Here is a 144179-nt window from a genome sequence, read left to right on the forward strand (position 1 = left end):
GGCCTGAAGGGTCGTGACGTCCAAATGTGAAATGAATGCAAGAGTTAGCATATTTCTTTCTATTGCCCATAGCATATGCCTTAAGACACATGCCAATAGCATGAAGAGCCTCATAACCAAGTCAAGAAGGGCATCCTTTAACCAAGGTCTTGGGGATTCCTAGGTGCCTCCTTACAAACCTTACCTCAAAAGTACCTCATTACCACCCTTACCTCAGGGTCCCACACACAAACCCCACTAATTTGATAAAAGAAATCTTCTTTAAAAACCAACTTTGAAACATCTACATTGCATTTTACCCACCCTTCCGTTGGTCTTTTCTACTTTGCCTTGAAAAGTCCACACAAAGCTAGTTCTATTAGACTGGTTAATGACATGGTTGTAATTTTATCCTTTTGTATAATAGGGAGAAAAGATCTTATCTACCCATTTTCATTAGACTTATCATCTAATATCTCTTTATGATTTTCTTCGCATCCCAACCTTTTCCTCATCCTCTAATTTTCAGAAGGATATTTAGGTAATTTCATACCATTGAGAGAGAGAGATGTTCAGAGAGGGTGAGAGAGAGAGAGAGAGAGAGAGAGAGTAGTTGTGTTTGCCTAGTTCAAATTAAAGGAAAGAAATATTGTTCATCTCGCCCGGTTCAGAAACCGGGTGAAATGACAAAATATTGCCAAAATCTCGCCCCCTAGTTTGGCATATTTTGCCATATGTGATAAATATATGGTAAATTTGAATTATTTCTTATAAATATTTCCACTTAAATTCTCCTGTCTAACCACAAATAATATGTTACCTTCTAAGGCCTAAAGCATTCGGACATAATTGGAATGATTATCCTTTCACTCTAAAGATTCTATTACAAAATCCCTTCATAATTTAAATTGTTTCCATAAATTATTTCATGTATATACTCTTTCCTAACTACATTTGGCATGTTGATTTTTGAGGACTAAATCACTAAATCATTCGGACATAATTGGAATGATTACCCTTTCACTCTTGAAGATTCTATTATAAAATCCTTCATAATTTAAATTGTTTCCATAAATTATTTCATGTGTATATTCTTTCCTAACCACATTTGGCATGTTGACTTTTGAGGACTAAATCACTAAAATATAATTGATAAGACTGCACATTAATCTTAAAGATTTTGCTATAAAATGTCTTCTCAATTTAAATTATTTTCAAAAATTATTCTATGTAGATTCTCTCTTCCTAATTACATTTAGCACATTACCTTAAATACCTTTTGAGTCTTGAATCACTTGATAGAATTGGTAAGATTGTTCCATTTGATCTTAAAGATTTTTCTGTTGAATTGCAAGAAAAATTACCTAAAAAAATGCAAGAAATTACATGAAAATCGAAAAAAATATATTAAAATATGGATGATATCGCAATAAATGGCAATATATTTTGTTCCATTGCAAACTGGGAAATAGAAACTCCTACCACAAAAAAAAATGAAAAATCGCCGCAAAGCTTGAACTGAAGCATCGAAACATCACAATTCGTTCCAGGTAGAAAAGAGATTCAGAAGGCGCTGTTGAGGTACGCATTAGAAACTTGTTTGAGTACTTTACAGATTTTCAGTTGATCACCCAAAGCTATTCTTCTTATTTCCCTTTAGGTTTTGTACCCAGCAACTGTGAATATCAAGTTTTAACTTTTAAGGGGAGATTCGATGTCCCCTCCCAAATGCATAAAAGCTTCGGTTTTAGGGTTTTCCATGGCCACAAGAAGAAGAACTGAGAACCCTTTCTGCCTTTCCACTGAATGGATCAGCCTGCCCCTTCTGTTGCCACTCCATCATCTCCAAATCACTGATTCGCAAGTGATCCTTAAGGGTGAAAAGGTTAAAGAAACCTACCTTAGACTGCAAATAGCAATTCTCCCAAGAAGCTTTATCCGAGTTTGTACTTGAAACAAGACCTACAGTCATTTTGGGCCTATCCTTGGCGCTTTTAGCTTTTTCAATAAGAACAGGATCACTGTTTACTGAGGTGTGCTTTTCACCTTTGTTGCACATCACTATACCACCTCAGAAAGGCATTCTTAGAGATTTCTCACCGATACGACAACTTGGTAATATGACACTTCTTTTCAAGTACCCAACATTTTGCTCTAATATACAAGGGTTCTATAGAATCTTCCTTTGGATTTTGTAGGAATTGCAGTTTGCTGGTCGAAATTATACTCTATTGGGACCTTTCCATTTCATGCGTCCCACTTTAGTTTTCTGTGAAACACCATCATCTATGTCACCTTCTTTGTGTATGACAGGATTTTGATATTTGAAATATCACCTTCCTTGATGTTCTCTCTCTCCCCCCTCGATTTTCAGCATGTCATCCATAGTTTAATTAAACTTACACATTCTATATATACACCATCTTTGTTCGAAAAAATCTCGTGCCTGTTGTTTAATTTAAAGCTTTTTTCTTATTTACCAAAGTGATATACCTCGTCTTGGATGTTTTTGGTTCACTCAATCATATGATGACTGCAAGCATCAGGGGTTTGTGGTTGATCCTTAATAATAAGCCGATTGTAATCGAGAATTTCTTCTTTTGAACTTCCACAGATTTTACTAGTAATTTTCTTCCTCATGACCGAATCTCTAACCTTCATTCCAAGATTCATTCTTGGTAATTTGCTTTATCAAACTTGGTGTAACAGCTCGTTCATGGATGCTCAATAGCTATCAATTGGGGATTCATGTGACAGCAATGATCCCATGACTGATCTGAGTGGATCAATGTGAAGGATAGCTAGATTCAAGAGATGAGTTCCACTCTGAATCCCAAGCCCTCTTCCCTTTTGTGTGGCCAATCTGACAGTGCAAATACAGTATGAAGAAGAGAACATGTCCATCCACAGGGGACCTGATTCCCTGTTCTTGAACCCTGCCTTGGTTTTGACTTAAACAACCAAACCCCTAACATGAAAATAATGTTATTTCAACTTTGTTGTGATGCAGGAAAGGCAAGTTAAGATTTGCAGTTTGCATAACCCAGTCAATCCATAACAGAGAGAGATAGGTATGGGTTTTGTGCTGGTGATATCCTTGCCGGCAATTCTTCTCATCTTGATTCTAGCCCTTGGTTGTTACCTTATTGGTAGGTCCAGGGGTAGGAGTTAAGGAAGGTGGACACCACAGGTTTATGGGCCTTCTGTGCCGCCTGGGCAATCCCAGGCACAGGGCAAATGACCAGGCGCGTAGATATGTATTGCCCCATCATACTTCAATACCTCTTTTAGGGTTTAGAGATCTTTTATGTAAAGAATGCTTTTCTGTTGCTTCTGAATACACCTTCATGTATTTCAGTATTTACCAAGGAAAAAAAAGAATAACACCTTGATATACAGATATTCATGTTTACTGTTAATACTAGTGATGTTGACAAGTTCACCATCAATTAATTTTGCAACTCTGATCACAATAGAACATCCTAAACATATTTAGAAAGACTATATCTACTACATCACAGGTTCACCACAGGTTTTGAGTCTGGAACATTCTTTTTGTTAAAAATCTTGTTAAGAGTTGCACGTTTGTTGACCTTCTCTTAGCCCCCGTAGTGGCGTGAGCCTTGTACACTGGGTTATGCCTTTGTAAACAATGCACTTGAAGTGAGAATTTTTCCCCACTTTTTTTTTGGTTAGTAAGAAATTTAGTTATTATAAGGTGAAACCTCTCTTACAGCCTAAACCTAGTAAATCAAACAAAAGAAACCAGCAAAGATGTGGGGGTGGGGAAGTGATAGTGAGAAATGCATCTTGGGAGAGAGCACTTTCCTTAGCTAGAGCATCTGCCATCGTGTTAGCCTCACGAAGAACATGCCTGAAGGATATAGATTCGAATGAGGCCGAGAGAGATGTAAGATATCCGCTATAATTGGGAAGACCTTCTAGGGAGCTTCATCTTGATTGTTTTTCAAGATACTAATGAGAGCTTGGTTGTCAGACTCTACTTCAATCTTAGGCAATTTAAAGTCAATAGCTCACAATATAGCTTGTCTAAGTGCCAAAGCTTCAACAGTAAGGATTACCTGAGCTTCAATTCCCCGATCAAAGCAGAAGAGCATATGTCCCCGATGATCTCTTGCAATTCCTCCATAGCCAGCAACCCTTCTGTCTTTAAAAAGGGATCCATCAACATTCAATTTAATGTGGGAAGGAGTTGGAGCCACCCACTTAATATGGTTGCTAGAGTTATGTCTCTGCACTTTCTTGGGATTCTGGATATAGAAATGAAGGCCTTTCCAAATCTGAAATTTCACTTGTAGAGGAGAGAGTCTCTCAGTTGAATCATATTGACTGGTATAGGCTTTCCACATTAACCATAATGTTGTTAAATTTGCAATCACTATCTTAGTAGCCATCCCTTCATGCCATTGATTCACTAATTGTATCAATTTCTCCATCAAGGTCCCTTGAATGTTCATTAAGGGGAAGTGTAAAGCATCCCAAACTATATGGGCCAGAGGGCACTGAACAAAGATATGGTCAGGTGTTGATTGCTCCTCTCCACAGTGTAGGCAGCTAGTGGAACAGTCACATCCTCTTTGAATTAATAATGAGGCAGTAGGCAGCTTTTGATGAATGACCTTCCATAGAAAATGACTGACTCTTGGATGTAGAGTCACTTTCCATTATCTTTTCCAAATGTTAGCTAGTGTTGAAGAGCAAGATGAGTTACTTATGGCCAGCCTATAAGCTGATCTAATTGAGAATGTTCTGGATGTGGTCCAGTACCAAATCAATTGATCATTCTGTGCCGAAATTGGTAAGGGAATAGCAAATATCTTTTTTATTAGATCTGGTGGCCGGCATTGCTGCAAAGTATTTCTATTCCAAAAGTGAGTGTGTGGGTCAATGAAGTGAGCCACTTTTCTTTCTTATCGCCCTTTTGTCTCGGAAGGCATGAGAAATACTTCAAAATTCGTAATCACAGTGGGGGCGATTGATGCTGGAGAAATATTGTCACAACTGTTATTTTCTAGATGCCTACCCCAAACCATCTGATTCATGGGGTTGGAGATCAATACTACTGGGTTCGAATTTTTCCCCCGGTGTTTTAGAAGATTCTTGGACTCATAGCTAAGGGGGTGTTGGATATAGTTTTCTTTTTGATTATTACCCAAGTAAACAGAAATGGTAGTTTGGTACAATTTGGGGTCCTTTTGGTATTAATTCTCATTCTCAATTTTTGACATTCTTGAATTTAGGGCTTTTTGGTATTATACAATTTATTTATATTTAAAAAGGGTTTTAGAAATTCAAAAGCTGTTTTTGATTTTTCTATGAAAATCACTTTCATCTGTTTTTTGCGGTAGACTTTAAACCCATTTGCTTGTATAATTGAAACAGTAAATTCCTCATCTTTTATAACTTTGTCTTTCAATCCCCCAAGCTCGATTCAGACCTACCATGCTTTGCATTCTTCAGTCACCTATAACCAGGTATCTACTCACAATGAACAACCACGTCAAACACCCCCGCCGCCCCCACCTTTTTTTTTTTTTTTTTTTTTAATTTTCTAAAATTATTGGGTATGATGAAGAAGATGACAAGAGAGTTAGTTCTTATGAGATAATTACAGTGGGTGAAAGTTCATAGAAATAGATAGATTTCACTTTTTTTTTTTTTTGGTAACAAAACTTCATTAAGAGTGGGCAAAGACCAAGGCTGAGGAAAACAGCCAAGGAGTGGATAACGGCCAAGTTGTCGAGCCCGAAATCGACAAGGCCTTCCTTGCTAGGACATGAGCAATATCATTGCAAGACCTAGGAATAAAAGCGAAAGTACATTCTAGGAAATACGATTTCAATATCGTAATATCCTCAATGATTGGCTGTAGACTGAAAGGGCTAGCTGTCCCAGGATGTTGTAGAATGCGGACCAACTCGGCACAATCAGTCTGAAAGAGAGCTCGATTAAGGCATTCACCAAGGGCTTCTAACATGGCAGCGCGCATAGCCAGTGCCTCTCCAGTTAGTGCTGTGTCAAAACTGACGTTCTTTGATACGGCCTTAAGGATCGATCCATCGGAAGTATATAGAATATATCCTAGGCCCCGTTGAGACTGAACCATGTTGAGCGCAGCATCACTTCGGATTACGGCCCAGCCCAGTGGTGGGTGTGATATGCTGTTCCTGTTGTTCCTCCCAGGCGGTGAAACTGTATTGGCTATCCTGTCGCCTTCATGTATCTTCCAGAACTCTCGATGGAAGTCGCTGGCTCTCTGTGCTACTTGTATTGGCGTTCTGATTCCGGTTCCATAGATTGTATCGTTCCGAGCCAGCCAGATCTCCCAGAGTATGAAGAAACAGAGGCTAATGGCTTTCCTTGCTTCCCATTTCGCTTTCGGCAGCACATCGCGGAGGGCTACAAGCCATTCATCCAGATGAAGTTGATGACTTGCCAGGGGACGATGAGATAGGGAACTCGCAAACCACACTTTCCTGGCAAACTCACAGTCCAGAAAGAGATGTCCAGCATCCTCGTTCTTGTCACAACCTCGTGGGCAGCGATATTCTCCCTGCATATGCCTTCTTCTCAAATTATCACCGATGGGCAGCCCTTCAGCACAGGCTTTCGAGATCAAAGATCGTATTTTTGGCAATGTGTGTGTTTTCCATATCATACGCCAGGTATCGTTTGGGATACCTTTCCATCGTGGGATTCGGGAAGTAGAAGCCTGCATGCTTTCCTCCAGTACAGCCTTATTTGTGAGGGCGTGATATGCAGATTTAACCGAAAAGATGCCTCTTTTGTCAGCTCCCCATACAAGCGTATCATCCGTTGGAAATAGTCCGAGTTGGATGCCCCGGATCTGTGCTGCATCAACGGGGTGGAAATGTTCGGTGATGAGATCTTCTCTCCAAGTGCGATTGGGTTCATCTATGAGGTCGTACCAGCTCTAGAGTACATCCGTTTGGCTTTGGAAAGTAAGTGGTTCCTCCCCTGTGATTTGGTAGCCATCTATCATCCCAGATTCTGACTTGAGTTCCATTTCCAATTTTCCATCTCAGGTTTTCGGTTAAGATCTGTTGGCCTTCCATGATACTCCGCCATGCCCAGCTAGGATTGAAACCCATTCTTGCCTTTAAGAAATTGGTATGTGGGAAGTAAATCGCTCTGGTAAACCTAGCCCATAGGGTATTTGGTTCAGACCATAATCGATATGCAGCTCTTGTAAGGAGGGCCTGGTTTTGTCTTCTGGTGTCCCGGAGACCTAGTCCTCCCTCATCCTTTGAGTAACATAGTCTTTTCCAGCTCACCCAATGTGTTTTTGCTTTACCTGAGATTTCTCCCCAAAAGAAGTGTGCTGAGGATTTCTTTAGAACTCCATGAATGCCGTTAGGAATTCGAAAATGGGCACTAGCAAATTGAGGAAGTGCCATTGCTACCGATTTCAGCAGGACTTCCTTCCCAGCTTGAGAGAGTAATCTGAACTTCCAACTTTCCATCTTCCTGTTTAACTTTTCTTTGAGAAACCCAAATGTAGTAGTCTTTGAGATCCCTATTTCCGGTGGTAAGCCCAAATATTTGGTGGGGGCTTTTGTGTAGGATACTTTCAGAATCCGTGAGAACCAACGCTTGAACCTCATAGGAGTGTTTGGGCTGAAGACCATACTTGATTTGTCCGTATTGATAAGTTGCCCACTACCTCTGCAATAGCACTGGAGTGTGGTTTTGAAATTTTGGACTGCATTGAGGTTCAATTCGGAAAACAGGAGAGTGTCATCAGCGAATAGTAAGTGTGAGATTGTAGGTGCTCTGTGCTTGACTGAGATTCCTTTGATGGAACCAACTTGTTCTTCTTGCTGAATCAGTGCACTGAATCCTTGTGCACATAGGATGAAAAGAGCTGGAGACAGAGGGTCGCCTTGGCGAATGCCTCGCGTGGGTATGATTGGGCTGCTGATATTGCCATTGATAAGGAGGTTGTATGACACAGTTGTTACACAACTCATTACAAGAGAGATCCAAGAAGTCTGAAAACCCATTCGGGTCAATAAAGCTTTGAGATATGGCCACTCCACCCTGTCATATGCCTTTCGCATATCGAGTTTAAGGCCCATAAATTTCTTTTTGCCTTTTTTCCTCTTCTTGATGTAATGAAAGAGTTCATGTGCCATGAAGATATTGTCTGATATCTGCCTGGAAGGAATAAAAGCTGACTGGAATGGGCTAATGATATCTGGTAAAATTTCATGTAACCTCTTTGCCATGATTTTTGAGACAACTTTGGAGGCAACCCCCCCTAAACTGATAGGCCGAAATTGTTCTGCAGATTCAGGACACGGCACCTTTGGGATGAGGCATATATATGAAGTGTTGAGTGGTGGATCCATTGTACCTGTAGAAAAACATTCTAACACAAAGTTAGTCAGGGCTTGGCTAGTTGATTCCCAAAATTTCTGGAAGAACAATGGAGGAAGGCCATCCGGGCCTGGTGCCTTTAAAGGACTCATGGCGAACAATGCAGTTTTGATGTCATCCTGGGAGGGAGGTAAGCACAGTTTTCGATTCATTTCTGGAGTAATACACGGTTGTATGGCAGCCAGAATTTTCTCCATATCCCCGGGGTCGGTCGTCTCTGAGGTAAAAGCTTTTATGAAATGATCCGTAAGAATATGTTTTATCTGAAGTCTCTCTGTAGTCCATTCTCCCCTTTCATCCCTGAGCTTGAGGATTTTATTCATTTGTCTCCTTTGTAAAGTGGTAGCATGGAAAAAAGATGTATTGCTGTCTCCCTCTTTCAGCCAGTCAATGCGAGATTTTTGAAGCCAGAGTTGTTCTTCTCTAGATAATTCTTCCATTAACAGAGTGACAACCTTGTTGACTTCTTCTTGTGAGAAATGGGCTTCCTGTCTACTATGAGCGGTATTCAAGTCAGCAATAAGGCGTTGAATATTGTTCTGAATATTGCCAAATGTTGACTTGTTCCACTTACAAAAGCTGGATTGTGTCTCACACATTTTTTCCCCAAGTTGTGCAGCTCCATTTCCCTCATGAGATTTGTTCCAGATATTTGTAGTCAATGTTTTGCTGTCTGGATGTCTCAGCCAAGCAGATTCAAATCTAAAAGGCCTCCTTCCTTTTGTAATTCCACCTTCTAGATCCAATACCATGGGAGCATGATCTGAGCCAATTGGAGTCTGAACAAACATAGTAGCTGCTGGATATAGTGTTCTCCATTGAAGATTGCCTAAGCCCCTATCAAGTCGAATCCTTATGGTTGCTGTCCCGGTACGGTGGTTAGACCAAGTGAAGATGTTGCCTTTAAATCCCAAGTCTAAGAAACCGCAGGTATTGAGCATTTTTTTGAATCGATCGCACTCATGAGTGATGTGCCTGGAGCCTCCAGATTTTTCCCTCCAGCCCAAGTGGGCATTAAAATCACCTATAGCCATCCATGGTTCGGATCTGAGTTCACCAATGCTTTCAATCTTTTCCCAGGTGAGATGTCGGTTCTGTTTTAGGGGATCTCCATAAATGAAAGAAGCGAAGAAAGGTGGTTCATCCAGAATAGAAATTGAAGTATCAAGCATCCTCTCTGTTGTTGAGATGATATGGATCTGTATATGGGCTTTCCAGCATAGTGTCAAACCGCCAGCCGTATTAAGAGGAGGGAGATGGAATGAGGAGGGAAACTGTAAGGTATCGACCATGTGTTGAACCATTGGAATGGGGTTGCGAGTCTCCATAAGAAAGAGGATATCAGGTTTCTCAGCTTTATTTAATTTTTTGAGAAATCTCTGAGTAGCAGGGGTGCCCAACCCCTGCACATTCCAGCTCAAGATCTTGCAGGCCCGTGGGCTCTGATGCATGCCACGGCATATCCATTAAAAATGCTGAGTGATGGCGTCTGGTCCATAGGGTACTGGGAAGGAAGCCCGGGGGGATCTGCCTGGTGACCTATTAGGAGATATTGTCCGAATGTTGCTCAAACGTTTCTTTAAGTGATCCCTTTTCTGTTTGTGGCTGGACCATTGTGGTAAGGTGCCTCTGTTAAGAAGGGTTTGTTTGGGAGTTAATGGGTCTGATGTCCGGGTGGGTTAGAGGGGTTGTTTTGATGGGCCGGTTGTCAATCCATGGAAACGAGCCATGGGGTTGAATTGGGTTGAAAAGGGGCCCACCGGGGGGGAGAGGTTGGTGGTCCTTAGGAGCCCCAGTGGGGTGTGTGGCCACCTGTGCCGCCTCCATGATATGGTATGGGTCGTTGCCCACTATGTGTTTTCCCGGATTGGACCGACCACGTTGCCTCTGTGTGGTGTTGGGGAGTAAGGTGAAGGGAAGAGGGGGATGGTGAGCCAGTCTTCGTAAAGGAAACCGAGTCAAAGAACGGTTGTGTGTATTGGCATTGGTTTATGGATGCCTGTTGGATCCTTGGAGAGGGACATTGGGTAACCCTGCCCAGTGTTGCGCCTACTCAGAATTAGCGGCATTGTGCAGCCTCCTGGTGCCCGTTTCTCCGCGGTTCTTCACACCCGATGGTTGTCCTTCACCCCTCTAGTATCTGCCTGGGATTCCCCGAATATGCTCTCCGAAAATGATTGTCTCAAAATCCTCGCACATAGGTTGGTGTGCACAGCCATGGAGACGCTGATGGTCCGATTGGGCATCAAACAAAGTGTGGCATCGAGAATCTTCATGACCGATCCGACCACAGTAAGTACAGTATAAAGGAAGCCTTTCATACTTTAGTTGCACCATGGAGGTTTCACCATCTTTCCGCTGTATTGCACTGAGCTGTGAATGGGTTGATCGAGTTTAAGGGTTGTTCTAACTCTCGCGCCGTATTGTTCCCAACCGTAACCCGATTCGAGCTTCGGAGCCGATCATTTTGGCAAGTTTAAGCGCCACATGGGGATTCGCCACCTCCTGCGGGATGTCATGAAATTGGATCCAAATAGAGAAGGTATCGAAGGTCCAATTCTTCGCAATATTCCAACGTTCTAGCAGAACCAGATTGGTAGCCACCGTCCAGGGACCCTCGTTCAATACATTCTTTAAGTCTAACTCATATTCAAATTGAAACAAGAATATAGTATCTGAGAATGGGATTACCTCGACCGGAGCTACCGTGTTCCATGCTTTGATCAAGCCCTCTGTAACCGCTTGTGTTCGAAACCGTTTGCCTTCAACAATCTTACCGGCGAGTGTATTGGTTGGGGTGAAACAAGGTCTATTGTCCTCTTCCTCATCCAAAATCAGGGTATTAGGAGATGTACTTATGCCGGTCGTGGCTGTGGATGAGGAGGCCATGGGAGTGACGGGAAGGTGACGATGCGCTACACCTGGGGAGAAACCAGAGCCAAAACAAGAGAGGGCAAATAGAGAAACCTGCCGGGATTAGTAACAAACCGAGGGTTCACCGGAAAAGGGAACAGGAAGGAGTCGGAATAGTCACTCGCAAGAAAACGAGGAAACACACTCTCTTCAGAGAGGAAAAAAAAAAAACCTTGCCAAAAAACCTTGCCAAAAAAAGATCTACCCAGGTGTAGCAAAAGGTAAATATGAATTTTAAAGTATTAATCCTCACATATCCAATGGACACGATACCTATCTGGTGTTCTCCAATAGAACCTTAAGGCTGCGTTTGTTTGTTGGAATAAAGGTGGGGTGGGAAAATTCTTAAAAAAAATGTAAATTTTTTACTTTCCCTTAAATCCCAAAATGGTAGATTGTTTGGTTGTTTGGAGTGGGAAAATGAGAGACAAGTTTTCTTGAATCAAGGTAACTTGATGATGTGGCAATCCAACTTTCCTATCCCAAGCCATTTTAAAACTCGACATATTTGGTGAGACTTTGTGGGAAAGTTGGGAAAGTAAAAAGTGGGATCTACCACTATCACTTTTTCACAAAACCCTTTTCTTTCATTTCCTTCTCTCTCACCCCACTGCATATGGGACTCACATGTTTTTTTTCCACCCCACCTTTGCAAATAAACGCAGCCTAATCGACTTATCCATGAAATTCCTCTTACATGCCAACCGTATTTTTATAGTACGAAATATATTTTACTTTTTACTTACCAAATGATTTTTGTATCCTTACCTTAAAAATAAATAAATAAAAACCATGCCAAAGAGCCTAAAAAGGCCTTACAAACCCTTATATCCTACCACTTGTAAAATTCTAATTTCATGCATCTAAGGAGTTCTAAGGCATTGCTCTCCACTATTAGAAATGCTTTTGCAGGTCTATCAAGAGCTCTAGCAATCTGTTTTATGTTGTGTTATAATGTTGTCTTTGTCTTCTCCTACAATCAGATATATCTTTCCTTTTTCTTCCCCTATTCTAGATCAACCAGTGAATTATATTAATGAAAGTACAATAAAGATCATTTTATTTTCAATTCTCCAACTACCCCCTTCCACTAAATGCATAAATAAAAGAAAGATGATAAGGAAGGAAGATGAGTATGAGTATGGTGGTTGGTGTCTTTAGGGCACATGTTTTTTCTGTTTTTCTATTTCCTTATTTTCTTTCTTTTCTGGGGGAGAGAAGATAGACATTCTAACTTCATATATTGATATCTGATGCACTAAAGAGGGAAACATCTATCAGTAATTGATGTCAAATTGCTCTATGGAGAGCTTTCTTTTTCCTTTATGAGTCAATTTGGAGAGCTATGAAGAAAATGAGAGAGGGTTTGCAAGATGCTCTTTTCTTTTTTTCTGAACCTTTGCAAATCTTATTAGTCAAAGCAAAAAAAGGTTGGAACAGTTTAAAGTAATAAACAGATGGATTTGCTATGAAAAAGATGGAACAACCTACCAAACCCAACACAGTTTAAGTCGACAACAACCCGAGACAGTTTCGCCATTTTATGGTTGGTGAGTTACAGATGTAGTATGAAATCGAATGAGAAAATCTCAAAGAAAATTATTAAGTTTGTTCATTTAAGTCTTCACTTGCCACTTACAGTTTCATCTAATCCATGAAAACCATTTTTAAATTTTTTTTTTTATCATCTCTTCTTTAAGTTTCAGATCTTGTTAGCTATATAACATGAGGAGAGGGGAGTAGGTGAAGTGTAAATGGCAAGTAAAACCATATGTTTCTAACCTACTGCCACCCTCTATTGACCATTATTGTTTGAAAGCAACTCTCATTTTGATTTGGCTTTCTGGGTTTACATTTTAGAGACTTTAACTAATATAGATACGTTTTTTTTTTCTGGTAAGACTTTTAACTATATAGATACGCTATCAGAACTTTCCTTCTTTATATTATTTCAGTCCTATTGCTTACTGAGTCAATCTTGCTAAGCTGGTGGTTTTGTTTATTTTTATAAAATTTGAAGTCAAACAAGAAGTACATAAGTTCCAGTCAACATATCTTGGATCTTAAACCTTTTTTTAAAAGAAATTTATGGAAAATTATTTAATGCAATATTACTATAATAAATTGTACCTTCATTAAAAAATCGCTTTAAATGTTTTTGTTTATTTTATTTTCCTTCTAAACAAAGAGGTTGCCAAGTCTGCATTCGAAAGAAATTTCACGTTTCGTTTGGGAATCAAACCTACTCTTGTCTTAAAAAACAAACAAATTAGGGTAGGCTTATTGTGTTAGTTAGGTAGCTGCGTCTAACGATCAAAAAATTGTAGAGCCAAAGAAGATGAAACTATGTGTAATTTAAATGGAAAAGAAGAATTAGCTAGTTATTAGGGTTAGGGTTTAAGCACAAGGTTGCTTAACGCATTACATCCTGAGTATTTAGATTGGAATACCCAGACCACTGCTTCCAACTAGTATTTATAGATAAATACTGAGTTCTATTAGTAATTGGACTCTTCTACAAATGCCCATTACATCGTTAGATCGTAACTAATCTGATGGCTTATATTAGAACATAAGTTGAATATGACTCAAATACCTCAACAATAAGTTAGGTGTAACTTGAGTACCTCAACATAAGTTGGGTATGACTCAAATATCTCAACATTAGTTACCTCTTGTTGATGTTAAGCTAAAGTTTATACAAATTAACCTATCAAGGTTTTCCTGTTGGATCTTCCTAAATTTATTCATTGCTTGACATGTCAAGGTCCCAAATGGAGTAAGTCTTGGCTAATATGTACTCTTCGACTAAGCACGCCATGTGTCATCTACGCTTGTCTTATTTCCTATTTCCCAATTGGATTGGTACCCTCCTTAGGGGGTGCACCACCTTCATTAGCCTGATCTCGAGAATCTCGACCTCGTGGGGGTGCCTATTGTTGATGTTGTTTGCCTTCCTATCAATCAATATTGGCATTCCTAGGCTCAAGCCCTTTGTATTCTACATTATCTAATTATTCCTGACCTTGCACCATCTTTTCCCTAGACACGGGGTTGGACCCCCCTTGGGTCGACTTACTTGGTTTAATCAGTAAACATTTGACCCAAGACTGAACAAATATTTATACGACAGTATGAGATATTATTATTTATTTTTGCAGATTACATAGAAGAGATAAAGAAACTTATGAAGGATATAAATGATATTCGCTTAGTTCTAACATATAGATAAGTGAATTCAACCGCTGACTGGATGGCGAGAGTCCACACTCATGGAGAAAATGCCTCGCCGACCTATCTGGATCCTCCTTTTGGCTTAGAGAGGATCCTTCAAGCGGATAAGTCTCTCATTATTATAAGTTAGTTTTCTTTTTGAGTCCCTCTGACTCCGTTTTTTTGCTTCGGTCCTTGACCCCATTTGTGTTAAAGAAAATCATAATAATAATGATTTGGCATAAACATCATTTAGATACTTAAAACTCTCATTAAATTTTTAAGTGGTAAGTACATCCAAATTCAAAGTTGGTAACTATACAATTTCCACTTAGTTGACAAGATCTAATTAGGTAGCCACCTTTACGCGTGATTAACTACTAAGACTCACCAAAAAAAGAAAAGACTAGCTACTAGGAGTTCCATTGGAATAATTAATGCGTCTTTTTTTAGTAAAATAATATTTCATATATAATAATATCACAACATTCGTGTACACACGAATTTTAATATATTTCTGTATTATTATTGATATTAATATTCTTTGTGGTTCAAAGTTCAAATTTCAAATAAGACCATGTTCAGAACATTTCATGCACCCAGGAAGTGGGGAAAGAAAAAGATAACAAAAAAAATAAAATTAGGATTAGACTTAAGAAGTGGGACAACAATCAGGTTTTATGGGTAATAATTAAAACGTGGGATTATATACAAATTAAGGATTAAAGATGTTATTACCTAGGAATATCTAAATACAATTTAAACCGGTTAGACCAGTCAAAACCCGATAAAATAAATAAATAAAATAGTTGGACCTTGAAAGATGTTGGAATGGGATCAAACCAACTTTTGAATTGCTCTAAATGATTGTTATCAGCTCTGGCGCCCGAGAGTGCACGCTAAAACCACATCAAATTGACATTAGAATGGAAACAAAGCGACTTTTGGATTGCTTTAAATTATAGTTGTCATTGCGGCGAATCCATAATATCATAGTCATAGGATTCGTGTTAAATGAGTTAAAACAGTCAAACACTACATATAACTAGTTAAAATGACTAAAACAGTGGAATATCATACATAACTTGTTAAAATGACTATGAAAAAAAAATTAGAAGAGAAGATATACATGACTTAAGCCTTGAATAATGAATGTTTCACTTTTCAAAGTTCATGAGAATATAAGAATCAAAGATGAGATTCCATATAACCAAACCCATTCAAAGAAAAAAAAACTATCCATCAAGAGTTTTGCAAGGTTTGAAAACCACTAGATTGATCCTCCTGTGGGCTGTGGTAGGTGTGCGTGTGCTGTGTGGCCTTGGGTCATTGTTTGCTACCAACTCTGCTCGTGGCCCGTGGGTGCTAAGGATTACCAACCTCTTCGTTTCCTTTCTCCATCACTGTACACCCACTCACGCACTTTGCATATATAATTATATATTGAAAGGATGGAATGGATTTAAGCAATCAATTTGATTTGATCTCATGAGTTCGCTTGAAAGACTTGTGGGTCTATTTCAATCTGCCATCAATTGGTTGCCTATATGTTTCTGTAACTTCTTGAGGGACCACAAGTGTTTTTTTGGTGGCAAACATTTTGGGATGGTGAGGTTACAGAGATCACTAGAAGTTAGAACAGAAAGCTAGAAAGTCTGTAATAGCGCATGAGATAAAAGAACTAAGAGAAGAAAGTTAGGAACAAAATAGACCAGATTCTAAGTTCTGGGTTTGAGTCATTTGTCTGTCTTTATATGGTTTTTCTATATCTACCATGACCTTGTGATCTAAGTGGTTCAACCCAACTACAAAGCTTTAGTTAGGTGTTGACATAGAGTAGCATCAGGAAGAGAAGATCATAGCAAGGAAGAAAATAATATGGCCACCCCCACCCACACAATCTATAGCCCTCTTTGTATAAAGATTTGCCCAGAAAAGCAAAATGATGTGTCACATCATTGGTGCTTCCAAAGGTCAAACTGTATATATGGATGTGTTTTCCCCTCCTGAGTGGTTGGTGAAAACTAAGGAACTCCAGGAGTGCACAGATGTTCTTTTCTTCCCTCCTGAGTGGTTGGTGAAACTAAGGAACTACAGTAGTGCACAGTAACACCCAGCTCCAACGACTTGCTGTCTTGCAGATAAGGTAACGCAACCATGCATTGCTTGTTGTTGTCTTTACCTTCACACCTCCTCCACATTGTTGGTACTTGTTTGTAGGGTTTGGTGGTCTAAGCTTTCTTACATACATTTTGTAATGTTCTGCAGGCTTAATAGCTGAGGTCAGGCAACATGGAAGACTCCAAGCCCTAGAGTACTGGAGCTGCTGAATACATACATGCTTCAGCTTTTGGGTAAGGTAAGATGTCACCTGGGCTTCGTTTGTTTGCAGGACAAAAAAGGACAGGAAAAAAGGAAAAACAAGTGAAACCCATGGTAGTAGGGAGGACAAGAAAAAATATAGATCCCATTATATAATTTCCCTCTCTTCCCTGTAAAGTCCCCTAAAAATGAAGAATTTTTAAAAGAGATTGGGTGAAAAAAAAAATGAACTCATCTGCTCATTTCCCTTAAACCTAATAATTCAGATTTCAGATTTCAAGGAAGGTGATGATGATATGATGGAATGGTGGCTGAAAGCAAGATAGCCATTGACACTTACCAGAATTGTGTTAGCACTTGATTTAATTGGAACCAACATTTTTTTTTTCCTTGTAAAGTTGTGCATGAAGCATGGCTTTAGCCACCTCCATGGGAAAGAGAACCAAAAGCCCTTGTCAATAAATTAATAAGAAGAAGACAAGGAATTGCAAGACAACAATACATGCTTGATCAGACAAAACTGATCAAGTTCAAGTTGGACAAAACTCGAACCAAATCATATATATATATTTTTTTGGTAAAGACCAAATCATATATATTAATTGATTTTAATCGAATTTGTCTTGCATGTAACTAGCTCCAGCTAGATTAAAAAAAATTGAACAAAATGGAAAAATTATTAATTCTTATTTCAAAAATTTTGGCAAAATATTGTGTTTAGCATTATGAAGGGCAGTGACAACACTTTAAGACATCACATGTGTTGTGGTCGGACCAAAATACGTAAGTGGTCGAACCACATGGACCAAGTGGTTTGACCAGACCGCTACAAACTGATCAAGTGGACCACATGTTAAGTCTTTTAGTCACAATCACCCCTTGTACAAAGATAAGAACAAGACTCTATGAAGATAGGACTAAGAGTCCATATCAAATCCTATCAACACAGTTCGAATTAAGGGTGTCAATTGCGTACAAAAACCGTTTAACTGTGCCATCTAAAATCGTACCATACCACACCGTTCAAAATTGGGGGGGGGGACATTTCCAGTTTCAAGCTTGGATCGGTACTGGAGTGGATCTGCGGAAAACCGAATTTTTGATATACCCATTTCTAATTTTCAATTTTTTCGGTTCGACTTTGTTGCGGTTTTTTCCGGGGGCTTTTTGATTTTTCTTGATACCATCTACATTCGGTATGTATTGAATGACCGTATCTTTATTTGTTTGGCTCTTGTTGCTTGGATTGGTACAATACCAAATGAAGGGATATAAATGTAATTTTACAATTAAAACACTTTACTTTTACCCTATCTTTAATTATATTTACTTGTTTTGTCCTTCACTCATCTTATTAGATTTACTTGTTTTGTCTCTATAAATTAGATTTACTGGCTTTATCTTTGTTAATATAATATTTTATTGATTGTTTCATCGCAATTTCATTAGGATCTTAATGAACTAATAACAAAAGTAGCACGGGTTCACTCGTACAAAAATTATACTGAAATTACCGAAATTACCGAAACCGTACCGATTGACACCCTTAGTTCGAATAGAGTTCTACTAACTCAAGAGAGATAGTTAAGGAGCCTTATTACGACTCTAACACAAGGTAAAACAAGTGACTGCTCCAAAAGAGCTACAAATGCTGATTTACATAAGAGAAGCATGTTCTGTGAAGAGAAAGATGACTGACTTGTTTGTCGGAGATGATACCCGACCACATCGATCGAGCATGTTTTTTGCAGGTTCCCACGTTCGATCGGCTGAATAGGATTCTACAATAACAATAGGAATTATATAAATTAATCAATTTGATAATTGTTTGGACAATTACAAGTGAAGGTCAATGATAAGGTTTGTTTTTTGGATTCCAACATTAGTTATTACATGAGTGATTAGTAGTCTGTTGGTTTCAATATTAACTATTTCCATCCTACAAATGTTAAATAATCACTTAATTTAAAACTCAATTTATCACTGTTGCTGTTTGGTTTAACTTCTAGTTTCATTTATTCCTCTTTGTTTCGATTACAACATAAACCATTATAATTTTACCACAAATTCAATTTATCAATTGATATCAATAGTAGCCATGCATGATTAATATCGACACGAATAGACTATCCAAATGTTGATTTAAAAACACCACTATCATAACAAATTTTTGAAGTTTCAATGGTGTTTTTCAGGTGTAGATACTTGAATTAGGAACAAAATTATAAAATAAATTATTTTTATGACACGAAAAACAGAAATATCATGCAAGATGAACGTATTCTCATATAAAATCTTGTGAATACATCAAGCATGGCACCATCCATGAGGTTTGGTGACTCTCTCTCTCTCTTCTAGTGACTCAACTAAAATTAAAAATACAAATTATGATAAACATACAAAATGTTTGCTTGTAATTGATGGTGAAGCTGGTAGCTTCTCATCTTTCAAATTCTTTTTCACTTGATTGTTTGGTGGCTAATTCATCCAAATTGTTAAGCTTGACTGGGTTGTTCACTTGTTCTTTCTTTCGTCATTTGGCAGTTTTGTTGGGTTTTGTGATGAGATCATTGGATTGTTTGGTGGTTTGTTCATCCAATGCATCAAGTTTGGTTGCATTGCATTTTAATCTTAAATTATTTTTCACAAACTTCACTTTAATTTATTGGAATTGGTATTAACTAATGAACGAAAGTTCGTTCATCTCGCCCGGTTAGCTGCCCCCCATTTGGAAAAATTTGTTCCCAGTTTTAGGTATTTTTTGTCAATAATTTTGATGCATATCCGAATTTAATGCAAATATGTGATAAATTTGAATTATTTCTTATAAATTCTTCCATTTAAATTCTCCTACCTAACCACATTTAACATATTACCTTCTGAGGCCTACATCATTCGAACATAATTTGAATGATATCCATTCACTCTAAATATTCTATTACAAACTTCATTCATAATTTAAATTGTTTCCATAAATTATTTTATGTATATAATCTTCCCTAACCACATTTGGCATGTTGACTTTTGAGGACTAAATCACTAGAATATGGTTGGTAAGATTGCTCATTAATCTTGAAGATTTTGCTATAAAATGTCTTCATATCTATAAATTATTATATGTAGATTCTCCTCCTAATTACATTTAACACATTAACTTTTGAGTCTTGAATCATCGGGATAGAATCGTGAGAGAAATCGTCTAAAAATTGCAACAAAAAAGAAGAAGATATTTTCCGATATATCGCGATATATTGCAAAAAATTGGCGATATCCCGCCAATCTTGTTTCGGGGGCCCTTTTCAGTTCAATGATTACTGATATATTTCACCGAAATTCGGCGATATATTGTTCCATGGTATTAACTATATAGATCTATTTTAATCAGTTTTTTTCTATTATAATATTATGCTAGATTTTACATGTATATTTTTTGTTATTATATTAATGGTTAAAAGAGTTTTATCATGTTTATATCAAAGATTCAAATATATAACATATGTTTAGATAGTTATTTTTTAAAAGAAAAAAGAGAAGAAAAATGGTTGGCAAATGAAAAGTTGGACGGAAATATTAAAATGTTTTCTTACCAACCAAACCCAACAAAGACTATTAGAGACGCAATATGCCGATATGGGTTGGTAGATTTCTCACTTGGAAAGATTTGTAGCATTGAATTGAACAATAAGCATAAAAAAAACTTGTAAGAAAGAAAAGTTAAAATGTGTGATCAATCCTTCAAAACAATAAGATAAATTAATAACTAAATATTTAGATTAAAAAAAAAAAAAATTCACGTTTGAGATATAGTTTTTTCATCACCATATTTAGGAATTTCCTTTGACATGATTCCACTTTAGATATGCTAAGGCTTGCTTTATTCTTTTTCACTTGTTTTATCTCTTGTTTTATGCTATTGGTGAACATCTCTGATTAAGGAGGTAAATTTATGGTTTTAATTCAAGGCATCTCTTTTGCCATGAAAAAAAAAAGTGAAGTTTGAGAACTCTGGTTTGGAATGTGATTCCAAATTCTACTTCAATGGTGGAAGTTTTTATTAAGCATTTTTAGAACTAGCTTCACTTACAAGAACACTGAAACCCATAATGTAAAAATTGAAACCCTGAAAAAATTTGAAAAAGAAAAACAAAAGCATGTAGAATTGAAATAGGAAATGAAAAATAAAGGAGATTTTATACCAATGCAGGAGAGATTGCAAGGAAGGAGAGTGGGAGTTTGGAGGAAGAAGGTAGAAATAATTAATAACTTTAAAACCCTTAAAGGAAGGTATAATTCAAAATTAATATGACTTTGTTGGTATCAAAACTATAAATATTACCCTTAGAAAAATTGAGAGTATCTTGAATTTTTCTTGGAAATTATAGTGAATAGGGTTGGAAATTCCAAATCCTGGAGGAAATTCAATTGTAAGATTCAGTGTTACCAAGAATCCAAGAGAAAGAACTGGGAAATAAGTAGGAAAATGGGGAAGTGGAGTTTCCTCTTCTAGAATTATATTGACTTCTATTTAGAAATTTCATGGTCAAGCTTTTAAGTGAGCTTTCCTCTCAATTTCGTGTTAGGAAACTGGAAATAACAGTTTTTTTTTTTTTTTTTTTTCCTTTTAGATAAATTTTTATTTCACAATTATAAAGTAAAGACTAAAGTCTGAAATCTGAATTGGTTATATGAGGATTCGACCAGAGTTGGTTCAACCGGTTCACCCGATTCCGGTCTGGAATTTAGGAAGGACGAAATGACGCTGTGCTTTCGTGGTCTTTCAAGACTCAAAAATTCTCTTCCCACCAACCCTGAGTTTAGCTGTAATCCCCATGTTTGACGAGTAAGAATCCACGTCTGATGTGTCCTCATATGTTCCCACGTGGTGTCATCTTCACCTTCTAATTTCATGAAGATCCTACGGTTCCAAAACGTTTTCAACTAACCCCTTTCGTTCCCTTCTACCTCCTGTCCTCCTTCACCCACCCATTACAATTCACAGCACGAGACTTCTCTCTCTATTTAAAGCTCTTCACGCAGCCCACCAAAACTCAGGAAATTCGCCTTCATTGCTTGGATTTCCTTTCCTTACACGACAGAGAGATTCAAACCCATCTTCAACCAACCTCCAGCTCTTTTCTTTCCCTTTTTGGGTCTGAGCTACACTCATCAAACGACCCCCCCCAAGTAAATAAGAGATGGAATTCGCACACCAGAGCGGAAATGGGGACGTTTCAGTGATGAAGAATGATTTGTGCCTGAAAGATCCTTTGAACTGGGTGATTGCTGCAGAGTCTCTTAAGGGAAGCCATCTCGATGAGGTGAAACGTATGGTGAGCGACTTCCGTAAGCCCATCGTGAGATTAGGTGGTGAGAGCCTCACCATAGCTCAGGTGGCCGCAGTTGCCGCACATGATGATGGTGGTGTCACGGTGGAGCTCTCTGAATCGGCAAGGGCCGGTGTCAAGGCAAGCAGTGATTGGGTTATGGAGAGCATGAACAAAGGCACGGACAGCTATGGTGTCACCACTGGGTTTGGTGCTACTTCACACAGGAGAACCAACAAAGGAGCTGCGCTTCAGAAGGAGCTCATCAGGTGTGTGTCTCTTTGCGTTCAACTGAAAATTAATTACTACCCAATTCCCAGACCAATCAAATCCAAGCCTCCTCTGTTTCCTTTCCAATAAATTAACTTGATTTCCAGAACTTGACATGTTGGCATGACCATGATCAAGTAAATAATTACAGGCGGATGAGAAGTAGGTGGGTTTCTTCTGGTTCAATCAGAACCATAAGTTGCCATCTCCTACATTTATTTCTCACCGACATTTTTCATTCTTATTCTGGCATTTAATACCATCGTTTCTAGTTTTATGATTTTATCTTGTTGTGCTAGCTTCAGTAACTCTTTGTTAGGTACTATTAGCTGCGCCTCTGTTTTCTTGTTTCTCAATCCCTTCTTTCTGGCTTCTGGCTTCTCGATTGGTGGGGAAGAATTTCATGAATGAAGTAGGAAGTAGGAAGTAGGAAGTAGGTGCCACCTAATTAGAGCTCACCCGGGTTCGGATTTGGGTCTTGGATCAACAACACCTCCCTACCTGCCTAGCTGGGTAGTTAATTGGTTTGTTTTCAGTTTGGACAAGCTTAGATTCCAAATAACTATATTCCAATGGTTAGTCAATTTCGATTAGACATGGTAGCTGAAGTGGAAATGGTATTCGGGTCAACCCGAATAGATGGTGAGAATTTGTACTGACTCTGTTTCTTGGTGGATCAGGTTCCTGAATGCTGGAGTGTTTGGAAACGGGTTGGAGTCAAGCCACACATTGCCACACTCGGCCACAAGGGCAGCCATGCTGGTTCGGATCAACACCCTCCTTCAAGGCTACTCGGGTATCCGGTTCGAAATAATGGAAGCCATAACCAAGTTCCTAAACCAAAACATCACTCCATGCTTGCCACTCCGTGGAACTATCACTGCTTCAGGAGATCTGGTCCCTCTATCTTACATCGCAGGGCTGTTAACAGGCCGTCCCAACTCCAAAGCAAGGGGCCCAGATGGTGAATGGCTCGATGCTGCTGAAGCCTTCCGTGCTGCCGGACTGGAACGGTCAGGATTCTTCGAGCTGGGACCCAAGGAAGGTCTAGCCCTCGTCAACGGTACAGCTGTGGGTTCCGGTTTGGCATCGATGGTCCTCTTCGAAACTAACATCCTAGCCGTCCTTGCTGAAGTGCTGTCAGCTATATTTGCGGAGGTGATGCAAGGAAAACCAGAATTCACAGATCATCTGACCCACAAACTGAAGCATCACCCCGGTCAGATCGAAGCAGCTGCCATCATGGAGCACATATTGGACGGCAGCGCTTACGTTAGAGAAGCGAAAAAGCTACACGAGGTCGACCCCTTACAGAAACCCAAACAAGACCGTTATGCCCTCCGTACATCACCACAATGGCTGGGCCCACTGATCGAAGTGATCAGAATGTCCACCAAGTCCATCGAGCGTGAGATCAACTCGGTGAACGACAACCCTTTGATCGACGTGTCAAGGAACAAGGCCCTCCACGGTGGCAACTTCCAGGGTACCCCGATCGGAGTATCCATGGATAATACCCGTTTGGCAATCGGGTCAATCGGAAAACTCTTGTTCGCTCAGTTCTCCGAGTTGGTGAACGATTTCTACAACAATGGTCTTCCTTCCAATCTCTCCGGTGGCCGGAACCCTAGCTTGGATTACGGATTCAAAGGTGCAGAGATCGCCATGGCTTCTTACTGCTCAGAGCTTCAGTTCTTGGCAAACCCAGTAACCAACCATGTCCAGAGCGCAGAGCAGCACAACCAAGACGTAAATTCATTGGGTCTCATCTCTTCCAGGAAAACAGCAGAAGCAGTGGAGATCTTGAAGCTCATGTCTTCCACATTCTTGGTTGCGTTGTGCCAAGCCATCGATCTGAGACACTTGGAAGAGAATTTAAGGAATACAGTGAAGAACACGGTGAGCCAAGTGGCGAAGAGGGTTTTAACCATGGGTGTGAACGGAGAGCTTCACCCTTCGAGGTTCTGTGAGAAGGATCTCCTCAAGGTGGTAGATCGGGAATACGTGTTCGCTTACATCGACGATCCTTGCAGCGGCACCTACCCATTGATGCAGAAGCTGAGACAGGTACTGGTGGAGCACGCATTGAAGAACGGCGAGAGCGAGAAGAACGCGAGCACTTCCATCTTCCAGAAGATCAACGATTTCGAGGAGGAACTGAAGGCGATTCTTCCAAAAGATGTGGAAGCGGCGAGAAGCGCGGTGGAGAGCGGAAATGCAGGAATTCGAAATGCGATCGAGGAATGCAGATCATACCCATTGTATAAGTTTGTGAGGGAGGAGCTGAAAACTGAATTGCTTACAGGGGAGAAAGTAAAGTCACCTGGAGAAGATTGTGACAAGGTTTTCACGGCAATGTGTCAGGGCAAGATAATCGATCCTCTTCTCCAGTGTCTCCAGGACTGGAACGGAGCACCTCTTCCAATCTGCTAGAGGAGGAAGCTGGGAATTTGCTTTCATGGGATGTTTATTTACTTCTAATAATCTTTCTTCTCTCTCTCTCTCTGCAACTATTACGAAAATGTAATCCATCTTTTGTTTTCTATTAAATTCTACGACATTTTTATTCTGTTTGTTAGAATCATGTCTCTGCGATTTCTCGAACTTAAAGAAGCTAGAAAAATGCTCTCTAAGTTCCTCTTGTTTTCCTCAATTTTTATACCAATGGGACTAAATTTTCTATGGAGCCTTGCCTACCTATACATATTTAGACCTGTAAACGGATTGGATTCTTTGTGTTCGAGTTCATTAAGCAAAATCGTTATTCGAATCCAATTTGATATCTCACAGAATTTTACAGAAAGTTTATTAGATACTCAATAATTTTCTGATATGATAAACTATTGATTACTAATTGCTGATTGTCATTACTAAAAGAATGGTTTTCGATGATTATGAACCAATTCAGAGGGGAAAAAAAATGTTTAGGCTAATGGTGTTCCCATAGTTTAGCCAAGATAATTTATGGGATTTAAGGTGAATTCAACAGGGTTAATTGGTTCAACTATAATGAACTCAAAATGTCAATTGTGAGATCCCATTTAAAACGTAAAATACTATATTTTTTTTAACAAAAAATATTTTAATCTAACCAAATAAAATTCTAACATGATGTCAACCGATCCAATAACTAATTATCCAAATCTGAATCTAACTGCTTATCAAACATATAGATACAATTCTAAGATGAACAAATGCTTGCCGACCCAAAAGATATCTATAGTTCCATCACCAGGGATTTCATTTTTAATATGTCAAAACATCCAAACACTTGGATCAGAATTTTCCTCTCCATCTGGGTAGAGGATGTGGACTTTTCACTTTGCCCCAACTCCAAGGGATTATTTCTTAAACAAAATTTTCTTGGGAGGACAGAAATAAATAAGGGTGACTGAGGTGTGCCTGTCTGATATATTACAGATCCAAGATTGCAGTGACTTACATCTCTCACAGGTAAAAGCTAAACCTAAACCAAGCCCAACCGCATGCACTGGTTCAGAAAATCTGCAGATCATCAATGCCACAGTAGTGAAAAATACTCAATCTGGCATTGTATATTCTTACAGGGGATAGAATGCTTGAGAATCATATTCCAACAAATGAGCTCTGAATACCAGAATAAGCAACACTACTAAGAGATCAAAGGATTTTCACAGGATTAAGGACTGCCAAGTTCAGAAACTATTTCCAGGGACCAATTAAAGAGTAAGATACTGCGACTATACAGCATGTTACAACATATTACACAAAATGGACATCTTATACCCAAAATGTGAGACACAAGATGAGGCCTCGTCACTTTCCATGTGTACCGTCATCTTGGAACAGAATTCATCATCCTCCAGTTAGTCATTACCATCATTACCAGAAATGCAAATATCTGCCGGTAGACCAGTCGATGGAGTAGTACCCTGCAAATTACCTACCATATGTGGTGGGTTCAGATAGGTCCAATGCATCCAAGGTTGGACCCAAGTCTGAAAGAGGCCGCAAAAGACTTGGCGGCTTCACGCCAAGGTGGTTGCCAACATCCAATTGCAGCTCCAAAGATGACAAAGAAGGGCCACTGGAACCTTCCAAACCTCCTGCAGTTTCTAGTTGCTGACTACTACTAAAAGGCCGAGATGAGTGAGTAGCAACTTGGGATGCCAGCTGAGGAACCACTAAAGAAGTGGAAGCAGCATTACCAAGTGCCTGTTGATTAGGAATGGTTTGAGGATGAGGCTGGATACTTGGTGCTGACATGGATGTGGAAGGTCGGAAGCGCTGAAGATGAGGGGCTGGGGCTCGTTGTTCACCAGTAACTTGAAAGTTCCTTGCTAAAGGAACAGGTCTATTGAGCTGTCTGGCAAGGTTACTTGAGAGATGTACAAATGAATAGTGGGCCACCGGCAATGGTTGAGCGGCTGGTGTACTAGACAAAGGGGCAGGCCTCTGAGCATGTTGGTGTGATGATAGCTGAGATAACCGCTGCGTGAAACTAGTAGACATCCCTGAAAGAGAATGCATATATGTTAGCCATCAGCATGGTTACTTAAACCCATTCATGAAGTCATGGCATTTACCAAGCATTCATGTCAATACATAAGGTAATGTTTGGCAACTAGCTCTCCCACATACATAGAGCCTCATCGACATGAAAGGGTTGAATCTGAAATTGACTGTGTTAATAGGTTTGGTTGTCAACAGTTTTACCAACCTTTTAGACTACCGATGAATAAGTAATGAAGTTGTACTCAAAACGGTAGCCCAAATTAAACATGATTAATCTGACGCATCCTACAAAACTAACTAATTAAAGTTCAAGAAGTGAGGTCCAGAAGTAGGTTCCTTACCTTGCTGCAGTTCCTGTACCCCAGATGCCTTTTGCCCGCTGAATTTGGATCTGAATGCCTGGGCCAACATCCAATTCATAAAAGCTTTGTTGTAGTTTGCATCCTGTGCCTTTCTGTGCTCCACCAGTGTACTCTCAGCCTCCTGAAGCAAAGCAGTATACTTGCCACGAATATCTTGTATCTCCTTCTCGCATTCAGATTCAAGATGCAATTTCTACTTAGAAGAGCACATTCAACAGAAAGGATTAGAATCAGGGATCACTTCCCTCTTAGAAGACAATATTGGCACACAAGGGGGAAAAAAGGCAAAAAACAAAACCAAAACCACAAATAAAACAAAACCACAAAAAAAAAGTATAAGTCAAGGTAAAACCAGATCTCCATGAGATTTGATGGCCTGCTCCTTTTCCTTTTGTAATATTTCTATTTCACGTTGAAGTGGACACACTTGGGTTGCAACAGTAATTTGTGGTTGATGGTTACTAGATCCTTGAACAGTTCCCACACCTCCTGTAGCTGACAAACATGCACCACTTCCAGCTAATTGTACAATTTGTGGACAATTACTGGACCCCGGAAGAGTGGTCATGCTAGTGTCTGATGCCAAAGCCCCACTTCCAACTGAAGACGTTTCCACAGGCAGGTGCAGCGGCAAAGGGGAGATTGATTGCTGAGGAGAGTGAGAGGGCTCAGAGTGGTCCTCAACTAGTGGTGTAAAATCAGAGTGATTAGATAACTCCTCCAGACTGTCCATCAGTGGTTCCTGAAGTTGACCCTGTTGGTTGGAAGTATGGTCCTCATTAGTTGTCACATGACGACTCCCCATTACAGATTCATCTTGTTGACCACACACAGTTGAGGGTGGATCTGTAGACAAAAGCACTGGCAATTGTTGAAAAGACTCCATGACAGATGTATCATGATTAGGATCATCAGGAGGAAAAACATCAGCCAGATGATGTGATGGAACCCGAATATTTTTGGGAGAATTTTGCATTTCACAACTTGGAGCAGCTTTATCTTGCACTGTAGCTTCTATGGGCTCACAATGCTGAACATGAGGTAAATGACAACATACAAAGCAGTAAGAATGGTTCATGAAAGCAAGATATTATTTATATTACTGCATTTAACCGTGTACAGAAGCACAATAATCCACCACAATAATTAACAAAACCCAACCTGCCCCTGCCCAACCCCTCGATAATAAAACCATCCACAACATGGACACGTGATCTAATTAGGCACAAGGTCAAAGAAGTGCACTGACACAGTAGCTCAAATATGGCGTAGGCGGGTTGCACCCATTAAAACCAACCAACTGCTAAAACCAAATTTTGATGGTTAGACCAACAGGTTCCACATTTTGAATACTGGCCATTTTCCTTTTCCTTCCCCTTTGGGACTTTGGTAATGAATTCATTTATTCATCTTCCCCCCCCCCCCCCCCCAAAAAAAAAAAAAAAAAAAAAAGAAAGAAAGAAAAGCATAGCATATAGACAACTATATACCTCATCCAATGGCAATGAACTGTTCTGGGCAATGGTAACATGTGGCTGAGCTATAGAATGTGAGACAATCTGAGTTGGCTCCATGGAACTCAAATCTATGTCAGCACCATGTGCCCTACTGTGTTGTTCATGTCCAGCAAGAAATTCCCTTTCCGGAGCTATAGCATACATTGCATTGTCCTCTCTACAGGACTCCACGCCAGAAGCAGCATCGCTTCCATTGTTGAAGTCTTTATGAGGCTGCGCGGTAACATTGACTCCTGTAGGATGCATAGCAGTAGTACCTTCTAATTCATTTTTATTTCCATTAGACTGCATGACAATGCTATTAGCACCAACTCGACCATCCACCCTACTAGGCTGCATGCCAAGTATAGTATCTAATCTGTTTCTATCTTCATTAGACTGCAAGGCAACAGCAGCACCTGTTCCATCATCCTTTATATTAGGCTGCATGTCAAGCATAGCACCTATTCTGTTACTGTCCCCATTAAATGGAACAACAACAGCATTCACCACACCATCCTCTCTGTTAGGCTGCACAACAAGAGTAGCATCCGTTCCACTGCCCTCTATGGTTTTATATGGTAGACTCTGGCCTTGCTTTGATGGAAATGTTATATTTGGATCAGATTTTCCTGAATTAGGCCCAGAAATTTGAGTGGCACTCAGCTCAGAAGCCATCATTTCTTCCAGATTGAACCCAGAAACTAGTAAAGGAAGTTTAGCAAATTGCTCAATTGATTCCCCAGACTTTGCCTGTGCCAACCAATAAGCCTTCATCTGCTTCTCCCCATTCCTTGCCAATAGCTGCAAAGCCTCAAGATTTTCCCTGAGTACTTTCCAGCGCCGATTATTCTCTTCTATCTTCTTTGCATGATCTTCCTCCGCCATCTTCATCTTATCTAATTTAATGGAGATGAGTTCATCTAAAGCATGGATAAGAACCAACTTCATTGTTAGCTCTTTCTCCAGATTTGCCTTTTCCTTCTGTCTGAATTCATTGAATCTCTGAATTTCTTTTTGTTGCTTCCTGAGGAGCTTCCTTGTCCTCTTGGCACAAATTTTCTTGAATTGGCTAATATTCAGGACATCATTCTTCTCTGACCAACTGGTATTATCAAAATCAGTTGCCTGCTCCTCCTTGGTAGGAACATGTTGAGGAAAGTTACAACTCTCAGAGTTATCTCCAATCTTTCCTCCCAACTCTTCCAGCACAGATGTCATTTTTTGGGAAGAGCTAGCACACAAGAGGATTTCTGAAACATTTTTCATTCTTGATGAACTGTCTTCTATACAAAACGCTTTCTTCAGCATCCACAACTTTGAATAAATAAATTCGACCTCTTCCTCCTTGCATTCAAAATTTAAAAGCTGTTTGATAAGTTCAAGTGATTCCTTGTGGTCAATCTTATGTTCAAATGAAGCAGCAGCTGTCCAACACTGGAAAGAGCACAAAACTGGTTGAGGTACTTATAATTCATTTGGAATGTAATTATTTTAGAACGTGTATAACATTCTGTGCCGAAGGACCAGGAGACTGGAACTTGGTCACCAATGAGAGGAGCTGGATCAAGCCTCAATATTTAAATGATTCCACTGAAACTAAATGAAATTACTTAACCAATTAATCGTTTCATCAGCAATTTCATTCTGAGATTCTAGAAGCATTTGCCTGAGGAATATATTACGAAGTTCAGCAAAATGTTAAAATGCTTAACTATAATGATATTTTCCATGAAGAAGGATAGGCACTAACAATAAAAAAAAAAAAAAACACCATTTGATGAGTTTTAATTGACAGAATCAGATTTTTAAAAACAAGATTGGAACAGTAAAGTTACTAGAAATCAGATGAAAGAACAGCTACTAACATGGTTTCATAAGAACAAAAAATTAAGGGGCACAGAAAAAGTAAGCACCAACTAGAGTGGAAGCCACTAACCACAGAGATCTGAAAAGCCTGTAATATGGCCACTGGTTCTCTATTGACATGATGATTATTCATTATATATTGAAGAAACTTTTCAGCCATAACCTTTATGTACCCCTGCATTTAAATTGGGAAATAAATGAAATCAGATAGCTATAGTTTACAAGTTGTCAGCCTGTCAACAAGCAATGAATGGTCAAGACCAAACACCAAAAGGTAAAAAGAGAAAAAAAGAAAAAAGAAAAAGAGAGGCATGTAATTACAGCAGATGCATTTTAGACAAAATTGAAAATTTACAGATATGCAACTTGGGGGAAAACTAAAAAGAAGATACACACACTTCAAACTTATAGCAGATGAATGAACCTCAAGCCAAAAACTGTCAGTAAGAACATTGAAGTAAATTGATGTCTTAAAATTATCGAAAAACAGAACAAATGAGGCAGCTTTGAATCGCTAAAAATTGCACAAAGAAGCAAAAACTTATCAAAAATCTATTTGGTAGCAAGGCCAACAAAAAAGAGGCAATCAAAAATTTTAATTGTTCAAACAATGCACCACCTATTGACATGATAGAAAACCAAGTGAGAATGTTTAGTCATGTTCAAGGAAGTCCCATACTGACTCACCTAGAAGTGACATGGTACAAATGGAAGAACCTAGACAGACACGGTAAATACAAACACAAGAATCAAGGGGTTGATTAGAGTCATGAATTTCACCAAAGAGATGCAAAGCTGTAAATAGAGCAGAGACACAGAAATAGCCACTGATAATAGTTGCATCAATGCTTTCTAGTGTTGAGTTTTAAATTTTAAAATTGTTAACTAAAGAAACATCCTTTAAACAAAGGAAGAAGTCTTCAATGTAGATGAGTATATCCATCCAAACAGGCAAATAATAATAACATGATGACAGGTCCTATGGAAAAAAGACAAGTGTAAAATTTGGATTTATGATATCCATACGGGAAGATGTAGGGTATCACAGAGTTTATAATATCCATACAGGAAGATGGAGGATATCACAGAGTTTTGATATCTCTGGCTTTAGTAACAGATGAAGACTCTTCTGAGCATCATGTAGTTTTCTTCTTTCATCATTCTTAATCAAGTGAGTATCGGATACACTTGTGATTCCATTTTGCATCGAGCAGACATGATTTTTATCACTCATAACAGCTGATCTTGACAAGGATTGAAATTCATTGCCAGCTTGAGCGACAGGTGTTCCTGCAGGAAAGACAATGGTTCAGTTTCACAAGGTGAACAAGAAATGCGGGCAAAAACTTATAACAATATAAAGCTAAATTTGTTGTAAATACACTCCTTCATTGTGCCCCCAGTAAAATGATGGTCTTTCAAACAAAAATGGAGGAATTTCCATGATAACTATGTGAAACTACAGTAGCATCAGCAATTTTACCTTCCTTGCCCCTAGCAAGTAATTTCTTTTTGTTTTCTACCCGATTCGTGTGAGAGAATGGATTGGCAGTATTGTTAGCTACTTTCTTGCACTTCTGTGTAACCTCATCACCATCAATGTCTGATTTTCTTGGTGACTTCTCAAAATACTGTACTCTTTTTCGTACCCTAGGAGATGACCCAGACAAATATTTCCAGCGAGGACACCTTCCCTGCAGTAATTTTGTCCAAAAAACATGGGGTGCTTCCTCACCCACCAACTGCATTTCACTCTCCCCAAGTAAAGGAATATCCCGTGAATAGGTTGCACCACTTTGTTTAACCTTTGAAACGAATAACCAGTTGTTTTTTTCACTTTCAGCATTGTGGGGTAAATGTCTAAACAATTCCTCCACTACAGCATTCATGAATGGCTCACTGGACAAAATATTTGAATCTGAAACTGTGGTCGTACCACCATGGAACCCATCCAATTTACTGAATAGAATGGAAGCACACCAAATAAGCAGTGTCTGACAAGTATTATGGCTTAGATTATGTATATTGCTATCAAGAGATATATCCTGCGTTGCAAGACTAAGAATTTTTTCTTCAACAGTACAAGATGTATATAAACGAAATACTTTTGGCTGATCAAACTGTGAATCAATATGGATCCTCTGCAAGCCTCTTAAATCATTCAGTGGGTTCCAATCACTATCAAACAAAATAATTGTGTCCACTGATGAAAGTCTAATGCTTGGATGGCAAGCACGATTTTCTAATAGAAACACAAATCTCCCTCTCTCCCTACTGTTAAACATGTTGACTGCAGCCTGCTTCTTCTTTGAACTGACCAATCCATCGACACGTTCATAAGAATCCAATCCAAATCTTTGACGCAGAAAGTCATCCAGAATATCTCCAAGCCTAGATCCACCAAGTGACTGTCATATAACCAAGACATCAACGAATAATGATTAAAAATGAAACAGAACCACGTAAACGAAAGAAGACTCTAAAAACTGAAATTAGTCAACACAGTCAATCCTTTTTTCTTTTCTTTTATTTTTTCTGTTCAAAACACAATTAATCAAGGTGATGAAGTGATGAAACTAAATATGAAATGTCCAACCTATTTCTACTAGATTGTCATTTTCTATACCATACCTATGGGATGGCCTTTATAGCCACATCCTTTTTGAGGTTGTATTTCTATCATGCTACTGTTTGAAAAGTGCAACAAATTCTGGACAAGAGCAGAGCAAAGCAAAATGGAAAACAGCATCATAGTATAAGCCAATGATTAAGGTACCTGAAAAAGGATCAGCGTTCTTAAGCCACGCCTTTTTATCTCTTTAAGGATCTTGTCAAGAAGTTGCAGCTTGCCGCTTGCTTTTATTCCAACATCCAAATACTCCACCTCAGGAAGACCTTTAGTAAGCAAGGTTTGCAAAGAAGGCTCCAAAAGATAAGGATGGTCACAGCACTGCCAGAAAGTACCATATGAGAAAATCAAATAGAAAAGTTAACAGGAACACCAACAAGCTGTAAGCAAAAGAGTACACATACTGAAAATCAGAAAACTAATCCTAGGATGACAAGATGGAATCAACAATTTAACTGAATCTATATGCATCTTGTCTGGTAAATACAATTTAGTCAACCCAACCTTCCGTGCAGAAGTAAGTAATTCACGAAGGATCCCAACAGAATCGTTCTTTGAACATGATCGAAGAGACATTTCATTTGACAATAAAGTAGAACAGTAAAGCTCAAGCTGCACACTGGAAAGCTTATCAGGAACCCAATACTCAACAAACTTAGATGATTCAGATTTGCACTGAAAAGGAACAAACTGTGCCAAACGCTCTTTCAGTCTATCAATATTATCACTAGAATCAAGCATTGAACCATCAGGGCTGGCTTCTTCAACCCCAGAGTCAAGAAATTTCAGCAGATTGAGGTAATCAGCAAGGCTATCCTGGAAATTCAGATCGAAGTAATCAGCAAGGCTACCCTGGAAATTCAGTCTAAGTTAAATGATGCAACTAGAGGTCGAAACATAAGATACCCTTATTTGACCACTGGCAACAAGAAGCCTAAAATCAGTTGATAGACATCGCAGTTGCTCACAATATTTGGACACCTGGGACTGTTGACAGTCATCAACAACCAATGCTTCCCATCCTATGCATTCTAAAACTTCTAAATCCTGCAAAAGATTGCACAGCATATTAACAAAATAAACAAGGCTCTAAGGGTAGTATAGAGCACAACTCAACAAGATCATCTAATAATAGATACAACTGAATGGATCCATCCAAAATGCTCCTGCCACTTCTGGGTCTAGGGATGGTCATAACATATGCAGCTTTACTGCCCATACCCCTCCCCTCTTTTCTCTTTACCTTGCAGAGGTTGTTTCCCAGCTCGAACACATGACCGGTAGGTTGCAATGGAGAAACCTTACCATTGCACTGTGGCCTACCCTCTCAGTGTGAGATTTCATAGTCTAGTTGAATTTTCCTAAATCACTTTCAATAAAATGATGTTTTGGGGTGAAAACAGAAATCTCAGAACTGCTAAATTGTTTGCTTCTAATGAATAAAAACGAATTAATTCTTCCCTGGACAAGGAAAGGACAAAATATTTTAAAAGAAACAATAAAAATAAGGAATTTAATCATTCATGTGTTAAAATTTTCAACCTACAAAGGTAAATCAGCCACTATCCTGATTCTGAAGAGCGTGTTCCAGTCAATTCTGATCAGTTCCAACCAATTCCCAACCCACTGGCATTCAAGTATTGGATCAGAATCCACGAAGACCAATTCAGTGCTCGATTCTGAATCCTACGCCTTGAATTCAACCAACACAAAAAGTAATGACAATTTCCAATCCTTAGGTGAAAGTATGAAATCAAGAGATAAAGCACCTCAACAATAGCATCTGGAGTAGACAGGAGGACTTGAAACATTACACAACCACTTTCCTCATAAAATTCCAGTGCACGGATACTCTTCCGGACATCAATATTCCCGCTGTAAGCAACAACATTGATTGATGGTGCTAGACGCCAGAATTCAGTTTCCCATGCAGAAAGATCACTTGAGACAATGAGGGAAGGGCGCCAAGCATCAGACTGCAAGGACAGGATAAATAATATGACCTTCATATACCGTTCCTGCAACACAAAATTCAGCAGTTGCACTTTGAATTGTCAGGATCCATGACAAAAATATGAAAACTTTGGAATACACACACACACACACACACACACACACTATATATATATATATAAGAAAGCCATATAATAGGCAATAACTATCTTTTAGAGTTCTGAGGGTAGTTGGCATTAACCGATCAGTTGGAAGTAATCTCTGGCTCTAATGGACTTTGCCCTGAATGAACAATTCTTCCTTAAGATACTGTCAATTGAGCATAGACCATTAGAGACATAAACAAAGCATGGAATCTCCACAAATTGATACTTGTTAGGCAAGAGCTCACTCCACTTTTCTTTCTATTGTACTGAATTTCATCTGAACATTCCTTCATATTCTATGAATATCTCCTTTCAATTCAATTTTAATCCCACAGACTGTTCTGATGAGCTGATTGGGTGCACATAGGGCCTACGGTGCCAATACCGCCATAGAATGCTATGACATTGTCAAAGTCATTATTGTAAGTTCTCTTTCTTGGGAAAAAACAAAAAACTCAAAATCAGCTCATTTTTAAAACCCTGTGGAAGACAATCAGAGAAGAGGGGAAGTCCAAGATAGGAGAGGGTTTCTCACTTTCAACCCACCAGCATAAGCTTTCTTGTGCACTAACATTGGAAGTGTTGCTCTAGGTGCTTTTTAGACTCAACTAACAATTGAAACCCCCTTAGCTGCTATGTGTTTGTTAATCACTATCTTGAATGCTTTTAAAACTACTGATCAACGAGGTAAACTGCTTCTCGACCAAAGGGATCAATAAGAACAAAGATTTGATGATTACAATCAACAACACAACAAGCCTCATATCAACTAAATGTGATTGGCTACATGGATTCTTGCCTTCCAATCAGCTCTGCTTGAGGTCATGCTCGAATAGTTTGGAGGACTCAAGAAATAATTGTTAACGTCCTACCTAATAAATGTTGTCAACCATGGTTCTAGATATGGGTCGAAACTGCCAAATGATGAAGTTTTGAACAAGAGATCTTGGTTTCACAAGAATCAGGGACAAGATAGCAACGGAGTTCAGAAAAATCTCATATTTCAACCCAACTCAACCCATTTTGACCATACTTCACAAGCTTCAGCCTTAACATCTTTGTAAATGCCATGTATCCTAATGAATCTTGAGAAAACCTTGCTGCAAATTAGGACAGGCACTAAACAAGTGTCACTTACCCCTACTGGCACTTATTTATGCCAAATATGATTTCAAATAATTCATTTGCTTAAGATGCTGTGAACAAATAAGCAAATAAACCTCGTCTTACTTGACTCCAATACAAATAATTAGAAAATCAATCCCAAAGTATAAAAAGTGAAACACCTCCCCCCCCCCCCCCAAGGCAGTTCAAGAACAAAGAATTGATTTTTGGCAATACATAAAAGTTTTTACTTTTTAATGGTGGGGCTTTTTCTCAAATTGAAAAAATTGATAAATCTTAAAATGTTAAAACATACTTCAAAACCAATATTGCACTATGAAGTATTAATTTGTTTCGATGTTTAAAGAATTACCCTCATTCAGAGGACTTTTGAAAAAGTTCGTGCACCACCAGATTAATTTTGACTGGAGAATAATATTAGAATAATATTAGTGTTTACGTAGCAACTAGTACGGTTACTTCAGGAATTAGTTTATCGACTAACTGCCTTACATTGCAATTTCTCTTTTTAACCTTTTACCACCTAGCAATAAGTATGTAATTTCTTCTACATTATTAGGGAAGTAAATGGAAAAGGGAATGTGAGAAAAAGGGATTAAACCTTTTTGATCTAAGAATGTCCACTTTATCCATTGGTCAGTCATACATGTGGGCATTGTCATATTGTGACATCAACTTTTGGGCCTCCCTTCTTTCATGTTATAAGAAAAAGATTTTGCCACATTTGTTATCTTCAAGTCATTCTTCCCATGTACTTTAGTGTAAGCCATGACTATTTACTAAACATAAGCCGTTCCCCTGATCTCTACAACAGCAATAGATCCACTGTACATCTTATTTGGTTGATGTTATTTCCATTCATTTGTTGAGGACTATTCTCAGTCTACATGAAACCTTTTGGTGAAGCAAAAAAGTGATGTTTATGATGCCTCTAAAGATTTTTATAAGATAGTTTACTCAATTTGAAACGAAAAGAATTTTTTTTTCCCCTCATATAGGAGGGAAGTGCATGTATGGTGACCCCTAAAACTTTCTGCACATTGGTCGAGTGCGCACTTGTTGAATGCTTTTCACAAGTTTAAGTCCTGGAGCAGCCTATTTGGAAACAATTGTAAGGCTGCAACATCTGTTTGGTTGTTTTAATACTCTCCAACAGCATGGGTTGGCTAAAAGGAAAAATCATCATTTGTTGGAAGTTACTAGGTGTCTAATATTTGGTCTGATAACAGAGAAGCGGGGAGAGGAGACAAGGCTCCGTTGCTTGGTTTTCCCCTTCCCAGTGGGCATCCGTTCTCCCTTCCTCTTCTCTCTCTCTTTTGAGGTTCTCTGTCGAATCATCCAATCTAGTATTGATCAACTCCTCATCTCCCAAATCCCTAAATGCAGAGCCCTCAGCCTCTCTCACCTTCCCTTTGTTGACGATCTTATGATCTTGGAAAAAGCATCCCACTCCTCTATCTCCTCCATTCTCCCTTTCCTTACCCTCTTTGAATCCCTCTCTGGTCTCCGTATCAACCTCCAAAAATCTCTCCTCATGTTAGCTGACATCTCAAACACAACCAAAGCCGCCCTTCTCTGGCTCATATGCTTCTCCCTTGGCTCCTTTCCTGTCTCTTACCAGGGTCTTCCTCTCATCCCTGGTCGGCTTACTAACCACCACTGATCTAAGATACCACGATAGGTACTCTTCCTAATCAATCATAGAAAGAACATTAATCATAAAGCAAACAGAAAGTACAAGTACAAAAAACCACATCACAACTCACAAGCTTAAGATGCCAATTGACCTAAATAGCTTCTACCTGGTCATAGATGAGAAAAGCCTTTTGGCCTTTGTACCAATACTCACGGAGCTTGTTGACAAAAGTTAAGTGGTACTCGAATCCAGGAAGTGCTCCTCCTGGAAGCTTTGACAGTTCAAAAAAGGATCCTTTGATTTCCTGCTGTTCCTGCAAGCATTAATTATGAATCCACAAACATAGGAAAAATTGAGAGATAGAGAGATGGGGAAGGAAAGTAAATAATAAGGCATTACATATATAGAGCAGCTAGGTATTTCTGGCTTTTTAAGGACCAAGAACATCATCAGAAGGTTAACAAAGCTTCCCAGGATGCTCAATGGAAGAGTCAGATAACAACATTCAATGATTCAAACGAACTAAACCCAATTCTAACTAAATGCTTGGCAACATAAATCCTGTTTCGATTTTGACATTCAACTCATTTTGAAGTTTTATCTCTTTCTAAACGCAATGCTATCTGTGCCTACTCCCACCAGTCACCAATTGATCCCATGTCATTTTTAATCAGCCCCTTGCTCCCATATTAAGCCCACATCACTCAATGTGGGTACTAGCTTGCTTTCCTTGTACATGCACAAATCTCCAAAAGTAACTTCATCTCAACTCATCACCTATAAAAGCCACTGCTAACATCCTCCTCTCAGACATGTTCCTACTTCTTTCATGTGCTTTTTTGTTTTTATTTTTTTGTCGCTAAACATTCAGCATACTACTGATGATTTGATGCAGATCAATTGAATCTGATTGCTCTAAAGGTGACAGTCCCATCAATGGAACGGAAGGAGATCTCAAGGGTCCCAAAATCTCATGACTAGATATGAATCAGATCTGATCTTAGAATTAATGGTTGATATGGCAAGTTGGAACCTAGATCCAATTATGAGAAATGGTAGAAGGAACTTTTCAGATCTCACTTATTAATTTAAAATATAAATCAGAGATACAATATTATAATGAAATCTAAGGAATATAAAGGAAATCAGTATGGATTTATGTGATGCTCAATTCTCATCTTTTGTGATACTGATTACACTGTTATATGAAGTTGGATTAACTTTGTTGCATCCACTGCATGATTTGTCTACATGTAATCTGACGTGTAAGAGGGGAATTGGAGATTATTATCATTATAATACAAAAAAAGGACATACACAGTGCATGAGGATTCCATCACTGCAGGGTGTGGAAAGGGTCATAATGCATGCAACCTTATCCGGTTATCCCTGCGTTTGCATCATGTCATCTCCTTATTTGAAGAATAACTGTTCATGCCATCTGCTTGTGTCCTTGGCAACAATTTTATGTAACGAAAGTTACTTGTGGTATTCAGCAACAAGGTTTTATTGATGCTGTGGAAAATCTTAGAATCATATCATAATATTTTATTAGTATCTTTAATCTAAGTAGATCAGATTGTAATATTCTATTACAGGTATTTTTCTTATTATTGCAATCTTTTTTTTTTTTTTTTTTTTGGTTTGCCCACCCTGGTTTTATAAACCGATGGTTCGACCCGCGTCGCACACCTGGCTGTGGTGGGTGAGTCTCCCAACGGGGATTTTTTGCATCCACAAGGATTCGATACCGGAACCTTGCTTAAGCGAACCAAGCTTCTATTCTAGGTAGATTACTCATTGATTGTAATCTTCTATTCTAGGTAGATTTCTCATTGATTGTAATCTTCTATTCTAGGTAGATTTCTCATTGATTGTAATCTTCTATTCTAGGTAGATTTCTTATTTATTCTAATCTTCTAGGTAGGATATTCTTTCCTATTTCATAGATAGCAGTTGTGTATACATTGATTGTAAAGTTCTGAATAAGCCACTGAAGAATCAAACATTTCAATTCCTATTTCGTCATGGCATCAAAGCCAACCAATCTTGGGATTGTTGTCCAGCTTTCAGGCCTTCATTGCCTTTAATCTCTGGTGTTTCCGCCACACAGAGATTATTCTTCCTTTGGCCTTTATCGCCATTCTTTATTCAGCTCTGTTCTATTTATTTTTCCTTACCTGAAAAACAGATTTATTATTTCTCCACCTTATCTGTCATTCTATTGCATCTTTGGTTACTGTTTCACATACTATTTTTAAGCACCTACAAAGAGTATGTCAGAACCAAGAGAGGTTACTTTCGGGACTGCATTTGATCAGAAAATAAAAAATCTGCAGAATGGAGAATTGCAAAACAGAGACAATCTATGGTGTACTTACTGCAAGAAAGCTCGTCACACACGGGAAAGATGCTGGAAACTTCATGGTAAACCTCCTAGCCGAGAGTGGCGGCACAAAGGAGAGCAATCTAGAAATAATGGTCAGGCGCATGTTACATATGCACAGCAACCTGAAGTCACTAATAAAGAGGTTGCTAGCCTTAATCAGGAGGACATAGAACGTGTAAAAACTCTTTTGAGCAACCTTAACAAAAAACCAGGTACATGTTCTTTGGCATATTCAAGTGAGTTTCCACTTTCTATTGGATTAAATGTCTCTAGTAATTCTCTTCCAAGCCCCTGGATCATAGATTCAGGTGCAACTGACCACATGACACACTCACCAAATCTTTTCACCACATATTCTCCCTGTCCAAGTAGTAGGAAGATAGCTACTGCTGATGCCTCGTTAACTACTGTGGCTGGAACTGGAAATATTGAGCTCAACTCATCCCTCACCTTGAAAAATGTTCTACATGTTTCTAGACTATCTATAAATCTCGTTTCTGTGAAGAAACTCACGCAAGATTTACATTGTAATGTAGTCTTTCACCATAGTCATTGTATATTTCAGGACAAGGATTCGGGGAGGACAATTGGACATGCTAGAGAAAGGGATGGACTCTACTACCTTGAGGCACCAAGCCAATCACATACTACTAATGGTAGTCCTTCTCAAACCAATAAAGAAAAAATCTGGCTTTACCATCACAGACTTGGACATCCTTCCTTTAGGGTAATCAGTCTTTTGTTTCCTTCTTTGTTTCAAGGCATACATGTCGATGAGTTTCATTGTGATGTGTGTGAGCTTGCTAAACACAAGCGTGTACCACTTCCTTTAAGCAAGAAAAGAAGTTCCATCCCCTTTTATCTCATTCATAGTGATATTTGGGGTCCTTCTAGAATTTCTAATGTGTCTGGGGCTAGGTGGTTCGTGTCATTCATTGATGATTGCACTCGTGTCTCATGGATTTTTCTACTCAAAAACAAATCCGATGTTAGTTGTGTTCTTCCCAACTTCCATTCCATGGTTAAAAACCAATTTGGAGTTAGTATAAAAAGATTTAGATCTGATAATGCCAGAGACTATTTCAATAAAATTCTAACTCCATTCTTTCAAAGGGAGGGAATTATACATGAGTCATCGTGCGTTGATACCCCACAATAAAACGGAGTAGCTGAATGGAAAAATGGCCACCTTCTTGATGTAACTAGAGCCTCCCTATTCCAATACAATGTCCCAAAGTCATTTTGGGGGGAAGCAGTCCTCACAGCAACTCATCTCATAAATCGGCTGCCTTCGAGAGTCTTAGGATTCAAGAGTCCAATGGATGTCCTTTCCTAGTTCTACCCAAACCTAAAAACGACAAATAACCTTGTTCCTCGAATTTTTGGGTGTGTCTCATTTGTTCATATTCATGGACCACATCGGGTTAAATTAGATCCTAGAGCACTCAAATGTTTATTTATAGGATATTCCTCCACTCAAAAGGGCTATAAGTGCTATCACCCTCCTTCAAAAAGGTTCTATGTTTCCATTGATGTCACTTTTCATGAACATAAGTCTTATTTTTCCACACCTCATCTTCAGGGGGAGCATTCAATAATGGAAGATAAGAATGGGAATTCCTTACTTGACTTAGAGTTTACTCCCAAATACTTCACTATGTCACCTGAGTCAAACTGTGAACAACCTAAACTTGTGTCAGACTCACCTGTGTCAAACTGTGAACAACATGAACATATGTCAAACTTTGAAATGAATGAGTCTATTTCTGATATTGAGCATGTGAGATTTGGCAAAGGAAAGGTGTACTCAAGAAAGAAGAATCTTGTTCTAGAATCAATGCAAGTTCAAGACTCCAATCCAAATTCTGGAAATGAGGTACAAATGACTAATCCTTCACTACAAACCGAATTCGATGTGCCCACAGATAGTAATGAACTAGACCTTCCTATTGCCATTAGGAAAGGCACTAGAGAATGCACAACGAAACCCATGTACCCCCTTGCCCAATTCTTGTCCTTTAAACATTTTTCCCCATCTGTCAATGGTGGGTTAGTATAGCGGTTAAAAGCCCATACTCCCATGGGGAGGTCTTGGGTTCGCATCCATCCGGCGACGTTTCATTTCCAGTATTAAAAAAAAAAAATAAAATAAAAATAAAATAAAAAAAATCCCCATCTCATAGAGCCTTTCTGGTAAGTTTAAACACCATTGCCATTCCTAACACCTTATCTGAGGCTTTATCCAATAAGGAGTGGAAGCAAGCTATGAATGTGGAGATGGAAGCATTAGAAAGCAATGGAACATTGGAACTTGTAAGATTACCAGAAGGGAAGAAACCTGTGGGGTGCAAATGGGTATATACATTGAAGTATCGAGCAGATGGATCTTTAGAAATGTACAAAGCAAGGTTGGTAGCCAAGGGCCACACCCAAACTTACGAGATTGACTACCTTGAAACATTTTCTCCAATTGCAAAAATGAATACTGTCAAAATCTTACTATCCTTGGCGGCAAATTATGGTTGGGACTTGCAACAGTTTGATGTTAAAAATGCATTCTTGCATGGTGAACTAAAGGAAGAAATTTACATGGAGGTTCCACCGGGTTATGAGAAGGATTTAGCTGCTAATATTGTATGCAAGTTAAAAAAGGCCTTATATGGACTCAAACAATCACCGCGGGCATGGTTTGGCAGATTTACTAAAGTCATGATTAGTATGGGTTACAAGCAAAGTCAAGGAGACCATACAATGTTCATCAAGCACTCATCATCTGGGGGAGTCACGGCACTACTTGTGTATGTTGATGACATAATAGTGACAGGAAATGAAGAAAAAGAGAAACAAAATTTGACTCAATGCTTGGCTAAGGAATTTGAGATCAAGGCTTTAGGAAGATTAAAATACTTCCTTGGCATTGAAGTTGCTCACTCTCAACAAGGCATTTTCATCTCTCAACAAAAGTATATCACTGATCTCCTTAAAGAAACAGGAATGGCCGCGTGTAAACCAGCAAGCACTCCAATAGATCCCAACAGTAAACTTAGGAATGCAGAAGAAGATGTTGTTGTGGACCGAGAGATGTATCAAAGACTAGTAGGAAGACTAATCTACTTGTCTCACACAAGGCCAGACATAGCATATGCAGTTAGTGTAATCAGCCAATTCATGCACAGTCCAAAGGAAATTCACTTGCATGCAGCTCACCGTGTGCTACAATATTTAAAAGGGACGCCAGGGAGAGGCCTTTTATTTAGATGGAATAAAGGAATGATACTAGAAGCATACACTGATGCTGATTATGCAGGATCACCAGTAGATAGAAGGTCAACCACAGGATATTGCACATTTCTTGGTGGCAATCTTGTGACATGGAGGAACAAGAAGCAGAATGTTGTGGCTCGGTCAAGTGCAGAAGCTGAATTTCGTGCAATGGCTCAAGGAATATGTGAATTACTTTGGTTGAAGATTATCTTAGAAGACCTAAAGGTTGAATGGGGTGGACCAATGAGACTCTACTGTGACAACAAATCAGCAATCAGTATAGCACATAACCCTGTTCAACATGACCGAACCAAGCACATTGAGATTGACAGACACTTCATCAAAGAGAAGCTGGATAGCGGACTGATTTGTACGCCGTATGTGTCTACACATAGTCAACTTGTTGATGTACTTACTAAAGGATTGAGCAGCTCAGCCTTTCAAAAATGCATATCCAAGCTGGGAATGGAGAATGCCTATTCACCAGCTTGAGGGGGAGTGTGGAAAATCTTAGAATCATATCATAATATTTTATTAGTATCTTTAATCTAAGTAGATCAGATTGTAATATTCTATTACAGGTATTTTTCTTATTATTGCAATCTTCTATTCTAGGTAGATTACTCATTGATTGTAATCTTCTATTCTAGGTAGATTTCTCATTGATTGTAATCTTCTATTCTAGGTAGATTTCTCATTGATTGTAATCTTCTATTCTAGGTAGATTTCTCATTGATTGTAATCTTCTATTCTAGGTAGATTGCTCATTGATTGTAATCTTCTATTCTAGGTAGATTTCTCATTGATTGTAATCTTCTATTCTAGGTAGATTTCTTATTTATTCTAATCTTCTAGGTAGGATATTCTTTCCTATTTCATAGATAGCAGTTGTGTATATATTGATTGTAAAGTTCTGAATAAGACACTGAAGAATCAAACATTTCAATTCCTATTTCGTCAGATGCTACTGTGTTTGGTTCCAACAACCTTATGCTAATATTTTGGGTTCCCAGCAACATTACACCATGGACTAAATTTTGATCGAAATGGTCGAAATTTCAACCAAAATGCCTGCATTTTTTCAAATCAAAACGAAACTTCAAATACTTCGTCGAAGTGGTACGTTTCAACAAAAAATTCGCAGATTTCAACCTAAAGTTTGCAAGTTTTGACACTCCAACTTATTTTTTCTCAACAAAAACTCTATCTCATTTTCACCTAATTTCCACGACTTCTTCGCATTCAAACACCTTTTTGCTCATCTTTTGCCTCCAAACACCTTTAAGCCACAACAGCTACAAAGGAAACTCCGGCAGCAATAGAATGTGAAGCATGAACCATACCCAACAGTTCCAAACTTCCCATTTTTCTATTTTTCTTTTGTCCATGTCTTAAATGATCTTGTATTGCCTTGAAATATATGTTTAGTCTAGGACTATGATGTATGATTGTGTGGTGTTAAACTTATTTTCTTTATTATTTGCTACCATTTTCTTTATTCTCTGATTTTAATAACTATTTATTAAATTATGTATTTTGAAAAAATACATATGTATATATGGTATATGGGCTTCAACAGTTCAACTTAATATATGTGAGACATCATCACTTGATCTAGTGGGTCATTTTATCTTGTTGACTTATTGTATACATAACCGTTCTATCAAACAATTCATGTATGCTGATGATTCTATACCTGTATGTAATATAGTTTGTACTTGTCAGAACCAGTCATTTGTTAATATACTTGAATAATAAATTTTAGGTGGTTTTTTTTTGGAAAAATACTAGTTCCATTGTGTTTATTATGTTCTACATAGGCAAGAGTCAAGAAATCAGAGGAAATAGAGGTCATATAAGGCCCGAAACCTAGGGTAGAAATAAAAAAAATAAAAAAAAAAAAAAAAAAGTTTTAGTGGTTTCGACCGAAATTTCGGTAAAAAACTGAAAATCTCACATTTTCCCTGAGTCGAAACTTCAATTTCGATCGAAATTTGTTCCTTGCATTACACTACTACTTTTGGCATCCAACCAAGGACTAAAATATCAACAAAATTTTTGGAAGTTTTGATAGTTTCAGTATTTGAAACTAAAATGGTATTTTGGAATAAAAAGGATACCCTGATAATTTTTGAGAAGTCAGTGGTTTCGACTGAAATTTCTGTCAAAACCTGAAAATATCGCATTTTCCCTAGGACAAAACTTCAATTTCGATCGAAATTTGTTCCTTGCATTACACTACTACTTTTGGCATCCAAACAAGGACTGAGAACTCAACCAAATTTTTGGAAATTTTGATAATTTCAGTATCTGAAACTAAAATGGTATTTCGGAATAAAAAGGATACCCTGCTTCAGTATGGGATCATCTTCTAAGGACGACATCTCCTACCAAACGCACCAGCCATAAATGCTAGAACTAATGTCATATGAGTCATATCACATTTACGGTGGATCATAGGTATCGAGGCATTTAGGAGGCCCCAAGGTGATGGGTCGATTTATGTGTATGCATCAAAATGTATGCTTTGTGTCCCTAGGTGACGCCAAGGCAATAACGTGTACAACATATGACACCTTATGAGCTGAATGGTTCCTTTTTTGACATTTTGCATTTAGACTCCTTTTTTTTCTTGAATTTAAAATGATCAAAATTTATTACACAACACTATATACTAATGGTGGTTCACTTTGTTACCATAAAACAAAAAGGATGAGATCATTGCAATATTAAAGAAACAATGGTGAAATGAGGAGTGAGGTCATTTGTAGAATACTTCAATATTTACATAAATCACAATCATTTGTTATCATCCTAGTTTTCTATTCTATATTTCTACTATGACGAAATGAATTATGTTTTTCTATTTATTTTGTACTTTTTAAATTATCTTTCATTATCAATGACTCTTTAATATTTGTTTAGCTTACAAATAGCATTTTATATATTTTAATATGCTATGTATGCCATATAAAATGACCGTACGAAAAAAATATACACTAAAACACTTTGTTTGCCAAAGTGATGCCATCACCTAATCGTCATAGTGCTTGGAGAGCCCTCAAATGCCATGTTCGCTTTGCCGCATTCATAACATGGATCAGTGCATTTGCTCAAAGTTTGGTGATCCATTTCTTACATAGGTTACCTTCAGTATGTCTAGGATGCAATGTACATGTCAACAATGGAGGTGGTTTCTTCTCTTAGAATGACTAGTTACTAATTGTATATACTAAATACGAGACTATTGCATTAGGAATTTAGAAGAGTCTTGACTTGAATGGTGGGAGATCTCGTGAGATATCTCGTTAAATGGAATTAGCAAGTCGAGATGGGAGAGATGGGAGATCTCACCGAGAGCCAATTATGGTCCAACCACGTGCTCTAGGGGGTTTTAAAACCCACTATCTCATGCGAGAGGCAGATCTCACCTCTCTCTTGCTGCAACTCTCAAAAGTCGCCGGAAAATTGATTTTTTGCCAGAATTTTTTGGGAATTCAACTAGATTTCAACTTCTAAACATCCTTAACACATCTACAACATCAGATTATCATCATTCAAGCCTATTTCAACTAGATCTTCAACAAAGGTAAGATTTTCCCCCAAATTTGAATTTTTTTTCAAATAAAATGTTCTATAATGGGTGTGTAAGTCTAGTATAAATATATGCTGATCTACCAGTTTCGATCTACACTTTCATGGAAACAAATTTAATTTTCTGCTATTAATTTAGTTTTTGGATTTTTTTATTTATGTATGATATGAATGTGATTATCACCTATGTTAAACAACATTGAGAGGGCTACAACCCCATGTAGTCATATTTTGAACATCATGCTTGCTGTATTTTTTAATTTAAATAATTAAAAAATAATATTTTATTAAAATTTTATCTTTTTTTTTTTTTAATGATGCTCATATTATGTAGTTTATTTTAAAAATACAAACATGTTTGTTTGAGTATTGTATATATGTTATCTTAGAACAAAATGTGTGTTTTGTTGTTTTATAAATTGTTTTTACATATTTTAATTATCTAAAAACTATTCTAATGATTATTTGGCTACATTCGTGTATGTATTTCAGTGTTGTAAACTTGTAGCTTAAATGGCAACTAGTGGGAGTGGCAGCACTGGCAGTGGGACTCAGGACATTGCTTGGTGACATGGGGATCCACTGACCGCTAACAAGAAAATATCCCAATACAAGTATAGCCTCAAGACCTTGAATTTTGCTGGTTTAACCAGATTAAAGCAATATTTGGCTGGTGGCTACAAAGATGTTAACAAGTGTCCCAAGGTTCCTTATGAAGTGCAACAAGCAATTGCAACAACTTTAACGGGAGGGAGATATAAAAAAGGATGAGATGGCACAAAAGCAAAGGGAATTTGAGGATACAATGTTGTGTAGACCTTTTGTTGACGTTGATGAGGAGTCGGACAATGATGAGGAGAGAAGGGGTATGGGTATTGAGTCATAGGCCGAGTGGAGACAGATAAAGGCTGCAATGGAAGTTAACATAACAGTCCTTACATTTTGAGAATGTGAGGCAATATTAACAAACAAGAGGAGCAGGTGGTTCGGGGTCAGGGGCATCCATGCCACCTAGATATAGTTTTCATGGAAGTGGGGAAAGTCAGAGGACTAAAAGGAGGAGGAAGATTGCACATTATGATGCTACATTTGACCAAGACCCCTCCCTCTTTAGGCATTAAGACACCTATCAAATAAGCATTCCATATATGTTTGCTGGAGGTAGAGAAGGCAGTAGGGAGGAGGATGCTAGGTTGGCAATCAACAAATTCATGCTTTACAACAACATTGCAGCCAATGTAACCAAAACACCAAACCATTGGGGGATGATCAATGCAGTTGCTAGGGTAGGTATAGGGGGTTAAAGGCCCAACAGCTTGAGAAGTAATGAATAAATATTTACCAAAGGTGAAGCAAGAGGTGAAGGAATACATTGTTTCATTGAAGGAAAGATGAACAACATATGGTGTTATTGTGATGGTTGATGAATGGACTGGTCCTACTAGACAGTCCATCATTAATTTCATAATAAGTTGCAATGGAAAGACATCCTTCCTTAAGTTAGTGGATGCCTCAAATAAAATCAAAGATGCTAACTACCTTTACAAGCTTCTTAGGCAGGTGGTCCTCGAGGTAGGGCCAAGCAATGCTGTCCAAATTGTCACAGATAACGGTACTAACTTCAAGAAAGGTGGTGAAATGTTGATGAAGAAGAAGAAGAACAGGATCCACCTCTTTTGGACACCATGTGCAGCACACATAATTGATCTTATGTGGAAGAGAAAGTTAATCAATGTTGTGGTTGACAGGGCTAGAAGGGTCAGTAATTTATTTATATCCATCGTTATGTGCTGAAGATGATGAGGAACCACTATAAGAGTGATGTAGTCAGTCCTAGATTGACTAGATTCGCCACCAATGTAGCTCGAAAAGCTTCCCGGAAGAAAGTGGTGGATCTACGTCACATGTTTGCGAGTGAGGAGTGATTTAATTGGCATGGATCTAACCATCCCGATGCAGCAACAGTCCAATAAATCATTTCTGATGATTCCTTTTGGAGACAGCTGAATAAGACAGTGGGCATTTTAGAGACTATTGTGTTTGTTTTAAGGATGGTGGATTCAGAAAAGAAGTCCGCAATGCTCCATATATATGCTGCCCTCCAGCAAATGAAAGAGTTGGCTAGAGTTGCTACCCTAGCTCCTTCAAATCCTATGAGAGGATCATCGATGATAGATAAGAGACACTTGATGCATCCTTTGCACTTGGCTGGTGAGTCACTTTTAAGTCTTTAAGTTTTTGTTGTATACTTTAATTTACATTGTTAATTTGTTATAAGTTATAACTTATAATTTATAAATAAGTATACAACCAAATTACTAACCAAACTTTTATTTCAATAATACAAGCTTACTACCTCAACCCAAAGTACCATTACAAGAATGATCTGGGGTTTAATGTAAGGTTGATGAATGCAGGACATGGTGGAGAAGCTTGTGCCAAATCCCGTCATGCAGGGGACAATTAATGGAGAGGTGAGAACTTATTCAATTGTTTCTTCAACTTCTTACATTAGTGCATATATAGTAGTAAAAGTACAATAATTGAACAATTGATGTACAAATCAAGGAGTTTAGGGATGCCTTTGGGAGTTTTGGAAAGCCTTCTGTGGTTACAACTAGGCAAAAGAATGATCCTGGTAAATGGTCCATTACTATCTCTATAAGTGATAACTGATAAGTCCATAAGACTATAACCTATAAGTTATATAAGTATTAAGATTTACTAGCCTAATGCATTCTTATATTTGGTTATGCAGCTAACTGGTGGGCGTTATATGGAACTAGTTCGCCAAATCTTAGGGACGTAGCAATTAAAGTACTCTCACAGACTTGCTCATCCTCTGGTTGCGAGAGGAACTGGAGCACCTTCTCGCTCATCCATAGTAAGATACGGAACAAATTGGGGAGTAAGAGGCTCAAGGACTTATTGTATGTGCATTACAACATGAGGTTGAGAGTATGGCACATACAAGATGATATAGATGACGAAAATTGGGAACCGATTGAGTTTATTGATATATTCCATGAGCCCCCCGCAAAGGATGAGGAAGATGATGTTATATATCATTAGGGATCGAGGTGGCCCAGTGCTAGATGGGCCAGGAGGGCAGCTAGATCCTACCATTGCTGCTACCATGGGCCTAGATGTTGTGGTTGACCACATGTCTTCTGATGAGGATTAGGCTGCAGTAACAGCATCAGCAAGACCAAGTGTACCATTTGTGGAGCCACCTGGTCGACTTGAAACAACTATGGTGATGTCTAGTAGTGGGAGTTCAGATGATGCCAATGATACCATCCCTCCAAGTCAGCCATCAAGTCATGGAGGCAGTCAGGCAGGGTGGTGTTGCTGGTGAAGTCAGGGTCAACAAAGGGAGTCACCTCCACCAGGCCAAGTCATCTGATAGATGCATGGTTATCACAGCGTCCGCCTAGGCAGCAAAGCGGTTTTTGAACTGCTTAAATTGTGACCGCTTAACTAACGGGCTGATTTCTTGCCGCTTTTTTGCCTAGGCACTACCGCTTTGCTGCTTTTTGCACCATATTGCCGCCTAGATGCTAAAGCAGCCGCTTTTTTTACATTTTGTAATTTGAGCATATATATTTTTTTAATAATAATTTATTCTACAATGCCGTATATAAATTTTAATATATGAGCCATTTCGGAATCGAGGCCCAATTTGCAAATGAACTCCAAGGCTCAAAGTGCCTGTCGGCAATAAAATGTAAAGCATGAGCCATATTCAACATTGATAATCAATGAATCATTAAATAAATAATGACTTGAAAATCATAATAATGAGATCTATTAATTTATCATGTCGGCACTGTTTGGTTAAAAAAATGGAAAAATGGATACATCAATTCTGATTCCAATTCGAATATTATTCATGTATATTTAACAAAAAAAATCACGTTAAAAATAATTTGTGAAATAATTTGACTAAACTATATATGAATAATATTGTTATTCATAATTGTGATTCTTGAATTTTTTATTTTTTTTTATTTTTATGAATGTGATTGTTGAATGTTTGTTTAGTACTTTAGTTTATTATAAAAAGTATTTGTATTAAAAAGTAGTTTGAAAGTAGTTATATTAAAAATATAGACTCAACCGCTTTGGTCGCTTTATTGCAGCCTAAGCGCCGCTTAGTCGCCTAATCGCCAAGACAGAACCCCAATCGCTTTGGTCGCTTTACCGCTTTAATAACCATGGATAGATGCGAGCCACGGTTCCCCTGTTGCCCAGACTTATATTAGGAGTAGGAAAAGCATATCAAACCAGGGACAAACGAATGATGATGCAAGCATGCAGGATCTTAAATTGAGCATGGGAAGCATAAGCCTAGATCATGGTCACAGTGGTTCACAACAGCAGAGTTTGGCCAGTTGGCAGTCATCGGAGTACCTATACGGGGATCACAGCACCAGGTCAGATTACATTGGGTATTCTTCTTATGGAGATCATGTTATTCCTCAAGGCCCTGAACCTGGAGAGTACACATAGGAGTGAAGGTGGGCTGTTGATTGACTGGTTTTAGAAACCCCTACCCATATATTCAACAACAACACGAACAACAAGAGTAACAATGGCTCTTTCACCCACCCACGATTGACGGTTACCCCAGAGCGTTATTCTTCCAGTGATTCGACATGAAGACATATCAGTCCCACATAAATCAATATGTGACATACTACAGTGATGAGTTGACTTGAGAGTCATATGTGGCCTCTGTTTAGAATCAATTGATGCAGAATGCTGAGTGATACTCTTGGTCTCTTGCAATCTTGTGAACTTATGGATTATGATTTATAACTTACTAAAACTTCTTATTATTGTAAAATTTTGAATACATTTAAGTTCTTTGATTGTTTAATGTGTAATGTATTTGATACTTGATAGTTGATAACTTAAACCACTTGATATCTCTACAGTACATGTTGTCTAACCTTGCATTTCACAGCATGTTGGTGTTACACATAAGGTCGACTTATAAGACATACTTAGGGTTATTTTCTCACAAATCCAAGGCCACTAATGTATTCAAAATGCCTTAAATAGGCTAAATACCAAGTTTCAACCCAATCAGGGCCCTAAAACCCAATGAGATGGGCCACCGAGTTTATGCCCAAAAATTGGTACATCTCGACCGAGATGGCGTGATCTTGGTTTTTCTTTAGTGGCGACATCCCACCATGTCATTTAATGATATCATTGAAAATTATGTACTTAGTTCTTATGAAAGTTTGACAATATGTTCAAATGATTTATTTCATTACTTGTTTAAATTGCTTATTATTGATGCTCTTTGGTACTTAAAACAATCTGTATGTCTATTATACAAACATCAAAATACAACCATACAGTGTTGACAAAGTGTCCGCCTAGGCGATTCAAAACTTTGAACTGCTTAATTGAAGTGCTTTTTCCTTTTTTTGCCGCTTTGTCGCCTTGTTGCCGCCTAGACACTAAAGTAGCCATTTTTTTTATATTTTGTACATAATATTTTTTTCTTAACTTTTTTTTTTTTAATCAAAATTTATTCTACAAAGCCATATATAAATTTAATAGCTTAGTCATTTTGGAATCGAGGCCCAAATTACAAAGGAACTCCGAGGCCCAAAGTGATATAGGTCCTCTACAAGCTCCAGGGGCACTGCCCCCACACCCCCGCCGGCTCACCAACAGAATGTGAAGCATGAGCCATACTTAACATTGAGAATCAAGGAATCATTAAATGGACAATGACTTGGATATCGGAGTAATGAGATCTATTATTTATTGTGTTGGCCTTATTAGTACATAGTCATTGTTATGATGTTTGATAAGATGAACTTATGTTTTTGTTCTTTTTTTCGATAATTTTGTATAATTATGATTCTTGAATGCTTTCTTTTTTGGATGAATGTGACTATTGAATGTTTGTTTAGCTTATTATAGAAAATAATTGTGTTAACAAGTAGTTTAAAAGTAGTTGTATTGCAAATTTTTGCAACCGCATTGGTCGCCCTATTGCCGCCTAGGCGCCACTTGTCACCTAATTACCTAGGCGAAGCCCCAATCGCTTTGGTCGCCTTTCCGCCTTGACAACCTTCCAACCATATATTGCAAAAACAGGGGTGTGAATACAAAACGCCAATATGGTTAGCTATTTTGTAATCTGATAATTTAAATAGGAATAGATAGCCTAAAAAGGTTTGCAAGAAGTTTACAGCCTTAATTTGGGCTAACCCACCACACTTCGCAGAAGAAGAAAAAAAATTTTGGTGAAATTTAGGATACTTCAGTCAGATTGAAACTATATGAGATTTTAAACCTTATTCCAACAACGCTGTGGTTTCAAGCAACCTCATGTTGTTCCTTGGTTCACAATAACCCGTGCTGCAATTTTATCCAGACCTCTACTCGAGAGCTCATAAGTGCATCTGATCTTTTCCATTCAGATCTTCGATCATCTAAATTTTACTGATCACATCATTCCTGTTTGATACCCTGCTTTGGTGTCCTTTTCAATGCCTATATATTTGCAATTTTATCTGTCTCCTTTATAAAGATTATGCACCTGCCTTTCTTGAGTAGGGCTTATGATATTGTTGTTATGATATTTTGGGTGGTGGTTGATATCTCTACCACTTATTTTGTTTGAGTCACGTTAATGATGTTGGTATGATATTTTGGGTTGCAGTTGGTATTTTCTATAGTGTATACACTTATTTGTCCATTGCTAGCTGGGTTCAATACAAATTTCGTCTCTACTATTGATGCTGATGACTGGTTTGCTTCCAGTACCAACTTGTGTTACTCGATTGCTATAAGGTTTAGTTCAGTAACCACATAGGAGGAGTGTCCCCATTGTGCTATGTTTTTATCTCTCTGTGTTGCATTCTTCCTTTGTATTTAGTCTTAGGCTAGGCCACTAGGCTAGTAGCATGCATACTTATGGTCAATTATTTGCTATTATAAATAATGGAGTTTGTAATTGTATATAGCTTATTGTTTTACCATAATAGGAACACATGGCCTGGTTCTATTGTGGTTCAGACAAATCTTATTCATATCATTCTCCCCTTTTTCTTTCCTCTTCCTCACAGGTTTTAGTTCAGGTCCTGGTTTCACTAAGTTTTATTCGGTTGAAGCTTTCTGGAGCTCCTTTATTTACAGTTCATAAGTTGTTGAAGTCTAATGGCCACAGGCCACTGACTCTATTTATCGTGGATAATTTCTTGCCTCACCCCCACACAAAAATTCAATGTTTTGGGTACATGAAAAGGATAATAAACTTTAGTACAAAAGAAAAAGTCTTCAATTAGCAATGCCAATATCCAACCCAGAGCCGACCAAAAAATAAAAATATTCAACGTATGAAAAGGAGGGAAAATTGCTATGCAATCAAATGATGATTAATGGTATCCAAAGCTAGATGCAGTGGGTTAGACCACCCAGACAGCTATAAGCCTCCTATAACAGAAACTTGAGAATATTATAAGACAAAAAAGGAAAGAGAAAAGGGGGGGGGTTTGGGGGGAAGGCGAAAACCACAACCACAAAACAAAGTTCCCTTGTTCTTTTTTGGGGATTTGTAGAGTGATATCTTTGTATTAACCATCCTCCTAACTGGCTTCTTCCATTAGCAACTCAAGACCCTTATAGATCTAAAAAGCATTGCTCCACAGTCCACATAAGAACTAATAGCTTATTAAGCATGCCAACAAAAAAAATGAGTCAATGGGTAGAACAGAAACCTTTTTTTCAGGAACGAACAAAATAATAATTAACCAAAAGCCCCACAAGGGGAAAGAATGTAAAACCTGGGGGGAATTGGGGGAGGGTGCGCACAATCACAGCCAACTAATCAGCAAGACAGAGGACCTAGACCCCAGGAGACAACAATAGTCATATTCCTTGGGGTGTCCACAACGGGGGGTTTGGGGGGAGGGTGAAGCTTAAAAGAAACCTCGAAGCAAATGGCTCACCAAATCATGTCCACCGGTCTAGATTTGGAGGTTCATCTTCTCAAATTCCGCTCCCACCACAGGTGAGAGATCAACGCCACCAATCGACCTGTCATATCACAAATGGAGGGGCCTACATAATGTCTCAAGAACCAGTCCCAAATCTCGAGAGAAACCAAAGAAGCCCTTGGAGCGAGGCCAAATGGATATGATGGCTTTTGCCCACAAGGAACAAAATGGCCAGAGGAAGAAGATGAGATCTACATCTTCGGGGTTGTTCCAACAAAGGATGCAATTAGGACTAACATTAAGGTGCTTATGTAAAAGAAAGGATTGGGTGGGGAAGCAGTGGGTGAAGGCATGGCAAGGAATTTTGCCTCTAAACCAAACCACGGGGTGCCAAGTGATTGTGGGAGAGTGGGATCGTACTAGGTTCCACACAGAAGAGGTCGTGAAGGAGCCTAAGGGGAAGGCAACCAAATAGAGCAATCCAGTCCATTGGAGCAGAGGGAGAGGAGGTTGGACCAAAATTGAGTGAGACTCGACGGGAGGGAAGAGGGGGGATCCAGGAGTTCCCAATGATGAAATCATAGAGGAGGGTGAGCTTAGGGATACGAGAAGCATAGACCTAACAAGGGCCCAAGAGGTTGTAAAGAATTTCAGAAGGGTGCCAAGGGTCTAGCCTAAAGAAGGTAGAGGTCCCATCAGCAATCCAGGTGGAGGTGGTGGGCAGAGCTAAAGGTCTGAGGAGAAGCAACTTTCTCTAGACCCAAGAGGGATTGTTGGGGAGGGAGACAGTCAAATAGAATCTTCTCGTAATAGGTGGGAGTAGACCCAGTTAACTCAGATGGAGTCCTATTTGGAGGAGATCTTCCAGATGAGCTTTAGCAGGCAAGCGCTATTGACTTCACCAATCCAACGAAAACCAAGGCAACCTTCAGATTTGAGGCAGAAAATAGAGGACCAGGTGAGAGGGTGGAGGAATCTGGAGGATTCTTGGCTTTTACAGAGGAAAGCACAGAAAAGGGATCAAGGATTGTGATTTTGGGAACAAAAAAAATGCCACACCTAAAGGTAGGAGGAACAAATAACTGATCTAATCAAGACCACCCTCCTAGCAAAGGAGAAGAGTCCACCCTCCCACAATTGGAGTTTCATCCTGATCAGATAAAGCATAAGGGTATGATGGTGATACATTGAACATCACTATTCCAACCTTTCTATCTCCAAACGTATTCGTTGAGAAATATCAGCAATCATCAGATCAATGATGGATAAGAATACATCAAAAAATATAAAAAAACTCTTTACTTCATAATCATAGAATTGAGTAGCACCTTATCTGTTCTAGAAGGAATAAATGCTCCTTTTGCTTTCTGACGACGAACTTCATAGTCTCCTATTAATTTCATAGCTTCAGTCGACCTCAAAAGTGTTGAAGTTTCAAATTCCCATGTAACATGCTCATAACCAAGATCACTCCATTTCACCAACCACTCATGATAGCAATCTGTAATATCCATACAATGCTCTCTTTTGTAATCATCACGCTGCTTAGAGGACATGAGTGGCCTTTTTTGTAGAAGACGATGAGGAACAGTCCACTGAGATTTCCACATTACCTTATACTGTCAGGGAAAAGAAAAAGGTTACCATCAGTATTTCACAGACTAATAATCAATCATCAGAAACGAATTTACTGTTGACCAAAAAAAATCATCAGAAACAGTCAACTAATCATCTCTTCCAAAAGCATCATCAGCCAGTATCCAACCTGGTTTTTCCTGTTGAATTTGGCAACAAGCAGTGGAACCTCTTGAAGCAGCTGACTTTCAGGAACCCAACGGTTGTGAACATGAGCAAGACCTTTGTACTTCACCAGATATTCCTTTTGCCTCTGCACTTCTAGCACCACAAAAATAACAACTGATCAAACTCCAAGAAGGACAGTTATCATTAACACAGTCGATCAGATAATTGAAAAAATAAATAAATCACCAGGATGTAACCAAAAAGACATTCGGAATCTATAAAATATTAAGTAGCACAATGTACCTTTACCTTCCTTTTCTGACACATTAACTTGTCGAACATCCCAAATCGATTCTACTCCATCAGATACTGAATGTACACCAAATATGATCTTCTTCTTGACACACAAAAAACAGTGCCAGGCACCAGGTGGGACATCCTTCAAAGGAGGATCAAGGCAAGATAGATGGAAGTTTCTTTTGCATCCCTTTCCATCACAGCTCCTGAAACAGTACAGCAATCAAAAAATCTCAAGGTTTAGAAAGCTATCAAATTTGCCACTAGACATGCCAATAGGAACTAAAAACCCTCAATGCAGAACAAATTTTAAACCACCAAATCGATGGTACTAAATGGTCAAGATTCGAATATGAGAGTGATCCAACAGTTAGAAGGGGCTGGGTAGAACGCTCTCGAAAAATAGCTAGCTTGTAGCTCCAAGGAAAATCTCTGGAAAGTTGTAGGTTTTATGGAGCTCCTAAAACTGGATACAGAAATTACAGAAGAAGGGGTAGAACAAGGTCCCTGACCTTGGATTCCCTTCTAGGTCCCTGACCTTCTAGGAGAATCTATAGAACACTGCCAAGCAGCTATTGGTGGGTAGTTAGGTCCCAAGCCCAGTGTAGACTACTTCCCATGTCCCTGACCTGCTGGTAGTCAATAGTGAGCACTGCGCAGTCCCAAGGAAGAAGGAGAGGTCCCTGACCAGCTTCAAATAACCCAAAACAAATCAATTCGCTACCAATTTCCAGTCCATTGTATTCTTCCCCCAAGGATTATATATGATGCTAATCAGCCTTACAAGTTACAACTCATAAAAGAAATAGGAAAGAAATTTCTTTAAAAAAAAAAAGAACTTGAAACAAGGTTGTAGACGTAGGACTCCTTTTGGATGCTTGAAAAAAAGTAAAAACATAAGAAACCACTGTCGCGCACTAATTATATAAGTAGGGAAAATTACATTAAAGAACCACTTGATTAAACCAAGTTATTTTTGTACATGGAGTTCGAACCCTAGTTATGTATCACTAGACACGGCTCATAAGCCACAGTCCACCCAAGGCTTATCTTAAGGAAGGAAAAAAATAATGCATCAAAACATGGATCAAGGGTTCGGTTTCGAGACCAGTTTTGACCTGGCCAAAAATCAAAATCTCCAGGTTTTGACCAATATTATTTTAAAATTTCAACCCTAGGTTTCGAGCCTTATATGACCTTCATTTCATCTGATTTATTGCCTTCCACCTATTTAAAAATAAAAACAATGGAACTAGTATTTTGCCAAAACAAAAACCACTGAAAATTTATCATCCAAGTATACTAACAAATGATTGGTTCCGAGAAGTACAAATTTTGTATTGCATACAGGCATAAAATCATCAGCATACATGAATTGTTTGATAGAATGGTTACATATACAACAAGCTAGTTTGTCAAGGAAGCAAGGCGACCAAAGGCCTCTATGCCTAAGCGATTAGGTGACAAAGTGGCACCTAGGTGGCAATAAGGCGTTGGGTCCAAATTTTTCAATACAACTACTTTATGTAATAAGCTAACAACCATTCAACAGTCACATTCATCCAAAAAAAAAAGCTTCAAATATCATAATTATATAAAGTTATCCAAAAAAAGTACACAAACATAAGTTCATCTCATCAAGCACCATAACAATGACTATATACTAATAGGGCCAACATGATAAATTAATAGATCTCATTATTCCGATTTCCAAGTTTTTGTCCATTTAATGATCCCTTTGATTCTCGATGTTAAGTATGGCTCATGCTTCACATTCTGTTGGTGAGTGGGTGGGGGTGTGGGGGTAGCGCCCCCAGAGCTAGGAGAGATCCTATGTCACCTTGGGCCTCAGAGGTCCTTTGCAATTTGAGCCTCAATTCCGAAATGACTAAGCTATTAAATTTATATATGGCTTTGTAGAATAAATTTTGATTTAAAAAAAGGTTAAGAAAAAAATATTATGTACAAAATGTCAAAAAAGCAGCTGCTTTAGCGTCTAGGCGGCAACAACGTGACAAAAGCGGTAGCGCTTAGGCGAAAAAGCAGCAAAAAAACAATGCGTCAATTAAGCGGTTCAAAACAAGGCGGTTGAAAAACCACCTTGCAGCCTAGGCGGACGCTTTGACAACAGTGACAACAAGTCAACAAAATACAATGACATAGTGATGTAACCCCATAACATAGTGATGTAACCCCATAATTTAAGGTTAGATTTTTAGGATCTTCTGAAGTAGGTCCAACATTAATTAGGGTTCTATGGGTAAACTAGGGTTTTTAGAAGTTTTGGCCAATGGGTTTTAGGCTCTGACTTTGCTGTTTTTATGTTTTAGATTTAAGGCTTAAGGTTTTGGAAAGGTTAATGGGGTCTGGAAGGTCTGGTTTAGGGTTTAATGAAGATTCTAAAAATTCTACAGAAGTCCCAGGTTGAAGAAGACTTGCAGAAAATTTCAGATTAGGGTAGATAGGTTGGGAGGGGCTAATGACTTAAGGAATGTGTTCCTAGGTTAGGTGCAATCCTAGGAAGGGGTGTTTGGAGTCTAGAGGGGCAGGGGGAAGTGGGGTTTACATAAGGAGAGGTGCTGCTGCTTACATAGAAACAGGGAGGGGAAGAGATGACCTACAGTTGCAAAGGGAGGGGCTGGAATTGCTGGAAACTAAAGGGAATTAGCCTAAGGGGATTCACGATGGGTTGGGGGTGTAAAACTAGGCCAAACAAGAGAGGGAAGGGGCTGTTAGGGTAGTGGACAGAGGGAGAGAGGGTTAGGGTTTGGGTGGGGGTATCTCATATTCTCATTTACTTGAACTTGAAGAACTGCAGAAACCTTCTTGTAGAATGCTGAAATAGTGAGTGAGGGTCTTGAATGTCGAAGAAAAAGCAATGCACCAAGCCAGCCAGGATACCCTCACAGGATCCCATGACTTCCATAAGTCAATTTTCTCAAACTCTATTTCATTCAATCAAACTGACAATTACATTATGCCTTAGGCTATTTATAGCCTTGCAAACCCAACTAAACTCAAATTGGTAACTTGGCCCCTAAGTAACAATAATTGCAAAATTAGGACTCACCTAAACAACTCATACTAATACTCTGAAAAAAGTAAATAACTCTTTCCTATTTTAGAACAACTCTAGGACTCTAACAACACTTAAAAAGGAATCAAATTACTACAAGATTCCAGCCCATAGATTGGAATCTCTAACAGGCACTTATTTGTAAACCAAACTAGGACTTAACCAAAATAGAATTACTATCATATAAGGTTTCCTAAAATTAAGGAACCCTATCCTAACAACTCAACACTAACCTTAATGGACTGTAACTATTAACTGACTCATCAGAATAAAATAAAATAAAAAATTATATCCCTAACCCTAGGATCGTGGGGAGCAAAATAAGACCTATATTGGGCCCCAAAAAGGGACTTAGAAAATGACCAGAATACCCTTGGGGTATTCGGCCAGCCTTAGGTGCACCTTTTGGGTTTGATTTTTGGCCAAATTTAGGGTTCCAACCCAGGATACATCAGTTCTTCCCTTCATAAAATCATTCATCACCTGATGAATGTGCCTGTTGTGTGCATCTGTGTTAACTCTCTAGAAGGCTTTCAAGTGGACCCAACCTCTCATCTTGCAGTAAGGAGGAAGTAGTAGGTACAAGGCCGCCAATACTGCTCCTAGACAGAACTCTGAAAGGGTGATGTGGTCTTCAAGTCTAGAAGTGTCTTCTTTAACGAGACACAAGGACATAAAGAAGTGTCTAGGGAAGCTTTTAGGGTCCTTCTCTGTTAGTTCCTTTACGTTGATCGTCGTTAGCGCCTTGAGAATGCTGACAACATCTTTTTCAAGAAGTGGAAGGCTCAAGGGAGGCCCCATTCCACTTGGGGGTGGGGCTGGTATGGTCCTGCTATTTGTTACCTCTGGTGGAGTGGGTGCCTCAACTTCTTCTTTGGTTACTTGGATCTTGGCATTATGGACTAGGTCCTCCTCTGTTTGGACTTTGCCTATGTCACTCTCGTGTTCAAGAACTAGTGGCTTGCTTAAGGCTTCATCTTCATCATCGAGGGCTGCTTCTAGTGGTGGACAAAGGATGACTTCTTCAAGAGCTGGTTCATGGGATTGAGAGACCGTATCTCCCCTTCTTTGGGTGCACTTATTGGTTGTTTCAAGGCTTGTAACTATTGTTCATCTCAGTGAGTTGCATGAGGATCTGCTCCAGCTGTTGACTTACTTCTAGTCCCCTCCAATAGTCAGTTACCTGTAGGTAATGTGGTCATCCATGTGTCTTGTTCTTCTGTACCAGTCCTCCTAATCTCTTCTATCAACTTCGGTGAGCCTCCTAGAGTAGGGGCATGGTTGGTGTCGCCTAACTTGAGGTTGTTGGGGAAAGAATAACTGGCTCAACACCTGTGACATCTCTTCCCAAGTGTCTAATTCACTGCCTTCATACCACAGCTGATTTTCATTGCAGTTCCACTGTTCATAGGCATATCCCACTAACTGCCTACTTGCAAGCCCCATCTTGTCATCTTCTGGATAATGGTGCCGCTCAAAATACTTGTCCAGATCATACAACCATTCATAAAATACCTGATGGTCTTGGACACCATCGTATGTCTCTGACTCGTACATCTCTGGAAGTCTTATTAGCTGATGTATCCCTCTGTAGATACGATGATGGGACTGGTAGTAATCTTCAGTCAGTTCTTCCATGATCCTGCTTCATCTAAGATGATTACAGACTGGAAATGGTGGAAGCTATAGCTCTGATACCAATGATGTAACCTTGAAATTTAGGATTAGATTTTTAGGATCTTCTAAAGTAGGTCCAGAACTCAAATAGGGTTTCTAAGCGTAAACTAGAGTTTTTAGAAGTATCAGCCAGTGGGTTTCAGGCTTTGACTTTGCTATTTTTATGTTTTAGATTTAGGGCTCAAGGTTTTGGCAAGGTTAATGGGGTTTGGAAGGTCTGGTTTAGCGTTTAATGAAGCTTCTAAAAATTCTGTTGAAGTCCAAGGTTGAAGAAGACTTGTGGAAAATTTCAGATTAGGGTAAACAGGTTGGGAGGGGATAATGACTTAGGGAATGAGTTCCTAGGTTAGATGCGATCCTAGAAGGGGGGGTGTTCAGAGTCTAGAGGGGCAGGAGAAGTGGGGTTTACACAAGGAGAGGTGTTGTCGGTTGCGCAAAAACAGGGAAGGGCAGAGATGACCTACGGTTTCAAAGGGAGGGTCGTCTCTTGGCCTAGGAGAAGGGGCTGGAATTGCAGGAAACCAAAGGAGATTAGCGTAAGGGGATTTGCGATGGGTTGGGGGTGTAGAACTAGCCAAACCAGAGAGGGAAGGGGCTGTTAGGGTGGCAGACAAAGGAAGAGAGGTCTAGGAAGAACTGCAGAAACCTTTTTGTAGAATGCTGAAACAGTGAGTGAGGAACTTGAATGTTGAAGAAACAATGCACCAAGCCAGCAGCAGGGTATCCTCCTAGGATCCCACGACTTCCATAAGTCAATTTTCTCAAACTCATTTCATTCAATCAAACTGACAATTACATTATGACTTAGGCTATTCATAACCTTGCAAACCCAACTAAACTCAAATTGGTAACTTGGCCCCTAAGTAACAATACTTGCCAAATTAGGACTCATTTGAACAACTCATACTAATACTCTGAAAAGGAAATAACACTTTCCTATTTTAGAACAACTTTAGGACTCTAACAAAACTTAAAAAGGAATCAAATTACTACGAGATTCCAGCCCTTAGATTGGAATCTTTTACAGACACTTATTTGTAAACCAAACTAGGACTTAACCAAAATAGAATTACTTTAAGATAAGGTTTTCTAAAATTAAGAAACCCAATCCTAACAACTCAACACAAACCTTAATGGACTGTAACTCTTAACTGACTCATCAGAGTAAAAAATAAAAAATAAAAACCTATATCCCTGAACCTAGGATCTGGGAAATAAGACCCATATTGGACCCCAAAGAGGGGATTGGAAAATGACCAAAATACTCCTGGGGTATTTGGCCAGCCTTTGGTGCACCTTTTGGGTATGATTTTCAGCTAAATTTAGGGGGGTCCAACCCAGGATACATCACGTGGATGTACTTCTAGAACAGTGGTAGTAGCTTCTATGTAAAGGCAGTAAGTCCAAGGAGGTCATGGGTTTAAACCTCCACCCCTACCACACCTTCACCCCTCACCCTATGCTTATGGGCTCTCCTAGTCGCTATGACTGGTTGATGATGATGAAAAAAAAAAAGGAATATAACATAACAACCAACAAGATTAAGCGATGGCTCATTCAAGGCATGAACAAAACAAAAATAAAAAAATGGGAAGTTTGGAACTGTTAGGAATGGGTCATGCTTCACATTCTATTGGCGACAGACACGGGAGCGGGCGGAGGTCTTGGGGGGCCACCCTGGCAGGGGTGTGGGCAATGCCCCTGGGCCTATAGAAGCCTTTTAACACCTTGGCCTCAGAGTATTAGTTTGCGCTTGGGCCATAAATAACTATTGTGGCTTAAGAGGTGTTTGAAGGTAGAGGAGCAAAAAGTTGTTTGAAGGCAAAGGAGTTGTGAAAATGGGGTAGACATTACCAAATACAAGAGAAATCAGCAAATATAAGTCGAAACCTGCGATATTCCGCAGGTTTCAACCAAGATAGAGGATTTTATAAGGAATACTTGACTGAAACTGGTCAAAAAAAGTTTTAGTCAAAATTTCGGTTAGTTTCAGGCGAAATTTCAGTATGTTTGGGTTGAGACACTATACCGAAATGAAATATCTGAAGTTTCATTTTCAACTCAGAAAAATGTAGATATTCAATTGCAATTTATTCCATGCCTCAATTTTTTTTTTTTTTATTTTAATAAGTGCTTTTGTATTAAAAAAGGTGAAAAACAGTACTGGCAATCTACTCTCCTAGAACCCCAAAAGCAATTACAATATGAAGTACACATGTCATTATGCATACTTCTGAATAAGCTCAGTTAACACCCTTGGAAAATCCTTAGGCTCCCACTCCACCTGTGCCTACCTCAGCTGAAACTGGAGCTTGATCTGAATCATCTATCAGCTTCCCCCACCCTCCACCCCCACCCCCGGAAAGAAAAAAAAAGGATATTGTTATCCTTCCTACCAGTGGGGCATACAAGGCAGAGATTACTGAGCAGCAGTCCAAGCAAGAACAGTTACATCAGCCATCATAGAAGGAGTGTCATTGGCAATATCATAGAATGTGGTATTTAGGCTAATAAGCAATTTAGATTTAAGTTGGCTTCTTTATAGGTCACGTGACCACTTCATTTCTCACATTACTTGGTAGTTAAGAGCGTAGTTAGTAACCTCACAGTACCTGTATCCCAAGACTTTTTATAGAAGAATGATGATATGTTTTAGCTTTTCTAGTTAGATTCTTAGCTAAGTTTAGCTTAACAAATTCATTCAGGTGGGGGGAAAAAAGAAGTTTAGCTTAAGAAGATCTCTTTTATTTAGCAGGCTGTTAGGAAAGTCTTTGGGAGACTCCTTTTCTTATTGAGACTTTTTAGTTGTGTTTTCAGCCTTATAAGTACCTCCAACCATTGAAGAATAAAACGCAGGCTTCAATTCAATTGGTGTTTGAAGCCAACGAGCTGTTGGGAGTCTTGGGACTAATCAGATCAGTCAACTCCTTGTCAGTAAGAAGCCTGGCAGGTTCCGTTAAAACTCCCTTCAACTAGGTTGAACGTCCATCTTTTCCACCAAGGCTCTAGTTCAAGTTACTACTCAAAGAAAGCCAGTTCTCACCCGGGTGGAGAAGATTGAACTTCAACCTGGTTAAGAGGGAGCATATCCCTAGGAAAGCTTCCATAGTCTAGACATCCCTAAGCCACAGCTTCACCACTAAATCTGTCAAAACTCACCAGGACTACATAGGTTCAGGGCATACTGATATGCTACACCAGCACACACACAGTCCAAGATCACTAATAAGGGCCACATCTTATATCCACACCATAGATCTCAATATCAATGGCAAAAAGAGAATCCATTAATCATTAGCAATGAAAGAAGAATTAATTTATATTAATTCAAAAGATTAAAATTTTCACAAGCTACTATCATAGTGCTAATATCCTATCTATCTTTGTTAGAATCAGTCTCTAAGAATCAAACCAGGTGCGAGATTGAAGAAGAAAGCAAGGAAGAAGAAGAATAAGAAGTAGTAGAACTGACAGGCTAGAACAGCACCCTGCGATTCTGGATTAATTTCCCAGAATCACAGATCCTTTATCTATAGCCTTCAATTCACCAATTACAACCTTGTACAACAAGTAATCCTATCCTCAAAAAAGGAAACAAATAGTACAGGAAAACTGACAGAATATTCTGCCCAGAATAGAAACAAACAGAAATAGAAAGTACTAAAATAGAAACAAAGGAAAAATAGAAATTATGCAAAACAGGAAACTCCAGGCTGCAGCACCAATCCTTGTGCAAATCTCAACAATCTTATTACATCCAAAGCAATTAAACAAATTTAAACTAATGCATCTTGAATAAATGCTCTAATATCCACAAGTGCAATCCACACACACAACAAGCATCATGTGTCCCTGCATCCTATAACATCCAAGTGTACTCATTCAATGCTGGAAAATCACCTGTCACAGTATCGAGAAGAAACACTCCTGAGGGGTAAGCTTTCCAATATAAGCTTAGTGAGGGAAAATGCAAACACAATGCACCTCTGTCTCTTCAAAAATGTAGTGAGACGATTACAAAGTGAATACACATGACAAAGCAAGCAATTAAACAAAACCACATGGTGTATACAATGTGTGCTCCATTATTGGATATCAAAACCTAGCAAACTATCTCTGTCTCAATCATAGTGCAAAAAAAATTTCAGTCCATCTTGGTAGGTGGCCAAAATTCTGAAATTTCGCCAAAATTTTGGATTCTTTTTCTAATTTCGACTCTTAATTTCGGTGGGTTTTCGGCGTCATTCTAGTCTGGTTTTCAGTGTCCAACCTAAGTTTATACAAATAAACACATTGGGAGTGTTATTTTTTTCCTAGAACCATAACCAAAGTGGTGTTCTTAATCAGCACATTCCCGGTTGACGGTTGTATGCGAGCGAAACTTGAAGTTTGGAACGTGAATTTTAACAAATGTAAATATGGATATGATGCAAGAAAACACTAAGATTGTCATTAAAATGCAACAAAAAAGATGACAACTAAAATTCAATATACAAGTAGTCAAGTACCAGTGTAGAAGTCAATAGTCAGTAGTACACAGTTAAGATAGTTTAAGTGTATAACATAACAATATATGAATCAATTACAAATTACAACTACACACCAGACCTAGTGACCTACTATAATGTGGTAATAGCCGCTATAGCGAGGGGTTCCATCCCGTGACCAAGGTAGCTCTGCGAATACTGGACAAATTCACCCTAGGACATGGGATGCCTATAGTGATCGACGAAGGGTCTTTTTCTGTCAATTCTCATTCTCATTTTCTGATATTTTTCATTTCTTTGATGTGTTTGGTATCTATTTTAGATCCTATTTTTATTTAAAAGAATAGAAAACCCCAAAATCCATAATAGACTTCCTGACTATTATGTATTATCCATCAAAAACTCATTTTATTCATTTTTGCGCAAGCCACTTAACAATCCAAATGCAAATTGAGGGTATAATAGTAAACATAATATTATTTTTGTGAAAATCCTATCGTTTCTCCATTTTCTCACTCCCAAGCCCTAATGATCTATTCTCAATTTTTATTACTATTTTTATCAATTTTTTATTTTGACATTAGCAAACTTTTTTTCCATTCCATAATTTATTCAGGACAAAAGTCACCAAATTATTTTTCATTTTTTACCAAAAATGAAATTCTTACATTCATTTAGCAAAATAGAGAATGAGAATCGATACCAAAAAGTCCCAAAGTCAATCGTTGCTCTTATGTAGGTGGCATCATCAAAATAAAATAGCCAACCCATCTTAGGTAATGTGTCGTAAGGGAAACAGCTCTTGTGGCCAGTGCTTAGAAAGGGATACGTTAAAATTATTTATTTTTACCTCTGGTACTTGTACAAGTCCTGGCACTGCTGGTGGCCCTGAAGGATATATAAAGAGGAGCCCACAAATGACCCACCTGATCCATTCCTTACCCATATGTAGACATACCACTCAAATGAGCAAATGGGCTACCATATGCACTCAAACCAGCAAATGACTCAGCATATGCCGCAACATATGCTTCCTCATATCCATATCCGCTACAAGGCCCATAAGCCTGTATGGTGCAGACCCTACACTTTCCTTGCCATCCAAGCTCATTGATCCTATTGAATCTGCCAAGCTAGTCATGTCAGCATCAGTTTGTCTCGGTGGGTGGAACTGTCCACGGGGCCCTCTATTGTAAGCCCTAAATGTGGAGCCCATGTCCTTATGATGAGGTATGTCGACTTTGTTCATCCTGGGTGGTATACGTGAATTGTGTCTCCCTGATGAATCTCATGGGGGGAGGTTATGACTCTAGTAGTGGAACCACCATACGCTCTGAAAGTCCTCCACCACCACGACCATCATCATCATCATCATCATCATCATCCCTATGCTGAGTCTGACTAGGAGGTAGGGTCTCATCCAAATCCTACGCGTATGTGGAAGGCACAAAATCATCATCGTGTGGGGCCATCGTCCAATCCTCATCAACAATATCAACTGCCCCTTATGCATGTACCCTCGTCAACCATGAATGCATCGACATCAACCCACGCATAACGAGCAATCTCTAGGTCAAGCCTCACTCCAGGTTGGTTCAACACCGGCTCACCCCTATCCCTCACCCAATCAACGAGGGGGTCCTCATCACCTGAGTCCACCTAGAAGATATCCACAAGGTCGATGGTCTCTACTACCTTTGACTCTCCACCTGGCTCTTTATGCATTGCATCATCAATCTAAGTTTATAGTGGACCAACACAAGATCATTTAGGCACTAAGATCCAAATCTGTTCCACCTCTTCAAGTGGATCAAGTAAAATGTGCTATAGTTCCTTACACATCCAAAGGCGAAGCAAGTCTGCTAGAGGACCTTGATCACCACTTTCCTCAGGCTCTCTACACTTCAGCAAGAGAACCCACCACTCAGCTAAATGATGACAAAAACATTAAGTTCTTAGTTATTAGTAATTAACTTAGTTTAATCTGTAAAATGTAATAAATCTATGTGAGTTATCGATCTAACATGGATCTGTGTTATCCCATCCCTTCACAACAGCATTTGTTTCGAAGGACCTAAATCTATCCCTGAAATTCTTAATCTACAATCATTTGTAATGATGCTTCGCTAAATTCTTTTAAAACTCAAATGCAAGTCCTAAGTCCTAATTCCCTACTATCTCACTTAATTGTTACAGAAGGACTAGAGCGTCGATTCCGGTAAACTTAGCAACCACGGCCATCACAACCTCAAGCAACTCGTGTCCAACCCCAAACAGTTGTTGTACTAGTGTTTAGGATTAAGATAATAGGTCGCACAAATTTACAAACTCACAATGAGCTATAAGATTTTCATTAACATAAGAATTAATGAATTACCAACAAACTACATATTTACTTACTAGCCTCATGTAGCGGATGCACAAGATGGGAGGCGAATCGAGGATCAATAATCTCCAAAGGATCTTGCAGCCTCTTGGATTTGCGCATTGTACGGCCAACCACATGGCCTGAATAGTTGCATACATCTGGGACATAGTGAACCCCTTCATGGAGGAGTCCACCATATGCAAGACCTTTATAATAGGCTCCACGGTCTGCAACACTATCCCCACCTATCTCTATAAATCATCGGATGATACAATACCCTATGTTGTGTGCTTGCTGTTGGTCCTGGAGTATGACAAAAACATCAAGCTATTACTTAATAGATAATCTAATAATTTGAAGATGCAATAATCTTATACGAGTTATTAATCTAACCTGGATTCACTCCAATCAAACCATACCTGAGATGCAAATATGGATCCCAAGCCCGTTCTCTTCTCGAAGATACTCTTCAAGGCGATATAGTTCGTGGCAAACCTCGTGACACCAGGTTACACTAAGTCACCCCCACTTGCATGCCTCATCATATCAAAACCATAGCCATGATTGTATATAAAATTTGTGACCTTTTGAGCCCTGCCACTATGCTCTCCACAATCTGGAACTTCCCAATATCCTTCAACATGAGGTCGATATAGTGGGCCACACAGCATGTCCAAAATATATTATACTCCATAGACCTCATCATCTCACCAGCCTTTTTGAAGTTGAAGCCATTAGTAGTCACGATCTGTACAATATTCCTCCGCCCCACCATCTTTTTTAGTTCTGTGGATGCATCTAGTGAGGTGAGAGACCACAGGTACATCTATGGACTTCTTCAGGATGCGGTGACTTCGTAGGTCTTCCACAAGGGCCTCAATTGCCCAATGTAAGTCGCCAACTCCTGCTTCTACAGTGTGAGGTATTTGTTTATGATCTTATGAGGGGTGAGGCCATGGTATCCAGGACATGCCTTTACAATCATGTACATCATGTTCTGGTAATAAGGCCCCTGTGCTATGTTAGCTGAAATGGTATTATAAAGCACTGCTTCCTTCATCTTCCCCTCCATATGGTTCCAGACACCGAATATATTGGGCTGCTTTGCCCCCTCCTGAAAAACATCAGGATCCACCTCTAGCATCAGAACATGTTATGGAAAACCTGTTAAGAGAGGAGCACCCCTCTGACTCTCAGACCACCTATTCAAGCCAAAAACGCCACCCCTAACCCGAATCCTAATGATCCATCCCTTGCAACTCAAAAGGGACTAGCTTCAGCCTTCTACTCCTGCTAGTGCAATGCCCTGCTCTCTGCCATCGTCTGCCTCAACTCCTTAGCCTCCTTCTCTCTATGTATATTGGTAGGATCAACATCCTCATCACTATCAGAATCTACAACGTATCTAAAATACCCCCTCACTGCCTCATCTAGTGCTCTGGCCACTCTTTGCTTGCATGTTTTTCTCTTCCCTGTCCCCTTCTCTATCTCTCTCAGTGCTTTCACTAACTCCGCGCTAACACATCATTGCACATGATAATGTCTGACAAAATGCCAGTGAGGTGTGCCTTGAACCTACTGATGCCACCTCGCAAAAGCCTCCAACTACAAAAATTACATTGTGTCCTCACTTTATTACTGTCAATCGTCGTGCAGTACTGTCACGCTGGGTCAACCCTCTTTTCTCTAAGAGCAGCAACCCGTGCTTGTGCCTGCTTTCCACCCTCCCCCACCTTTGTGGCCATCAACCACCTGCCCCCTGCTTCTGTGACTATGAACCACGCTCCCCCTACCTCTGTGAATGTGATCTTAATTGCCCATGACTCCCAGATATAATTACTGTTGCATACAAAATGATTGCATAAATTATTGAACAATATGAAAATAATTTTTTTCAAACAAAGAAACAATCATGTACTTAGTAATTTTTCCTTTGCCCATACATGTTTTTAAACATAAAATGAATTTTCAAAATTTTTCCAACAAGAAAATGGGCAATGAAACCATATGGACAACACTTTAAAAACACATACAAAGCCATTCAGGTTTTTCTATAATTTTCAAAACCTTTTTACCTATTTTTCCATAATTATTGATATTCTTATAAATATTTTAATAACTTTTTAAAATAAAATAATCATTTATTGGGTGGAAAAATATTTTGATTCCGTGAGATCGTAGATCGGCCCATGGAATTTAGTTTGGAGAAGAATGGCTACTTCTAAGATGAAAAACTACAAGATCTTATTGAAATGCCATTGGATCCACACGATGTATGCGTTTGTTGGCAAAAACCACGCAATCACATGTGAAAAATGATAATGATCGACTCATACAGTGCAAAAATCACACTAGAAATGAGATTTTTCTTGAAAAAGGGGCCAAAATTTTGCTCGAAATGAGCAAAATTTTGCCCCTCGATCTTAAAAAGAGTTAAGGTAGTCGAAATTATGACCAAAATTTCTTTGATATTTATACTATTTCATATCGACCTCAATTTCGTTTCAGTCTGCACCGAGATAGCAAAATTTTGTGAAATTTTAAACTATGGTTTCCATTGGTATAGTACTATTTGACAACCCTAATCGTGTTCATACTATTTGACAACCCTAATCATGTTCAATTGCCCTTCACCGAGAAAGTCTCTCGTCAAGCCCCCTTTTTATGAATTAAAATGATATTAAAGAGCCCCAAAAGGGAGGAAAAGGAATCTATAAAGGAATAGGGGGGAACCAACCTTTAAAGAGGAGGCTGGAAAGCAAACTCAAACCCGAGTAACAACGATGAGACTATTCCTTGGGTATCTAAAACGGGCCAGGTTGGGAGGTAACTGAAACCTAATGGAGATGTCAAAGCAGATGGCTTTCCAAATCAACTCCATGGATTTAAATTTGAAAGTCCATCTTTTGAGGTTATGCTCCCACCACAAGTGGTGCACAGTGGCACCGAAGACCAGCTTACCAACACGATCACAAATAGAGTTACCTGCAAAGGATCTTAAAATCCATGACCAACCTTGACCAAAGCCAAATGAGCATTCAAAGCGGGGCCAATTGGCGAGAGGGCTTTTTCCCAGAGGGAGCAGGCAAAGGGACAAGTGAAGAACAAGTGGCCTAGGTCCTTTGAACCATTCAATCAAAGGGTGCATTTAGGGTTAGCAAGAATATTATAGCATTAGTTCAACCATTATACCAGAAAGGCAGAAACTATGGAAGTAACTGGATATAGAAATGCCAGAATAAGAAGAAAAAATTGTCACATGTATTTTGCCCAACTAGGATTATAGCAGAAATCTCGTTCAAGTATATCTTCCTCCTATTTCAATACCTAGGCAAACACTTCAAGAATTAGAAATTAACCTCATTCACTTTTTTCCCTGTAAACCCTCATCTAGTTTGACTTTCCAACTTGGAATTTGCCTCAGCTGATCCCCGAACCAAATGGGTAATTCCATTTTCCCTTTTTCCGTCATAACCTAACAAATTAGTAATTCGATATTGGAGCTTGGCATTTTCAGCAGCAAGCTTCCAAATCTCCTGAGAAGCTTGTCGGGTCCTGCACTGCCGCAGCCTTTTCATCATCTAGCTATTTTGGAGCTCACTTATAATCTTTGACATATCTTCATTTGCAGCAGCTGGATTGGATTGCCAACATTCTTGGAGGCAAGCAAGGCTTTCAAGTCTTGACAAGCGTCCCTCTGCTTCAGCAACTTTTTTCACTGGAACGTTTCAGATATCCCTCCAGGTCATGTGACTCTCAAGCAACCCCATTGTTGCCTTGTTGGTGATCTCAAGGGAGGACGGCGGACTCAACGTTTGAATGCATGAAGGACGACAGATGAAGATGGAGAGTTTAATGGATAATGGAAAATAGGGTTGGGTTGGAAACAAAGAAGTTTTATAAAAATAATGTAAATTTACTGTTTTAACCCCACTTATAACCATCAAAGTCACACGTGTTCTAAGAACCCCCGCAAAAAACGGATGAAAGTAATTTTTATAGAAAAATCAAAAACAGGTTAAGACCTGTTTTTAAATTTTGATTTTTTTTCAACCCTTTTTAAATTGATATAGGCAATATAAATTGTACCAAACACTACAATTTCTATTTATTTGGGTAAAAATAAAAAAATGAAAATCATGCCAAAGACTGCCTTAGTCTTCGTGACCCCCTGCCTTTTCTTCTTCCTCTTGTATCTTCCCCACTTTCTCTTCCTGTCCCTTTTCATCTTGTTTATGTATTTCAATACCCACCCAAAGGGGAGGGGGGGAGGGGGGGAGGGAATAAAAAATAAGAAGAGCTGAAACCCTTACAGAACTGCGACTACATTGAGTTAAAGTTGAATGTACAATTTCTCACTCCTAGTCTTCTAGAAGAATACAAGCAAGCATCTTTTGAGAAGAATCTTGCCACCCCCCAACCCCATTCACCAGATCCCTCCATCTTTGGAGTTTCAACCATATCATCCCTACCTCACCCATGTCAAGTCTCTCAAAACCTAGATCCAGCCACTGTACAAAATGTCGGCGACATATCGCCGACACAGGGCGATATGTCACCATGTCGCTGGGGGGCGATACGACACCCCCGAGCGACACCGACATCGCGAGAAGTCGGGCGATAAATCGCCGACTTCTCGCGATATATCGCTAACGGTCGAAATTTCGACCGTTTGCGATATATTGCGAGAAGTCGGCGATTTATCGCCGACTTCTGGCGATAAAAGGGCGAAATTCGAATTTTTTTTTAATTTCTCTCTCTTCTCTCTCTTCTCCAGAGCTTCTCTCTCTCATTTTTCGCACTTTTCACTATATTTTCGTCCGATCTTCGACATCTACGGGTACATCTTGCTTCCTTGTTGCCGGATATCACGTTGTTTCTGTCGATCAGTAGCCGTTTCGCACAGATTTGAGAGTTTTTTCGTCAAACAGGTAACCATTCTTATCCAAGTAATTTTTCACAAAATGCATGCTATATGATGTTGGATGATTTTGAAATTAATATATGTTGAATACCATGTGACGATCTACGATTTCACGGAGTCGGAATTTTTTTCCGCAAAGTATTTAATTTTTTTATTTTTGTGGGTAAAAAATGATATTTTGATTATCTTGTATGATTACTTTTTAAGTGATACAGTGGTTGTATGATGATAGAAAAAACATATGTGGAACTCCGTGAGCCGATCTATGGACTCACGGAGTCGAAATATTTTTTGACCCAAAAATAAGTTATTTTATTTTTCAAAAAATATCCTGATATTAATAAAAATATCAATAATTATGAAAAATGCAAAAAATAGGGGAAAATGGGGGGGGAAATGTTTTGAAAATTATGGAATAATTATATAAGTATTTTTCAACTGTTGGTTGTGTTGTCCATGTGGCTTCATCGCCGGTTTTGATATGGGCAGCTATTTTTATAATTATATCATACATGCAATATTCATAATTTCATATATGATTGTTTATATGTGTATAAACAATTATAATGATGTTGTTATTTGTTAATGTTATTTGAATGCAACAGTCATCATGTCTGCTAGTGGGAGTCGAGAGGGGAACTGGGTCTTCCCGGGGGTGGACGAGGACGAGGGACGAGGGACGGGGGTCGAGGACGGGTCGTGGACAACCCTGAGAGATCGCGAGGAGGAGGGAGGACCGACCCGAGCATGGCAATATTGTACGGCTATTGATGGAGACAAAAATAAAACGAGTGTAATTTTTGTCACAAAAGAATATACTCGGGTGGCATCGGTAGGTTCAAGGGTCACATCACTTTGGGAGTTCAAAGGATGTGACTAAATGCACAGAGGCCCATCCGGATGTAATCAAGTTACTCGAGGGATTTACAAAAACAAAAGGGGAAGAAGAAAGATGATCGCAGGAAAGTCAACGAGCACTAGATGATGCGGTGCGGGGGCCGTCATCATATGTGGATGATTCGGATGATGATAGGGATGTTGATCCCGTTGATGTGGACGAGAGATCGGGAGGAGAGGGATATGCGGCGGGCCATGGCGGAGAGAGCGGACGATTGCACCATCGGGAGCGGGGATATGGCCGAGCTAGAGCTACGGGAGCTGGTCCATCTAGGCCTACTAGGGGCTAGACCTTCGATTCTGGGGGAGGGGTGGTGTATTTGGCATGTTTGGCGGATCACGAGTCGGCGGGCCCCTCATACATCGGGTTCGAGACCGTTCGGTGCCACTACCACGGCAACCATCCGATTATCCACGCCGTCCGGACCCGACCATGGAGCAAGATCCCGATACATTCGGGAGAAAAGGGGCCAAGCAGCCCAAGATATCCGGTGCATGGAAAGGTATGGCAAAGAAGGTAAAGAAGGCAATGTCAAAGTGGATTTATTACAATCACATCCCAAAGAAACACAAAGACACGGGGTCCATACTATACGAATATGATTGATACTATTGCAGCGGCAAGCCACTGGATATAGTGGTCCCAACCCTACAGAGTTGATGACCACCCTCCTTCAAGAGGAGAAGCAAGAGCTGCGGGAGTATATTGATAGTATGAAACCCTTTTGGGATACTTATGGATGCACCATCATGTCTGATGGATGGACCGGCCCGACGAGAAAGTCCATCATCAACTTCATGGTATCTTGTGATTGGAGAACTGTCTTCTTGAAATCGAGTGGATGCTGCTGGTCATACGAAAGACCACGGATATATCATGGGTCTCTGCAGGATGTGATTGACCAGGTTGGTAGGAAAAATGTGGTGCAAATTGTCACCGACAATGGCTCCAACTATAAGAAGGCCGGTGAAGTGTTGATGGCTTCACCGATTATAACCTTATGTGGACACCTTGTCTTGCACATTCAATTGACCTAATCTTTGAAGGACATTGGAAAAATCAGCATTGTCCACAACACCGTTGAGAGTGCAAGACAGGTAACCAACTTCATCTACAATCATAACGTTGCTTTGGCAATGATGCGGAGATCATGTGGAGGAGAGTTGGTGCGACCTGGTCCGACAAGATTTGCGACAAATTTTGTCGCCTTGAGCAGCATGCAAGATAAGAAGTCGGGCCTTAGATCCATGTTTGCATCGCAGGAGTGGTTTGATTGGGTTGGATCCAAGTAAGATAACTATCTACTATTTCATCTTATAAATTATTATATTTATATTATGAGTTTATGATTATCTTGTATGATATTTATTGTCTATTGACTTAATGAGTTTGTGATAATTCAACACGACCAATGGGCGCGCCGCACAGTACACAATATCATCTGATGATTTCTGGAGATGTGTTACTGTAGTGTTGCAGACCATAGATCCTATAGTAAAGGTCTTGCGTATGGTGGACTCTTCCTTGAGGGGACCCACTATGCCCCACTTGTATGCATCCCTTGAGCGTATGAAGGATGCTATAAAGGCAGCAAACCCTAGAGGACATCGGGCTTTCTTAGATATTGTCGATGCACGATGGATAGCTCATCTGATGCATCCTCTTCATAGGGCCGGTAAGTAAATATTCTGGGTTGTTGATTTGTAGTTGTAGTCTTGTAGACTTGTGGGCTTGTAGCATTGTAGGTATTGGTATTTTGGTAGTTGGTACTAATTTTAAGCTTTTTTAATTATGCAGCATATTTTCTAAACCCTAAGTATCAATATAGTCAACATTTAGGGTTGGACACAAACCTATTGGATGCCCTGATACAGGTGATAACGAAGTTGGAGCCGGATGAGATGGTCCAATCATTTTGCCACAATGAGGTGAGACATTGGGAATTTCAAACGATTAGTGAGTTGTATTAATTGTTTAAATAATTTAGATAACCAATCAATACTAATGATTGTATTATTGCAGATCAAATTGTTTAGAGATGCATTTGGGTCTTTTAGTGGAGCTGGTGTTTGTGCAGCGGGGAGGAAACCATGGATCCAGGTTAGATACTTATATAGTTAGATCCTTAGGGCTTAGATGCATAAATGTTTTGAGTCTTTTGACTTTTGAGTTTCTAAGTTAATGTTTTTGTGATAATGCGGCTGAATGGTGGTATCTCTATGGCAATAGTTCATCAAACTTGCGAAGATTGGCGATCGGGATCCCGTCTCGGACTTGCTCGCCTCTGGATGTGAGAGGAATTGGAGTACATTCAGCATGATCCACTCCCCGGAAGGAGGAACCGGTTGGGAAGCCGGCGTCTAAATGACCTCGTATTTATTCACTATAATATGAGGTTGAAGCTGCAATATGCCAAGGAGCAGGCTCAGAATGAAAGGCAATACATCAATCTCGATGATATATTTGATGTTGCCGAAGATGACCAAGATCCCCTCACTCGGTGGATGTTGGACGGGGGTGAGCCGGTATTGGACCAACCTGGAGGGAGGCCCGACCCGGAACTAGCTCAAGCTGCGGGGGTTAATGTGGGTGATTATATGGCCACTAAAGAGGGTCAAGCACATGCAGAGGCAGCTGCCACTGCTGATGAGGATTGGATGATGGCACCAGGCACGGAGGAGCCACAGGACAACAATCCCGATGACACACTCTCGCCTAGTTAGACTGGTGGAGATGATGATGGTGGTGGTGGTGGTAGTGGTGGTGGTGGTGGTGGTGGAGGAATTGGAGAGCGTATACATGTTCCACTACCAGAGACACAGGAGCCCCCACCCAGATACACTGGGGAGAGTCATTTTGATCATGCCACTCAGGATTATGATCATGGTGGTGATTATCGGCGTGGTCGTCAATATCCCGATACGAGGCCGAGCCACCATCGAGGGGAGCTGGCCATGACTATGTTAATCCTTGGGATGCGGCGATTGCGTCAATGGGGTCCATGAGCTTGGATGAGTCTGTAGGCTCCACACCAGGTTATTGGCCTACGGGTAATTATGGTGTCCCTCTCCCTCCTTCAGATGGACAATATGATATGGGAATTAGTAACCCCTCTAGTTCTTCGTATCATGGGAGCTATGGTGTCCCCTCTAGTTCTTCGTATCATGGGAGCTATGGTGTCCCTCTCCCTCTTTCACAATCAGAGTCATTCATACCAACAAGGGCATCCGATGGCATGCAGTACGTTCCTTGGCCCTATTCTCACTTCCCTCAAATTGGAGTTCTCACGGCAGCGGAAGATGACCGCTATAGAACTGCAGTGAATGATTACTTAGACAATTTTCAATATCGTATGAGATGGGATGAGTATGTGAATTTGTTGGGGGGGCATCAATGGAGACAGTCTGAGTCAGAGGAATTCGATCCACCTAGGCACGGTGATTTGCACCGAGACCGAGAGTTTCAGATTTTATATGGTTGGATGACTTTATGTATTACAGTATTTGTACAATGAATTGTAGACTTTATTATATGATTTGGTTTTATGAGTTTTTAGGTTTTTAGTTTCGGGGCTTTCGTCCGCGTATAGTAGGACATGGGTCGATTAAGAACATTAGTTTAGGTAATGTTTTAGATCAAAATAACACTACCAATGTGTTTATTAGCCTCAAATTAGGCTACACATCAAATTTCAGGTCAAAATGACCAAAAAAACCCATCGAAACAGGGGTTCGATGAAACATCGAACCCCTACCAAAAGTCGCCCGACTTTTGACGAAATTTCGGCCGTGTCGCCGTGTCGCCAAGGAGCGACACGGCGACACGGTTCGAAATTTCGAACTATGGATCCAGCCCCTTTAAATTTTGAATTCCCCCAACATCCCCAAAGTTCTAACCTAAATTCTCCAATCTATAACCATAAGAATCCTCCAAGATTTGGACCACATATACCCCATATGTAATACTAGACTCGCTCCAAGTCACAACTCCATCCAACCACTGGAACCCTGTTTACTTATTACCCTACTTCATATTAAACCCTAACTCCCAGATTTCCCAAATTCAAAACCTGCCTGTAAGCCCAAATTGAGTCGGGTTTTTATGAGACCATGTTAACTAGTCCTCTGCTCCTAAACAAAACACTTTATAAGAAGCAACCAAATAAATAACAAGAAAGCACTGAATAAGCCCACAGCACATTTCTTGTTAGCATTGCCAAAAAGAATCAAAATAGTGGATGCCAAGATGCAATACAAAAATTTGCAATTATTCTGGTAATCAAGAAATTTGTAAATGAGAAAAAGAATGATCAGAGCCAAGTTACTGACAGGAGATTTCCACCAAGCTTGCAGACTACACAAGCATTCTGGTCAGCTTCAGCTCGAATGATGAACAGAGTCCCATTATCCTGCCCAAGATAGTGACATTCTTCAGTAAGTCGTGTCGCATCCCCAGCTTCTGGCTCCTTTTTATCCTAATTAAAAGCATTAGAGAAAAGTAACATAACTATACAGAAATTTAAAACTTAATTAAAAGAAATAAATTAAAATGTGCAAGCGTACGGCCCCATGATACAGTTATTTACGACAGATATTTGGAACAAATACACAAAGATAAGGAGAGGAATATCATCATATTAGCTCACTTGGTTAGAGCATCATCCTAATAATGCAGAGGTCAACCTAGCTGAGAGCTGAGTTAGTTAATATATTAGCTTAAAAATAAGCATTTCTAGTGGCATCCTACTCCATGTATACAGCCACCTGGACCACTGGGGAGGACATGCTACTATCAAATTCAGTTTTAGGCATGTAATCTACTCCTTCTGGACAGGAAGAGCATTAACGGTCACAGTTTCTCATAAGGAAGAGGCTCATGTGGGAGGAAAAGATACTTTATGATAGGATACCTACATTAGGAAGAGAGAAGATAGAAGGCAGCTGCTTTAACAGTTGCGGCAGAAAAAAAGTGACTTATTACAAGATTTTGATATAGAATGTAATGATGAGGTGGATCTTCCTAATAAAAAAGGCGAAGCCGATGCCGAAGGCTTCCACACAAGCAGAGTCAGGGGTGGCAATTCTCCTATGCAACCTTAGCCCAGCAATATTTTGCTGAGAGACAGATTCAATACCTTGACTGCAGGCTAAAACCATGGTCCACCGACCACTGCGCCAAGGCTAGGTGGATCTTCCTAATAGTAGACTTGAACTGAATGTGGTGACCCAACAATACAACCTCTACTAGAAGGAGGTGGAAGTTCTTAAGGAAACAAAGTTCATCCTGATTCTATAGAAGGGACCCACAATTAGGAGAGAGAAATAACTCAAGAGAGAGTTGTTTGGAGAATACCAAGGGAAGGGGACAGTTCACAACCACATGGCACAAGGAAAAGGCCAATGCAAAGAACTCCTCACGGTAGGGAGTCTTGGTTTGACAATGGAGGAGGCCACAACCACTTGAAACCTCAAATGCATAAGAAAAGGACAATGAGGAGTCAGAAGTACACAAGGATGACCTGGCTGAACTGGCTGTTATAGGCTTGACAACAAAATTCTCTAAAATGAAATACACTAGAAAGAAGAAAGGGGCTGTTTTGACAATGAAATGTATAACTTCTACTGAAAAATACAATAATGCAGCATGAATTGAAAAGATGGCAAGATGCCAAGGGGAGTGATTGCTAGCAATCAATCTTGATGAAATGTTTATGATGGAAGTTGAGGGGAATAAATGCCCGTGACAAAGAAAGTATATTAAGAGTATGCTGTTGGAGGAGCAGATTAAAGCTTGCTTGCTTATTAAAAACAAAATTATAAAAGGGAAGTGTATAGGCCGTATTTTGGAGAATTAAACCAATATGGGATGGGATAGTTGAACTGCATATTTATATAGGATGGGGACTGTGCTGCTAAATGTTGTAAGACAGAATCAGGTGTTAGATTTGGGTGTTTGTTAGTAGATTTACTTTCCATTTTTGAGGTTTCCTTATTGAGGGTAGATTTGTTAGGATCGTTGTTAGGATCTTTTAAATTTTCTCATAAGATTCCCGCACTGGGAAGATTTTATTTGTTCTGTATTTGGTAAGTTATTAGTATAAATAAAGCTCATGTTGTGTCCATTAGACACAAGTCAAGGTTCATTCAAATCTTTTAACATGGTATCAAAGCCAGCTCTGATCTGAAAGACCTTTCATCCAATTGCAGGAGCTCCATCGACCAATGCCAACTTCCCTCTTACCATCGTAGGCCACCTCCACCATTATTGCACCCTAGCACCGCCACTACCACCATCTCAGATCTTCCGCCTCCTTCTCCCTACCGCCTCTACCATCGTAGGCCACCATTAAAGCCTAGAATCACCTCCACAACCATCGCCAAGCCCTCTTTTTCCCTGCGACAAGCCATAGAAGTGTCGTAACTCCTTTGCAAGGCCTTTAAGCCTATCGCCTCATACCAGGAGCCATCCTCAGACCCTACAATCTCCCCTAGGAGTATCACCAGTTTGAAATTCTCCTAGGGGTGTTGTAACACCTTCTTCAAGCCTTTCTTCCTATCACCCCCCCTAGCACCACCTTTTAGACCTTACAATAGGTCCTAGAAGGGTCGCCAAATCTATGTGATCCTTCTAGGCCTATCACCCAGCACCCCTGGCATCTATTGTTCGTACTAGAGCGATTGCATACTTTGCAAGAGTCTCTAGAACCATCGCCCTTGCTGTTTCTATGATCTAGAGAGAAAATTTCTCAAAAAATTATTTTTTCCATGCTTTGTTTGTGGTGGTGAGCATTTTTCTCCTACAGTCCTACCAAACCTATTTTTTCCTTAGTCCTTGATCTGGTTTTGTTCCTGCGATGGCCGATACAGTCTCCTCCGCCTCTTCTGGTGTTGGCATGGAGGATCCTTCCGTTTCCTATATTTCACGAGATCCTGATTTTTCTCTCTTTCAGATGACTATTGTTAAGCTTAATGGGACCAATTATCTTTGTTGGTCCATTCTATTTCTCCTATTGTTGGTGCTCGTGGTTTGATTGGCCATCTTCATGGAAACTCTATCAAGCCTTCTTCTCCTAGTGTGCCTTAAGATAAGCGGCAAACAAATGAATGCTTGGTTATGTGATTTCTCCTTAATTCCATTAAACCAAGTACTGTAGAGAGTTACATTTTCCTTCCTAATGTTGCTATAATATAGAAGGTTACCAAAGAGACTTATTCCAAAGTTGGGAATGATGCATAGTGCTTTGAGATTCAAAGGAAGATTCATCAATCAATTGCAACAAAAGGAGCTTACCTTGTCTCAGTCTTACAAAGTTCCCCCTAAGTAGCTTTGGGGTGACACAGTTCTTACTGCAGCTTATTTGAATAATCAAATGCCTTCCCAAGTTTTGGACTCGCGTTGCTCCCTTTAAGTCCTTTTAGGGACACCAGCCTTTACAATACCCCCTAAGGTTTTTGGTTGTGCTACCTTTGCCCGAAACCACCATATTCATGGCAAGTTGGATCCACGTGGATTACAATGCATTTTCTTGGTTCATCCTCTTACAAAGAAGGGTTATAAGTGTTATCAACCTAGTTCTCATTGTTTCTTTGTCTCCATGGATGTTGTGTTCCAGGAACAAGTTCTTTTCTAACCCCCTACGCCTCTTCAAGGGGAGAGTTATAGTGAAGAGGTTCCAGTCTTGATTCCTCCCTTAGACATTTCTCCTAAGATTCTTGTAGATGATCCTCCTTTGAAAGATGGAGTGACCAGACAAGAACAGCTGGTGGATAACCTACACTTGAAGGCAAAAGAAGGAGAATCGATTGAGGAGACAAGGTATCAAAAGCTGGTGGAAAAAGTTAATCTATCTATCCCATACCAGACCAAACACCACCTTTGCAATCAATCTTGTCGCCAATATATGCATGATCCCCACTCCTCACACTTGGATGCAATGTATCATATCTTGAAGTACTTGAAGGCCACTCCAAGAAAAGGCATTTTGATTTCAGCACATGGACACTTGAAGATAGAGGCATATACGATGCAGATTGGGCTAAGTGTCCAGATTGATAGGAGATCTACCTCTGACAGGTATTGTGTCATAGAAGGTAACTTGGTGACTAGGAGAAGCAAAAAATAGGTTGTGGTTGCGAGGTCCAATGTTGAGGTTGAATTTAGGGCAATTGCTCAAGGCATTTGTGAGGTACTATGACTGAAACGGTTGCTTCAAAAGATTGGGTCAGATTTGGAAGTTCCTATATAGATGTACTCAAATAGCAAGCAAGCAGCATAGCTCACAATCTAGTACAACATAACAGGACCAAGCATGTGGAGGTTGACAAACATTTTATCAAACAGAAGATTAAAGTTGGATTGATTCCTATTACCTTTGTTACCTCAAACAATCAGCGGGCTGATGTGTTAACAAAGAGCCTAAGCACCAAGATGTTCAGTAGTATCATTAGCAAGTTGGGCATGATAAATATCTATGCTCCAACTTAAAGGGAGTGTTGTAAGACAAAATCGGGTGTTAGATTTGGGTGTTGGTAGATTTACTTTCCATTTTTGGGTTTCCTAAATGAGGGTAGATTTGAAAAGATCTTTGTTAGGATCTTTTATATTTTCTTGTAAGATTCTCACACTAGGAAGATTTGATTTGTTCGGTATTTGGTAAGTTATTAGTATAAACAAAGCTCCTACTATATCTTCAGACACAAGTCAGGATTCTTTCAATTCTTTCCACACTAAATATAGTAGGGGTGCAAAGGTATCCCAATGCATCCATAGCAGATTAAAGTGATAGGGTCTTCAACTAGGTTTTCTTGCCCCATAGCGTATGTTGAGTAAACACAGGATGGTAAGCAAAGTTTAAGTTGGGAGTTAAAGGGGCCACCGAAGCATATAAAAAAACCTCCAGTGGTTGAAGGGGATTTTAACATTGATCCGCACCACAGTGAGAAAATGCCCCAGGGTGGGGGGGTCATGGTCCACCAAATGCCATAGAAGAGTTTAATGACAGCATTTTTTATGTAGGGCTGTCAGATCTGAAGCATAAGAGGAAGTTGTTTACTTTGTTAGCTAATCAATGAGGTGCTCGCAGAATTTGGTCCAATATGAATAGGGTGTTGGTCAGTGTTTTTAGAGCCTGCATTGTTTGATCATAGTCTGATATCCTATTTTTTCAACCTTAGACAAGGCAAATTATCATGATGTAATGGGATGGGGATGGTGGGGTTTGCTGCCCAGCCAGAAGTGTTATAAAGAGCTCTAAGTATGGATAAGCATGAATTTAGGATGTCCACAAGACTATAAAGGAAGCAGAGAGGGAATAGCAGCACATTCAATTCCTGATTAGTTTGTCCTTACAAGATGACAATTTGTTAGAGAGAGTGATGTCAACACAAGGACCCCTTGTCTAAAACCCTAAGCGGGGCCCCCATGATGGATCCAAAAAGCCTCCAAAGGCTGGCTGAACCCTACAAAAGGTGTATTTTGGGTATTTTAGCCCTTAATTTACTCCTGAATTTAATTTAAGATTTATTTCACATTTTCATGAGTCAGTCAAAACTAATATGGATTTGGTTTGAAGTATCTTAGTTTGAGTTGAAGTTGTGTTTGCAAGAGTCCTGTTGGACATTAAGTTGGTTGCTTAGTCTTAAGATATTTAATTAGCATGTAGTTACTTAGATGACTTAGAGTGTGTGAGTGAGATCTCGTAGTAATTTGATTCCATTAGATAAGTGTAAAGAGTCCAATTAGAGTTGTAAAGGAATCCTCATCTGTTAAGGATTTCCTAAGTTGAATCAGATTCAGTTACTTAGGCTATAAATAGCCTGTCATTGTAAGTGATTTTTCAGATTTTGATGAATTAAGAATTTTTTTGAGAAATTGCCTGATTGTGGCAAGGTTCCTTTGAGGGGGACCCTACGGTTGTCTTGTGAGTAATCTCAAGTTGAATTCAACAGTCAAACAATCTTCCAAACAAGGTTTGAAGCATCATCAGCAAATACAGCAACCTTCTTCAAGTTCCATCCACCTCCAAGTAAGTTCCAGCCCATTCGCCACCTTCCCCACACCCATACAAGTTTCCCCTTTCCCTCCCCTGCCTCACGGACCATCACAGCCCCTCCCCTCTCTTGCCTAGCAAAACACCCCAACCCTGCCGCTAATACACTCTCACCCTTCCCCTTTAGTTTTATGCAAATTTCAGCCATTCCCTAAGCCCTAGAAGCCATCTCCCATCTCCTTCTTCCCACGTTTTCAAATCCCACCCCAACTAGGACTACCTCATTCCAGCCCCAAAATACCCTCTTTAGGATTCGCCCAACCTGTTGAAAAAGGATCTAATCTTAGTTTCTGCAAAACTACCTTGGTTAGTGACTTCTTGAAATTCTGCACCTCATCATCTTCATTGAGGAAGCCACAGAAATTTCTGAAAATTACCAGAATCCTCTAAATCATGAATATATTTCGTTCGAAATTGCAGCACTTTTGGAAATAGAAATGAAATAGTCAGCTTCAACCGAAATTTCGCAGATTTCGACCATTTTGCAGATTTCGACCTAAATTTTGCAAGTTTTCACACCCAACTTGTTTTTCTTCAGTTTTTGTTGATTTTTATCCAATTTTCACCTAATTTCCACGACTCCTTTGCCTTCAAACACCTATTTTGCTCATCTTTTGCCTCCAAACACCTCTTAGGCTACAAAGGAAACTCTGGCAGCAATAGAACGTGAAGCATGAGCCATACCCAGCAGTTCCAAACTCCCCATTTCTCTATTTTTCTTTTGTTCATGCCTTAAATGATCTTGTATTGCCTTGAAATTAATATATATTTAGTCTAGGACTATGATCTATGAATGTGTGTAGTTAAAATTATTTTTTATTATGTGCTACCATTTTTTTTTTTTTTCTGATTTTAATAACTATTTTTCAAATTATGTATTTTGAAAAAATACATTTGTATGTATAATATATGGGCTTCAACTTAATATATGTGAGACACCATCACGTGATCTAGTTAGTCATTCTATTTTGTTGACTTGTTGTATATGTAACCATTCTATCAAACAATTCATATATGTTGATGATTTTATAACTGTATGCAACACAGTTTGTACTTGTCGGACTAGTCATTTGTTAGTATACTTAAATGATAAATCTTCTGGGTTTTTCTTGGCAAAATACTAGTTCCATTGTGTTTATTATGCTTTAAATATGTAGAAGGCAAGAAATCAAATGAAATGGAGGTCATAAAAGGCCCGAAACCTAGGGTTGAAATTTCAAAAAAAATTAAAAAAAAATCATTGGTTTCGGTCCTGGAAATCTTGCATGGTCGAAACTTCAGTTTCAATCGAAATTTGTTCCTTGCTCTAAATCTGATTTTGTTCCCATCATGGTGGGAGATCTCGCGAGATATCTCGCCTTTTTAGAAAGGCGAGACGAGATCTCTGGCGAGATCTGCAATCTCGCAGATCTCGCTCGAGATCTCGCCCATCTCGCGAGATCTCGCTAACGGTAGGATTTTGGCTGCTTTAGGGGCTTTTTAAAGCCCCTGTCTCGCTCGAGAGAGGCATCTCTCGCCTCTCTCGAGCCTCTATCTCGCTGGAAGCCCATATTTGGCCGGAAAACTTCATTTTTGGCCGGAATTTGGCCGGAATTTGTTGGGGATTCAACATAGCAACATCATCAACTCATCTACAACAACAAATTGAAGCATATTTGTAGTGATTCAAGCATATTTCAAGGGATCTTCAAGAAATGTAAGATTTTCCCCCAAATTTGATTTTTTTCAAATACAAAGTTCTACAATGATTGTATGAGTGTGATATAAATATATGTTGATGTTCAAGCTTAGATCTACACTTTCATGGAAAAAAATTTAATTTTCTGTTATTAATTTTTTTTTTTTGAATTTTCGTATTTAAAAAATATATTATCTAAAAAATTAAAATTAAAGATTACAAATAAATACTTATGATAAGAATGTGATTATTATTTATGTTAAACTACATTTAGAGGGCTACAATCTCATGTATTAATATTTTGATTATCATGCTTGCTGTATTTTTTTTATTTAAATAATTAAATAAAATAATTATGAAAAATAATATTTTATTAAAAAATTATCTGTTTTTTTTTTTAAATGATGCTTATATTATGTAGTTTATTTTAAAAATACAAACATGTCTTATTGAGCATTGTATATATGTTATCTTAGAACAAAGTGTGTGTTTTGTTGTTTTATAAATTATTTTTACATAAAATAATTATAAAAAATAATATGTTATTAAAAATTTATCTGTTTTTTTTTTAAATGATGCTCATATTATGTAGTTTATTTTAAAAATACTAACATGTTTGTTTGAGCAGTGTATATATGTTATCTTAGAACAAAGTGTGTGTTTTGTTGTTTTATAAACTGTTTTTACATGTTTTTATGTATCTAAAAATTATTCTAATGATTATTGGGGAATATTCATGATTCATGTATGTATTTCAGACTTTCAGTGCTGTACATTTGAATCTTAAATGGCAACTAGTGGGAGTGGCGGCACTGGTAGTGGGACTCAAGACATTGCTTGGCAACATGGGGATCCACTTACTGCTGACAAGAAGAAATCCCGATGCAAGTATTGCCTCAAGAATTTGAATTCGGTGGTTCAACCAGATTAAAGCAACATTTGGCTGGTGGTTATAAAGATGTTGCCAAGTGTCCCAGGGTTCCTTATGAAGTCCAAAAAACAATTGCAGCAACTTTAAGGGGAGGGAAACAAAAAAAGGAAGAGATGGCACAAAAGCAAAGGGAATTTGAGGATATAGTGCTATCTAGACCTACTCTTGATGTTGATGAGGAATCAAGCGATGATGAAGAGAGGAGGAGGGTTATGGGTGTTGAGTCACGAGCCGAATGGAGACAGATGAAGGCTGCAATGGAAGCTAGCAGACAGTCCTTACATGCTGATAGTGTGAGGCAATATGAACAAACAAGGGGAGCAGGTGGTTCGGGGTCAGGGGCATCCATGCCACCTAGACATAGTTTTCAGGGAACTGAGACTGAGAGGACCGAAAGGAGGAGGAGGAAGACTACACATTATGATTCCACATTTGACCAAGACCCCTCCCTCTTCAACCAACAAGACATCTATCAAAGAAGCATTCCCTATATGTTTGCTGGAGGTAGAGAAGGCAGTAGGGAGGAGGAAGCTAGGTTATCAATCAGCAAATTCATGCTCTATAACAACATTGCACCCAATGTAGCCAAAACACCATACTATCAGGGGATGATCAATGCAGTTGCTAGGGCAGGTGTAGGGGTTAAAGGCCCAACAGCTTGGGAAGTAATGAATAAATATTTACCCAAGGTAAAGCAGGAGGTGGATAAATACATTGAATCATTAAAAGAACAGTGGAGTACATATGGTGTTACTGTGATGGCTGATGGATGGACTGGTCCTACTAAACAGTCCATCATTAATTTCATGGTGAGCTGCAATGGAAAGACATCCTTCCTCAAGTCAGTGGATGCCTTAGATAAGATCAAAGATGCTGACTACCTTTACAAGCTTCTTAGGGAGGTGGTACTCGAGGTAGGGCCAAAGAATGTTGTCCAAATTGTCACAGATAATGGTGCAAACTTCAAAAAAGCTGGTGAAATGTTGATGAGGAAGAAGAGCAGCAGAATCCACCTCTTTTGGACACCATGTGCTAATCATTCGATTGATCTTATGTTGAAGGACTTGGGGAAAAGAAAGTCAATCAGTACTGTGGTTGAGAGGGCTAGAAGGGTAAGTAATTTTATTTATAACCATGGTAATGTGCTGAAGATGATGAGGAACCACTGTAAGGGTGATCTAGTCAGACCTGGATTGACTAGATTCGCCACCAACTATGTAGCTCGAAAAGCTTCCGAAGAAAGTGGTGGGTCTTCGGCACATGTTTGCAAGTGAGGAGTGGTTTGGTTGGCGTGGATCTAGCCATCCCGATGCAAGATTAGCCCAACAAACCATTGCTGATGATTCCTTTTGGAGGCAGCTGAATAGGACACTTGGGCATTATAGAGCCTATTGTGTTTGTTTTAAGGATGGTGGATTCGGAGAAGAAGCCCACAATGCCCCACATATATGCTGCCCTCCAAAGAAATGAAAGAGTTGGTTAGAGCTGCTGCCCCTAGCACCTTCAAATCCTACGAGAGGATCATCAATAATAGATGGGAGATGCACTTGATGCATCCTTTGCACTTGGCTGGTGAGTCACTTTTAAGTCTTTAAGTTTTTGTTGTATATTTTAATTTAAATTCTTTATTTGTTATAACTTATAACTTATAATTTATAAACAAGTAAGTTAGTAAACAACCAAATCACTAAGTCACTAACCAAATTTTTTATTTCCACAATGCAAGCTTACTACCTCAACCCAAAGTACCATTACAAGAATGATCTGGGGCTTGATGTAAAGTTGATGACTACGGTGCAAGAGGTGGTGGAGAAGCTTGCGTCAAATCCCATCATGCAAGGGACAATTAATGGAGAGGTGAGAACTTATTCAATTGTTTCTTCAACTTCTTGCATTAGTGCATTAGCCATTAAGCATATACATAATACAATAATTGAAGAATTGGTGTACAGATCAGGGAGTTCAGGGATGCCTCTGGGAGTTTTGGAAAGCCTTCTGCAGTTGCAACTAGGAAAAAAATTGATCCTGGTAAATAGTTCACTACTCTATAAGTCATTAAGTCTATAAGTCTATAGACTATAAATCTATAACTTTATAAATGATAACTGATAAGTTATATAAATATAAAGATTTGCTTGCCTAATGCATTCTTATTTTTGGTTATGCGGTGATTGGCTGGGGTTTCTATATGGAATTAGTGCGCCAAATCTCAGGGACATAGCAATTAAAGTACTCTCACAGACTTGCTCATCCTCTGGTTGCGAGAGGAACTGGAGCACCTTCTCGCTCATCCATAGTAAGGTACGGAACAGATTGGGGAGTAAGAGGCTCGAGAACTTGGTGTATGTGCATTACAACATGAGATTGAGAGTAGGGCACATACAAGATAATATAGATGACGACAATCGTGAACCGATTGAGTTGATTGATATATTCCACGAGCCCCCCGCAGAAGATGAGGAAGATGATGTCATATATCAGTGGGTTAGGGATCGAGGTGGCCCAATGCTGGATGGGCCAGAAGGACAGCCTGATCCTACCATTGTTCTGCTCTTGTGGGCCCCGATGCTGTGTGGTCGAGCACCTATCTTCCGATGAGGGTCGTGCTGTCGTAGCGGCATCGAAGGATCGGTTGTACCATTTGTGGAGCCACCCGGTCGACTTCAAACAACCGAGGTGACAACTAGTAGTGGGGATTCGAGATGATGATGCCGATGATACCACTCATACCGGACGGCCAAGTGGCCCAAATCGGACATCGAGTTCGAGTCATGGAGGCGATCGGGCTGGTCGTGTTTACGGTGGAAGTCGGCGTCAACAAAGGGAGTCACCCGACTCACCTCCACCAGGTCCGAGTCATCCGACACATGTGAGCCACGGTTCCCTATCTCTCGGACTTATAGTAGGAGTCGGAAGAGCGAGATCAAAGCAAGGGCGGGGGCAACCGAATGATGATGCGAGCATGCATGATCTTGAATTGAACATGAGAAGCATGAGCCTAGATCAGAGTGATTCATAACAGCAGAGCCTGTCATCGGGGTACCAATACGGGGATCACAGCACCGGGTCAGATTACAGTGGGTATTCTTCTTATGGAGGTCATACTATTCCTCAAGACCCTTCGCCTGGAGAGTATGCATATGGGAGTGAAGGTGGGTTGTTAAATGAGTGGTTTAGAAACCCGTACCCAAATACTCAACAACTATATGAACAACAACAACAACAATGGCTCTTTCACCCACCCACGATTGACGGTTATCCCGCATCGCTATTCCTCCAAAGATTCGACATGCAAACATATAATGATCATATAAACCGATATGTGACATACTTCAGTGATCAATTGACTTGGGAGTCATATGTGGCCACCGTTCAGAATCAATTGATGCGGAATGTTGAGTGATACTCTTAGTCTTGTAACTTGTAAGTTGTAATCTTCTTAATTCTTATGGAGTTATGGTTGTAAAATTTTGAAGACATTTAAGTGTTTAACAATTTATTACTTTGAATCTTTGATAGTTTGAAGTTTGAACTTTGATCACTTGTTGACTTGATTCTTGAATACTTGATGTGTAATGTTATTGTATATTTGTATTTGATACTTGATGGTTGATAAATGATAACTCATTAACTTGAAGTCTTGAATTACTTGATATCTTTACATAATTACATTACATGTTGTCTCTAACTCTCTAAGACTCTAACTCTATATCTATAATCTCTATTCTCTAAGACTCTAACTTTGCATTTCACAGAATTTCGGTTTTACACATAGGGTCGACGTAGGAGACATAGTTAGGGTTATTTTCTCACAAATCTAAGGCCACCAATGTGTTCAAAAGGCCTTAAATAGGCTAAATATCAAGTTTCAGCCCAACCAGAGCCCTAAAACTCACCGAGATGGGCTACCGAGACTACCGCCAATTTTCTGGCATATCTCGACCGAGATCTCGCCATCTCGGTCGAGATCTCGGTATTTCTGAGTGGCAAGATCTCGCTCTCGAGCGAGATCTCCCACCATGGTTCCCATCAATTAGATTTCTTCTACTTGTGAGGATATTAATAGTAATCAATTCTGTGAAGCAGAACCAGCAGCCTAAACCCTCTTCCGACCCTAGCCAAAACCTCTGTGAACCCTAATCCAAGTCCTAGCTGCTTTAGGAATTGAATTTTCAAGTCTGTTTTTCAGATACAATTGAATTCAGATCTGACATTAGGTTTTGAAGGCCATTAAACCCCTTTAAATCCTTGAAAAGCCATTTGCTTATTGCTGGAACTCCTGGGCAGCCACCTAATCTAGAGAATCACAACTTAAACCCTAACCCTAGATTGTGGTTTACATTAGAGAAAAGGCAGCAAAGAATAAGTATTAGAGAGAGCAAGAGAAGACAGCCAAGAGTAAGGTGTGGGCAGCATTGCAGGTGGAGAACATATACATGAAAGAGAAACCCAGAGTGCAGTAGCAGCTTGGTGATGGAATAATGATCTTCATAAAGCAGAGAATAGCAGACAAGACCGAAAACCTGTCGGGTGCCCTCTTGAAGATCCAAAGGAGATAAAGGAGTCCACTAAGTTCTTTTCAATGTCTTTAGCTTGAATGAAGAGGATAAAGGGAGCAACCTGCCAAAGATTCCTCTGAAAGGGAGATTTTTGAAGCTTCAAGAATGCAGGCTGGAAGAAGCAATTTTGAAGGAAGAGGTAAAAAAGCTGGTTTTTAGAATGAAAGACTACAAAGGTGGTCCTACTAGGTCTTGGGATAAGTTTTATAAGCATTTGCAGGGACTTTCTAGGGAAGGAGCTATCATCACTGATGTAAAATATTTCCAGGTTTCCACAGGGACTATTCCACAAACCCTAGGACTGCTGATTAGAACCAGTGGCATTTTGGTAATTTTGAAAAAAAAAACTGGGTGTCTTAAGTCTAGGTCCCCATTAAATCCAGTATGTTGTCTGGACCTAGATTTATTTTTGTTTTCTTTTTTTTTTTTTAATTAGTGTTTTGCAACTTATTCAAGTGTCCTTATCTAGGTGTGCTTCCCAGTTACGTTGGGAACCCCTAATATGAGTAGACTTTGATTCTCCGAACTCCATATCTACAGTTAAGATTTTGGATTGGGGTCCTCTAAAGTTAGTTTTGGAGTTTTATTGCGCAAGTTAAAGTCTTAGCCAATTAGTACTTAGAATTGGATGGCCAGTCAAGAGTTCTAATTGGTTTTCCAACTTAATTGTTTTCTTTATTTGAGGCTATAAATTAAGCCATCAAGCCATGTAATCATGAAGTTGAATTGAATGAAATTAAATCTGAATTTGAAGGAAAGTCAGGTCATGGCTTCCAGGGCAGTTGTGTGAGCCCATATTCTTCAATTTCCAATTTAGTTCTTCAATCTACAGGAACAATTAAACACTACAGCAGCATACTATCTTTCTCCAAGTAAGTACAGCCCCTCACTTTCCCCATTCCAGCCCTCCCCTCCCCTCTCTAGCCCATCCGCAGGCCTCTCCTTTGAAGGAAAGTCAGGTCATGGCTTCCTGGGCAGTTGTGTGAGCCCCTCTTCTTCAATTTCCGACTTAGTTCTTCAATCTATAGGAACAATTAAACACTACAGCAGCATACTATCTTTCTCCAAGTAAGTACAGCCCCTCGCTTTCCCCATTCCAGCCCTCCCCTCCCCTCTCTAGCCCATCCGCAGGCCTCTCCTTTCATCCCTGCGATAGCAACCCACTCCCTACCCTTGAAGCCTCATCAAACCCAACCCTTGGGCCCTCCTCTCACCCTAGTAGGATCACACCCCTCCCTAGACCCTGGTCCTACTCCTAGAATCCCCAATAAGCCTTCCTCCATTAGGTTGCAGAATTTTCTGCAATCCATCTTCTTCCTTGAAACCCTAAACCCTAATTGACTTAGATTTCCTATATCTCTCCAACCCCAACTCCAATTGACTTCCCCTTTTAAAATTAGCGTCCCCTACCCTGCTCTCACACTCGACCGAAACCTAGCCCAATCCAAAAATTCCAATTGCTTTAGGATTCTTCAAACCTATCCTAAACCAACTAGGACTGACCTAAACTTGTTAGACTAGACCTGAAATTATAAAGCACTAACAACAGCCCCCTCCTAACCCAATTAAACCCTACAACAGCAACCTTTAAAGCCTAACCTAACCTGAAATTGATCAACAGAAGCAGCCAAACCCTTCTACTACTATTCCTAGTCCTTTAAAACCTTAGAGCTTTTACCAAAAAAAAAAAAAAAAACCTTAGAGCGTAACCCTGAACCAAATTCCAGATTTGAGACCTCAATTACAGCAAGGTTACAAGCTTTTCAGCATACAATTCATCATTCTAAGCCTGGCCGATTCCATCTGGGGTACCGTTGAGTCATTGAAACCCTAATTCCTCCAAGAAATCTCCTATAAGACAGCTGGTTCACTGAGAGAGTGTCCTGGAGTAAGCCAATTCTAGGGCATAATATCAAATTAAAGAACACTTGAATTTGGTTTACATCAATTCCCTAGTCCTTTAGATTCCTCACAAGCCTCCAATACTTCTCAAGGTTACTAAGAACATCGCCACTATCAGATATAAAAGTCATATTATGATCCATGAGATTATCCACTGGTTTAATTTCGAATGATCTTACTGTTAAAATGAAATTCCTTTCCTTCAATGACACACACACCCAAGAAATATTTCAACCTTCCCACATCTATAGTCTAAAATTCTGCTGAAAATGCATCTTCAACTTCCAGTCCTTGAAGAGTCACCCTGTGTAATTACAATATCACCACATATACAACAGTTCTCTCTTTAAAATACACAATAACTACTACGACAACATGTTAGACTGAATATGCAGATAATCTTAGAACTCCTTGACTGTATAGATATTTCATCAAATCAACAATTTGATTTTCAGTTAAGTTAAGCAACTGTCCCAATCAATTAATGGAACCCCCTGATGCATCATCAACAGGTTTACTTTCGTCCCAATGGCCCTACTGGTTATGATCAATCAAAACCAACTTGACGATCTTTTTCCTTGTTGGAAGTTGATGATTCCCTTTAACTTCTTCTCTGTAATATGGCCGGATTATGAAGACACAAGTCACATAACCTCATTAATGACTTTCTTTGATGACTCAACATTTCAACAAACACAAATAGGAATGACGTTGCAACACAAACCAAAGATTCAAAGATATAATCAATCAATAACATTAAAAAATTGATCACAGAACCGATTTCATGAGAAGCCGATAACCCTGAAAGTTGATATTCAATCTCAAGACATTGAAGCATGCCCCATCTCCTACTACTTCACTTAATAGAAATCATTTTCAAATAACTTTATCCAAAAGTCATTTAGAACCCCAAAAAAACATTGATCTAGACTTCTGCCCCCAAAAGTTTACTAAAAAAACATGATAAAAACTTGAATATTATGCTCTTGAATGTGTTCTCCACTCCATAAATCAATCACCATGGACAAGTTTTCAAGCTTCAATCATGAAGTAGTCTCAAACTATTGTATGAAAAGAATAGCATGCTCTGTCATTGGATGAAGCTCCCCAAGAGACCCTTTTCCTAAAGCAGCAAATGGAAACCCTCTCTTTCCCATTCATAGTTGTCATGGTATGCAGATGCAAGGCGACAACAAGAAGCACCTAGGCACCTCAACAAATTGACAACTGTGTTCCATTCTTTAATAGTATGTCAGGCATATAAAAAGAAATGTGCCAACCGTATGATATATTCAAAATTTAAAACAAACTCATATGTAATACACTATAATGTTTGGGGAAAAAAAAGTTAAAAAAGAAGCCCTACTTCTGCATTCCAAGAGCAGAACTCCCGACCACATGAATCAACCACCCTGTCCAAATGAATAACATCTATAATTAGACTTCAACCTAATAAATTACATTTCAAAATAATAGAATAATGAAGTCACTTAATATTTTCCATTTGTTTCAATTTCTTATTGTCACATAACCCTGAAGCAAAAGGTGGTGCACAGCTTGAATGGATGAGAAAAACATACTCTGATCATTGTCAGAGACTCAGAGCAAAAGTGGTTTAGAAAGAAAAACTGTAGAATAACCATTAACAAGTGCCAACTCAAGTACCATGGAGAAAACTAAAAGGCTAATCAGCATTCAACAGAAAGAATCATGTTCTGAGAAGTTTCATGCTCCTGCTCAAAAACTACTCTACACCACCAAGATGACTCATTATAAACTTCCAAAATTCTATCCAATCCGTCAAGTACCCATCATCACATCATGAATTGTTACTTCCTTAGCAGCCATGGCTCATTATTGAATTTTCCTGAAATCTTTAATCATCTTAAAAGGGAGAAATAAAGGATATTCAACATCCTTTAATGAATAACCAATTGAAACATAAAGGACAACTAAAAATAATCTAGGACTCTTTTTTGAGTCTTTGACAACAAAATTAGAAGTAATCATTTTTGCCTCTAGAAACTTTGGCCTCTTCTGTGGAAGTTTTATACAATGCATGTAAAGCACACGAAGGTGAACTGAATTGGATATAATCGGGGGCAGGAGGAAGGGAGGGAAAAAAGGCATGTAGTGTACAAAACAGACAAAAAGGATCCGCCCAACAAGGCAATGGCCCTCAGCAAAGTATCTACTAGTTGCAAGCAATTAAACTAGTCAAACCATGCAGAGCATAAAAGGAGGTCCAAATATCCACTCAAATACTATAGATTTAAGATTAAAAATCATGAAATGTCCTTCAGCGAAATATTCTGCTATTACAATCCCTCCAGAACCTTCTTGGAATAAACAACTAAAAGGATATCTCAAAAATCAGAATAGAAGAAGCAAAAGGACCATAAGCCATGATGAGAGAACATCCCTTCATTGGCCAGAAATCAAAAGCTGAGAAGAAAAAACAGGTACACAACCAAAAAATGGAAGAAGCTTCCTTTTCCTACCATTCTTCTGTGATAGCTAATCATAGTTCCAACTTCCACCTCTTGTTGCCTTGACCCCTGGCACCCCCTGTGTATTCTCTATAACTTCACAGGAGCCCAAACTGTATATTCCAGTAGAACTAAGAATATCACCATCTCCTCCATCTCCAACAGGTCATCTACCCCCTTACTCCTCCCCCTGGGTCTCAGCAATGGTAACCTTTCCACTTCCTCAGCTTGGAACTTTACCAAACCTCATTCCCCTACTATTCCCTCACACATGCTGGTCTGGTTCAAGACCACATCGCCCACCACTCTTTCACCACCTAGAGAACCATGAACCTCTTCATTCCCACCCAGTACTTCCTTCTCCACCATCGTTTCCTATTCCCAATTCTTGTACCACTTGTGGAAATGGTTGTGAAGATGTCAACCAATTTTTTCTATTGCCCCTCCACCATATCCATTTGGACCAAAGCCCTAGCATCCAATTTTCCCGCAGTAGACACAAAGAATGGAAATAGCTGACTCTGTCTTTTTCAAGCTCTTCGATTTATGAAACCATTCGAAAGCTGGTTTTTGGAGCTTCAATCTCTCCTACTTGCTTGAAGAGGAATCTCAGAAGATGGACATCCAAATCATGTTCTCTAGACCCATCATATTTGATGTTTGCTATAGGACCCTATTGCACCCCCCCCCCTACTTTTAACCTTTTTGTGACTACTCAAGAACATGATCATACTTGTTAACTGTACTGTAGTTCCTTCTCTTCTGTTGCCTGCTAGGTCATCTTGATCTTCTTGTTCCTCTTCTTCCAGCCCCCCCCCCAACCAGCCGGCTTTTCCTTGTATATCCCCCTCTTTTTTGTCCCCTCCCCCTTTCTCAGGGTTTTTGGTATTGAATTATTATTTGACAAAAAAGAAGAGAATCTTGATACCAACAACTAAAAAGTTTTACTAGAGTTGCAGTCATTACAGGGGCTCCAGTTTTGCAGAAACCCACCTAGGAAAGCTTTTTCATATAGGTCGACTATCTGCCAGGTGGCAGATAAGGTGGGGGCCATATAATTTGAGAATGTAGCTCCCGGGTTCCCATCTCAATACCACTGGTTACAGTTCAAATGGAGATAGGTATGTGTACTAAAAAAAATGGAGATAAACATGTGGCAAAATAAAGCTTTAGAAATCAATTGGAAAAGGAACTTTTAGAAAACAATACACAGCTGAAAAACATACAAAACTGGCAGTACATGGAGCATAGATGTGACAGCGTCTAAGCAAACCAGGGCATAGAGTGGACCTAGCCACAAGGCAACTTAGTTGGCAATGCTTCAACTACTATGATTAGGAAGGGGATATTTAGAATTTGGATCTCTGACTTTACATATGGAGGATCGTGTCATGCACTATAAATTAAACAGCAAGAGTTGAAACATCATCTGTCCACCCTTCAATATTTTACGGACTCACCCAGAAGGCCTTCCTAGATCATAACACGAAAAAACTGTTGCCTTACTGTAAATACCTTACGATAGTATAGATTAAAGCTTCTGATGTAGAAGAGCTATAAACTGGGATAGAGAAGCATCAAACATTACAAAGGCTAACATGCAATGTCTTAAAGCCTGTCATCGGAGATCAACACTAGGGCGTTATAGTATAAGGTACTATGGGCCAGTGTAGTTGTGTGCCTTCATTTAAAACTAAATACGACAAATATTAAGAAAGTCTAACCAATTAGCAAAACAAATAATTGCCACAACTTTCTTGTAATCATTCACTCAAAGTGACATGCTCCACCAACTGCACATTAGAAAAGATTTTAAAGACTATGTCAAGGAGTAAGGCATACAAAAACACCCAATAAAAAAGAAAATAAATACCTTTGCCTTTTGGAGAAGACAACAGATCTCTCAATATAATTAATCATTTTGCTCCCAGATGATGATGAAGAGACAACATCAGCAGAAACACTGCAAATCTCTTGACTTGCTTCCATTTTAGAATTATCAGAATTCATATTAATTGCATCTGTCTTTCTTTTAGGAGTCCTACTTTTGTTAATCCCTTCTGTTTCAGAGTCACCATCAATTGACATTCCTTCAGAAACAGGTTTCATTGAGTCTAATCTTTGAAAGCCTTCATCCGCAGAGAATTCCACCTGCATATCTTTAGACTTATCCACAGCTTCTTTAGCCCCTGCTCCAACTGGGGACAATCGCTGAGAACTATCACCAGACTGACACACTAGTGATTTATCTTTACTTTCAAACTCTGGGATTTCCTCACAGTGATTTCTCTGCTTACAGCTTAAGTGAGAGAATAATCCAATGGCTTCTTCTTCTTCTTCCCTTCTCTCATTGCATGCATCTACATCCTCAACTTCTTTAAAACCACCAGCTTGAGTATGATAGCTTGCCCCTGTAGACTGTTTATTCTTTCTTTTCAGCTTCAGACCAAGATCTAATCAGTAGAAAAAACAAAGAACTAAATTTAGGGAAATTATTACATGCAAAATAGCTGGAGATGTCTTCTAGTAAAGCTATTTTGAGTTGAGCATACCAGACAAGGACCAGCAGCTAAACAACTTTGAGATACTAATCCAGCAGTAACCATTTATCATATCAACATAGTAAGGAGTAAGGAATATACAAGTCTATTTGGGGATGTTACAAAAGCTCAGATTTTTTATTTTTTTTTAATATAATGTGGGAGAATAATTTTTCAGAGACTAACATGTTCGGTTAGGTTACATGATAAAATATTGGTTTTGTGAAAGATGAAAGAAAAACAAACTACCTGACCCCTTAAAAATCCTTGCATGGGATCTGAGCAATGTCCTGTAACTACGTGCATCCAATCTTTTCTTTTTCAGAATTACACGAGAAGGTTTAGGTTTCTGCTTATCATTTCTGTTCCATTCTTTGTCATCCAACAGGTGTTGCTTTACATTTTTCCCTCTCTTCTCCCTTTTACTTCTTGAATCTAGAGAACTCGAGCCTTTTTCAAACTTCGCAAATCTCTCTGAATCTTGCGTAATTGAATTGCTTGATAAACTCTGATTCCTTGAAGATGTTTCACTCGTGGACCTTAAACCTGAATTATCCGCTCCCGCAGACCCTGAAGTAGTTGAACCTTTATGACTAGTATGTCTTCTCTTTGAATCAGCATCGTTGTTGTCCTTAATCTTGTGACCAGATTGAGTATCACTTACCATCTTTTCAACTGTAAATCACCAAAAACAGTAAGAACTCTTTTCTTTTTCTTTTTTCTTTTTTTTCTTTTTTTTTTTTTTGTTGGGGGGGGGGGGGGGGGGAGAAGAAAAAATTCAGTAGTCGGAGTGCCTACTAATGATTCTAACCAAAGGCCTGAAGGTAGAGACTGGGGGGACCAACATCAAAAAGTCAGAAAATAATTTACAAGAAAAAGGCAGCTGTTGAGACAATTAAGTATTGTAAAATACAAAAATTCTGGTTCTCAAAATCCTATACAATCAAAACTTTCAGTGATGGAACCCTGATTCATTAAGGGAAAACAATATTCAAGATAAGGTTGTAGCCGCCTTTAGACAATTAACTATTGTAAAAACAAAAATTCTGGTTCTCGAAATCCTATACAATCAAAACTTTCAGTGATGGAACCCTGACTGATTAAGGGAAAAAAATATTCAAGATAAGGTTGTAATCTTCTGGTTAGACATTCAATCCAACTAGTTTATCCAACACAGCTACTTTGGCATTAGTTACTTGATAAAATAATTGAACTATTGAAGTACACAGCGTGATTTGAATCTAGTGATTGCATGGCTCGAAGTGCAGATAGAAGGTCCTTGAAGATACCTGCACTATATCAACAAAGCTGAGGCACTTTACTCTACCTCTAATTATTAGTTTTTATTCTCTTTGGCAGATGAATTGGCCAATTCTGGTGGGGATAAGAATGTGTTGTATGGGGGTTCTTTTCATCTGTATAGTCCTTCTTGAGTTGCCCAGCCCTTTTGGATGGCACTGTTGTTGTTCTTGAATATAAGCATGTCTCTCTTTCTTTGCCAACAATATTTGTTGCTGATTTTTTATTTTTTTTTTAAGTTTACTCCAGATGAAATTAAATGTCTGATCCCGTCATATGGCTGAATTATTTTCCCTTAGTCAACTAACCTAACTTGGCAAAATCCCCTTGACACAAATGTGAAAAAAATAAAATTTATAGTAAAATTTTACCAGAAATTTCTTTTGTAAAAAATTCAATTTTTGCAGGGACTTGATCAAGTAAAATACAGTAACAAACTTGAAACGGAGGGAATGCATAAAGATTTGATCATATTGCTTTGGCTCCCAAAAGTTCATTTAAAAAGGTGGAACATTTGATCCAGGATTGCAATGCAATTTCCAGCATCAAGAACATGCAAGTAGCTAAGTGCAATGACATGGACTAAATGCCCAGAATAACAATGTCCAAACAAGATTCATAATTTAACTTGGTAAAATAGTTTAGGCCAAATTTAAGTCAACTAGAATGAATGGACTGTTTTAGTAGGCATGTCTAGAAATCCTTTAAGAATGTGATCTTAGTTTTCTCTCATTAGGGTTTCTAATTCCTAGGGTTTTAGGGGGTTTTAGGGTTCAAATGATAGGAATTAGAGTTTGGGCGAAAGACTACAGGGTCAGGGTGCTAGAACTCAAACCTAATCCTGATTGTTTTTAGATTCAAATTCAAAATTTCTAGGGTTAGGGTTTTTGGAGAACAAGGTTTTCAAATTCTAGGGTTTCAGGGGGAAGACTATGGCTGCTACTTGGAGAGTGCTAGGGAAGGTGTAGGGACGATGATTCTAAAAGGGAAGGGATTTCTCTGGTGGGGATTGGGAGATATTGGTATTAGTGTTTTGGGGAAAAAGAAGAGGTGCCGCAAGAGAGAGAGAGAGAGAGATTGGAGGGGTGCAATGGGGTGGGAGATGGGGGAAGACTAGGGATGAATGCTTACCAATTGAAGAAAAGAGAGAAGAAAACTGATCAACCTAGCTGTCGCAGACCCTTCCTGCACTGGAAATCCTACACTCAATTCCTTGATCTCTGCTGTAACTCTCCTTCAATAATTTATTCATCAAAACTGATGTGTTTACAGGCATTAAGCTGTGTATTTATAGCCTTTTGATAGACAACTCCTAACAGCACTCAACTTTGAACAAAAAAGAAAAAGTACTTCTATTTAATAGGACTTCACTAAACTACTCCTAGGTTGACTCAAATAATAACAAAATAAAAGTAGGACTTGACTCCTAATAAAATTTCAAATTTAACTAGACCCAGCAGAACTCAGGACTGTCCTAAAGTTACACAATTACCCCTATGTTGGGCCAAACTCCCTGTACTGCTGAGCAGGGGCACAGAGTGCGTGGCAGCAACCCAAGCCCTTCTTTCGATTCTTATGGGTCCTCCTAAGGTGGCCGTGGGGTCCTACATCAGGTTTGGAGAGAGAACAAGAAAGACCTTTGTATTGCCTTTATTGATTCAAAAAACTTACAACAAAGTTCCTAGAGATTTATCTATATTAGGGAAGAGAAACATTTAAATTTTAAGATATGCGTGATGGTGTGGTGCGTGGTGACTAACATAAGAACCATGAGGTGTAAAGGTAATTAGATCCCATTTATAGTCAGGAATCAAGGTACGATAAGGATTAACATTAAGCGCTTATATGCTTGTGCTTATCATGGATGAGTAAACTTGTCACCAAAAAAAGAATTCACAGATGAGTTAACCAGAGGCATCCCAAACGAAGCTCCTCAGTGCATAGTTTTGTTGATGACATTGTTTTAGTGGACGCGACAAAAGACAGAATTGTGGAGATCAACCTTCGAATCAAAAAGATTTTAAGATAAGTAAAACAAAGACAAAGTACATGGCGCACAACTTTAGCAACTCTAGAACATATAATGAAGGGGTGAAAGTCAATGAAAGGGAGATTTTAGGGATCTATGATCAACCAATAGTAAGAAATGTGATAATGCCCCATAGAGCATTAAAAATAGGATGACTATGTGGAAAACTGCATCCAAGAGTTATGAGATCAATGAATGCCTATAAAGCTTAAAGGCACATTTACAAGGGAGTCACAGGACCGGCTATGATGAATGACACGAAGTATTGGGCTGTTAGAAATGCCCTATAAATAACTAAATGTAGCAAAGATGAGAAAACTGAGATCGGTAAGTGACAAAACCAAGAAGGATAAATGCCATATTAGATACTGTTTGGGAGTAGCCGGGATTCAAAATAAGCTACAAAAAAAGTTACCTAAGGTGGGATGTTCAAAGGATGCCTTTGGATGCTCTAGTTTGAAGGAGTGAGTTGATTTATGTTGGAGGCTCTAAAGGAGCTAGAGACATAGTGAAGTACTGAGGAAAGAAAGCATAGTTTGGGCCTTAATCCTAGTATCATGTCAAATAGAGCTTTTTGGAAGGCAAGGATCGTTGTAGCCGACCTAGTAAGTTAGTTTGGACCTTTCTATAGTTTTGGCTATGGTGTTCTTTTCTTTCACTCTTAGTGTTAATCCTTGTTCTTTGTAAGGACTAAAATAGTCAATCCCATTTAGTTGGGAATTTTGGGACAAGGCTGAGTTAATGTTGCAGTTGTGGACTACACAACTAAAGTCCTCAAATCTAAGAAAGCAAGGATTTTGCATGCTTTTTGAGAAAAACTAGAACAACCAATAAAACAATTATGTTAGACCATTAAATCGATATGCTTACCACAGTATTCTCCAACTGCCTCTTCTTTTCTCTTCTGAGAATAGACATTTTCAGTATGCTTACCCAATAAGCACATTGAAGAAGGTCTGTGTACGCAATCCCCATGCATACCAATAATCTACCTTGTGTGTGATGATTCCGTTAGCACAGCAGTATGCTAGTTTGTAAGGAATCCATTTTTTTATTTTTTATTTTTTTTGGTAGAACTCAAGGAATCTATAAACCATTGGCAAGTTAAGGAAGGCTAGAATAAATTATATGCCTAGTACCGTTAAAAGTTCTCGGTAACACCCAACCTGGAGAGTATAGAAGGGAGGAGAAGGAAATGTATATTGGGTGCAAGCAAATAACATATCTAAAACACAAAACACTCTTTTAAGTCTGCATTCTCTATGATACAAAATCATTGATTTGAATATAGCCGTATAACATACAATCAAAACGGTTCCCTTTAAAAAGAAAATTAACCAAATAAAATAATAAAAACCCTTAAATCTAGTAAGAGAGAAGAAGAAGAAAAAAAGCAAAAGCGTACCAATTCAGTATTTATCCATAGTTGAATGGACAATGAGGTACGTCAACAGAACAAAAAACTCCTAATTGAAAACGTACTCCAAGTTCATCTGCTGTATAACACGAAATTTGTAGATATCCAAGTTAAATTTAACGAACATTGCAATCTTGGTTTTTTTTTTTTTTTAAATACCACAAAATATAATTTGAAGAATGAACCATGCATGAAAAGGAGTGAAGGTATACAAATCTGCTAACGCCTGGAATGCATTAGATTGCATGTCTTGATAGTATCCGATATGGAGGTCGTCTTGCTGGCGACTGTACATTCACCCAAGGAAACTTGAAAGACAAAACTCAGAAATAAGAAAACCGGGCAAAACAGAGGAGAGAAACGAGGAGTCATTTTCTTTCTGCACAACTTATCTGTGGAACTGTGGAAGGCGTGGGTTTGTGAATGACGAGAATACCCTCCGTCGAATAACGCGACTCTCGTAACGTTTCTTCCTTTTCTAGGTACAAATAACGACCATTTGGCTTTTTCTCTTCGGCAAATAAATAACAACCATCTTTACACGGTTGGAGCTTGACTTACTATAAAACGAAAAAAAGTTGTCGAGCGTGACATTCTTGAAAAGAATTATTATTTCTACAAAAAATATGAACGTTTTTAAAAAGAAATATCTACATATGGAGTGTGATGACTGTGATCCACTGGATTCGGCGTTCGAAACTTCTATTGGTTTATACCAAAACAAAAACTTCATTGGATATATTTAGTAAATTGATCATTGAAAACAATTAAATCACTATTTATTTATTTTTAAAAGTATCTCTATAATAAACAATGTCTAAAAGGTTTTTAGTGATAAATTGGACAAATATATCCATTGAAAATCCAATTTTAAGGTCTTTATTCTTTTAAAACATAAAGTGGAATGTCAGTGGTTTAAAGTCTCCATTTTGGGGGTACTAGTACAATTTGCTCTAAAGATAAAGATAAGTGTCGTTGCAAGGCTTTTATGCTTATGGAACAATACAAACCAGGGACTGCCGTCGTCCTTTTACCATGCATTTCGGCTTCCGTGTTGACCATCCATTTCCTTCTCATAAATTAACCATCCATTTCCTTATTAATGTGTGCCATGTATCCCAACATTACATCAAATGGTTGAAATCCATTTATCAATCATATCAATCAACTCTTTGATGTGATTTACAAATAGATTTCAACCATTTGATGTGATGTTGGGACACATGGCACACATCTTCAAGGAAATGAATGGTCCATTTCCTTGTGAGAAATTGACCAAATATTGGTATTGCTGTTGGGTGCATGGTTCATAATCCTTCTTACAGATTTTTTTTTTCTTTGCTAAAATTCCTCGTATCGATTTTTTTCTATCAAAATCTTCAGTATCGATTTATGATTGATCAAAGTGGCTCAATATCGATTTGAGTCCATTAAAATATTTAAAAGTCTATTAAAAACAATTGGTATTAATGTGAAGTGATAAAACCCGCCCTGTCAAAGGTGTCTGGGTTCATGCATTGTTGAAAACCTATCAAAATATGACTAATTAGTCAATGCAGGGTTAGTAGAGTGGTAAGATCCATACTTCTCAGTGGAGAGGTCATGGGTTCGACCCTTGCGGACAACAAGCATCCCCCTGAGGATGTAATCAAGTGCGCGCAAGCTAGCCCAGGAAAACAAACTTCTCTTACTTTTCCTTTAAATCCAAAAAATATAAATTGTTTGATTCAAGGAAACTTGTCTGGTTGATGTGGCAACTCAACTTTCTCACCCCAAACATTTTCAAAATTCCACAAAAAGTATGAGATTTTGTTGAAAAGTATGAAAAAGTAAAATGTGGAATCCACAATTAATATTTTTCCACACTTTCCTTTCATTTCCTTCTTTTCTCCCTCACCCACTACACATAGAGCCCACATATATTTTTTTCCCACCCCACCTTTGCAAACAAACACAGCCTAGGGGAAAGAAAGAAATTCCAAAGGTCTACCCTTCGGATTAAAAAAAATCTAACACCCCACGAAAACCTAGATGATATATATAAATGGAAAGTTCGTTAACTCCATTGGGAAAAACAGGTATTTATACATCTTATCTCTAAAATGAGTAGACTCAACCAAATATCTTGCATTAGATAAATTCAAAAGGGTAAATGGTTATTTTTTCATAGATATTATCCACCTAAAATACGAATACGAAAAGTAACAAAGGAAACTTTGAATCCAATTTGCAAGAATGTAGTGTAAGATACCTTTTGATCTCTAATTTGAGTCGACTTCTCTCAAAGATAAAGTTGTAACTTGTAGGTGGACTGTCCACTCAAAAACAACATGCATCCCCATTTTTCAACAATTCTATTCACCCAAATCGTTAAATCAAGCTTGAAAGGAGTTTACAGACAAATAATATGAAAATTCTAGGTTTCAAAACGCCTATTAAGTCAGTCATGCATATCGGATGTGATCACACTCTCTGATCATATTTCCTAGTTGTTGGTGCAAGAAATATGATCTTAGCTCCAAGGTATGCTCCTGATCCAGCCTTTGCTCCTGAGACCAAAACAAGGTGAGAGTGGGCCGCCTCTAGGGACGGGAAGCCACCTCCGATGATCGAGTTAGTTCAGGCCAGCAAATAGTAGACTCCATTAAGGAGTGAGGACCCCAAGAGATGATGAAAATCATGCTCTTGAAGGGTTAGAAAACTAAAGAAAGTGGTGGCTGGAATGTGTAAAGCTTACCCACGTTCAAATATGGTGAGGGATCATATAATTGAGCCATACCTCAAAAGATAATATGCTTCATAGCCCTTAGATGTTGATTTGATGAGATGGAAGATAGAGATGGCTTCTTGAAGTGGCTTGCTCAAGAAGTTAAATTGTGTGACCAGCTGGAAGCTTTTGTTGCTAGATTTAAGATGTCAACATCAATTTTTGGCTTTGATGTGACTCATGCCCATAGTTGAGGGGATAAGAAGATAAATACAACCTCCAAGGCAAGATTGAGCAATGTGAAGAGCTCCTTTGTCAACAAGAGCATTTAATGCCTCTTGAAACCTTCAATGCTAGGCTGAGGACTTTGTCAGTTCATTCAATGCTGAGTGGACAGCTAGGGATAGAAATATGTTGAGTATCACTTTGTCCTATTCTCTGCTGAGAAATCATAAGAAGCTGGCAGAAGAAGCAAGTCCGAGAAGTGCCGGACGATTTCTCTTGGCCCATATTTTAGCCCTTGGTGTCAGCCTAATAATCTGGTCCGGTTCATTGGCTTGAACCATAATCTTTGACCATAACACTAGTCCATGGAACAACCATCTTAATTAAACAGTATTGGTTGAAGCTGATATCAAGAGATCTAATCGAAGAGTACCATTTGGGAGGATTTGCTATAGATGTCAAAACAACTCTAATAATAATAATAATAATAATAATAATAATAATAATAATAATAATAATAATAATAATAATAATAATAATAATAATAATAATAATAATAATAATAATAATAATAATAATAATAATAATAATAATAATAATAATAATAATAATAATAATAATAATAATAATAATAATAATAATAATAATAATAATAATAATAATAATAATAAGAAAGTAGAAATTAGAGGTTAGGAAGATATATTACCTTCAATCTCTCAGAACTGGATCTGAATTGCGAATCGTAATGGAAACACAACTTCCTTCTTCTCCGACACGAATTCTCTAACATGTGCTAGGGTTTTGTCATGACTATACAATAAAATAATTCATTTTAAGGTGAAAACACCTTTAAAAAGGGTGTTTATAAGTCAAAAATTCCACTTTGCTCCTTTGTTGTTCGGGAGCGGGCTCCAGGTGGGGGTCACCCCAAGCACCTGCCCCCAATCGTCCTTCGCCTCTAATTTTTCACAAAGGTGGGTTCTTTTGGCCTGGTTCATCCACGACTCTTGCACAACCCAAGTTAGGGTCTCTTAATTAGGCTTGAGACTTTACAACTCCTTCTTCCACAAGCTATCAATCCACATTTCCAATTCATCAAAGTTCATGTAAGATCTTCTTCTAATTTTTTCTTCTTCTTTTGAATTAAGAGTTTCTTTTATACTGAGATAGGAATGATAAATTAATGCCGCCGAATGGATGAGAACCCAAGACCTCCCCGTGGGAGGTTGGGCCTTTAACCGCTTGACTAACCCACCATTGGCGCTTTTTCTAAAATTCAACAAAGCAACAGATCCTTCATCTATGTCATATGTATCCATGAATTCTGATTCTAATCTAAAGGTCTCTATTTGGATGGCCCACAATTATCTCCATTAGTACATTGGGTTCTCGGACCTACAAATATGTCTCTAATATTCTTTGTTTGGAGGCTCAACTATAAAAATATATTTTAAGTTAAGGGGCATTTAAGTCTTTTTAACACATAAGGGTATTTTGATCATATTAAAAAAAAACTTCAATTCTAATCATTAATTTGAAGTTGTCCTAACCAGTTCCTTAGAATTATGTAGACCTATATGCGAAGTTTTTTTTTTTTTTTTTTTGTAGCCCCTATATGCAAAGTTATGTTTTATTTTAATATGTAGACTGAAATGTTAATTTAAATGAAAAATATAAATTTTAAATTGCACTTATCACACATTCTATAAAAAGAGGCACATCACACATGCATATGTACGTGCGTCATTACTAGTATATAATGATTAGAATTGTTATAAATAATATTTATTTATGGATGTCCATTACCCCTAAAGAGATTGTACTTCCAATTGAAGATCTCAAGTATTTCAAGATGCAATCTTGGTGATTCACATTCCCATATTTAATTGAAGATTGCAGTTATCTTAACACACAATGGTGGCAGTTAATATTTCAATTCTATGCACCTTCTATCTTGGGTGACAATCTATCATTCCATATCAAGATTATTATTGTGTGTGATAATCATATAGTATATTTATTTGTAGACACTGATATTTCTATATCAGAGAAAATGCTAGTTCTATTATAAATATATAATGAATAACTCAATTGAAGAGTTGAACTCATCTTATATTTCTTCTTTGTATTCAATATATCTGCTTTATTTTATAACACATTATCAGCACGATTCCGCTCGAAATAATTGTGAACGACTCAACTTAAAGCATTGCATTTTGAAAAAAAAAGATAACAAACTATGTATTATCATGTTTTCTATTCCAAAGTGAAAAGAAAAATCAACCTCCTCGCATGTTTTTGTAAATAATGGAGTTTACCTTGTCCATCTTGTAATTTAAATGCATCGTGATAAAAATGTATGTATTTTATTGAATTTAAGAATCAATTAAGATATTAGGTTGCCTTAACAATTGAGGTTTGTCATTAATCAATAATGATTTTATTTATTATATATAGTGATTGTTCGACTTACACCACAAATATTTTTAAATGCACATGAAGTTGCAAGATTTGAAACTGTAAATGAGTACAGTTCTGTAGATGCACATGAAGTTGCAATATTTGAAATTGTAAATAAATGCATTTCTGCTGATGCACATTAAGTTACAATATTTGAAACTGTAAATAAATACAGTTTTGTAGTTTTTAAAATTAATTATCTATTGAAATTATGTGGAAAAAATATTATTGATGAAGACTTGCCAATAAATTTTCAAGCTTCAAATCTGTTGTTACAATAGCAATATTATAAAATGAGTTTTAAGAAATACTCTGAATGATATCATGCCTATTTGTGGTTGAGTAAAATAATGGACTATTAAGGAAAAGTCATTAAGATCGTCTTATTGGTTTTGTTCCATTCACTGAAGTGAATGCAACAATTCATGATATGCCTAAAAGAAGGCAAAATTATAATTATGGTCATGACTGTAGAAGATGAAAAGGCAAAAAATGGAATAATTATTGTCATTATAATAGAAATAAATAAAAGAATAATAATGATTCTCAATATAACTCTTCATGGAGTGAAGATAATATTTGTTATGGATGTGATATGAAAGCCATTAAACACGTATCTGTCATACTCCACAATATTTTGTTAAGTTTTGTCAAGCTTCAATTAAAAGAATGAAGATAATGTGAAGATGAAAATGACTTTTCAAAGTAATGATACTGAAGCAAATTTTGTCCATAACAAAAAAAAAAAAACACAAATGATTTTGATGATCTTATAGATACTACCACATATAGATGTTGCAGAATCCTTTGAATATAATAATTGAATATTTGATTATATTATTGGAATTCAAATAAAAATAAAATTGACATTATGTTACTCTTGTAATTCTTTTCCATTCAAATCTCATCTCATATATTAGTTTATCTTAAATTTAAATTTTTTTATAATATTTTTTTATTGATTTTTATATATCTTTTGATATATTTTGTTTCATTTTTATGAATAATATGAATATTCTCTAATGCGCTACAATGCATATTATACTAAGAGGGGAAAAATTATTTATCTTATTTGATGACGTGGGAGCCAATGTTCATACAAAAATTGATAGTACAATATTGATTGAAGGCTCTAGAATAGCTAATCTATTATTACTTGGGAGATGAATTGGCTATTGATAATGTATTATTTTGTAGGAAGCCTCAAAGAAACTTATTAAGTTTTGAAAATATATGCCAAAATGATTGAGACTACAAATTATGGTAAAACTAAATATTTATGCATTACTACAAAAGTTTCAGACATTTTCTCCCAATTTGTACTATACAAATATTCGCATGGGTGAAACACATGCTTTAGTAAATCAAAAGAACACTGATTCTAATAGTTTTATTATTTGACAAGACCGGTTAGACCATCCCAGATCAACTATGAAGCGAAAAATTATTGAAAATTCATTTGTCATCCACTGAAGAATCAAAAATTCTTCAATTAAGTGGATTTTCTTTTGTTGCTTGTTCTCAAGGGAAATCTATTATTAGATATTCACCAGCTAAAGTTGAGATTGAAAATTCTACGTTTTTTAAACTGTATACAGGGTGAAATATATGGGCTCATTCACCCATCATGTGGACCATTCATATAATATATGATTTGAGTAGATGCATCTATAAAATGGTCATATGTATGTTCATTATGAATTCGCAATTTGGTATTTGCGAGATTGTTGCCCAAATAATTAGATTAATAGCACAATTTATGGATTATAAAATAAAGACAATCTATCTTGATAATGCTAGTGAATTTACATCTCAGGCTTTATGATTATTGTATAACAACTGAGATCACAGTTGAATAGCCTGTTGTTCATGTTTATATCCAAAATGGTTTAGTAAAATCATTTATTAAATGTCTCCAAATAATAGCTAAATCATTGTTTATGAGAACAAATCATCATTTGTATGCATCAGGCCAAAATGTTGTCATAAATCCTCCCTATTACAATTGGCTTTATGGTCAGAAGCCAAATATTTATCATCTTTAAATTTTTTGATGTGCGGTTTATCTTTCAATTGCTCCACCACACCGCACAAATATGAGTCTCCAAATAAAGTTGGGAATATATGTTGGATATGAATCTCCTTATATAATTTAATATCTTGCCAATGATTGGAGATTTATTTAAAGCAAGATTTGTTGATTATTATTTTGATGAATTAGTTTTTCCAACATGATGGAGAGAGAATAAACAGTTGAAAAAAGAGATTGATTGGAATACATTATCATTAGCTCATTTAGATCCTCGCACTGAGCAATGTGAACTTGAAGTTCAAGAGATAATGCATTTACAAAATATTATGAATCAACTGCTAGATTTGATGACTTGCAAAGAGATACTTAAATCTCATATTCCAGCTGCAAATGCTCCAATTAGGATTGATGTCCTAGCAGTACAATCTACCAGGGCAAATGAAATTAAATCACATTTAAACGTGGAAGATCAATCGGTTCCAAGAATAAAATCCTAGAAAAATGAAAGAAGCAAATGATTAAGATGGTTATAATATGGAGACAATTGATTATGAAAATCCTGAAGACATAACTTTCTATAAAACCCCATAAAAGGTTCAAGTACCTGAAAATAATGAAGAGATCTCGATTAGTTATGTCATTGCAGGAAAAAGATGGAACCGAAAAGATAAAGTTGTTGACAATATTTTTGCACATTTGTTATTGTTGAAATAATGCAACAAGACGAGGTTCTTGAATCTATATTTGTTGATGAATATAAATCAAGAAATGATCAGCCAAAATATAAAGACGCAATTTAAGCATAATTGAATTAGCTTGAAAAAATAATGTTTTTTGACCTGTAGTCCAACATTTGAAGGTATAAAGCCAGTGGGGGTACAATTGAGTTTTCATACAAAAAATGAAATGAGAAAAAGAATGAAATTGTGACATATAAAACATAAATTATGGCACAATAATGTTCTCATAGGTCTGGCATTGATTACATGGAAACATGTTCTCTTGTAGTGGATGCAATCACCTTCAGATATCTTATTAATCTAGCAGTATATGAAAATTTTGATATACGTCTAATGTATATTATTATAGCCTATTTATATAGCTCACTCAAGTATGAAATATATATGAAAACCCCTGAAGGATCAAAATGCCTGAAGTACATAAAAATTCCTAGGAAGTTTGTTCAATAAGGTTTCAGAGATGATTAGGGCATATATGATATAATCTCCTTAGTGGATATTTACTAAATGAAATGTATAAAAATGATCCAATTTATTATTGTGCCTATAGTAAAGGATATGGATATAATTTTAATAAGTGTATATGTTAATATCGTAAACTCAAACTCTTGAAGAGTTTTCAAAAGCAGTAGATTATTTGAAGAAAGTTGAAATGAAAATTTTTGAAAAGACAATGTATTGTCTTGACTTGTAAATTGAGCATTTGAAAGATGAAATATTCATTCATCAATTAATTTATACCGGGAATATTTTGAAGTGATTTTACATAGACAAAGTACATCCATTGAGTACCTCAATGGTTGTGAGATTGCTCAATATAAATAATATTCATTTCGACCCCAATAAAACAATGAATAATTTATTTGTTCTGAAGTATCATATCTCAATGCAATCGAGGAATTATTGACATTGTCTATATTTCAGTACGTTCAAGGAATTATTTACATTATGTTATTTTATGAATGTGAACATCAACTTACTTGTTATGCATATGTAAGATATTTATCTGATCTACATAAAATTATATCTCAAACATGCTATTTATTCACAAGTGAAGGTTAGCTATTTCATAGCGTTCAACAAAACAAACTATAGCTGTCACTTCTTCAAATTATGTAGAGATAATAATGATGCATGAAATAAGTCGATAATATATTTGGTTAAGATCAATGATACAACACATTCAAGATACATGCAGTCTTTTACTAGAAGAAGGGGTTTCAACAATATTATATGAAGATTATACTGCATGCATAACTCAATTGGAAGGGATGATACATCAAAGGAGATAGAACGAAACATATTTCATCGAAATTCTTCTTCACTCATGATCTTTAATGAAATTGTGAAATCTATGTTCATTGAATTCGTTCAAGTGATAATACAAAAGTTTCCGTCTCTCTCTATCGAGGCGTCTCTCTCTGTGAAGCCTGCTCGCCGCTACTCTACCCGCGCCATCGAAGGCGGAGAGGCTCACCTGGTAGTCTCTCTGCCCTCCCCGCTGTCCGCCTCCGCCTCCTCTGCCCTCTACCTCCCCTGCTGTCCGCCTCCGCCTCCTCTGCCCTCTACCTCCCCTGCTGTCCCTTCCTCTCTCCATCTCTCCCCTCTCTGTTGTGTTTCTCTCCCTCCTCCCGGTTCCCTTCTATCTCCATCGGCAACCGCTGCTCGCCCATCTCCGTTCTGCCTCCCCTACTCCATTCCACCTCCCTTGCTCCCCTGTTCCACCCCATCTCCCTCCCGCTCCCTTGCTCCCCGCTCGAATCTTCCTCTGTTCCGCCTCCCCTGCTCCCCTATTCTGTTCCGCCCCATCTCCCTCCCGGTCGGCTCTTCTCTTCTTTCCCGTCTCCGTTTCCCTCTTCCCCATCTCTGCTTCAATAATCAAATCTAGGGTTTCCCCTTAGATTTGTGGTTTTTTTATTTTTTATTTTAAAAACAACTCCTCTGATTGCAGTGGTTCTTTGGTGCACACCGCAGAACAACTCCAAGTCTGGGTACAAGTTTTTCTGCGTCGAGCTTGACAGGTACGCCTATACGGCATCACTGGATGGGAGGTCCAAACCTTATCCGCACTTTCGCTGCTACCATCGCTACAACTGTAGGAGTTTTGGGTCCACCCTTGAGGTGTATAATATGTCCCTCTATGAGGGTGTTATGTCCGCCCTTGAGGCGTGTAATTTGTCCCCCCTATGAGGATGTTTTGTCCGCCCTTGAGGCGTGTAGTATGTCCCCCTTTGAGGGTGTTGGTGCTTTTTTGGTGTTCTTGTTCTAAGGGTTTTGTGGACGTGATCCACTTTGGGCTTGACCCAACCCTTACCCTGGCTGACCCTGTCTATTGCATGTATGACAGTTTGGTCATTTGCCGCTCCTTGGTTCGATTTGAACCTTGTGTACTCATGGAGGTGTGTTTGTACTTTTTTTAGTTCTCTAAATGAAGTGTTGTTTACCAAAAATTAAAAAAAAATCGTTCAAGTGATAACTTGACAAGTTTATTTATTGAGGCATTGCTTACTTCAAAGTTTGAGAAGTTGGTACATGATATTGTAATCTGCATAATCAAAGATACTCAATGATGTTATCATCAGGGTGAGTAAAATACGTGCTGCACTCTTTTTCCCTTCACCAAGATTTTGTCCCACTGGGTTTTCTTGGTTAGGTTTTTAATGAGGCAGCTACCAATACGTATTATTTATATATGTATATTCTTTTTCCTACACTAAGATTTTTTCCTATAGGATTTTTTCTTAGTAAGGTTTTAACGAGGTACATTATCTATTTATGGACATCCAAAGGGGAGTGTTATAAATAATATTTATTTGTGGATGTCTATTACCCCCAAAGAGATTGTACTTCCAATTGAAGATCTCAAGTACTTTAGGATGCAATCTTGGTGATTTACATTCCTATATTAATTGAAGATTATAGTTATCTCAACACACAATGGTGGTAGTTAATATTTCCATTATATGCACAATCTATCTTGGGCGACAATCTATCCTTCAATATCGAGATTATTATTGTGTGTGAGAATCATGTGTTGTATTTCTTTGTATACTCTGATATTTCCATATAAGAGAAGATGCTAGTTCCATTATAAATATTTAATGAATAACTCAATTGAAGAGTTGAACTCATCTTATCTTTATTCTTTATATTTAATATGTCTGCTTTATTTTATAACAAGAATCAATATATACTAGTAATGAATGTAATGATTCCTATATTTCATATATTCAAATTTTCATTTAAATCTTTTAACTTTATGTTCCATATAGAATATAAGATTCATATACATCAATGTATAGGCATTCTTTTCATTTAATTGATCTTTAAATTTAAATAAAATAGGAAAGCAATTAATAACTTTCTCCATTTGATCTCTAAGATCTTGGAGTCCATGTTTGAATCTCAGTATATCCTTCAAAGTTAGAAATGTAAACTTGGAAGTAAATATTAAATGAATAACTGATTATTAGGAGAGTATATAAGAAAAAAATAAGGAAATATAAAAAGATTTGCTATGTAAAATATGATTTTGCAGAGTCACTGAGATCTTTTTACCATATAAAAGACTGAGATCCTTTTACCATATAAAAAAACAAATATCTTGAAATTTTTGCTGAGGTTTTGGTTTTGATTTGATTTTACATATTTAAATAAGAAGAAAAAATATAAGGGGTACTAAGAAAAAAATAATAAAAATTTAATGACAGAAAAATTAATATAAATAATAAGATATTTGAACAAAAAGTAAAGGATATAATAGTCAAGTGAAAGAATTGCGACAAAAGAGTAGTACATGCTTTTATATAATAGTATGAAATATATATATATATATATATATTTTTTTTTTATAGTATATATATATATAGATATAGATATATATATATAGATAGAGAGAGAGAGAGAGAGAGAGAGAGAGAGAGAACAACTTCGATGTATGTGTTAATCCTCTCTAAGTCCCTCCCCAATAAAAAAAATCATAAGCAAATAGAACACGGGGTAATGATGCATTTTCATTTGGGGAAGAGAGAGGTGGACATACCAAAGCATTGGCATATACCATGCTCTTGTGACAAGTGATTCATTCCGTGATTTATAATGTTAATCACACTACAAATTGGATAATATGCATGATAGAGTTTCATTATATATATATTTTTTTGGTGGTAATAGACATTTTTTATATATTGGGAATGGGGTTTTTATATATTGGGATGGGGTAACTATATAATATGAGGCGAGGCTTTGCCCTTGGTCCTGAAGGTTTCAAACTGTGATTTCCTACTTAGAGGTGTTGGTTTTTTACCAACTAAGCCACCCTACTTCATTATAGACATTTTTCTTATTGATACTCAAGTGTGACTTTGAATAGAGTTGATTGGAGAGCATGACGCATAGCTAACCCTATTTAGTTGGGATATGACTCAGTTGATATAAATTAGATGTGGTAAATTTAAAACAGTTTTTTAGTCAATTTATTAGTTTAAACAAGTACAATAATGTGTGTAGTCTTCCTTATTTTTATTTTTAAGGGGGGGGGGAGGGTAGGGTAATCCTAACCATGTTTAATTAATTGGGTAGAATGGTAATTCTAACAGTTGTATATGTATCTGCTCCATCGCAAACTAGTGGTCCAACTAGCTAAACCAATCAAATTGGCTAGGGGTTCAACCCCGCATCCTCATGAAAAGATGATGCAAGATTGGGAATGAATCGATATCATCGGGACATGAAAGATTGAGAACTTTTTTAAAAGAAAGGGAATGGGGGCAAGAATCGTGCCTCACGGAATTAAAATTTTGGGATAACGTCATGACCACTAAAGTGAGTACCAATTTGTTATAGCTAAAAAAAAAGAGTACCAATTTGTTAGGTTTTTTATAAAATCTATTTAAGTTTCAAAATTAGTTTTTGCATTTCTTTTAGTTAGTTGTTTTATTAATGGGTGAGACCCATGAGATAAGGGTGGTAATGAGGCACCCATGAGTAAAGGAGGCCTTTCATGACCTTGGTTATGAGGCTCTTCATGACATTGGTTATAGGTCTTAAAGGTTTTGATCATGGTGATGAGGTGGGCTTACTTGTAGGGTGGAATTAACTTAAATTCTAACTCTTGACCTTCAATTCTTATTTCAACTTCATGACTATTCATGGCCATTACCATGAGTGGGGTTAAGGTTATTGAATGGATTAAATTTAATTCATACAAAAGAAGTGAATAAGAGAGTTAATTCTCCACTTAGTAGGGAGGTTAGGTCAAGGTGGTTTATTCTCATTATTGGAGAAGGGACAAGCCCATTGATTCTCCACCTTGTGAGGAGGTGAGTCATTGTGATTTGTGATGCATGACACAATTAATTGCCTTGAGAATCTTAAGGGGTTTAAGGTGTGGTTTGGGTTTATATAAACCCAACCCTTCCTTGCATGTGGTGTGTAATAGAGACACTCCTCACATTCACATTATTTGTTTTACAAAGTTCATTTTTTTTCTTTGAGTTGTCTAAGTGTTGTGCTCTAGCTTTTGGCTCATTGAAGGAACTACAGAACTACCTCATCTTCTAGTTGGAGATTGCTTTATCTTGGAGGTGGTGGTGCGAAGAACCCTTGGTAGTAGGGTGCATCAATTACCTTAAAGACAATACACAAGGTGTGACTCAACCTCATTGATTGGTGGTTCGTTCGATTGCAACATCAAGCTCTCCGGATTGGCTAAGGATCTTTATCTTTCAATTGTATTGCAATTTTATTTTTGTGTTTTGTAGAATTTGTAATACAATTACCCCAACACAATTAGATAAGGGAAATGAATATTGAGTCAAAAATTACTCCAAATGGGACACTGACATGTCATGTAAGGACCGAATCGAGGAAATTCCAATGGATGATATTTGATAGTCAATCTATAGCTCCATTGATCTATCTTGCTCAAAGATAATTGAATTCTTCCCACTCATATATGCATAGATTCATCTTCTTCTTTGGCTATGCAACTATCTTGTTGAAGGCCATTAGTCTCGTATTTGTTGGGGGAAGCTGTTGCTTTCACATACTGAATTGATCATTGGAGGCAACTAGCTCTCACCAATTGTCTTATTAAACAGGTGCAAGTTCAATATACAAAGGCCAATCCCGGTTCACCTTGAGAGTCAATTTTGGACGCAATACGAACCATTAGATATATAGGAAATGACATGATTGGCTTGGTTTTTAACACTCCCCCCCCCCCAACAACAAAATGCTTGGACTTTTATATATTTTTCTAATGGTTTTGTTTGCCAAATGCACTATGATTGAAAATGGACACATTAGCAATGTATGTGTGTACTTGTGTCAAAGGGAGTTATTATAGATAGATTGTGTCAAAGGGAGTTATTATAGATAGCAATCTAACATTATCCCTAACTAGTGAGGATAAGGTTGATGGGAGGCCATCAACAACAAATTGGACTTCTTGAGGAGAGTGCATAAACACTGCCAAGAAGTCTATTCAACTATTAACTTCAATTGCTTACTTATGAACCCTCATTATCATCCAATTTCCCACATACCATGCTATTTATTGTGAAACTTATTATTGTTTTAAAGAGAAAGAAAATAAATAAACATAAAAAACTCAAAAATCACAATAGACTTTTGGTCTATTACGGATTCCATAAAAAAAATTGTGGTTTATTTTGTTGGGATATGCTCTTTGAGCATGAGTGAATGTGAATGAAAATCATTCATTATCGAGAGTTTGTGGAAAAAGTGCATTTGTGGAAATAAATGCATGGAATACCTATGGACTATTGGGTGTTTCATCTCACAAGGAGAGTTCATGAATGGAGGTTATGAGAACTTTTTATTTTTTTACAAACAAACTTCTCATTTCCCTATTGTGGTTAATGGAGGGTTTTTGGGACTCTTGATTTCCCATGAAACTTCTCATTTCCTAACTTGTTTATTAATGTCTAAAGTTTTTCATTTCCCATAACTTAATTCATTAAGTTTGGTAATAAGTGACTATGGCTTTTCATCTATCAAGCTAGTTAAAGAAACATAGACCTCCTCTATAAATAGGGATCCCCTCTTGATGAAGATGGTTGTGTGTTTTTGGGTTTTGTTTTATGATTTAAGAAGAATGCTAAGTGTGCTTTAAGGATCTTCTTAAAATGATTTGTGAGTTTTGTCAATGGTTTGAGTTTGTTTTTGTGTTTTGAATCGTGCGGTGATAGAAGGAAGGCACATGTCAAGTTTGTCGTTGCGATATACTTTGTGTAAGTACACCGTTGTTCATCGTTGTATCTTGGGAGACAGACGTCCATTGAATCCTCAAGCATCTGTGGAGGGGACGAATCTATTTTAAGGAAAGCGTTTGACGTGCCTTGACGATTCTTCTTCTTTACTCTTCTTGCTTCCGGTTCAAGTTCCTTTTTTGGGTGTATTTCAGTTTTCGTGTTAATTTGTGTTGATATATTCTTTGGTTGTTGTCTTCTAGTTTCTCCTAATAATATCTGTTTTCTCCTGATTTACTATCAATTTTGCCAACATATTTTGCAGTGAAGTTTAATGGACACATGCTCATAAAACTCAAGTCTATGGGTAAATTCGACATTTAACATGTGAATTAGAAGACAAGCATGAGAAAGCAAAGTGCATATTGTTTTTCTTTCAATGCATAATATTAGTCAAAGACAACAAATATCCACAACCACTAAATGTGAAATCCCCAGATTCTGACACTTTAACCCATTGATTCCAGGACCGCGAACCCGGAGTATAAGTAAGAGACAACTTTGGACCATATGAGTTGAGCTAGGGTGCTCGAAAATAGAACCTATGGAGGTGGATGACCACGATGAATACCCCCAATCACTCTAAGGGATTTCAAAAGAAGAGAGAAGATCAATCATGAAGGCATAAAAAGGAGGTTTTGGCATGTCCATAAAGTCATGCTAAAGGATTTGAAATTCGAGGTAAACTATACCAATGATTAGCCCTTGAAAGGACCTTTCTACCCTACAAAGCTAGTTGCAATCGGCCTTCTCATGAAGGAGATATAAGACTGGTTGGCCGGAGGCGATTGATCAATTGGACCGACTGCCCTTGCCCAATTTTGGGGCAGATTTGGGATTTCGGGTTTTAAACCCTATTTATGATTTTCTAACTCAACAAACGCATTTTTTATGCAAAAATGAGGCTGAGAACGTGGGAGAAAGGGAGCTTGTGATCTTGAAGTTTCTTCACTCCTTTGTGAGAATTGGTTTATGAAATCCTTTGCATTCGAAACAGATTCGAACATCTTAAGAGACGCTCGCGAGCATTCGCAAGAGCCAATTTTGCGGGTTTTCATATCAGAATCGATTGGGGTGTTTGAAAGGTAGTTTGGGGACCCAATGATTGCCAAATTGAAGACCCCAAAGTCCCGTTTCAAGATGAGATCGAATTGGAGACAAATTTAGGGTTTTTGGCCGGAGCCCTATATTGGACTGTCGACTAGATCTGTATGGCCCCAACCCTCTGCACACTGTTAGGGTGTGTGTTTTAGCCCCTTTGTTTCTGAACAATTCCCGATTAATGCTCATTTAATTTACATTGTTTATAGGGTTACTTTAGGTTAATTGCACACTCTTTTTGGTGGATTACTTTTGGGATTTGGAGAGTTATATAAGCTTGAAAGGTGAGGAATATAATCAACCATGTCTTGTATGAATGATGTGTTATTTAAATCTTCAATATTTTGATATCTTATAATTTCTTATAAATTGTGTGTGACTTTGCCCTAATGGAATGTAATGATTGTTTGTACTTATTCTATTTCAAATTTCATAAATTGTTGAATGTGAATGATGATTGAGAATGTATGGGTTTGATTTTAGGGCTATGTCCTCTTATACTTATATACCAACTATGGTTGTGGGGTACTCCCATTACCCTAGTGACCTTATATGAATATGCATGTAGACCTAAGTACAATAATACTAGGTGTCTAGAAGTGTTTGACTAGAAAACCCTATGAGTACTGCTACCCTTCCGGTAGGGCTATTGAAGTCAATTAACTTGTGATGCCAATGTGGCTGGGTCTTGTGTGCATCAAACAAGTATACTGTTATCATGAGATGGTAGAGTTGCATATAATAGATAAGGGCCCATGGGTGCTCAAGACTGGTAACCAACTTGTGAGAGGACATGGAGAACATCTTGTCCATTATATGTGGATGACTATAGGGTTAAGGGGTGATATTCCAAAAGACATGAGGAGTACATTCATTGGTGATAAGGATATCGAACTAAAATGGCACTAGGCATGAGGGGAGACATCCAGATCACATGTAGTACAAGACAGTATGACTATACATTGAACCTAGAGTTGTCCTGGACACTCGCCAGATCTCAGACTAATGGTGATGTGAGCGATAGAGGTGACCTAATTCCTAACCATGGTTGATGTGACTTTACTCAACTATCGCGAAGAACCCAAAAGACATGCTTGAGTGCCATAAGGGAGAGTGACTGAGACTGCCAGAGGAGATTGGTGTTTGACTTAATGCATATCTACCGTAGAGACTTCATGATAGAGTTAGGAGTATAACATCATATTCATTCATACTTATACTATTGTCGTTATTTATATTACCATCATTAATTTTTTGCATGTGATGTGAGAACTTGTGAATGAATGTATGATATGTTGTTGAGTTGACCTTACCGAGTTCTGTTGAACTCACTCATTTTATATGCATGTGTCTTTTAGATTATACTGTAGGTTATGAGGATTCCATTCAAATGGATGATCTGTCGCCGGTAGAATATTATGAAGAAACGACTGGAGAGGAAGTGGACTTATATTGAGCTTTGTGCCTGGGCAAGGACTGTTCCTATGGAGTTGGATTCTAGTAGAAAATGAAATTAGTTTAATTTCGCTGCAAAACTATTATTTCCATTACTCCGATATTCATTTGATCAACATTAGTTAATGGATTGTTGTAACCACTTGATAGTTCAGATTTTATAATTTTCATAATTGATTATTCTTTATTCTTGTCCTTTAATTTGCTATATCATATAATTGTATGGATTTGTCACTGAAGTGAGATCCTGTAGTATATCACCCCTATGGGTATTCGGGTATGACCGGATCCGGCTGGGTGGGGTTTGAATAAACCTAAAAATTGATATAGGTAAGGGTGTTGATCATTGTGTACCATTTACCAAAATTGAAACCGTGCTCCTTATATAGTACCATATTGTACCAAATAGATATGGTATGATACAGGGTATGACATAGTTGCACAATTTAAAAAAATGGTACAATGATGATGATCAACAAAATGATACAATCAAACTATATAGCACTAATATCATACCGAATATTAGAACGATTTTTGTATGAAAAAAATATGACATGCTAATAAAGAACATGTACTATTTGGTATACAATATGACAATGATATGTTAAATTTATTAGATACTGTACCAAATACTAATCCCATACCGAAGTGACACCCTTAGATATAGCGTATAAGGGAGGATAAACATTCTCCATAAATATCTTGTAAATTTGGAGATGCAATTCTTCCTTTATTCTCAATAACCAGTTCTTTTTTATTCCTCCCCTGTTATGTTGTTGGCTTGACATAGGAAATACAAAGAAATCTCATTGGAGTGGTTACCATCCCCTTCAAGTGCTTCTTTTTTGGTTTTAACTGATTTTTTAAAGGAAAAACACTCAAACTAACTGTAAAGAGATAAGAATTCGGTTAGAGTTGTAAGCAAATAGAAGAGGGAGGTGCTGCAAGATAGAGGGACAAGTGTTCACAATCCTAAGACTTCCCTAAACTTATTTTTACATAGAAGACTACTATTCACATCCACATTTTTTGGTTCTTTGGTCCAAAAGCTACTCACACTAAACCCTCTATACTAACATCTTTGGAGGATATCAAAGAGCCATCTACAATAAAGGAAGGTGCATAGTCCACCAAATCCTATTTAAAGGGAAAGCTCTTTGGCTCCACAAGCTAAATAGCTTGCTTGTATAGTATTTGACCTAAGAATAAAGCGAAACAAAACATACTCAAATTTAGTCACCAAAGACATAATAGCCTCAACTAAGCTGCAAGAGGCCCAATCCAATGAATAGGGCTGCCCATTAAGGGCACTGATGGCGATTGACAAGTTAGACAACACCACTAGCCTAGTCACATGCACCAAGTATGCTATGAGCAAACCATCCCGAATCGCCTCCAACTCAAGTGTAGAGGCCGAAGCACATCCACAGTGAATACTCATGCCTACCTTTTATAGTACAAGCCCAAAGATATTAGGGTTATTACCAAACAAAAAAAAAAGAAGGTTTTTGAATGAGGCAGGTTGGGAGTAGGGGTGTAAATAGATAACCGAAATCCGCTTCCAAATTTGCATTCACATCTTTTTAGGGGTATCCAAATCCATTCGATTACTATTAGGATGCGGATATGGTATATCCATTTCTTACCGTTTATTATCTGTTTGATAAATTATCTGATTAAGTTACTTATTTAAATTTATTTATTTTTTATTTTTATAAATTTCGTACATGTGATATGTGATTATTTTTCTAAATTTTCTACTAAAATAGCTACCAAAGTTGTTAAATTCTTAAATTTCAAACTTAGTCCTCACAAATAAAATAATAAAGAAGTAAACATGTAGTTGAAAACTTGTGTTCAATCTATATGCATGCCCATTTAACAGAATGTACTTAAGAAAATAATTATCCGAATATCATTCAAATCCGATTGAATCTGTCCGAGAACCAATAGGATATTATCTGCATCCGTTCAAATATAATATGATGCAGATATTGTATTACCACTATCCGATCCGGATCCAGTCAGTTTACACCCTTAGTTGGTAGTTTGGATATTCCCGGTAGTTTTTAGTGGTTTAAATGAGAAACCCAATTAAAAACCCACATTCCAGATCAAGTACCTAATCCTAGTCAGATATTTCGGTACAGATCCAGACTAGTTTCCGCTTGAGGTTCCACATTGATGATCTTACCAACCCAACCTTAGTCATAGGTAGGTTTATGACTAAAACAGCTCGATTGCGACATTTCCCCTCTCAACGTCATCAGCCGTTTGCCGAATAGGCCTATAAATAATGATGATCAGAGAATCGTGTATCAGACCGCTATAGTACCCTCTCCGTTATTATCTATCTTCTTCCCATCTGTTGATCTCTGAGATCTCATTCAATCCTTAATGGCGACCGAAGGAATTCTTCTGGGCATGGGGAATCCCCTTCTTGACATGTCAGTTGTCGTAGAGCAGCAATTCCTGGAGAAGTAATTTGCCTCTCTTACAGTTCACTCTATTTCGTATCTTCTTATTTATATTTTTATTTTTTATCCGATGAGATTGCATGTTCTTTTGTTTAGATCCAGGCATTTTATATGTCATTTGTGCTTTTGAGATTCAAGAATTTTTTATTATTTTTTTGGATTGTTCCTCCCTAAAATGTTTTATTTGGTTGACGTTGATGCTGTACGATGCTTGTATCGTAGAAGATGTGGTGTGTACTTAAACAATTCATTTCTCATTTTTTTTTGAGCCAGATTTGCAGATCTTAGATTTGTTAAATATAAAACCTACTTATTCTTTCTGCAACAATGGCTTTTCACCCTTCGGTTCATTTGAGTGTACGGGTGTGGCTCTGTCGCCCTTGTATTTTTGGACCTAAACTTCTGTTTTATTTTTCAAGTATTTAATTCCATCCATGCATATTTTATAGCGTTGTTAATTATTATCTATATTGTTTAAACTATATAAATTTTCAGTGACTAGACTTCGTTGATTCATGTTCTAGATCTCTAGTGCTTATTTTTGTTATACCTCTCTTTTTTATTGGCAGATATGGTGTCAAGTTAAATGATGCTATTCTTGCAGAAGACAAGCACTTACCAATGTAAGTATTCGGTTTCTCTGCTTAGGGCTCACCTTTTCCTTTGAGCGTATGAAATTATGAACATGTCGATAATTTTTCCATTTGGAGCTTTTCTCATTCAGCAAGAGTGTAAGAGTGTAAGACCATCTATCAAAGTGTCGGTTGTCTTACTGCCAAGCCGTCTTTATTTTTTCTTTGTTAGAAGTAGCGAATTAAGTTTATTTGTACAAGTTGATATCATCTTGTGTCATCATTGTTGCCTAGGTTTCTGCATCAACTAGGTTTCCTCCCTTCTGCTATTTTCTTTTCTCCCTATGTCGTGACATTTTGAGACCAATTGAGCCTTTCTTTTCATGTGAAGTCGCCAACAGCCCAGTATGGTCTGAAATGTTTTTTTGTTTTTTGGGTAAAGATATGGTCTGAAATGTTTGAAGGCATAGTAATGCTGGGAAAATCATTCAAAGGAGCTGACTTCAATTAGTTTAAAGTATCTTAATACCTTTATTGATTTTGTAATTATTGTTTTTTTTAATATTTAATATTTTTAAAGCAACTTAAAGTGGCTTACATCTATGAGTTATTTCTATGATTAGTTGGTATACTATAACATTTGAAGTAATATTCTTGCTTAATAATCTTAGGTATGATGAGTTGGCTGCCAAAAGCAATGTGGAGTACATCGCTGGAGGTAACGTTAGCATCACAATGATGTTCCTTAGCAGTTATATAATTGCATAATGATCGGTTTTTTAATTTGTGCACTGTAGTCTAGGAAACTACACCCACTTATGTGCACATATTTATGTGCAGTGATGTGTGTAAATTCCCTCATAGGAGGATTATTCAACTCTTATGGGTGTGGGAAGGTTAAAGTTATTATAAATTTCTTGAAAAAGGTAAAACTACAACGTATAATGAATCTTGGAATCAAAATGTCAAATTGCCTTTGGGGATCAATTGATTGAGCAGTGACTGGTTGTTTGCCAAATAGCCAGCTACCCTTCTATGTATTTTTTCATGAACTCTTATTTGGTCAACTTAATGAACTAATTTTTACATAGAAATGCTTCAATTATATTGTTTTGTGTTGTTTTGATTGTTCAGGTGCTACACAAAATTCAATCAAGGTTGCCCAGGTATATCTTAAAGTCTTTTTAGACGGTTATTGATCTTGTTTTGGTGTATTAGTATTCCTACATGGTGAGATGTTTCATGTTTTTTTTGCAGTGGATGCTTCAACTTCCTGGGGCAACTAGTTATATGGGCTGCATTGGCAAGGATAAGTATGGGGAAGAGATGAAGAAAAATGCGAAAGCTGCTGGTGTTAATGTAGGGTTTCTCCTGTTTATTCCATTTCTTATTGTTTATTTTGATTTATATCTTCTGCTCTTTCTATTTAATGTCTTGTAATTGTTTTTAGGTACATTATTATGAACATGAGTCTACACCAACTGGTACATGTGCTGTTTGTGTTGTTGGAGGTGAAAGGTTAGTTTTGCATTATGCCTCTCATTTGGTTATCCCTTACTTTCGCATTCTTTGTTATAGATTTATTTCCAAGATTCTGGCCTGGTTTCTCGATTCACTTGCGATAGGTTATGAGGAATTGATTAGATCATGCATGGTTCCTTCTTTGCTTACAGATTTATTTCTAAGATTCTGGTCTGGTTTCCGGATTCACTTGCTATGGGTTATGAGGAATTGATTAGATCATACATACATGGTTTTTTTTTTTTGAGTTCTAACTTTGAAATGCTTGTTGTATTGCTTGGTATATGACTATCCCACTTAAGAATATTTTTCCTCGGTATGGAATATTAGAACGCTTGATTATATTTATGGACACACACAACTAATGTGTACAACATGGTGAAATGGAATTATGTTGAGCAAATTGATTCCCTTGGGTTTATATTTTTAGATCCTTTGGCAATGCTTTTAAGAGGAGATGGCCGATATGTTTGGCTGAATTGTATATGTCTGGTATCCAAGCTCTACTTTGTACAGTGTTCTTAGGTTCTAGAATTTTCTTCAAAGGTTGCCTTCATAACATGAATAATGTTTTTGAACAATGTAATAAAGTAAACCGAACTCTTGAAGAAGTGATGATGTATCCTTGGTTGTGCAACAGTATTTATGTAAACCCGATTTTAGAGTTAGGGTTTCTTGGGAGAATTCCCTAAAATTTGGGGTTAGCCCAGAATTTATCAACCAAACCAGCAATTAAGATCCAAAAGACCAATAGATGATTTTAAGATAATTTTGAAACCTAAGGAAAAGGTTATGGGAAAATCAGGAAGAGGTTAGGGTTTTACTAAATTCACGTGCGATGAAAAGGGAAACTACTAAAACTGATCCTAAATAAATGGGATGGACATGGGAAAGCATTAGGGTTGTTGACGAGCCCCACGGGGATGGTTTGAGATACCCAAGATTACTATGGGAAAGCTCAATTAACAAAACCTCGATGGGTTGGGATTAATTGGGAAAAGGGATAAAATGAGGGTTTTATCAAAATCCTCATGGGATGGTTTTAAGAGATATCCAAAATCACTATGAGAATGTAAGAAAGAGAGATAGGGTGTGTTAAGGATTTCTAGGAAGCCTACGGTTGGGTATGGGAGGGTTTAGGGATGATAAAAAAGGGATGGTTTCTTGGTAAGTTCTTTGGCAATTTTCTCTTTCTTTCTTTTTCCTTTCATTCTGGTTTTCAGATCTGCTACAAGACTTAGAAAAGGAAAGACAGGGGGCTGAGGGAGAAAAGAATGGGGCCTGGGGGTGCTGTCGCAGGGATTGGAGAGGTGTGCAGGTGGGATTGCAGGGGTTGGGAGGGGTTCAGGTGGGGATTGCAGGGGGTGGGAGGGGGCTAGGGATGCTGCTGCAGGGTTCAGAAGGGGCTGGGGAGGCTTGCACAAGTAGGCAGGAAGGTGAGGAGGGGTTCTTGGTTGCTGCACTTGTTTAGGTTTGGATTGCTGCTGTAGTTATGAAAGAATGCTGGAGATTGGAAGATGTGGAAGTTGAAGTCTTGATTGAATTCTTGAAAACTAGACACTAGACAACTGCTGTGGCCCTTTCAAAAGGCCACGACCCAACCTTTTACTAAGATCAGCTGCGATTCATTCAATTCAATCTACCAAAGAATGGGGGACGGTTGGGCTTTTATAGCCTTACAAGTGGGGGCAAGTAATTTGGCCCTGACTGGGAACCTCACTTAAACTCAACTATCATACTATTAAACTCACTAGTTATTAGTATGACCTTAATTCCAAAATCCAGGGTCGTTATTCTTTGTTCATTAATACTGTAACTGAAAATTTTATCCAGTTGCTCCCCCAGGCCCCCACCCATCCAAAAAAAGGAAAAAGAAAACCAGCTCACCATAGTTGGATAGGGTTGGTGAAGTAGTGCTTTACTTTTTCGAAAGTATTGGTGGTTTGTTTGTTTTTCATCATCTATTCTACGGTTTTTATCTACTGGCCTATTATTTTTGGTGATAAGTAAATTATGGGTGTTATTTATTTATTCGGGGTTGGGGTGGGGAGGTATTTGTGGCACATTGTCAATGTTAGCAATGATTTACAGAAGGTTGTCATGCATAATGTTTTATGCTACTCTAGTAACTGCTTTTACTGACTTCAAACCCCTTTAGATTTTTAATTCTTTCATGCTGGTCATCTTGAAGTTGGAATTAAAGAATATAATAATCCATGCTTCTTTACTAGTAATCTATTAATTGAATTTAGTGAAAGATGAAGGGTTATCTACTAGATCGGGGTTGACTGGTTGAGAGGATTGATCTTGTTGATAGCTCTTCTATTGTGGCATTCTCTTTTAGAGTTATGCTATTACCAATATGTGTTGCATGGGAAAGACTTGCAAATGAGTCTTTCCAATGTATAACCTGTATCAACAACACATATAATGAATTAATTTAGTCTTCTGTACTTGAAAGAGTATTAAATCCCTTTTTCTGGATTGGGGATGTTACTTCTTTCTTATAAATAGGTGTACAGTCTCTGGACTTGGAATATCTTATAAGGCCAACTACCCATTCAAAACATCAATGAGGTTGTAGGCTATCAATAATTTTATAATTATTATTTGGGAAAGGAATCTCCATATTCCTCTTTATACCTTTGGGTCTTTAGTGGAGTTGTGTCATGAATCACACGGTAAGAGTTTATGTTATTAGGTCAAAAGTAGGCTAAAAAACACTACTGTAACCAAACAAAAAGTCCTTACCAAGTTCTGATATGCATGAACTATGGGAGGAACCATCTGTGTTTTTGGCTGATTTTATAATTCTTGAAGGTTTTTGTAGCTTCACTATTAATTTTCAAAGCTGAACATCTGAACAGGTCTCTCGTTGCTAACTTGTCAGCAGCGAATTGCTATAAAGCTGAACATTTGAAGATGCCAGAAAGTTGGGCAGTGGGTACTTTATCTTTCCTTGAGCTTTCCCACCCTTCTGTCTTTGATTTTCATCTACTTGACCCTTTCTCATGTAAAATCTCACTCAAATTCAAACAGTTGAAAAGGCCAAATACTTCTATATTGCTGGGTTTTTCCTCACAGTATCCCCTGAGTCCATTCAACTTGTGGCTGAACATGCAGCTGCGACCAACAAGGTAAACATTGATGTAATGGAATGTTTTGTTTTTTGGTGAGAATGTAATGGAATGTTTTGTCTTCTTTGTTCTTCCCTAAAAACTGCACCCTAAGCAATATCTTCATTTAATCCGAATTCAGGTCTTCATGATGAACCTCTCTGCAGCATTCGTTTGTGAATTCTTCAGGGATGTTCAGGAGAAAGCTTTGATGTAAGCTACCTTGTTGAAGCTGTTTTGAAATATACAATTATTGAAATAAATTTCTTAGGTGACATGAGATAAAACTGGAAATATTCTGAAATAAGGGTGACATTTGGTTTCAGCTTTGTGGACTATGTTTTTGGAAATGAGACGGAAGCAAGAACCTTTTCAAAGGTTCATGGCTGGGAGGTAATATGTACTTGATGTTAGCTTTACTAAATATGATTTGGTTTTAGCTATTTTTCCTGATTGAGTTTTTTTTTTTCATGGTAGACTGATAATGTCGAGGAGATTGCTCTGAAGATCTCGCAATGGCCCAAGGCTTCAGGAACACACAAAAGGATCACTGTGATCACACAAGGTTGTGATCCAGTTGTTGTTGCGGAGGATGGCAAGGTGAAATTATTTCCTGTGATCTTGTTGCCCAAGGAGAAGCTTGTTGACACCAATGGAGCTGGTATGTGCTGCTTTATTATTTTGGTTCCTTGTGTGGTGTGCCAAATTTTTTGCACCTCTCCCTTGCTTTTTGGTTATGAGACCTAAAACCTCACTTAGCTTGGTAACAAACTCCAAAATAACAATGAAAAAAAATAGGGGTGGGGAACTTATCACCATGCAAGAGTGAAGTTCCAAATTTCCTTAGATTCAATCCATTGCCCTTTTATGCAGTAGCATAATCTCCTATGCAGTATGTTCATGAACTGTTGACGTTCTTGTGCAACCTCATTGTACTCCTTAAATTTTGATGGTTTGTTCTGGCATGTGGACAACTCCAATTGAATAAAATTGATGCAACTAGCTGATCTTGTGGTCTACATTTTCTGTTCACAAATTTAGTTGTTCACATGACATGACTGTACATAAAAAAGAGAGAGAAAACAAATTAGAGTATATTTTGAATCTGTGTATTAATCATTGTAATCTCATCTACACTGTCCATTATTTTGTTTCAATATACTGCAGGAGATGCATTTGTTGGGGGCTTTTTGTCTCAGTTGGTTCAAGAGAAACCCATTGAAGAATGTGTCAGGGCAGGTTGTTATGCAGCAAATGTTGTCATCCAGAGGTCTGGCTGCACTTACCCAGAGAAGCCTGATTTTGAATAGGCAGTTTCTCAGGCTTCCTTATGATGCAAAAATAGATATAATCTGGTAGTTGTAATTTTGTTTCACCCAGTTCTAAAATGGGTAACTTCGGGAATGGTTTCAATACTGGGGTTGGTTTCCAGTCTTTAGTGAGGTGTGTCTCAAGTATGTTTATTGTTATATTTGATTTGGAATTTTGTTTAAACCCAAATCAACTCCATATTTGGCTAGCGAGTGCTATATTTGTATTCGGTTTTGAGTAGCATTTTTATAGGCAATGAGTGTCGAATTTTGGTGGCATATGATGGCTTGAAATTTGCCTGTATCTCAAGATTTGGTGTTCTTTGTGCAATACAGCAACAGTATAGTTTTTCATGCATTAAAAGGCTCCTCGAATGGGGTAGATAGGAAAAAGATTGCAGCTGGGATGTGAAGAGACAAGACCTCTCTTTGGCGAAGGGTGAAATTTTCTCATCATGGTTGTATTTTCTTTGTCCTGGAATTGCTGTTTTTCTGGACATTATATATACGGGTGGTGTTTAGGGGGAGATTCATCATGTCACACTGTTCCCTTCTCACCCATGGCGATGATCAAACAAATCAGGATATTGTTGTCGATTGTAGCAGAGGTGATTGAGATAAGACAAAATAATTGGACACATAGCATTTGGATCTGTTGGGCCTAGTATATATATAAGATTCCTTGAAGATTAGTCCAATTTGCATAAGCTAGCCTGGACACCTCATGTCCAAAAAGATTACGTTTATTGCTTTTCTTAATGAATATTTAAATGAGTTTAATACACAAATCAGTCGAGGTTTTGTTTCCCTAGTTGAAAAAAAAGACATGTAGTGTGCAAACCATTGATCTCCATCTATGGATTCAAGTAGCCTTTTAGAAGTTGAATCATTAATTTTAGGAGAAGAACTCTCTAAAATTTGAGTTTGAGCACAACATAAACGGCCAATGAGTCAAATAGAAAATTAATGGATACTTTTCTTCATGGTCTGAGCAGAAAAAAGCAAATGTTGTATTAGGTGATTGATTCTCCAAGAAGACATTTATTTCGAAGATCATGACTCTGAAGTAGGGGATAACCTCAGCATAAGAGGGAACATGGGGTTTCAACATTGTTGTTGCAAAAGATTGGTAGGAAGGCCCTAGATTCGTGAGTAACAGAAATACTTTTCTTTGATCTAAGATTGCCTTTCCAATTGAAGCTAATTGATTACAAAGGTTTTGAATCGAATCATAAAATCCGAAAGAGGAGTTGAATCTGTCTTGTGCAAGAAATGAAGTCGAGAAAGGAGTTCAAACTCCTTGGCTTCAAAAACTTGAGAAAAAGAATTAGAAAGGGCTTTCCAAAGATTGAAGGAAGATGTCGCTCCTACAACTAATCCAAGAACACCTTCACTAAGAGTCCTGGTGATCCACGCTTTAACAAGTCGATTAGTGCAAATCTAGGCTTAATAGGAAGGATTGATGTGTTTTTCACCAATATCGTTCCTCAACAGACAATAGGAGCTGTGATTTCACCATCAACAATCCCTACTAGATCTTGGCATTCGATTAGGGAACGAATTTGAGTCTCCCAGAGGGGATAATTTTTAGAAGTTACTTTTATCGTAAAAAAATTAGCAACGTTTACAGAACTGGGTATGGGAAAAAAAGAGACAGAGGAAGAGGAAGATGCCATGACTGGAAAAAACCAAGAACCAGAGGAAGAGGAAGATGCCATGACTGGAAAAAACCAAAAACTAAAGTCGCACAATAAAAGAGAAATAGTGATTAAAGAACCAAGGTCACATAAGAAAAGAGAAACAAAGACTGCACAAGAACGAGACACAAAGACTTAAGAACCAAGATCACACAAGAAAAGAGAAACGGAAGAAGTCAACACTAGAAAGCTGATACCATATAGAAACAATGAAACATGATAGATTTCATTAATTGTTGAATGAGTACATCACAATGCTATTGATAGAGATCATTAAATATCATATACATACACGTGTCTCTACAATAACTAGTAATGAAGGGCATCGATATTTTATAACCTTTGTTGATGATTACACTTGATAAACATGGATGTATACTTTTGCAAATAAGTTTGATGCACTGGGAGTTTTTGAAATCTTCAAAGCTTTTGTTGAGAATTTGTTTTCAACTTCAATTAAATTCTTTCAATCGGCTTGGGGAGGAGAGTTCAGAGGCTTTTCCAAATTTCTTCAAAAATGTGGAATAGGACACCAATTATGGACCCTTGACTTTGCATGTGGGTGTTAGAGATAAAGTATAATGACATTTTTATCCTTATGTATGATTTATATAACTCTTGGGTACTTCATTCTCTATTTATGGTTGTGAAAAAACAAACCACATGAATTGACCAGACCAAACCAAACAAATAGTTGATAAAATCCGATATTTGTTGTTGTCATTATTTTTCCTTAATGGAAAATTAAGATCGACCAATAATAAATTGACAAGAGATGGATAAGAGGTTGTGTTCAAAGAAATTGATAATGTATGAAAACCAATCAGACATAGAAATTTCACTACCTTTACAATTTGCATGATACAATATAGTTACTAAAATCCATGTGTTTGATGTGAGCAATTGCATAGCATTTATCTAAGAATTCGTTCCCCTCAGATGATGGTCATTTGACATTTGTTTTTCTTTTCCTAGCTTGGGAGAGATGTATATTATTATGACCTGAAAAAATAATTTTGGATGCAATTCTCGCATAGTAAAGAGTAAAACATTGGAGCAAATCAATATGAGCTTATTTACAATGTGGTCGTAAGGGTTAAATACAAATTTGTCATTAAACTTCAAAGCAAACTGAAACCAGTCTTTAGATAAGTTTTATTTTCGGAGTGAACACCTTATTAATATGCTTTTGTTTTGACTTAAATATAAACTTAACATTAAATAAATTGAAATTAAATTGGACAAATCAATTGACAATGTTTTCTAGTCTTTTTTGGCATTTGGATATAGTATTGGTAGTTTGTTTGTTTCTCATTGTCCATTCTATGGTTTTGTCTGCTAGGCTTATTCTTTTTTATGATGAGTGGATTATGAATGCTGTTTATTTTCTCCTTAGGGGTGGTGGGGGGTGGGGGGTGGGGGAGGTTACGTGGTTGTAATACATTATTAATCAAGGGCGGAGCTTGGACTGAATATTGGACTAATACGGGATCTATATTAAAACTTTAGATAAATTAATAAAATGACTAAAATATAGATAACACAATTATATGTAATTATAAAAAAGATATTAAAATAAAATTTAAGGGCTAAAATTGTGGGAGAAAAACTTTAAAAAATCATTAAAAAAAAAAGAAGTGAGAAAGAAATTGTTAGAGGAAATGTAGGAAAAAGATAGATTTGAAGTCTATTAACTAAATATGGGGATTCTACCAAAATAATAAAAATAATAATAATAATAAATATGGAAAAAACAATCAATTTCCACAAATTTAAGTAATAAAGAAATTCAATGATTATGATTATTCATTAATAATATTCAACATCCAATTGATGAAATTTAATATTTAAATTGCTATTAGTAGGAATCAAAAGTTTAGGGATTCAAAACTAAAATTAAATGATTACACACCACTTACCTAGATCGATATGGCTAGTTTTCGTCTGCTGTTTCTAGCTTGAATGTTCTTCGAAGCTCCTCCCCTCTCTCTGTAACTAGAGAGGTAGGCAAACCTGAGTTTAGAGCCACCTCGATTTGGGATGTCAGAACACCAACCGGATCGGAAATTGAATCAAACAACCTTCGGAACAGGTTCAAGAGCTTCGATTGAAACCCTTTCCAATCTAGTGTCAGTTGATCCTTCAATGTCTGCTTCTTCGTATTCGGATTATAAAATTGATGGCTGAAATTCTAAATGAGATTTAATTTTTTATTAATAGGAATTGAAATTTTAGGAGAAAGTTTCGGGATTAAAAAAAAAAAAAAAATCAATGATTATGATTACTCTGATAACATCAATGACTGAATTCTAATGAGATTTAAATTACTAATAGTAGAATCAAAATTTTATCAATTATGTTTTCTAAAAGAATACTAGAAAAATCCTGAGTGAGAGAGATGAATAATTTGAAAAAAAGAGAGTGAATACTTGATAATTGTGTAGAAGATTTAGGAAAATTCCAATGTCTAGACGTATGAGATAAAAAAGAAAGAAAATAAAGGGAATAAAAGAGGAGATTATGAGAGAATAAATATGAATTAAAATATGAGAGAATAAATACGGAGAAATTCATGGTCGTGAGTTAGTTTTTAATTAGGATTTAACTTTTTATTCCTTCAAAATAGGAGTTTAATGATAAGCATCAGATAATGATTAAGAATGACGTCTAAATCCATCATTTTTATCTAAAACTTTTATTTTTAATTTGGGGAGGGGGCAAATAGTGGTATTTCACATGTGCAATGAGAGAAATAAGGAAAAAACTATAGAATGACAAATTTTAGAAAATCCGGGGGCCATGGGCCCCTGGCCCCAATATGGCTCCACCACTGTTATTAATGTTACCAATGATTTTCAAAAAAGTTTCATGTATAATGTTTTATTCTGCTCTATTAACTTGTGTTTAACGACTCCAAACCCTTTTATAGTCTTTCATGATCATCATCTTTGAAGTTGGAATTTTTAGTTTAGCACATAAAGAATATAATAATCATTTCTTAGTTTACTTGTAATCTTGTTGATAGCCTTTATATCATGGTATAATCTACCATGGTTGTCAAGGCGAGGCGAGACGACAGAAGGAGACTAAGTGACACCAAGTCGCCTTGACCTAAAGATGGGCTTAGGCACCTAGGCGGTTGTCTAAGTGACACCAAGTTGCCTTGACCTAAAGATGGGCTTAGGCACCTAGGCGGGTTGTCTAAGTGACACCAAGTCGCCTTGACCTAACCTAGGCGGTTGTCGAAGCGCGCCTAGGCGGAAGTTTTGACAACTTAGTCTCTTACTAAATAGACATGAACCTTCTAAAAAACATTCTAAAAAAACCCAAACGACCGTACCTTTAAAAATGGTTGAAAACTAAGCCCCTATACTCCCATCCGTAAAAAAGTAAAATGGTCGAAAACTAAGCCCCTATACTCCCATCTGTAAAAAAGTAAAAAATTAAAAGAGAAAACACCCCAAGAATAGTAAGGAAAGCATCACGTGACCTCATTCAAATGACAGCAACAAATAGTACTTCCCACACAGAATGAGTGCTTTATTTATACGGATTTTTTTTTGTTGCAGGGTGAGCAGCTGCAGCCAATGGTGAAACTTTTGCCACCGAGAAATAATCCAACGGTTGGAAGGGAAAGTTTGAGGGTATGAATGCAAATAGGAATTTCCTTTTTTACATTCAATGGTTGCTATTTTATAAATTTACAAAATAAAGCCCCTGTTTTCTTTCTCTTCCTCTGCGATGTTTAGGTTCATCAGTTTCATCAGATTCTGGAGATGTTGAGGGAAGTAGTGCGGAATAATTGCAGAAATAAACATGATTTATCCCCTCTAACAAATCTAGAGATGTGAGGTAAGTACTGCTGAAAAATTGCAAAGAGAAATAAACATGAGTGTAGCCACCATCAACCCCAATCCTGCCAAGTCCCCTCCCATAAACCCCATCAGCATCACCATGTTTTTTTCTCGCTACTCTTGCAACGAGTAGCGACTTCAATCAATCGACTTCTAGCGACTTCAATCAATCGACTTCAATCAATCGAGATTGCATATGGTTTCTAAACTTGCGCTGGAAGCTTTGAAGCTATCTTACTAATCGGTACGTACAGAACAGAAATTGGGTTTATTAATTTGTTGTTTCCCTACATCTTTAGATCTGTTAGGCTTTGAAAGCGGAAAAAATCCTCAGTTTATCAGATTGAGTTTTATTTCCGAACTAAACTGGATCTTATTGCAAAAACTAAGTTTCAATTTCATAATGCCTTCCAGTATGAAATAGTTGAACTACTTGTCACCTTATTAACTGACGACGAATATTGTTGATAGCAGTTTTAAATCGCCTCTTCCTTTCTCCACCTTTTGATAATTTAGGGATTCAGAATTTTCCTTATTCTGAATTCAGTCTATGAACTTTTCTTAATGCAGGTTTCTCATTAAACCTCATTTTATTGCACTGAAAAAGCTTTCAGTCTATTTATATGTTGTGAGGAATTCTAAGCTTCCAGCCACGTAGGCACTATTCTCAAACAAAATCCTAAAATTTAGGGTCAACTTAAGTGGGCGTCAAAAAAATAAACTCTAAAAATGAAGTTTGCCAGGAATCTATAAATGGACTAGATTATAAGATTTTTTCTATTATTTAAATAAAAATGGTTTCATAATGGATACCAAACACATACAAAAAATGAAAAAATTGTCAAAATAAAAATGAAATTTGATACAAAAATGACTCCCATTTAACTTTGGCTATAATAGGTAAGTAAAAGATAGTGATAGACTTTTGAAGGAGTTAGATTGGATCAAATGTTTTGCCCAAAAAAAAGTTAAAAAAGTAAAAAGTTCGATACTGAACAAAAAGAAAAAACAATAAACTAAGGGATGAGCCGAGCCAAATAAACCCTCAGAAATCTGGTTGTGACGAACACAGAGCCAGAAAAACCTAATGGATATGAAAAACATAACCACCACCATCACCTGCAGAGATCCACCACAAAGGCGGCCACCAATGCAGACAAAAACACACCCCATGGGCTTACAATCCACACGCCTCATAGGCAAAGACCTAACACCTTTTTGGCAATTTACATCTGTGAGTATGAGCTCACTTGAAACACCTTTGATTGGACACAAATCCACTTAATTTCCTTTTAGCAATCATATATTTCATAATCTTCAATGCTTATGTCATTTGGGTTTATCATGTTATTCGACTCCACATAATAAAAATTTTGTTACTGTACCTGGGAAAATGAAATTTACCAAATCATTGGAGTGCCTTAAAATAGAAACAGAAAATTTAACATTATAAAACAAGCGAGTTCAATTTATTTAAATGGCTAATTTCAATAATTCAACTTAAACATTGTGCCAAGGCTTACCCACTATAGATTATCTAATTAAATTAAGTGACTAAATACAGCTAGATATAAAATAAAAAATGGTTTATAACAAAAAAAAAATCCAAAAGCTTATAACAAAAAAAAAACAAAAAACAAAAAACAAAAAAAAACAAAAAACAAAAAAAACAAGGATAACAGAGCCTCAAAACCATCAACAAATGAACAACATGGATCAAAACAAATAGATATTACCAAAATCGGCTACGAATCTACACAAATGCTCACAGTATAAGCCAAATCAAGTCTAAAACATATCACATGATACATAAGAGAACTTAACAAATAGAGAAGAGAGATTTGAACAATTCAGCCTTTATATATATATATATATATATATATATATATATATATATATATATATATATATATATATATATATAAACCATGACAATTATCAAAGAATGTTTAACACATGAACAGCTAAAGAAATTTTAATTGAATAGAATCCAACAGGTTAAATTTCTAATGATCCTTGTCAAATAATAAATTCACACAAATAAGAATAAACCTCTCCCCCTCAACCTAGTAGATCTCAAAACCTAGGAAATTCCTAACAGATCCAAGTACTTCCATTTCAAATTCTAATTTTAAAAACTTTCCCAAAAGAATAAAATATGCAACCAATATGGAAACCACATAAAGGCATATATAAGGCATAGAAAATGAAATGAGAAACTCGAGGAAACTGTCAAAACCTAAATGCAAAAATTCAAACATCAAGTCTTATATATCAATGCCAAGGGAGTACACATGAAACCACAACAGGATTCATTAATAAGTCATATTTTCAATTTAGTTGTTAAAATGCCTAAAGAAGTTGCAAATAATTCTTTCTTCTACATTAGTGTAAAGAAAGACAAGTATCCAATTACCCAATAAAATAATGAAGGGAATAACTCAGGATAGCAAACACTCTTATAGTCTTAAATTTAACAACAAGATGAAAATTATCAAGACAAACCCAAAAGGCAATCACACGAGCTGTCAGGCTCTTTCATATGTGTTCGTGCACGATTGAGACACGTGGGTCTCTTTCATGATGTATAGTAAAGTGATTTGGAAGGGATAGGCTGATCAAGTGAATGATCAGGGAGATGTAAGGGTGTCAATTCGGTACGGTATGTACTGAAACCGAATTTTGACATTCGTATGGTATGGTATCGGTTTTAGGTAGCATATCGTACCGTTGGTATATATAGAATACAAAATTGTATACATTTTTTTTGAGGGTCAAAAGTTCAAACATTTCATTCATAATTGAAATAAAACACAGACATAAACACCGAACAAAAGGAAGAAAAAAAAACAAGACCTGAGGGATGGGCCGAACCCAATAAACCCTCAAAAACATGGTTGTGACAACCACAGAGCCAGAAAAACAAAATGGATATGATAAACATAACCACCACCATCGCCTGCGGAGACACACCACAAAGGCAGACACCGACGCAAACATAACCACGCCCCAAGGGCTTACATACCACACGCCTCAAAGGTGAAAATTGAGCACGCCACAAGGGCTGAAAAACCACATGCCCCAAGGGCTTACATTCCACACGCCTCATAGGCAAAGACAAAACATGTCACAAAGGCAGACAAACCACACGCCCCAAGGGCTTACATACTACACGCCACAAGGGCCACAACATGCACACCACAAAGGCGCCAACTCAGTTGTTGAGACAAAAAGCACCCAAACTAGTCTCTGAACTCCCAGCTTGAAATCGCAACCCAGAATACCACCAGTAGCAGAAAATGAACCGAAAAAAACTCCAAAACCGCAGAAAACACGCCCAAGACTTGCATCAACCATCTTGTCTGCTTTCTTCTCTTTTTTTATTTTATTTTATTTTTTATACTCTGAAGCTTTGAATCAGAGGATTGAAAAGAAGTCGACTAAGAATAAAATGAAAACCGAGAATCGGTCACGGGAGAGAGGGAGATGGAGAAAGACAGAACCAGGGAAAACAGAGAAAAAGAGAGTCGGAGAGAGTAGAAAAACAGAGAAAAAAAGAGAGTCGGAGAGAACAGAAAAACTGGAAAGTAGAGAAAGAGAGAGTTGGAGAGAGGGAGGGGAGCAGCAGTGAAAAAACAACCAGAAAAAATAGGGACGGAAAGCACAAAAACCAGGGAAAGAGAGAGTCGGAGAGAGTGAACGGAGTAGCAGTGAACAAAAGAAAAACCTAGAAAAAACAGAAGGCGAAGAGAGGGAGAGGAGGCCAGGAGGGGAAGAGAGATGAGAATGAAAGGAGGAGGTGGGTCTCTCCACCTCAAAATGTTGCGGCGGCGGACGGAGGCTTCAGGGCGCTAGGGCTTCGGGATAACCTTGACTGTATGCCAAATATTATGCCGAATTTGACACCTTTAGTTGAATGATGGTGGGTTTTGTAATGGATATGGGCTGGGTAGTGTTGGGTTTTGTAATGGTATGGGCTTTGAGAAGTGGGTTTAGTGATGTTGATGGGCTCAGATGTGGTAGTTTGGGTTTTGTAATGGATATGGGCTTTGAGAAAGTGGGTTTAGTGATGTAGATGGGCTCAGATGTAGTAGGTTTTGTAACGGATATGGGCTAGGCATTGTTTGGTTTCACGTTGATCACATTCGTATACCAATTCTACAGAACAGGCTGGGAAGGTATGAGAGGAAACACTCTTTTAATAGCACAAACATCAACAGATTTTGATTGGGCTTCTTTCTGTCCCTAGTCTTGGCCCTTGACTCTTACAAATTTGATATAAAAGATATCTCAACTAAATGAAAATGAGATGCACGACTGGATCCAAAATCCAAATCATTATTTACTTGATATATGATAATCAAAATTAAAAAAAAAAAAAAAAAATGAAACTTCTAAACTATTAGTGTTGTTGATATAATAATATCTCGACGAAATGCACAATAAGACAATGTATCCTCCAAGATCTAAGCTGGTGTTGTTAAATTCAATATAAAATAATGGTCAATATTAGGGTTAAATTTAGAGCCAAAAACAAAATGGATTCACATAACTTGGCAGCCACGATGCATTAAAGCCAACTGGAAACTAGAAGTGGGTCTCTCCTCCCTATGAGTGGCCAAGTTTCCATAGGCCCAGGAGGCCATGGTCCTCCCAATTTTTTTGTTTTTGGTAAAAATTTTCTTTTCCTCTCTAATTTTTTGAAATGTTCTTATAAAGGCTTTTCTAGTTATGATCCCTTCAACACAGTTGAAAATCATGACTAAGGTTTAAAGTATCTCATAATACCATCCGATACTAGGTGATACATTTCAATATGTCTCTCTATTGAATTGTACTAAAATACATTAGTCAGAATAATATAATATTCGATACAAGACAATACGTCTTTTAAAATCAACTAATTAACCAATACAATATTCAATACCGATACTTTAAACCTTGACCATAACTATAGCAATATACACAAACACATAGAGAAAGAGAGGAGAGAGATGGAAATTGGAGTGATTCTAGACTCTCTATGATGAGTAGAAATTTATGTTGGTATATTAAGAAGCTAGACTTATATTTACTTTACTAGTTATTGATACTGCAAGTCTGCAACCCAATCTTCAAGACAAAATGAAACTATATTTTCTCTTTTGCCATTGTCAATTTCTCACCAGATAAATAAAACTAACACTTTCAGTTGAAATGTTGCAGGCCAAGTGGAATCTGCATTGGGTAATTAAACTATTTCATAAATATTGGAAAACCAATTTGTCCAATTGTTTGTGCACTCTTGAACATTTTTGGTCACAATCTACCATTAATTTCATCCACATGAAGAAAATGAATGAATGGCTTAAGAAAATGGATAATAGAAATTACAATTATTCTATTGTCTTTTTTGTGTTATTCAAAGAAAAAAATTATACCGAAAAGGATGGTTTATTTCGTATCAAAATTATACCAAATTATCTATTGTACTTACATTATTTTTAAACACCGTTTTAGTATTGAAACTGTATTGTTCTATTTCGCAAAATTTATTTTTCATTCCGTACAGTACCATAAATTTGGTATGATATCATACCAAATTGACACATTTATTGGAGATTTGCAACGAATCACTTGATCAACCCAATATGGGGACTTCAATACAACCCAAACCGGAGTTGAACCAGGTTCCACACTATTTGAATTAAAAGGGATCAAACACAAATGCATAAGGCTGTGTTTGTTTGTTGGAATAAAGTTGGGGTGAGATGAAAAGAATGAAATTTCTTTTGAAAAAACACACTTTCTCATTAAATCCTACAAATTTCCGTGGCTCTTGTAGCCTACCAAATATCTTTTTTTTTGAGACTCCCCTCCGTCACCCCCCCCCCCCCCCCCCCCCCCCCCCCCCCCCCCCCCCCCCCCCCCCCAGCCCCCCCCCCGGGGTAGTTTCCCCCCCCCCCCCCCCCCCCCCTCCCAAATATTCATGATAGAGAGAAACGGTTAATGCTAAACCCAAAAGGTGGGAAAGTTGGATCATATTTGGTTCTACCGACTGAATCCGGTTCAGACGAGAAAGATGACCCAACTGAACAGGTTCAAATCCGGTCTAATTTCAGATACGGTATCGGATTCCGGTTCCAAATTGCTACCCCTTACCAACCGCCACCAACCAACTTAATGCTTACATCACCATATCGATTTTCCTCCTCTGTATTCTCTCTCATAGTTCACCTAAATACTTGCCTATAAATTCGGAATGTTTTTAGGGAAAAATGTCTCTCAGTGCCGTTGACTGTTCTTATAGCACTCTGTAATCTTGCTGTGTCTTGCTGAGATCTCTCTTTCATTCTCAATGGCGTCCGAAGGAATTCTTTTGGGAATGGGGAATCCCCTCCTTGACATCTCAGCCGTCGTAGACGAGCCATTTTTGGAAAAGTAATTTGTTTGTGTTTCAGTCATTCGATTTAGTAGCTCTGTTTCTGATGAAATTACTTGTTCGCTTGTTTAGATCTTGACATTTTAAATGTTATTTCTCCTTTTGAGACTCTAGATGGTTTATTTTGTTTGTCCTTCCTGAAATGGATATGTACGGACAACAACTCAATCTGTCCTCTTCGTATTTATTGGAGTCAGATTCACAGATCTTAGATTGTTAGTAATAGATCTACTTACTGTTTTGCAGTTCTGTCTGTTTCTCACTTCGGTTTGCTAAAGTATGAGTATGTTTTTGTGGTCTTTTGTCTATTGAGATCAGAACTTAGTTATTCTTTAGGGTATTTAATCCTGTACGTGCATAAATTAGTAGGTTATCCAGTTGCTGGATAGTCTGGTGCTTGTCTAATTGATCATCTCCCTTAGATCTGCTTGTATACTGTGGGTTTAAATTATCCAATCTGTACGTGCATACATTAGTAGGTTATTCAGTTGCTGGACAGTGTGTAATGCTTGTCTAATTTATCATTTCCCTGATCCGCTTGTGCGTTGCGGGTTTAAATTACACAATCTTACCCCCTCCTGCTGGCTTGTGTATATGACTCGGGATATTTCTAGATCTAAATTATCTGGGTACCCGTTGATATCGGAAAAAGTGGTTTGACCATCTATTTATGGAATAAAGCTTCCAGTAACGAAGCATTTACCTGCTGGTGGTGCTAGTTCTTTCTTCTTCTTTTTTAGTTTTTTATTTTTTTTTATTTTAAGTTTTTATATAATGTTTATACAATGGAAATTTTAAGTGATTGGGTTTTAATGATTGGATGGGTGTTGATTTATGTTCTAAATCTCAAGGGCTTATTTTCATTTGCTACTGTTTTTTGTTGGTAGGTTCGGTGTCAAGTTGAATGATGCTATTCTTGCTGAAGACAAGCACTTACCAATGTGAGTATTTGGTTTCTATGATAAGGCTATTTCTTTTAGATATATAATACTACTACTACAACAATAGCAACAATAAGAAGCCTTTTTCCCACCTAGATGGGATTGACTACATGGATCCTTGCCTTTCAATGAGCTCTATTTAGGGTCATACTTGATACAAGGCCTAAGCTATGTATATCCTTTCTCACCACTTTTGTTAAGGTTTTCTTGGGTCTAACCTTGGTTGTTCTAATTCCTTCCATCTGAATTAAATCGTTTCTTTGCTCAGGGACATCTAAAGACCTCTGTTGAATGTGGTCATGCCACCTTATATTAAAGATCACTATTGAACTTTTACCCATTGTAACCTATTCTTATGTTGGAGTCTTGCTACATAAGTTTTTGTGTTAGAAAGTACACTTCAATCAATCAAAACAATGCAATAATAGGAGAACTGAGAAGAAGAAAAAAAGAAGAAGAAGAGAAGAGAAGAAGAAAGAATAAGAATTGATGGGAATCACATAAACCTGCAATTTTAGCTTAGATCTCCTAGAATCGGCCTCTTATTT

At 37.9% G+C, this 144179-nt stretch overlaps 4 protein-coding genes across 10 annotated transcripts in view; 3 read left to right on the top strand and 1 right to left on the bottom strand.

Moving 5' to 3' along the window:
• Positions 1–21846: 21846 nt before the first annotated feature.
• Positions 21847–25015, top strand: PAL1 (PHE ammonia lyase 1). Its single transcript, XM_089150124.1, has 2 exons — positions 21847–22441; positions 23123–25015. The coding sequence occupies exons 1-2, from the start codon at positions 22044–22046 to the stop codon at positions 24873–24875; spliced, it is 2151 nt and encodes a 716-aa protein (XP_089006250.1). The 5' UTR covers positions 21847–22043; the 3' UTR covers positions 24876–25015.
• A 114-nt stretch (positions 25016–25129) lies between these two features.
• On the bottom strand, positions 25130–104178 carry LOC149021922 (uncharacterized). Of its 6 annotated transcripts, none has more exons than XM_089150122.1 (21): positions 103941–104178; positions 103717–103804; positions 99233–99658; positions 98317–98896; positions 95321–95366; positions 79165–79310; positions 57413–57612; positions 57132–57262; positions 56695–56985; positions 38319–38465; positions 35062–35310; positions 34199–34339; positions 33797–34108; positions 33440–33613; positions 32147–33071; positions 31730–31953; positions 30734–30838; positions 28789–30231; positions 27651–28328; positions 27278–27491; positions 25130–26935 (listed from the first exon to the last, which is right to left on the bottom strand). In XM_089150122.1, exons 3-21 carry the CDS (start codon positions 99648–99650, stop codon positions 26361–26363), a joined length of 6999 nt encoding a protein of 2332 aa, XP_089006248.1. In that variant the 5' UTR covers positions 99651–99658; positions 103717–103804; positions 103941–104178; the 3' UTR covers positions 25130–26360. The 6 variants fall into 6 exon arrangements, with proteins under 6 accessions (XP_089006248.1, XP_089006247.1, XP_089006249.1 ...); XM_089150121.1 differs by having other exon boundaries at positions 103717–103807; XM_089150123.1 differs by lacking the exon at positions 103717–103804.
• A 19698-nt stretch (positions 104179–123876) lies between these two features.
• Positions 123877–131409, top strand: LOC149021923 (adenosine kinase 2-like). 2 transcript variants are annotated; one of them, XM_089150125.1, is made up of 12 exons: positions 123877–124202; positions 124769–124822; positions 125443–125489; positions 125906–125937; positions 126029–126130; positions 126222–126289; positions 129160–129236; positions 129332–129429; positions 129551–129621; positions 129735–129801; positions 129886–130069; positions 130576–131408. In XM_089150125.1, the coding sequence occupies exons 1-12, from the start codon at positions 124120–124122 to the stop codon at positions 130716–130718; spliced, it is 1026 nt and encodes a 341-aa protein (XP_089006251.1). In that variant the 5' UTR covers positions 123877–124119; the 3' UTR covers positions 130719–131408. The 2 variants fall into 2 exon arrangements, with proteins under 2 accessions (XP_089006251.1, XP_089006252.1); XM_089150126.1 differs by lacking the exon at positions 123877–124202 and adding an exon at positions 124533–124562 and having other exon boundaries at positions 130576–131409.
• Positions 131410–142511: 11102 nt separating this feature from the next.
• Positions 142512–144179, top strand: part of LOC149021924 (adenosine kinase 2-like) — an 8806-nt gene continuing 7138 nt past the window's right edge. Inside the window, exons 1-2 of the mRNA XM_089150128.1 lie at positions 142512–142689; positions 143578–143631. Of these exons, the coding sequence (XP_089006254.1) occupies positions 142607–142689; positions 143578–143631 (137 nt within the window). The 5' untranslated portion in view covers positions 142512–142606. The remainder of the gene's footprint in view (positions 142690–143577; positions 143632–144179) is intronic.

The sequence above is a fragment of the Hakea prostrata genome, chromosome 3 (genome assembly GCF_041222555.1).
Source record: "Hakea prostrata isolate BN-2017 chromosome 3, UWA_Hpros_2, whole genome shotgun sequence".
In the NCBI taxonomy this organism is placed as follows: Eukaryota; Viridiplantae; Streptophyta; class Magnoliopsida; order Proteales; family Proteaceae; genus Hakea; species Hakea prostrata.

Excerpts from the sequence above, each read along its gene's own strand:
- PAL1 (XM_089150124.1), top strand. The coding sequence starts at position 22,044 with ATGGAATTCGCACACCAGAGCGGAAATGGGGACGTTTCAGTGATGAAG. Across the intron at positions 22,442-23,122 it reads CTTCAGAAGGAGCTCATCAG|GTTCCTGAATGCTGGAGTGT; the intron begins GTGTGTGTCTCT and ends TTGGTGGATCAG.
- LOC149021922 (XM_089150118.1), bottom strand. The coding sequence starts at position 103,290 with ATGCATGGGGATTGCGTACACAGACCTTCTTCAATGTGCTTATTGGGT. Across the intron at positions 33,072-33,439 it reads GAACGCTGATCCTTTTTCAG|TCACTTGGTGGATCTAGGCT; the intron begins GTACCTTAATCA and ends GTTATATGACAG. Across the intron at positions 26,936-27,277 it reads GGTACAGGAACTGCAGCAAG|GGATGTCTACTAGTTTCACG; the intron begins GTAAGGAACCTA and ends ATTCTCTTTCAG.
- LOC149021923 (XM_089150125.1), top strand. The coding sequence starts at position 124,120 with ATGGCGACCGAAGGAATTCTTCTGGGCATGGGGAATCCCCTTCTTGAC. Across the intron at positions 124,823-125,442 it reads GAAGACAAGCACTTACCAAT|GTATGATGAGTTGGCTGCCA; the intron begins GTAAGTATTCGG and ends TAATAATCTTAG. Across the intron at positions 129,430-129,550 it reads ATGCAGCTGCGACCAACAAG|GTCTTCATGATGAACCTCTC; the intron begins GTAAACATTGAT and ends ATCCGAATTCAG.